The sequence below is a fragment of the Gallinula chloropus genome (assembly GCF_964237585.1).
Source record: "Gallinula chloropus genome assembly, chromosome: 16".
Lineage (NCBI taxonomy): Eukaryota > Metazoa > Chordata > Aves > Gruiformes > Rallidae > Gallinula > Gallinula chloropus.
Window position 1 is genome coordinate 750,038 of NC_140101.1, and position 139,094 is coordinate 889,131.

General features: G+C 57.1%; 5 protein-coding genes across 5 annotated transcripts in view; 2 read left to right on the forward strand and 3 right to left on the reverse strand.

Moving 5' to 3' along the window:
• The window catches only part of DNMT3B (DNA methyltransferase 3 beta), a gene marked incomplete at both ends in the record, with an annotated part of 18,021 nt that extends 11,674 nt beyond the window's left edge, over window positions 1-6,347 (reverse strand). The window contains 4 exon segments of the mRNA XM_084271472.1: window positions 256-408; window positions 1,551-1,660; window positions 2,344-2,488; window positions 6,234-6,347. Coding sequence (XP_084127598.1) covers window positions 256-408; window positions 1,551-1,660; window positions 2,344-2,488; window positions 6,234-6,347 — 522 coding nt within the window.
• Window positions 6,348-15,495: 9,148 nt separating this feature from the next.
• Window positions 15,496-21,240, forward strand: COMMD7 (COMM domain containing 7). The gene is made up of 9 exons (XM_084271758.1): window positions 15,496-15,637; window positions 16,939-16,992; window positions 17,090-17,192; window positions 18,795-18,851; window positions 18,931-18,968; window positions 19,573-19,663; window positions 19,782-19,831; window positions 20,350-20,398; window positions 20,856-21,240. Exons 1-9 carry the CDS (start codon window positions 15,554-15,556, stop codon window positions 20,930-20,932), a joined length of 603 nt encoding a protein of 200 aa, XP_084127884.1. The 5' UTR covers window positions 15,496-15,553; the 3' UTR covers window positions 20,933-21,240.
• A 22,899-nt stretch (window positions 21,241-44,139) lies between these two features.
• On the forward strand, window positions 44,140-104,721 carry NOL4L (nucleolar protein 4 like; the record flags this gene model as incomplete). The annotated part of the gene is made up of 11 exons (XM_084271539.1): window positions 44,140-44,448; window positions 61,917-62,072; window positions 65,798-65,909; window positions 70,354-70,463; window positions 87,386-87,527; window positions 99,217-99,488; window positions 100,247-100,432; window positions 100,512-100,703; window positions 100,799-100,921; window positions 101,199-101,400; window positions 104,522-104,721. 11 exons carry the CDS (start codon window positions 44,140-44,142, stop codon window positions 104,719-104,721), a joined length of 2,004 nt encoding a protein of 667 aa, XP_084127665.1.
• An 8,979-nt stretch (window positions 104,722-113,700) lies between these two features.
• ASXL1 (ASXL transcriptional regulator 1) lies at window positions 113,701-131,372 on the reverse strand (the record flags this gene model as incomplete). The annotated part of the gene is made up of 12 exons (XM_084271392.1): window positions 113,701-116,627; window positions 117,344-117,959; window positions 118,369-118,474; window positions 119,487-119,583; window positions 119,689-119,852; window positions 120,263-120,415; window positions 120,708-120,801; window positions 121,101-121,198; window positions 121,273-121,393; window positions 122,502-122,610; window positions 126,076-126,158; window positions 131,313-131,372. 12 exons carry the CDS (start codon window positions 131,370-131,372, stop codon window positions 113,775-113,777), a joined length of 4,554 nt encoding a protein of 1,517 aa, XP_084127518.1. The 3' UTR covers window positions 113,701-113,774.
• A 4,262-nt stretch (window positions 131,373-135,634) lies between these two features.
• KIF3B (kinesin family member 3B) overlaps window positions 135,635-139,094 on the reverse strand; it is a gene marked incomplete at its 5' end in the record, with an annotated part of 5,022 nt that continues 1,562 nt past the window's right edge. Inside the window, 7 exons of the mRNA XM_084271628.1 lie at window positions 135,635-136,056; window positions 136,330-136,508; window positions 136,716-136,821; window positions 137,409-137,522; window positions 137,745-137,863; window positions 137,959-138,081; window positions 138,730-138,831. Coding sequence (XP_084127754.1) covers window positions 135,963-136,056; window positions 136,330-136,508; window positions 136,716-136,821; window positions 137,409-137,522; window positions 137,745-137,863; window positions 137,959-138,081; window positions 138,730-138,831 — 837 coding nt within the window. The 3' untranslated portion in view covers window positions 135,635-135,962. The remainder of the gene's footprint in view (window positions 136,057-136,329; window positions 136,509-136,715; window positions 136,822-137,408; window positions 137,523-137,744; window positions 137,864-137,958; window positions 138,082-138,729; window positions 138,832-139,094) is intronic.

Genomic DNA, 139,094 nt, shown 5'->3' on the forward strand with positions numbered 1-139,094 from the left:
ACTGTGGCCAGGAACAGGGGTGTCTGAGGGAGAACTGCTCTGCAAACAGTGTGCCACTTGCTCTTTTCCCTTCTCCTCTCCCCAGTTCAGCCCAGGCTGTTAAAAGCACACAGTTCACAGCACAGGCAAGCAATAGCACACACACACACATGCTGAACAGGGGAAACTGAGGCACAGACAAGCTACAACATGTCTGAGCCAGAGCACAGCAGGTCTCCAGAGCCCCAGAAGTCTGGCAGTCACACAGACCCTCACCCGCAAGGGAGCTGGCAGGTCCCTGAGAGTCTCCACATTGTTGGTCTCCTTGATCCTCATCTCCTGCCGGGTCTGCCCTGCCTGGAAGATGAGGCGGACGGGGGGCTTCTGCCTCAGGCTGCTCTCCCATCCGGTGCTGCCCCGGGGCCGCACCTGCAACCAGGAGACAGAGATGCCATGGCACCGACAGCCCAGGGCAGCACCAGAGCCCTGGGGATGGGGATGAGAGCACGGAGAAGGCGAGAGGAGCATGGAAGGCTGCAGGAAACACCTCACCCCTTGGTGTGGCCATGCACTTCATGGCATCTCCACCAGGCTGCACAGCGGTGCACAGACACACCACTGCTGCAGCTGCTCACATCAACTCTTGTTCCTAGCTGCCATGTGCATCCTTCACCTACACCCTCCTTCACCCTCCCCTCCTTGCAGCCACAGCCACGGCAGTGTGACCAGCAGCCAGAGCCAGCAGCCAGGAGGACTGAACACCAGGAGAGCCACAGGCCCTGGCAGAACAGCCGTCCCAGGCACAGCACCCCACTCACACACGCGTGGGTGCGCTCCCTCCCACAGCCCAGCCCTGCAGAGACACCCAGGGCAGCTTTTCCCCTGTGGTTTCAGCAGCCAGCTTACAGAACAGCCTGACCCAGGCATGTTTCCTGCATCCGGCATCACTGACTTTCAAAATGAAATGCGACTTTGCAAGCAGAGCCCCCCACATCCAGCAGAGTGGGAAGGCAGAATTTCCACCCTGGTTGGATTTATGGCTCTTTCTCCTGGAAGCTGCCTTGTTAAAAGCTGATCTCCAACCCTGGGGGGTTATTTCTATGTCAAAACAATAAAACCAGAGGCAAAAATGCATCCAGACCCCGGAGGTTTGTCAACCTAGCCAACAAGAGAGGGGAAAAAACTGGGTTGCAGCCCCCAAGCAGCTAAAAGCAGGCCAGTCTGACAGTGGGAGACACAAGATGCTTCGGCCCATCGATACAGCCAAGGCTTTTTAAAGAAAATATCAGCACAACAATTACTAGACTGCTGCACCAGAGTGGGCATTGCTGCACCACGCACCATGTCCTCCTGCTGCTGGCACAATGTACATCAAGAATTTAGAAATTAAAACAAATATTATGATTGGAAATGAATATTGCATCTGCCATTGCACTGTTCTGCCAAACAGAGCACAAGAGCAGCTGCTCCAGAGGGGAACAGGTGAGTATCCCAGGCACCAGCTGCCCCCACAAACAGCCCACTGAGCCCCTGGGCAGCAAAGTCTTACAGCAGCCTTGGTGGGTACTTACCTCCTGTGCCCCAGAGAGAGCGAGCGGCCAGGACAGGTCCTCCTTGGAGAGGTCTGGTTTGCTGACACTCTTGTTATTCTTCAGGGACGGCAGCCCCAGGCCCCCAGCATCTGTGCAGGGACAGGGCAGAGCAGCCTCAGGCTCTGAGCCATCCTGGTTGTGCCCCACACGCCTCTGCCCGCAGCTGCTCTGAGCAGCAAGGTGTGATCTGAAGAGACCAAAACCTCATCTTGGGAGAATGAGCCCAGAGGCTCCCTCCCCCCATCGTGGTGCTGCTGCCACTGGCAGTGCCAAACCACTCACCTGCCCCAAAACTGGGAGGGACTCTCACAGCAAGAGTGAGGACCTTCTGATGGATCATTTTGCTCCTGAAAGCTCAGAGGCAAAAGGAAACCCTGCACCTGCCATTCTGGGCTGGTCATCAGTTCATTTACAGCAGGACCTCGTGAACCCAAGGTGGGATTTGGGGAGCATGACCAGAGCATCCCAGGAGCTGTGCTGCTCAGGCCAGCAGCACTCCTTGGGTGGGTGGGGGCTCCCCACCTCCTTCACTCCCAGGCAGTTAAAACCATCAAGAGACAGCCAGCACCCCAGCAGGGCGCCAGTTTGCACAACCGCTTCTGTCACCCTGGCCTGGCCATGCCACCAGAAAGCAAAAGCCAGCAGAGTCACACAGGGACCAGACCCTGACCCTTGACCTGCTGCGATGCTGCAGCTCCCCCAGCAAGCCCTGGTGATGGCAGCTGGGAGATCCCTGACCCCATGCATCCCAGGCATGGCACAGAGAACTCACCTGGAGTGCTGGGCTTCCTATTCGCCTCCAGAACAAGGGTGGGTGCGTCGCTGGTGGGGCTGGCGCAGTCCCCGTTGATGAGGATCAGCTCTGTCCTGCAGTCCGCCTCATCCCGGCCGTGGCTCTTGTCCTTTTTCATGGTTGCCTGGGGAAGCCAGAGTGGAAAGGAAATTCAGCCACGCAAAAAGCCCCAGGGAAGGCAAAGCTGGCAGCAGACAGCGGGAGCTTCACGAGTCAGCCAGAGCTTCTCCCGTCGTTAGCAGAGGGATCTGACTGGAGGTGCATCTGGAGTGGTACCAGGAGGCCTCTCTACCAAAGTGGTGGCCCTGAAGATCCACCAGCTCCAGCCAACAGAGACCCCAGGTGCTACCTGCTTGTCCTCAGGGAAGCACTGGGGCTTTTCAGGGCTGTGCTGGCCTGGCCCGGCCCCACCAGCTGTAGGCCATGGAGCGCCCCTGGGCCCGGCTGGCTCTGACAGAGGAGAGAGCCAGTCTGAGAGGAGCTGCCCTTCCAGCCATCCTGCAGAAACCAGGGGACATCCCCCGCACCCCTGGGCACCAGCCTCCCTGTGCTCAGGCTGCCCAGCACACCCAGCAGTGGGAGGGCTGTTGGAGCAGCGGGACACAACAGCTCACATGGGGGCAAAGTCCTGGTGCCTGCATCGAGTTAAACTCCCCCAAAGGGAGAAATCTCCTACTTCCCCCAACACACCCCCCCTGCTCAGTTCCCCCTCCCAGGCACAGGAAACCGGCAGGGCAGGGGTCTGCACTGGCAGCACCCAGGCACCACCACCCCCTGCCCCAGGGGCTGGGGGAAGCGGGTGCCAGCGTCACCCTGCCCCAGGAGCTGGTGCTGCACAGATAAAGCCTGGCCAGGTGTCCCCCGGGAGAGGTGGGGCACTGCACCCAGATGCCTCTGCCTTCTCCTGGATCCTGTTTTTTGGAAGTGGAAGCTCCCAGGCTCTCCCAGAGGCACCCAGCTCTACTCCAGGCTGTGGATCTGTGCTGCAACTTGCCCCTTCACCAGCACAGTCATTGCAAGAGCACGTCATTCAGCTCAACGAGTTAAGGAGCAAGCAGGGCTTTACCCACCTAAGGCCCTGCTGGGAAGCAAAAGTAACGCCCCCAGCCCCAAAGAAACCCTGGCATTCCATCGCTGCTGCCCGCTCCCCAGCGCGCTCGCTCGGCATCGCCTCCAACTACTTCCCTAACAATTGAGAGTTCTGTTTTGAGATGATCTGTCAGCACCTCTGACAAAGACCAGCCAGGGTTTGACGTTTTGGATGCCAAGGCCAACATTAAAACCCTGGAAACATGCAAACACAAAGAAAAACAGGTGTCTGGAACCCAGCTCGGCAGGCAGAGGCCCCAGGTGCATGTCCTGCCTCCCCCTCACCCCAAGATAAAGGGATGAGAAGGAGAGGAATGGCACGAGAGGGAGCCCAAAGCTCTGTAAATCCCTACAGCTGCGTGCAGAAATCCCACTGCTGCAGCACATCTGCTCTCAGGCCCAGCAAACAATTCCTGGGAGCTGCCCAGACTTGCTGGGCTGCCCCTGGCCCAGGCGGCCGGTCCCACACGCCCGCCGACCCCGGATGCTCTGGGATGCAGCAATACGCCCTGGTACAGCTCAGCCAGGTCAGCACCTCCAGGGTCTGTCCCCACCTCCCCAGCCTGTGATGCTGCAGAACGGCACCAATCATGGCCAACAGTGATGCCACCACCAAAAATAGCAAATCTTATCCAAAAAATAGTGATCTCACTTGGGAATTCGTACAGCAAGGTGTGAGGGGATACACTGCTCCCTTAGCATGAGGGTGACCCAGCAGAGATGCTGGGGACAGAAGATGGATCAGCATGAGGCCAAGATCCAGGGAGGAAAAGAGCCACCTCTCAACCCTGCAAAACATCTGCACCACCAAAACCCTGCCAGGGCCTTCAGAGGACCTTTGCATTTGGTCCTTTGAGGCTTGTTTGGGAGCCTCAGACAGGAGCCTGAGCCCAGGAGGTTCAAACACGCACCTCAAAATGGCTTTTCCTTTCTCAGCCCCAGGGGCTGCTGTCCCTGCCAGCCCTGCGCTGGGGGGATGGAGGGGAGCAGGACACAGGGGCCAGTCTGCCCAGGACACGCAGCCAGGATGTGCCAAGCTGCGTGCTCAGGAGCTTCATCATCTTTGTTCCCACTACAAAGTGGGGAAAAGTTATCCCTTTGGAAGGAGCTGCTCCCTGGCAGAGCTGGAGACCCACACACCACAGCTCTGCCGGTCCATGGGACACGGCGCAGGCACTGGTAACCACAGGCATCCCAGCTCACCGGGCGCAGGCAGGACCTGCAGCGTACGTGCAGGAGCAAGCAAAGCATGGGCAGGAGCACAGGCACTGCTGGCTCCAGACACTTCTCCAGCTGCACCACCCAAGGGCCTCCTGTCACCATCCCAACAGGCAAGTGGGAAAGGGAACATCACACCACGAAGCTAGTTGAAGTCAGTCTCATTTTCTGAAATAGCTACACAGCAGGACTGCAATTCCCATCCCTTCTACTGCTCTTGCCTTTAGCACCAAGCTGCATGCCCAAGACCATCCTACCTGCTGAAGAGGGATGTCTGTCCCACCACCCCATCGACCGAGGATCTCCCACTCCCACAGCAGCTACCATCCTCTCAAGCCTCACCACATCCTCCTGCTGAGGAGGAAGGCCCAGCTCTTTGTCCTCACCTCCCCTTGCAGAGATGCACAGCAAGGTGAGCACAGGGGGCACTACAAAAATAGCAAGAACCCGAGCGCTGCCCTCACATCTTCCATCTCTCGGCAGGAGAACAACAGCATCGTGGTGTTTGCATGGCTGAAGGCACTGCGAGCACACAGGCACACACTACAGCCTCACACTACAGCCTCACACTTCACACAGAACCCTCGGGGAGTGAAGTACCGCAGGATTCCAGCTCGGATGCTCAGAGCTCCCCAACAGACTGGCACTAGCGGCAGCCCCGACACTGCCTGTGACCAGGACGTGCCCCGCAGCGATACCCCACCGAGACAATGAACCCGCTGACTCCAGATCCCGCCCTAGTTTTGCAATACCAGTTTCTTTAAGGTTTGCCAAACTGGTTAAAGCCCATGCCGCAGCGTTAACTGCTTAGAGAGATTCCCAGTCCCTGCCCGGCTGAGCTGGAGGCGGCCCCGGAGCGGGCAGGGCGGCTGCGCCCACCTGCGAGGCACCCGGGCATCGCCGCGCCTCCGGACCCCTCTGCCCGCTCAGCCCCCCAGGACCAGGGCTGCTTCCCCGGCCTGGCTCGGGCTGGTTTAAGTTGTTCTTCTTGAGAAAACAGGCTGGCCCTTATCAGGTGCGTTTCCCCGGTAGGTGGAGAGATCGCAGGGGAGACAGCTGGACTTTGCCTCCAGACAGGGGCATGCATATCAAAAGAGTGGAGGGAAGCTTTTTACGTGATGGCTGGGATGGCAGCCATCACCCAAGCCCTGTTTGAATAACAAAAAGAAATAAAGGACCCCAATGGCCCGGGCTCGCTCCCTCCAGCCTGGCTCCTGGGTTATCCATCCCGCCTTTAACTCTCCCCAAACCGAACATTTCCCTCTAATCCCGGGAAGAAAAGAGTTGCTGGGTTGGCAGTTTAGTAAGAAAGGGAGCCCATTTTGGCAGATATGCTCATTAAGAAGGGCAGGCTCTCCCCTCCCCTGCCCGTTTCCTGTGCCTGGCCCCTCTCCGGCTCTCCCGCGCTCCAGCACTTCCCTCCATTTTCCCCCTGTTTCCTCTCCTGCCCCCCTGCCCCGCTGTGCTCCCCGGCAGCCCTTGGCGGCCACCCCCAGGCTCCAGCACGTTGCCCGCTGCCTTTCTGCAAAGCTCGGTTGAAAGGAAAGAAACAAAAAACAAACCGGCCCCTCCTCTCCCAGTGAAGACCAGGCCTGAGAAGTCTCCTGGGCAGCCACCATCACAGCCAGCCGCTGCTCCAGCCGCTCTAGGCTCTTTACCATGCTCATCTCGGTCATGTCCCGCTGAGAGGAGCCACGCTGGCTCTCCCAAGCCCCCTGCCCAAGGACGTGCCCGGCGTCGAGCAGGCGTGCGGGCCGGTGCTGCCCGCGGGCAGGGCTGGGGGCTGCAGGGGCTCTGCCGTGGCACAGGTGGGTCTTGCTCAGTGGTGGCAGGTCCTCCAGCCAGAGCGGTTACTGCTTCATCTTTCCCCTGCACAAGAGGGCATAGAGCGATGACAATGATACCTCCCTGTCCACACCTACCCCTGCCTGGCCCGTACAGGGTCTAGCCTCCTGTCCTCCCCACAGCCCAGGGGCTGGGATGCCCTGGCACGCTCTCCCTTATCTCTTTAAAAATTAGGAAAGTGGAGACAGAGACAGAAAAGACAATTCCTGATGCAGGACCAGCACGTTTCAGACCCCTTGCGCCTCCTTCTGCCCTTTCTCCGAGGGAGATCGGTGCAGCATCAGCGAGAACCCCAGGCCCAGCGCTCACCCCGGGTGCCCGCCCGCTGCTCCCCTCTCCCGGAGTCCTGAGACTTGTGCCCCACGTTGGGGTCACTCCGGAGTTCTCTTTATCCGATGCTCTCCCTTCCCCGCCTCTCTCTCCAGCGGAGCTTCTCCCAGGTCTCGGGAGGAGGAAGATGCCTGCAGAGGTCCCCCCCGGGCTCCCCCAGCTCCTCCCGGGTCGGTACCTGCCGGCCGGGCCGGTGCCTGGCAGCTGAGCGCGCCCCGGCTCCGGCCGCCCCCTTCCCCTCCGTCCTCAGCCCCGGGGGGAGACTTCACGCCCGAGGCGCCGGCCGGGAGCTGCTTTCCTGCGAACAGAGAAAAAGCAAGATGCACTGACAGATCCTTGACCCAAGAACCGAAAACAAAGGTGCTGAGCCCCAGCAGCGCTGCCGCCGCATCCCGGGCTCCCGGAAGCCCTCCCCATGCCCCCCTGCCTGCGGGGCGGCGCTGCCCGGGGCCCGCCGAGCCACGGGCAGGGAATCCCCCAGCCCTCCCCCAGCCCTCCGCGCCCCGCAGCCACCACTTGCCGTTTTCACCGACGAGAGCCCGAGGCTCCGAGGGTTTGCCGTGGTTCGGCCTCGGGCTCTGCCCCTGACCCGCTTCCCCTGTCCGTCCCGGCATCGCCGGGACACGGGGGGAGGAGTGGGACCGGCCCGACCCCGCCGTGACAGCCCCGGGACGCGCCCCCGGGCATCGCGGCCGCCGTGCCTCCGCGGGAAGCTCCCGAAGTTGCGATGGGAGCCGGAGGGGCGGGCGCGACGGGCGGGACCGGGAGGAAACCCTGCCCGGGGCTGCTGGCGGGCCGAGTCCCCCAAACCCGCCCGAGGGGCCGAGCGCCGGCAACAAGTGGCGGCGGGACCCGCCGTCCCGAGCCCCCGGGGCGGAGCGCCACGAGTCCCCGGGAACCGGGCGCGGGACCGCCGGATCGGCCGGGTCCGGGGAGCTCCCACAGCAGCCGCCGCGGCCGCGCTCCGGTGCACACCCCCGGTGCCGCGTCCCCGCCCGCCCCATTGTCCCCCGCCACCGCCGCGTACAACAAAGCCGCCCACGAGGATGAGCCGCCGCTCCGGCCCGGACGGCGACGGTCCCGACCCCTCCGGTCCCCCCCGGTCCCGGCCCCGCGCTCACCTGCGCCGCGGCGGGACGCGCCGTCCAGCGGGGCCGCGCCGCCGCTCGCCGCCGCCCGCTCCCCGGCCGGCCCCCGACAGCCCCGCGCTCCGGTTACATGGCGCTTTAACCCTGCCCGTGCTGGGCAGCCCCTCCTCCTCTGCCGCCGCCGCCGCCGCCCCACGCCCGCCGCGCCGCACGGCGGGGGAGGGGAGGGGACCGCGGGCCCCGCACCGCACGGCGCCCGCCCGGCCCCCCGCATGCCCTGCGGGGCCCTGCATGGCCCCGGAGCTCGCACCCCCCGGGGCTCCGCACCTCCCCCCCATCCCCCGCGGCTCCGCACGCCCGCGGCCCCTGTGTCCCCCCCACAGCTCCGCATTCCTCCAGTGTCCCGCGGCCCGGCAGCCTCCCCCCGGCCTCCGCGTCCTCCAAGCGCGGCTCCGCACGCCCGGCGCCACAGTATCCCCGCACTGCTCCTTATCGCCCGCGGCTCCTCATCCTTCCCCGGCGTCCCGCATCCCCTCCCGGGTGTCACGCGTTCCCTCCCCGGCGTTCAGCATCCCTCTCCCGGGACTCCACAGGCTCCCTGATGTCTCCCACCATGCCGGGGCTCCCCCCATCCCCTGGTATCCAGCAGCGCCCTGGTGTCACCCCCAGTGCCAGACATCCCCCCAAGGTTCAGCATCCCTCCGGGGCTCGGCCCTCGGAGCCCCCCCAGCAGCTCAGCCCGGGCATCAGAGGAGCCCCAGAGGGAAAGAAGGGGCAGCCCAGGGCCGGGCAGAGCCCTCGCCCCGCTGAACCATCCCTCTGTGCACAGGCTTTCCCTCAGCGCTGTGCCCCTTGCAGCACAGCGTGGCGTGGACAGACAAAGCCTCACAAGTTTTACAATCAGTTGTTGTTTGTTTGTTCTTCCCCTTTGCCGTCCAGAGGCGAGACACTTGCGAGCGCTGGGCTGGGGGCGAGGAAAGCAGCCTGCGCCTCTCCTGCCCAAGACAAAGCATCCCGAGTCCACGTGGGGTATAATCTTCTCTGCTCACTTGCCATTACTTCTAGACCCAGCAGAAAACTACGTACCAGTAAGGAGGGGGAATATGATTACCCTGATGCGGCAGAAATAAGCTCTCCGGGGCAGGAGTGGCAATGAGGGAGTTAGCCTAAGTGTCTGAACCCTGCGGGAAGTGCCTGGACCAGCCCCAGGCCCGTACAGCAGGTTCCCCCAGACCTCCATCCCTGCAAAACGCCAGCATGAAAAACGTGGCTGCACATGCAAAAGAAGCCCTGCAAGTGAAGAAGAGGAGCAGAGAAATCTGGTCTGGGGAAGTCTTGGGGAACACTGGAGATCCCAGTTCAAATAAACACACTACATAAACCTAAAGGTGATTTGCAACTCTGTCGAGCAGATTGAACCCAATCAAGTAGATTATACTCCAGCTTGGTTTTCCAAATTTAGGGAAGTAAAATGCCCTTGCAGGTTGTGCTCAGGAGTTTCCAGGGCACTGCTAGGGTGGAATTAGCCCCTGCTTCAAGCATCCACGGGCTCCTCTCCCTTTCTACCGAAACCTTCTTGCCTCTGTTGGCCCTGCTGACCTGCCATCAATCTCCTGACCAACTGAAACGCCCTCTTTCTCTCCTTCCCCTCAGTTATCATTTGATTCAGGAGAGCACGTCTGTGCATACTGCTTGTGAGAAAGGTCTGATACCAAGCAAAGCAGCTCTGGGGAGATTGTTTGCCAAATCCTGACCCTTTTCCCTGTCTCTGCTACACACAATCACAGAGAGATGCTGCGAGTTGATCTCTTAACAGTCAAGAGAGATTTCATTTCATCTCACAGGGAAAAAAGTACCTTTAAAGAGGATGTGATATTTAGGCTCCTGCCAGGCATTTCTGCTACCCTGTGACTGGCTCTCAGCTGTTCCTGTGGAACAAGGATTTGGAGATGGCAGCCTCTGCCAGACAGGTACCAGAGCAGCCCCACCACTGCTTCCCATCAGCCCTGAGTCTCTCCAGCATGGACAAGTGGTGGGACATGGCCCTGGGGCAAAGCTCCTCCACTCCATCACTGGAGTGACTGAGGGAAACTGGGAAGCACGGCCAGGCACAGGTTTACATGAGCAGGGAGCAGGGGCTGGGGAGAAGTGAGGGGCACAGACTGCACATCCCCTGCACGGCCCCATGGCCACGTCCCTCCCCATGACAGAGCGTCTCTCCCATGGGCAGCACAGCTAGACTGCTCAGCACTCCTGGAAAAACATCTTCCCAGCAAGAAGAGCCACGTTCACACCTGGCTGGCCTCCCTCAGCCAGCATCCCAAACCCATGGAGCTGGAGACCAGCCAGTTGAAGGAGCTGCTCTCTGTTACCATCACAAAAGGGTCAGATGGGACTGGTGGCATCCATTCACATCAGAAATGACTCCTCATCCTCATCAACGCTTCCCAAAGACCATGCCAGCCCTTCCATGGATAACTCAGCACTCCCCACCCTGAATCCTTCTCCTCACCAAAGGCTGCTTGGCTGTTGCCTTTTCTGCAGTGTCCACGAGTTATGGCACCAGGCCCAGCTCCTCTCTGTCCATCTTATCCTCCCACTTCAGATCTCTTCCTAAAGTTCTCCTCCACCACCCTGGCCAGGTGAACAAACACTGTTCCCTGCCCAGAGCTCTGCTTTGGCTCCCATCGTCTGCTGAGCCTTGCTCTGCTCCCAAGTGTTTGAGTTGGGACCTGCTTCATCTTTCATAAGTAGCATGCCTGGACATCCTGAGCAAATAGAGCAGTAGAGAAAATATGTGCCGATACCTGCAGCCTTCAGAAGTGTCACCTTGTCATCTCTGGATCTGTAGGTCAATTCCCAGGCCCCTGTAAAGGCTAAGTACTTGTTTAGTCTTCTAGCAGGTAGGGAGAAGCACCAGCACCATTAAATCACCTCAGACAGTTGTGAGTTCCTCTCCTGACCCTGAGGCAGGGAGCAGGAGGAACCTGTCCTTTGGCTGAGGCCGGTGGTGATGAGTTCAGGCTTCAGGGTTTCCCATGTCGGGGTACACACACCATGCAGCACTGCAGCTCCTCCCCAGCCCGCAGTAACAACCATTTTCACTGCCTGGCATTCTTCACCCCAAAACCCCATCAGAGCACATCCCATGGGATGTGTCCTCAGTGGCCTGAGCTCTTGTCCCAGCCCCACTCTGCCAACCCACCTCTCTGCCAGCTCCACTCATCAGCTCCCACTGACCAGCCGCTCCTCACCACCGCTCCCCAGAGAAGCTCTCCTGCCCCCAGCATCTCTCCTGAGCCTGAGGGGAGAGCTGTGACACCCAGCAGCACAGCAGCAGGGCTCTGCCAACTGAGAACAAGGTCTGTCCCCACTGTGGGAAAGCCTCATCCTGCTGCCACATGTGGGAACAGAAATTCCAGCCTCCCCTACAGCTGGGCTGGCTTTTCCCATCTGGGGAGAACTGCCATTCACACAGAGATAGGAAGTGTTCTCCCTCCTCCATGAAGTTTCTAGCCCTTCCTGTGGGCTAGCCAGCACCACATGATACAGCCCTCTGATACGAAGAAGGTTAAAAATAAAATGTCATGTGTGTAACCAGAACATGGAGAAAGTCTGCAGCTACCAGCGTGTAAACTTCAAAGGCAAAGGCACAGAAACCTCCAAACCTCTCGAACAAAGCTGGCCACAAACCCCTTTTTCCTCGAAAACAGGATACGCCTGCTGCAGCCTAATCTGCAGTCAGGAGGCTCCCCAGCCAGCCCTCCTAAACATATCTACTTATATAGAAGTGCTGCTCCTGGGGGTGGCTGCCAGCAGAGCCCCCACCACTCCAGGCCCAGCAGCTCCTGCCCTCCCTGGGAAGGGATTATCACCCCTGCTCCCGGCAGCGGAGCCCCAGCAGAGGAAGGTTTTGCCTGGGGTCACAAGGCAGGAGCATACCAGAGCTCAGCAGTGGTGCTCCCAGCCCCTCCACAGCCTTCGCACGCAATGCCTGCGATAACTCACCCCTGTAGCAACCTTTGCCTGGGAGCAAATGGTGCAGAGAGAGGAAGGGGCTTTAAACTGCAGGAGAAACTGAAATTCTGGCCTCAAAGAGCTCATTTATGTCAGTCTCCCCTGGGAACAGAGCTCACTCCTCCAAAGTTTCAGCTGGGAAACCTCCATCATACCGGCAGGACGGGAGGAGTTCCAGCATCCCTCTGCCCTTGAAGAGATGTTCTCCTCAGTCCACACAGCCTGGAGGGAGACAGGACACAGAAAGCAGATGGGCTCAGCACCAGCCAGGGTGAAGGATGCCTGGGCTTTAACCCGGCTCAGTCACACACTCTCATCCTCACCAGGCCTTTCTCAGGCCAGCACGTGCAGGCAATGCTCCCAGCTTCACCCACTGACCTCAGGGTGACTGCAAAGTGCTCTGAGAGCTCTGGATAGAAAGTGGCATCTGAGAACAGGGCAGCAGCACCCTGGGCTTTGATCTTTTAGGAATATACATGCTAAGGAGCCTTCTCCAGGTAACTCTCCCCAGGTGCTGAGGAAGCTTTTCAAATTTGGCAGGTGAAATGAAGCTGGAAAATGCGTCTGGAGCAGGGCACACTGATCCCCCGGCTCATTCCGGAGCTCAGCATCTTTAATGCCCCATTTCCTTGTCTGTGTGTTGCTTTCTGCTGCTGCTTTTCCTCCGGTAACAATTGCGGTGAACAAGCTGCATATCTGTACCTCCCCAAACTGTTGTCCTCGGCTGGGATCAGCCTGTCGATCAGCGCATCCATCAGCGACACACTCTGCATGAGAATGGCCTGGCAGAGGCACCCAAGGGGCACAGGCACCCAGGGGCACCCATCAGGGCTGATGCTGCCTGCAGCAGGCAGGAGCAGCGCCGGGGGCTCTGCCCAGGGCACTGGGGACCATCCCCTGCCTGGCACCCCTGTAACTAATCCAGACCTGCCACCCTGCAGCCTTCTCTCTTATTTAAGTAAATCCTTTTCCAAAATGAGTCCTGGCACAGCCAAGCCCAGCGCCGAATCACCAGTGCTGTACCAGGGCTGGTGGCACTCACATGCCACACCGCAGCCCAAGCAGCATCCCAGGAGATGGGACCTTCGAATTTCCTGGTGATTGTTTGGACAGGATGTTATGAGCACGTACCTCAGCTTACTTCTTCTTGGATCCTGTCACTCAGCTTTCCTCAAGAATTTGGTTTGCTGCCTGGGAAATTGTTTAATAACCCTGGCTTCCCCCTCCTGCTGCACCTCCTGCATGCTCACACAAGCACACACGCGTGTGCGCTCAGACCATCTTTAATTAGTTCCTAAAGCAGCGCCCTGGAAAGGCCCAGGGAAGTAAAGATCAATCACAGGCTGCTCCTGCACAGCTAATCCTGGCACACAAACCAGACAGAAAATTGCCTCGCTCCTTGTTTGAGCGTTACAGCCACAGAGTGCAGGTGAATAAATGCTGGTGGTTACGAATGTGTGGGGTTAGTAATTGCAACTATTAATTTGCACTTGGGAAATCGCACATAAGGCTGCATGTAGCATTTTAAGGTCAGGAATATTGTGTTCACACCCACTGGCATCCTGTATTACCCAGTCCATACATCTCCCTGAATGACTTTTAGTTAAGATGAACTATTTTTAGGCAAGCATATCCTGTGGTTTTAAACATGCCCATACGGCCAGTTCACCACAGGCCTGGGAACTTGTTGCCATGTGAAAAATCAGCATCTCGCTTCAAGGTGTCCTCAGTATTTAGGGTCGAATCCTGCAAGCACCCCCACAGGCGGTATTTTCATCCTGACAATCCTATGTGATCCTGGCACACAGTTCCACCCTGCACATAGGAAATAGAAAATCTCCCAGCCGGGCTTGGAGGTAGAGGGAGAAGGAAAGGAAGTGTGAATGCTATTTCCAGACAGACCACCAGTGAATATCTCTTAACTCCTCATCATTAGTGGTACTTTGCTGCTTAACTCCCTGTTTATAAACCCCTTCTGGGATATCTTCACAAGGAAAGGCGCTATAAAATTTCCTACGCTCTCATTTGCAATTGAAAGTGTCAGTAATAAAACACAAGCCTTGTGGGCTGCCAGTTTTACCTTCCACAAAGGCTTTTTACATGCTGCCCATCCACCCCGGCTGCCAGTGAACACCTTCGAGATAAAATGGATCACACCGATAGTGAAATACCTGCTGGAGAGCTGCTTTTCCTGCTCTTGGAGAGCTGTGAAATAGCAGCTTAAGGCAGGGGATTCTTTAAGGATGTGATCATCTGCATCATCCTCTGGGAACACGGTAGTTTTAGCACTTTCTGGACCAAAGCCTTACTCCCAAGCACAGGTATAAATGTAACTGAGTAGCAGAGGGTGAGATGTTACAAGTCACCTGCCTTCCTAAATGTCTCTGAAGCAAGGAGACCTCCCGTTTATGGGATTAAAATCCCGCTGTGAAGCCCTGGCCCCTTTGGCATGTAGCATTTTCTGCCCGAGGGCTGGCTCTGCCTCTTCCTTACCCAAACCCCGTGCCTGGGAGCCCAGCAGTGGGATGCAGGCTGCTCTGCCCTGAGCTGCCTCTTCCTTACCCAAACCCCGTCCCTGGGAGCCCAGCAGTGGGATGCAGGCTGCTCTGCCCTGAGCTGCCTCTTCCTTACCCAAACCCCATCCCTGGGAGCCCAGCAGTGGGATGCAGGCTGCTCTGCCCTGAGCTGCCTCTTCCTTACCCAAACCCCGTCCCTGGGAGCCCAGCAGTGGGATGCAGGATGCTGTGCCCTGGGTGACCCAGGCTCAGCAGCGGGCAGTGCTGGAAGCAGCAGACAGAGCTTCAGGTCCTAAGTGGAATTTTCAGGGGAGAAAAAAAAAAAAAACCCACTCAGCCCATCGACCATGTTCTCATTTGAGGCTGTTGTACAGGAAAACAGCTCAATTTGTTCAGCTGCCAGCCCGACCTCCACCCAGCGAGGGAAGCTGAAGCGCCCGCAGGCTGTGGGTACCCACAGGCCTCTCTCGGCCTGCAGTTCAGGCTCTACCCTTAGTGCAATCACTCCTTTAACTTGCCAGGGAAGGACCACGTGCTGAACGCGTGGCTGAAGATCTGGGGTGGTGATCTCAGCGCAGTGGAGGGGTATTTATTGCCACAGACAGACAAACAGGTCTACTGCAGCTCCAATCTGGGGGTTCTGGGCAGGGAAGCAAGAGGCAGCCCCGAACCTTCCCCTCCGCAGCAGCAGCTCTCCCAGACGGATCAATGGCGCCCGAAGCTGCGCTGGGAGCCCAGTCCAGCCCCGCTGCCCCGGCCGCCTTGGGGCCTTGGGGCCTGCGCCGCATCGCCATGAGCCCCAGGGTGGGCAATGGGGCACGCCGGCCACGGTCACCCGCCCGGAGCCAGCTGCGGGGCGGGAGCTCGGGCTGCGGCCGCCTCCGGCACGCCCGGCCTCTGCTCCCGGGCACGGAGGGTGAGGGGAGACCCACGGGGCGCCCCCCGCCGCCCCCCCCCCTCCGCCCGTGCGGGGCCGGGGGCTGCACGGCGGCGGCGGCGGTGCGGAAAGTGCGGCCGCCAATGCTCAGGCTGAGGCGGGCCCTGGCGCCGGGGCCGGGCGGGGCGGGCGGAGCCGCCGCAGCCGCCATGGGGCTGCTCAACTTCACCCGCGACCCGGTGCCGGAGGCGGTGAGCGGCGACATGCACAACCTCAACCAGCTCAGCGCCCAGGTGGGGGCCGGGCCGGGCCGGGGGAGGGCGGGGCGCGGCCGCGGGAGCAGCCCCGGCCCGGGATCCCGCGGGGCCGCCGGCTGCGGCCGGCCGAGGCAAACTCCTACCCAGGAAGCGGGGCCCGGACGGCCCCACAGCTCCGGAGCAGCCCCGGTTGGGCCCAGCTGGCCCCACGCTCTCAGAGCAGCCCCGGTACTGGGCCTATAGGGCCCAGGCCTGGTCAGACCTCGCAGCCCTGGAGCAGCCACAGTACAGGGCCCTTCGAGCTCCCGGGCCCAACACCCCCAGAGCAGACCCAGTACGAGACCCGGTCAGGCTTCCAGGGCCCGCTGCCAGGGTCCCAGCCGGGTCTCATCCTGCTCCAGACAGCCGTATCCTGGTGCCTGGGGCAGGCAGGCAAAGCGAGGCCCCGGCTCAGCAGCATGGGCCTGCAGCTGGCGAGCCCTGTGCATGGCGGGAGCCTGGCACGCAGGCTGGGAGGCGTTCAGGACTCACGTCATGCTCTGTGTGGGCAGCAGTGTCCCGTCAAGCAGGGCTTTTTCTTGGTGGGACTGCGTGTGTTTGGGCTGCGATCGCTGCCCCGCCACCCCAGTGGGTGCTCCCGGTGGGCGGCACACCTCAGCCTCCCGGTTACGGGCACTCCGGGTGCACGGCCACGTCTCAGAAGCTGCTTCAGTTCACGCTGAGGTTCGTGGAAGAGCTGCGGCTTCTTGAGCTCGGTTTGCCAGAACAGCGGGCATCAGGCCACTGCCATCTTGGTTGCGTGGCTGGCGATGATGGTAGGACGGGATGAGCCGCTGCAGCAGCCAAGGTGCTGTGACCCACAGGCTCCCCAGCCCTGCCAGCTCAGAAAACTAAAAGCAGCGACTAGACCTTTAACTAGTTCCTTCCCTGAGTTGATTTGGTTTGGTTACCCCCTGGGCTTTGTGAAACCTGAGAGTAGACGTTCACATTTTTTTCCCACTCGCAGTTTTTGGATTATACAGGATAGAACAGCAGCTTCCGATCAGCCAGGAGTCACAAAAGCCCTGTGCAGTGCCAGCTACCAGCAGCTGGAGCCCTTTGAGAGCCTCTGAAAAGCATCCACGAGCAAATCCCATCCACAGGCACCTTGTGGTGCCGAGGGCTGGGGTACCTTACCAGCACAGGAGGTCAAACTGGGACCAGTGTACTTGAGGCAGGTGGAGCAGTGCCAGGGTGGTGTATCACCACCTAGTCATGGCAGAGATGGGGGTTGTGAAGCGGTGAGAAATGACACGTGCCAATGCCTGGCTCCATAACACAGTCCTGTTTCTTCACAGCAATTCTCAGCGCTGACTGAAGTGCTCTTCCGCTTCCTAATAGAGCCCAAGGAGGTAAGGGGTGTGCAGAGCACCAGGGAGAAGTGTGTGAATGCAGCTCTCTGGTGAGAAGTGGAGATAAGATTGTATTGCTGCTCTTTCTCTTGAGCAGGTGGAAAGGTTTCTGACTCAGCTCTCAGACTTTGCCACCATGAATAAAATCAGCTTGGGCCCACTGAAAAACATTGTCAAAAGTATTCTTCTGGTACCTAATGGTAAGTGATACATTTGCACATGCTACCCTGAGGCCAGACTTACTTGCTGTCCGTTCCTGCATGCTGCTAAAGGGTGTCTACAGAACTGCAGTGCACTTGGTTTGCACAGTAAATGCTAATGGTTGCTAATAAATGCCTTAGCTTTTAAGAACCAAAAAGTCTCCTCTTGAAATATCAGTTTGGTGACTTGGGCTTTGTATTCTTCACACCCTGCCTGCACACACACTTCACAGGCTTAACTAATCTCCCTTAAATATCTCTGCATTAAATGCATCAGCACTGTGACAGTGTTGTGCTTGGTTTAACTTCTACCTACAAATCAATTTTTGCCAGAGCAGTGCAGGCTTACGTTGGCACTAAGCCTCCCAGGAGCTTCCATCCAAGTGACCCAGCACTGTATGTAATTCCTACAAGGACAAACACTGTTTGAGACAGATAAGACTGTACACACCCTCTAGAGTGGGCTGGAAACCCTCCAGGTTCTAGGCTGTGTAAAGGAGACATCTGTCCTTGCAGTCTTGTTTTAGAAAAACACGTGCCCAGCAGTTTCTCATTCACAAGCAGTGGGAAGAGGGGCAGGGGGATTCCCTGGAATACCCCAGGCTCCAGCACTTTATGAGATGGCTCTGATGTTGTGACTGCTGTTTGACATGATAATGCACCAGACACCTCTGCTGCACGTTCATCCCATTGATCCCTCATGTTATTAATAGTGCCTTGCTATTACCCTTCCGTCCTGGGTTCCCTGTAGCTCTCTTCACAGCAGTGGGGCTGCACACAGCTCTTCCCTGCATTCAGCCTAAACTTTCCTTCTGCTACTTGAAGCCATTTCTTCTGCCCAGGAGTAACACTGGAGAATTTCCTTTCCTACAGCTGTCTTGGGGGGTATTCAGTGTGGAGTCAGCATTTTCTCCATCCCTGATCCTGCACTAAGTGCACGTGATCAGCCCTGTTCTTCTGGTCCCCTTGTAACTTCTCCTTAGCTCTGGGATGCCACAGACAAAACCGGCAGAGATTACAGGAGATAACTTTGCCTGTGTGCTCCACAGACCAAAAGCCACGTGGGACTGGCAATCTCTTTGAATTTATGAGATTCCAGCTCTCAGCTTCAGAGAGCAGAACCCTTGTAAACTTCCATGTGCTGCCTGTGCCCCAGAACAAAGGAGGCAGGCACAGCAGGGGAAAGTGTTATATGCACATGTTCACACCCATAATCCAAAACACAGCAGGTAGGTCAAATTAGTAGCCTGCCAGCCTTAACAGTTCTCCTTTAACAAGCAAAGCTTCTATAGGAGAGAAAGCAGCAACTTCAAAACACAACCGCTGCTGCCGTTTCCATGGATACCTGCAATGAAATCTCTCCCTCTCTCTCCCAGGCACTCCCATAGCCCTGACTTTTAAAGCACCGGGCATCTGCAGAGATACCGACAGGCACAACTGTATTTCCTATCTTGAGGAGCTGTGGTTTGTTTCAAAACACAGTCCAAGAACAGAGGCTTTCAATCGCGGGTTCTCCCTCCCTGCACTTATTTGACTCAGTAAAGATTGGTTTGACTCAGTGAAAAAGTGATTTTTTTTTCCTTCTTTGCCTTGTTTATTCAGGTGCCCTGAAGAGGAATTTGTCTTCTGAACAAGTCAGAGCAGATTTTATTGCTCTAGGTAGGTCACCTGACTTTCACTAAATAAAATATAATTCATATTTATCACATATAGTAATCTCATATGGTTTCTCCCACAGGCCTCAGTGAAGAGAAAGCCAGTTATTTTGCAGAACAGGTATTAATCTATTTTTTTTTTGCTTGTTTCTAATCTACTAAAATGATGGTCTTTGAGTGGGGACTTGTAAAACCCCACTGTGCTACTGGGACGTGTCAGCACTTTGGGTACTTACTTCAAAACCAGCTCAGAATTTAGAGCTGGAGATCCATGGATAACTGATAAGGAGAACTTTGTCTAATGATACTTCTGGCTTGCCGTGGCCTCCACCTCATCAGTTCCAGGAGTCTGCACTTCTGTGTGGCTTCCATTTGATCGTGGCCCTGCTTTGCATGCCTGGAGCCCCGAGGTCATGCAGCTACACCAAACACAGGACTTTCTGGGCAGATACTGTTACACTCAACCTGCACTAAAACAAAGCCAGTGAGTGTGTTAAAACCAAATCACTGAGTTTCATTTACAGAAGTGAGAAGGCAGATGGAGACCTTAGCAGGACTCAGACATCTCTGAAAGCCCTCCTGACTGCGTTAGCCTGCCCCTCTGCACACCCCTGCTCTGGGCTTCTGCCATCAGCCTGCCTGGCTCCTGACTTATGTTGAAATTAGCAGTAACATAAATAGAGGCCCCTCTGAATTGATTGCTCCTGTGTCTTTTGCTCCTGCAGTGGAAGGTGAATTCCCCCACCCTGACACGCCTGGCTGTTGGTCAGACGCTGATGATTAACCAGCTGATAGATATGGAGTGGAAGTTCGGAGGTAATCGAGCTCAAACGTACTCTGGATGGGTTGGGAAGCCCAGCAGCAGCTCTCAGCTCAGTAATGTTTGGCAGTTTAGCTAACAGATGATCTCCCTTCTCTTCTTTCTGACTCACAGTGACTGCTGGGAGCAGCGAGCTGGAAAAAGTGGGGAGTATCTTCTTACAGGTAAATCTTCTCCATCAGAGAGTTGAGGTTGTAGTGCCGTTCAGGAACAAGCTGCCACCAGGCGTGTGGGAAGTCCTGGCTGTGAGAGGAACTGGAGGAATGCTAGATCTCATAGGAACAAGTTCTGCTACAGTGCATCTGCTTCAGTCCTCTGTGTGTGACTGCCAGCAGATAGCAGGCACGCTGCTCTCTGCTCCTCTTCTGAAGGCATCGTGTATCACAGAAGCGTGGCCCGCTCTGAAAAGCCCTTCAAAAAGCTCAGCCTAACAAAGGTCACGCTCTCTTGGGGAGGGGGGGAAACGTGATCATTTGTAAGGACTTCCAGAGAACCTCCCAAGGCCTAAGGAATCTGTTCCTGCAGTGACACTTCCCAAAAAGCCTGTCAGAGACGTCTGTGCTTTGCAGCAGTGAGCCTGCCTGCAACACACAGTGTGTTCCTGTACCTGTGTCTGTCTTCATGGTGCTCAGAATACAGGTGTCTCTGGATTAAAACACCTTTGTTTTTTCTTCCCCCCAAGCTGAAGCTGGTGGTTAAAAAAGGGAGCCAAACGGAGAACGTATATATAGGTGAGTTACCAGTGCTGGGAAAGAAGCAGGAGTTGGAATACCTGAGAGCAGGGCAGCAGCTCAGAACTCGGGGTGTTGCTGGAGGTCGGGGGAGCTTTGGGTGCTGACCCAGCAGGTGTCAGTGCCAGAGGAACACAGCAGCTCTGGAAGTATTTAGGAGCACTGACTGTTCCTAAACACCCACAGCAGTCTCACATCTTTGCCTAAGTAAATACAGATACTCCACGGAGTGGTTAAAAGCAGTGGGAGCAGCATGGCAGGCAAAGTAAACCATCCCCAAGGGTCTGTTGCTGTTAGGAGAATCCTAACCCAGATCCCCATGCAGCCCAGCTGGTGGAAGGAAACAGCTGCTGAGATCCAGTGTTGAATCCTGCCTAGCTGAGGGGGACACAGGGTGCTCTGTGGCTTTTCCAGTGTACCCAGAAATCTAACCCTTGATGCCTCTTTTTTTCCTCAGAGTTGACTTTACCCCAGTTCTACAGTTTCCTGCATGAAATGGAACGGGTCAAAACCAGCCTGGAAAGCTTCAGCTGAAACTGCCTGGGCCTGACCTCACATCTGTCTGGGATGCTGCATTTCCCCTCATGGGCCTGCAGAGCTGCTCTCACAGCAGATTCTGACACCCTGGTAAGAGAAGACAAGGCTGTGCAGCAAGCAGTGGTGTCACAGCCCAGAAGAACCCATCAATCCTTCAGAACCTGAAACTTTGGCAAGTGTTTGGAAGCAGCTACGAGTCCACTCATCTCTGCTTAGTATCTCCTGTTCTGAGAAATTGTGGTCAGAAACATGTGGATGCTTCTGTTAAAACAGCAGAGAAATAAAGCTGTTCCCATCCTGCTCCATTTCTGTTGGAATTTGATTTGTGAGAAAGAGAAGCAAAGCAAAGAATCATTTTCAGACTTGGAAGAATTAAGCAGAGGACAAGGGAACCAAGGAGAGCATCTAACCCTGTGTATCCCTTAGTGCTCACTGCCAGCCCTCTGGCTTCTCCCGTACTGAGAAATGGATTGATTACATCCTTCCCAGCCATGCCTCCTTATGGGAAAGTATCTCAGTGATAGATGATTTTAAATCTTAAACCACCAAACATCTGCTTCCATGTCCAGTGCTGGGCTCCCTGGGATCAAACAGCCAGGGATCTCCTGGAGAGAGTCCAGAGGAGGGACAGAGATGCTGAAGGGGCTGGAGCATCTCCCCTGGGAGGAAAGGCTGAGGGAGCTGGGGCTGTTCAGCCTGGAGACAAGAAGACTCAGGGGGGACCTTATTAATGTTTATCAATATCTGAAGGATGGGATGCAGGGGGAAATGGGCAGCCCCTTGTCAGTGTCTGTGGGGACAGGACGAGGGGCAATGGCCACAAGTTAGAGCAGAGGAAGAAGTTTTCCCCAGTGAGGGTGAGGGAGCCCTGGGACAGGCTGCCCAGGGGGTGTGGAGTCTCCATCTCTGGAGAGATTCCAGCCCCGTCTGGACGCCGCCCTGTGCAATCTGAGCTGGGGAGCTGCTTTGGCAGGGGGTCGGACCCCATGAGCTCTCCAGGCCCCTTCCAACCCCTGTGATGCTGTGATTCTATGATCCTGCAGTGGGACAAGCAGCACTGCAGCTCCCTGAGCAAGCACCTGCTTCCAGTTAAAGCCCCGCACAAAGTCAGGGTTTCTAGGAGAAAGGTGTCACAGAGCTCCCAGCAGCTCCCAGCTTCACCCACAGGTTTGCAGCTTGCAGAAAACCTGCACTGCATTTCATGCAGCCCTGCATGAGGGACCAGAGCCCATAGTGAGCGTAGGCTGAACTGTGTGTTTGGGAAGCAGCTCAGGGAATCCTGCTGGCAAACCTGGGGATGGTACTTACATATTTATTTTCCCACTTACCAGGCCATTCAGAAGCATTTCAGGCTTTGTCACATGATGACAGTAAATTTTAAAAAAAATCATTTAAAATCCTCTGCAATAATACCCTGCAGAACATTCCACCTCCGTTTGGGTGGCAGGAGAAGCTGTTTCAGGGAGGAAGGAAGGGTCCAGGGGGCTGCTTGCTCAAGACAAAAGGGTTTTTTTTTTGCTTTACAGTTTCTGCTGCACTCTCCTGTTACTCCTCCTCTCCCTCCCAGTGCCAGGGCAGCATTACTCCACCCTGCCCAGTTACAGCGGGAGGTGGCCCATGGTGATGCTGGAGAAGCTGCCAGGCTCAGTGTGGGTCAGGAACCCGCTGCCCCCTGCCCGGCTGGGATTAAGCCACTGGGGGCTGACACATGCCACAGCCCACTGACCCCAAACACAGGGGTCACCCCACGCTGCTCCACAGCCCCCATGGGCATCTCCGAGCAGCGGCACCGCGAGCACTGCTGCTGGGATGCAGTGAGACACCCTGCTGCCCCCGTGCTCCCTGTACCCCTGAAGGGGAGCAGCCTGTCATCCCATCCCTGCGGGAGCCAAGCTGGCAGCGCTGGCAGGGAAGGGGTGAGGGGAGGGAGCCGTCAGCACCAGCCCAGGGTGATGCCAACTGGGCTGCCCTTCCAGTGGGGCTGGCCGGGGCGAGCACGGCGCTGGGAGCACAGCGGGACAGCCGAGGCCTCCCTGCCCGGCGCGGGCCTGGCTCTGCCGCCAGCACACGGGGTGATGGCGAAGGCCCGGCCCCCCGCGCCAGGCCTGGGCTGGCAGCGAGCACAGCCTGGCACAGGCGCAGGGAGCGCTGGGCAGGGGCCGAGCTGCAGCGGGGAGGGAAGGGGCTGCCACGGTGCCCGTTTGGCCCAGGTTTCCGGGCGGCCCCGCGCCTCTCGCACACGCTGCCTCTTCCTGCCCGCCAAGCCCAGCCAGCCGAGAGCTAATCTCCGCAGGACAGCGGGCGCGGGGGAAACAGGGGCCTCCTGCAGCTTGGGGTGCAGCTAACTGTACTCCTGCAGCGGTTTGCCTCCCCGAAGGCTTTCTCAGCCCGTTTCCTCTGGGGGCGGCCATGCCGCAGCCCCCCCGTGCCTTCCCAGGCCCCCGCTGCAGGCTGGGAGTTGCAGGGACACACACGTGGGCCCTCTCAGCAGCAGCACAGCCCGGAGCACGGGGACTGCAGCAGGGCAGGGGGTGGCTCAGCGGCGCCAAAGCTGCAGCATAGTCACCCTGCCACACACGCTCAGATGCTCATGCAGCCCCACTCACTGCAGTAAGGGCCCTTTGCTGCCTTGGGGACCACCTCATTGCATCCCAAGCTGGTGAGCAGTCCCTCCTGCACCCAGGGGACGTGGCAGAGCGGTTCTGAGGAGCCAGGCTGCAACAGGCCCCATGCTCCTGTGCATTCAGACACACACACCCCCCACACACAGCAGAGCGGTTCTGAGGAGCCAGGCTGCAAATGGCCCCATGCTCCTGTGCATTCAGACACACACCCCCCCCACACTCATCCCTGCCAGCCTCCTGAGAGGCTGCACTGGAGCAGCCAGGGGCTGTGCCCGTGGGTCTGTCACTTCCCGACACCGACTCAATGCAGTTGTGATTCCCAGCCATGGCAGATGCTAATGACCGAGGGAACCGAGATGCTCTCGGATGCAGCATCTTCTCCCCACTGAACGCAGATGCCGTTCCCTTCACGTGTGAAGGAGCCCTCCAAGCCCTGAGAACAAAAGCCTCGGCAGCGCCCGCCGCCCTCCCCCTGCTCGGAGGTGGCGGAGCAGATGCAGGCTCTGCTTCTGCTTCCGCTCCCACCTCCAGCCCGTGGGGAAGGAAGGAACCAGGGCTCACTGCCTGCCCCTGAGCAGGTCATGTGGGAACCAGCAGAGCTCCCCTGGGAACCCCCAGCTTTTGCAGACCAGGAGCCACTCCATGCCCAGGGCTTTGAAAGCTTCGTCTTTATCCCTGTCCCAGCTTCTCTGGGGCAACAGCTGGGAACAAGCCCCAGCAGGTGAGAGAAACTGGGGAGAAGAACCGGCCATCAATGGCCCTACAGCAGCCCAGAGGTGAGCACCACGCCAAGTAGAGCCCACACCCTGCAGTGAGCAGGGAAAGGAAAAGGCGTTGCCTCTGTGGTGGTGTTAATGCCACACAGCAGCGTGGCTGGTGAAGCCAGTCCTGCCCTTCCTCACCACACACTCTTCCCCTCCCCAGCTCCTCCAGCTCTGGGGATGCAGCAGCACCCAGGCTGTCAGCTGGCAAAAACACCAGCTGCAAACCGCAGCTCCCCAGATTGTTCTGCCTGCCTGGGAACAGCAGCCCTGAGTACAGAGGAGGCCCCAGGGCGGTGCCACTACCCCACGGGGCCACCATCCTGCGGTGGGACAGGGACCCATCGGGGGTGCACGGGGGTACCTGAAGCTCCCACAGCCCATGCTGCAGGGACAGCCCCTCAGCATTTGACCCCCTTACCAGGAGCAGAGGGTAAGTACTGCGCTCAGTGCTGCACTGTGCTGCTGCTGAGCCCCCAGCCTGCCTTGGGACAGGCTTCTTCCACACCCACCCTGCTCCAGACAGGCAGACAGCATCAGCATCCCACCCTGCCTGTGAAACTGCTCTTCTGCCTCCCATTCTTTCAGGAGAGGGAGGGAAACCGATGGTGTGCAAGGCACTGGAAACATTGCTAGCATGTCCTCTTCTCCTCAGCCTTGCCATCTCTCTAGGCATTTCTTTGTCCAGGCACACTGGGAACAATTGGGGTTGCTCAGCCAGACCACAGGCTGTCGATCAGCAGAGCGAATGAATGCTCAGGCATAAGGAACCCATCTTCTCCCACAGCACAGGGAGGCGGCCACCAGAGACAGGGCCCGTGGCACAACGGCACAGGCAGCAAACAATTCCCAGGCTCTGATGCCAGTACCAGCCCGAGGATGGTGGGAGCTCACCAGCCCATCTGAGAAACAGCAGACCGGGGGGGATCACAGGGCTACCCCAGACCCCACTGCAGGGATGGGGGCTGCACGGTTGGCACCACACAGGTGCCCCCATGGCTGCTGCTGAGGTCCCTGCCTGTTCCCTTGTCACCAGCCTGAGCTCTGCGGGCGGCTGAGGAGGAGCCAATTCTCTGGGACCATTTTGGAGCCCAGCCCAGAGAGACGCACCCGAGGTGAGGGGTGGGGGCTGGGCTAGCCCCTCACAGCCCCCAACACCCTCACTTGGGGCAGTGCTGTCCAGGACTGATTGCAAGGGCTTCCTCTGCAGGCACAGCACCCGCCCTGGCATGACAAACCCGCATCCCATCCCAAACAGCCCGGTCCAGCTGCTCCCTCTGTAACCCCCTGAGCAGCCGCAGGCTCTCGCATGGCGGGGGAGGGGGGTGCCCTGCCAGGAGCCCACCGAGGCGGCTCAGCCACCATTTCCCAGCGCCCCCCCGCAGCTCCATTTTCCAGGGCTGCTCTGTCCCAGGGGCATCGCTGCCGCTAACGAGGTTATCCCCGACCATGCCACCGAGTTCACCATGGGAAGGCGGGGTTAACCCTTGTGCTGCTGACACATCTTACAGCACGAGGGAATATCTTTGTTCCAAAGCGCAGGCTCAGCAAGTCCCAGGGGCGATCTGCCGCTGCAGAACGCCAGGCAAGGAGCCCCTGTGCCACCCCCATTGCCGGCCTTGGCACCGCTGCACCCCCACCTCTCAGCGCATCCCCCACACCCACCACCACAGAGCTGAACCCCACGGCAGCACCAGCCCTTGTGCACGGGGCCCTCGGGCCAGGTTTCGGGGCAGCAGCCTGAGGAAGGGCTGCTCTGCTGTGTCCCCACCGGCAGCTGAGCCCTCCCCACGCTTTGTTTCACACCAGCGGGTGGGATGTGAATGCCGAGCGGCTGCTGCCAGCCTGCGGACAGGAGGCGTTGCTGAGCAGAGGCTGTGGGAGCACCGCTCCCGCTCCTCTCTGGAAATCTGGGCCCTTCCCTTGCTGGGAACCTGCTTCACACCACCAGCCCCCGAAACTGGGCTGTGTTCCTGCACATTCACCCCACGGGGCCCGGGCGGGATGCGGGGTGGGTGCGTTCAGCACTCCCCAGCAAGCACCAGCCGCGGCAGCTCCATTCCCCGGCTCAGCGGCCCCGCGGGGCAGGGTTTCGGGGAGGGGGTTTCCAGGCAGCGCCCCCGTTTCCCCCAGTCATCACACCGCCGCTGAGCCCGTGCAAACTCACGGCACCTCGGGGAGCCGGGCCCCGCCCCCGCCGCGCAGCGCGGAGCAGCAGGGGGCGCCAGAGCACCGCGCAGCGCGGCGGCTCCGCGCCCCCCGCCCCGGCGCTCCCCGCCCCCAGCCAGCCGCCCACCCCCCATCGCTGCCTCCCGCCCTCCCCGGGACATCCCGCCCCCCATCTCCGGGGATGTCTCCCTGCATCCCTCCGTCCCCCGGGCATCCTTCCCTCCCTCCCTCCCCCTTTCTCTCCCTCCATTGGCCACCCCTCTTCGCTCTGAGCATCCCTCCTCCCACCCCGTCCCCACCGGCCGTCCCTCCCGCCTCTGCCCCATCCCCTTCTCGGCAAGCACTCCCCACCCCACCCCACCCCTTCCCTCCCCCAAGCCCCCCATCCCCCGGACCAACACCCCCTACCCAGAGCTGAGCGTGACACCGTCCGGCTGGGCCATCCCGCGCCGGCCCCCGGGACCCCCCAGCACTGCCCCTGTACCCCGCCCCCAGCAGAGCCCCCTGCACAGGCTCAGGCTCCCGGCTGGGGTCAGGAGCCGTGTCACGGCGGTACACCCCCTCCTCAGAATCCAATAAAACCGAAACCCAACCGTCCCTGCTCCCCGCCAGCACCTGGGGACGGTGCCCAGGCGGGCCGCACGGCACCCGCAGTGTGCCGGGCTGGGTCAGCTCACCCATCGTCCCGGCTTTGCTAAAAACAGTCATAAAAATAATAGGGAGCAGCAGAGTCTCGCTGGGGGCCACCTCACAGCATCTGCTTACCCAGGCAGGCAGGCTGTATTTTTAGCTCCCACCACTGTGAGATATAGATAGATAGAGAGATATATGTGTATAAATACCCACAGAAGTTGCCAAGCCACCGCTGATGTGGACATCAGTGGGTACCTGGGCCCCCAGCTGCGAGTGGCCTCTGCAGGGCCAGGCCCTGAGGAAGGCAGCAGGAGTGCAGGACCGGGGCAGCCGGATGCCTGTGGGATGCTGGACCCTTCACAGCCACCCCAGTGCGGAGTAGGGGATCCCCGGGGTGAGGCAGAGCACCGTGGGCTGGCCCAGCCAAGGTCCCACTGCACCAGGAAGGACACAAAGTCCACAGGCTGGAGCCCTCCACGCAGGGCTGTGGGTACAAAGCAGCTTTGGCCAAGCACTGCCGGAGCGGGATGGAGAGGGAAGGCACACCCCCCTTCCCACCAGCCCTTCTTCTTGATCCATTTCACATCTAAGGGAATTCTGAGCACACAATGCAGTTATTGAATAAAATTATGCTTTTTTTAGTACTTGTGTGCATGTAGTTTTTAAGGCTCTGCCTAGAAACCAACCTTACAGCCAGGAGAGGGAGCGGAGGGAAAAGCCAGGCTAAGCCCAGACCCCACACTGGACAGGGCTGTGAGATGTGTGGGCACAAGCACAGCACCACCCACACAGCAGCTCACAGGAGGCACATCCTTACCTTGCAGATGACAAGCCCATAGCTCCTTCCACCCTGGGGAAGGAGGAGAAAGCACTCCTGGCTGGGGCAGGGATGCGGTGGGGAGAGCAGACACCACAGCCAGCCCTGGGGCTGCTTCTCCTTTCCCTGCCAGCATCCCCTGTGGGATGTCAGCTCTGTCCCCCTCCCCAAACCCCTTCCACGGGGCTCTCCCTGCACCCACAAGGATGAGTCCTGCCTTCCCCTCCACCATCTCTCACCCTCCAGGCAGCAAAGCCAAGGCAGAGCAGCTCCATCCACTCACCACAGCAACACCAGGCCAAGGGGCAGGATGCAGCAATCGCATTTCCTTGGAGCACATCACACCCCCACCTCGCCAAGGCCGTTAGAAACGGGTGGCTGTAACAACAGCACCGTGAATAACCACAGCTCACTCACCATAGCCTTGCACCACAAGGTCACTCCTGCTACAACTCCAGGTCCCGTTTCACCCCCTCCCAAGGCCATTCCAAATTTCCAGCCTGCCTTATAGCTTCCTGCCCCAGCCCAGGTGCCCCCAATCCCCAATCCCTCCCGCCCAAGGCTCAGTGATTAACGCTTCTCCCTCCTGCGGCTCCTTTGGCTTTTATCTATCACTCTCCTCCCAGCAGGACTCCCAGGAGCTGGGGCACAAAATAAAACCCCAAACGGAGGATCTGCTGCCCCGTGATAGACGGCGATGCCTGAACACAGCACAACACAAAGGGCTGCCGGAGCTTTTATTGCTGCTGCTCCTCGCCTTGCTTATCCCAGACCAGCCTGGAGCAGGGTCTGCCCTTGTAGCTGGTGTTCTGCAAACAACCCTCCCGAGGGGCCCTCAGAAGGGCCAGGGTGCAGCTTCCCCCCCCCCCCTCCCAGCCATGACAGACGAGCCGGGGGGCAGCAGGTACTCTCCTCTGTCACCAAAACTGGCTGCGGCAGTGCTGGCTGCGGTGGTGCCATCTGTTCAGCAGGCACAGCCCTGTGTCACACTGTGCTGTGGGAGCGATGCCAAAGCGCCCAGGCCCTGCTGGGGCACCCACACAGGAACCAACTGGGGTTTGAGCACAGCGGCTGGTGTGATTCTTCATCCCGGGTGAAGGGATGGGGCACAGTCCCCCAGCTCTGAGCCGCGCAGGGTGGGGCTGCAGGTGCCAGGGGGGCAGAGGGGTGAGCAGCCCAGGGGGATGCTGGGGCTATGGTGGGGGGCAGCTCCCCAGCCCACACGCTGCCTGGGGAGGTGGGCATTTTGCAGTGCCCCAGCAGCAAATGAAACGCCAGCACGTCCCAGCGAGGTCACAGCGGTGGCAGGGCTGGAGCTGCACTGGGAAGCCTCGTGCCAGGCTCTGTCCCATTCAGCTCGCTCGTGAGTGAAAGGATTTGTCAACAGGGAGCTGATGAGTCCCCCGGGGCCGCCAGCTCACCGGCCTCCCGGCACCTCCTGCCCGGCGGGCAGCCTCCTGACAGCACAGGGCCGGCACAGGGATGCAGAGAGCGGGCTGGCCCCGAGCAGGGGCTGCACCCACTGCCCCACCAAGCACCCTGGCGCGGGGTCCCGGCCCCGCTGCCCGGGCAGCTCAGCGGCTCTGGAGGTGCCGGCTGGCTAAGATGCTTCTGCAAGATGCTGCGGGTAACCCGGGCCAGGCTTGGCACCGGGAGCAGCCACACGCCGTGCAAAGAGGAATATTCTTTCACTGGGAGAACAAGAAGAGCCCTCTGATGGCTGCCTTGTCCCTTGTAAACACCAACTTTGAGAGCATCAAATTACAGCCGCTGCAGCGGCTCCAAACAAGATGGTAATCAGGAGCGGGAGGCACAGTGCCGGCACGGCGGGGAGCACCGGGCCCGGGCCGGTGGCACCGCTGGGGCCGCGACACTCGCTCCCACGCCGCAGGACTGCTGGGACCCACGGCGAGCGACGCCCCAGCCCCACAGAGCCCCGCGGCGTGCGGGAGCTCCCCCGCGCTCTGCCCCGGCCCAGCTGCTGGCCCAGGAGGGACCGTTGCCCATCTATCTAACCTTGGGCACCGGGCACAGACGCAGAGGAAGGACTGGGTGGGCGAAGGGTCCCCGTGGTGTGGAAAGCAATGCAGCTCGGCTGCAGCCCCATCGGGGCACGCCGCAGCCCGGCTGTGGGTGTGCAGGATGGATGGATGGATGGATGGCGTCCATGGTGAGCCGGGGCAGAGCAAGCTCCCCGTGAGACAGGGCTTGTTGTGCTGCTGCTGCCACCTTCTCTCCCGGCGTCACAGCCCAGGAGATGCGCCGTCCCTGCAGCCTGGGGCTTCTCCCCACACCCCACCGGCACCAGGGCTCGGTGCCCCGGGTGCAGCCCCTGCTCAGTGGAGAGCTGCTCGCTGCCGATCAGACCCTTTGCAGGCAGGCACAGCCTGGCAGAGGAGAGGCCCGGGCCCGTGCAGCTGGGCAGAGCTGAAGGCAGCTGCCTGCAGCGCAGGGCTCCCCCCTCACCTCACCCCGCCGGGCAGCAGCCTGCCCCCGCCCCGCGTCCCCCTCGCCCCCCCGCTGCTCCGCGCCGCAGTCCGGCCCCGCGGTGCGGGGAGAAGGCAGCCGGCGCCGCCCGCTCTCACCCAACAACCCCCCCCCATCACCTCCGCCCTCCCCCAGCAGCGGGCAGGGACCGATCGCTTCCCTCCCGCCCGGTGCTCCGCGGGGGCTCAGGGCACCGTCCTGGCGCGGGGCGGCCCCTCTGCCCCCGGCGGTGCCCCTTCTTCCCCCCCCCCCCTCCGCAGCGGGGATCTGCTTGTCCCGCCCTCCCCGGCCATCCTCCTTCCCTCCCCGCCCCGGGGCCTCCGCGCCCGGCCGGGCCGGGCCGGGCCGGGCCGTGCGGTGCCGCCGGGGACACGCGGGACCGCGGCTGCGCCTCCACGCCGGCCCCCAGCTGCCCACGCTGCGGCAGCTGGCGGGGTGGGCGGGCGGCGGATCAGCTGCGCGCCGCGGCCGGGGATCAGCTGCGCTCCGCTCCGCTGCGGCTGCGGCTGGGGCTGGGGCTGTCCCCCCCCGCTCCGCTCCCCGGGGAGGGGCGGTGGCACCGGTCCCCCGCCGGGCACCTCCAGGGCAGCGGCGCAGGGTCGGCACTGCCCGCCCTACCTGCCCGCCGCCCCTCCCGGCCCTCCCCGGGGCTGCTGGCTGCCGCCCAGCCCGGAGCTGCCCTGCTCTCCTCCTCCTCCTGCTGCTGCTGCTCCTGCGGGCGCTGGCAGCGGCGTGCACAGCCCTGTCTAATCTCATGGGTATAAAATCCACTCTGCGGCTTTTGCCGTTGCAGGAGACGGAGCCGTTCCCGAGCGGCGCTGGGCTGCGCGCCCGCCGGTCGGAGGGGCCGGGGAACCGCACGGCAGGAAGGAGAGAGATGCTCTCCGGCGATTATTATCCGGCCGAACCTTCCCCGCATATTGCAGCCATAGCAACAGCGATGGGCTGTCCCAGCCGGAGTCTGCAGTGCAATAAAGGGAGAGAGAGGGACGCAGGGAAAGAAAGAGCCGCGCGTTGCACTGGGCAATCTCCTAAGGGGTTGGCACAAACAAACAGCAACTGGAAGCAACTGGAGCCAATCCCCCGGCTCCCTTTGTAATGCTTTCTGACACAGATTCCCTCTCCATGGCTGACTTTGCAAGTTTCCCCATCCTCTTCCCCTCCTCGCACGGCTTCTTTTCATGCGACTAAATTATACAGGAGAGGAGGGACACGCTGGGAATTGTAGTGAGCAAATAAAACATGTGCCGGGCTGTGCAGGCGGCTGCAGCCTGGCCGGCTCCAGGACTCCTCCTGCGAGAGAAGAGGGACGGGACCTGGTCCCAGGTCAGTAGCATCAAAGCCGGTGGATTTGGAAACCTCCAAGGGGGATAAATAAGAAGCTTCTCCTGCAGAGAGCAGGGAGCAGCAGCGTGCAGAGGCAGAGCGGGGCTGAGCCTGCGGCGAGCCCGCGGTGGGGGCTGGGACCGCGGCCCCCCCAGGAGCTGCGGCTGCTGTCCCAGCTCGCAGCACCCCTCGGGACAGAAGGCGATGAGCCTCTTCCTCCCCCGGAGAAACGGCGTGTTCGGGGGCCAGTAAAAAGTATGCAAATCTGCCAGGGCTGGGCCTCTGAGGCAGCCTTCCTCCCCATCCCCATCTCCGTGGGGCGGTGGGAGCCAGCTGAGCAGCAGAGGGACGGGAAGGGCAGGGCCAGGGGGAGCGCGGGGGCGGCGGGGCCGAGATTCGGGGTGCCGCAGGCAGGACGGGGAGGTGTGCGCGGGATAGCGGCTCCCGCAGACAGCGGGCATGCGGGGACGGCTCCTGCTCCCTGCGAGCCCGGGTGGGTGGAGCGCGCTGTCACTTTTTGGTGCCGGGCAAGCCCGGCATCGCTGTCGCAGAGTCGCTGTGTGCTCGGATGAGTCACTCACGGCACCGCCACATTTTCCTCCTACCAGGCAGCATCCTGCCGTGGGTCGGTCGTGCTCGGCACCGGGATGCTCCGGTACACGCGGCGCTGGTTCAGCTCTGCAGCCACGTGCGTGGGTGATTCTCCTGCAGCGACTCTCCGGGGAAGCACCTCTGGAGCCAAGGGCTGCGCAGGGATGAGGACACTGACCTGCCCTCGGGCGAGATGTGGAGTGCCTGGCTCAGGCAGGGATCCCACGGGACACGGGCATGGTCCTGTGCCTGTGTCCCACCTCCTCTGCCAGACAATGGAACACTGCCCTCCTTCCCAAGTCGCAGCAGAACAAATAAAGCAAGCGCCATATGGTGCCAAGACACGTTGGAAATGGGGCCAAGCCCAGGAGGTAGGGGAGATGGCAAGCCTCCATCCCCACTCCAGCCCCCATCTCACGCTTCAGGCCAGCACTGGCCGTGGGGGAGCACTGCACCCACTCCTCCTCCTCCTCCTCCTCACCCCGCAGCCACTGCCCCGCTCCCCAGGCTGCAGGACACAGCTCTGCATTTCAGCTGTGGCGCTGCAGTGACTCACTTGCCATCCTCCCCGCCTGCAGCCTTGGGGAGCATGGAAACCAAAGCTGTCCGCAAGAGCCCTTCCTCCTCGGGGGGCTGGGCCAGGGACACGGGGGTCACTGCTGGACTGGCACTGGGGCACTGTCAGGAGGTAACGCCCTGCACCCTGCCACGGGACCGTGCCTGTCCTCCTGTCCTTCCCCCAGAACTACTACTAAGAGCAGAAGCTGCTGACAGCTTGTCCTCCTGAGCCTCTGCAGCCCTGGGGCTGGAGGAAAAGCCTCCCCACAGCTCTGGGACTCCATGGGTACCAGATCCTCCTGTGACCAGAAAGTGGCATCAGCTTTGTGGCTGCCCCAGCGATCTCCCTGCCTGGACACGCTCCCAAAGCCCTGCAGCTCACAGGTGCTCCATGTGCTTCAGGCAAGTCACCTCCAAGCACAGACACCTGGAAGTAAGATACCTCCAAGCAGAGCCGTGGGTCCTGGAGCTGGGCTCTCAGTGGTGCTGAGCACTTGCAGTTCCCCTACCGCCAGCTCCCTGGAGCAGATGAGCATCTCCTGAGGCTGCCTGAGGCCAGGGCCCGATCCAGGACAAAAGATCCCAGGATCCAGGACAAAGGATCCCAGAACCTCCTCAGAGGTGGAATGTGGTTAGGTCCCAGGGTAAGGAAGGCTCCAGGATCCCCTTCTGCAGGCTTAGCAAGCAGATGCCATCCTCAGCCAGGCCAGCGTGGCACATCCCCACCCTGCCACCCTCATTTGCCCCATTTCCCTCTGCAAGTGCCTCAGAGAGGGGAGCACTTGGCTCTGCCCTCCAGCCCAACTGAATCAAAATTCGGATCTCTTGAGGCTTTTGTAGCCATGGGGCTCAGCTCTGTCACTTGCTGATGCCAGTGGGTCATTTGTACCTGACTCATGCCGATGAGAATCAAGTAAGTTGTGCAAGCAAAGGAGTTCATTGAATCATACACAAAAATGTAGGGATGATAAGGATCAAACAGGACCTGGAGCAGCCCACAGTTCTCTCCCTGCCATCCTCCTTCCTCCTTTAAAGAGGCAGCTCTGCCTGGTGGGGAGTCCCACTGCCCTGGACCCGGTCCCTACCTGCCACCAGCCTCCAGCATGGCACCCATCCTCTGGAAATGCCCAGCCTGGACTGGTGCTTGCAGGGTGCTCTGCAGACACAAAGTGCAGTATGAAAATGTTCTGTGTTATTATTTATTGCCAGTGTTAGAGATAACAGGAAGAGGAAAAGCAGCCCTGATCTGCACAGCCTGCCTGGGCTTCTGCAGAGGGAACGTGGTCCTGGCAGAGGGTCCCAGCTGTGATGCTGTTTGTTGGCCGGCAGCTGTGGGGTTTGTGTTCAGCATGGTCCCAGCTCCACTCAGACTCCCAACCCCACCACCGATCAATAAACAGAAGGAAAAGGTACAGTGGCTGCACTGAAGCTCATGGCTAAGCAGAGTCTGTCAGTGCGTGGTCAGAAGGGGAACTCCTGCTTGATTGTTCCCCTGTTACTCAGTGGTGAGGACTGGCTGGAACAAGGACAATCCGCAGGGCACGGGGCTGACCTGGGTTTCTGAACAACCCCAGGGTTAAATGCCAGTAGGCAAAAGAACAGCGGCAGCACCAGGAACAAAGGGGACGTGGGTGTTGCAGGCAGGCGTTGGCCACAGGCTGCTCCAGGAGCAGAGGAAGGAGGTGCCAGGAGGTACATGGTTCGGGCACGCCGCGTCCGTTCCCCAGGCAGGCACGGCTGGGGCAGCCTGTGGGCTGCGAGGTGAGGCTGAGGATGCACCACAGCCCACTCCAGCCAGGAGCCTCCCCCCTGCCCATCCACCACCCACCTCTGCCCAGCAGTGCCCATCCCTGGGAGGCACCAGCCGGGCCCGGCGCTGGCGCGGTGGCTGCGCACACCGAACGGTGCCCGGGCGCCGCAGGGGTGAGCAGAGAACCCGAGCGCTGGGCGGTGGCAGCACAGGCAGGGAGCCCAGGCAGCGCTGCCAGCAGCAGCCTGACTGCCAGGGGGGATGCTGGGCAAGCCCTAGGTCCACGACCCAGGACCTTGCAGCTCTTGATGCTCCCGACTGGTGCAGATGGGCGCGAAGGTGACTGAGGGGTGCGTGTGCCGGACACATGGGCTCATCCACAGGCAGCCCTGGGGCCTGTGCCTGGCAGGAGCTATGGCAGGATCGGGCCCAGAGCAATCTGTTCAGCTAGAAGTGGGTGGTAAATGAATGGAAATGGGAGAACAAACTCCCCTGTAGCTCCAGAGCGGGGTGTTACCAGCGAGCAGAGCTCTAACGAGCCCCAGAGAAGGCTGGAGCCCCCCGTGCCATTTCCTCGCTGCTGCTTTGCGTCGGATTTCCCAGGAGCCCTGCAGCCTCGGCCTCATTAATTATGCAAATGAAAAGGTGTTGCCAACGCAGCCATCCCTGGGCAGGATCCCTGTGCCTGAAGTTGAGCCCCGAACGGGCGGGCGCTCCCCCTGCATTGGGGCAGGGAGGGTCCGGGAGCACATCAGGCAGGATGGATGTTTGCAATAATTATCCAGTCATCCCCTTCAAGTGTACTGCAGCCATAGCAACAGACAGATGTTCTGTCCCAGCCAGAGTCCGCAGCGAGCTGGGGAGAGAAGCACAAAAATTAACCCGTTCAGCCCCAGGACGACACAGAATCTGCTTTATTCTGGGACCAGACCAGACCTCAACACCCCTGAGAAAATTCTAGGAAATGAGGCAAACCCCCCCCCCCCCCCAGCCACACAGTCCCCAAACAAAACCAACAGAAACTGCTCCAGTGCTCCCTCAGCCACTGCCTGGCACAAGGAGTTGGCTGAAGGAAGCAGCATCCTGCAGGCTGCTGGCCTGGCTCTGCCTTTTGCCCCATTATGGGTAACGAGTCCTGTTTGTGCTCAGCATCTCTCAGGGGGCGTGGGGGTGATGCTCAGGCAAGGCTCTCCATGTCTGGTGGTAACAAGCCTCTGGAGATGTGTGGCACCAGGAGCCTGTTCAGGGATGGCCACGAGCAGCGTGGTGTCTGTGGTCAGCACACACCCAGCATCCCACGGCACCAGTACTCAGCTGGGTACTCAGCCAGGCAGGGAAGGGGATGGATGAGCCACGTGGATGAGCATCCACTGCTAAGTTAATGCTGTGTCAAAGCCTTTAAAGTATTAGGAGGTGGGATACAGCCAGACCACAAAAGAGCCAACATTTCATTACCCTGCTGCTGCAGAGATTTCCAGGATTCAGTCTGAGCCCGTTAAATCCCACCCAGGAACATCACCACGAGGGCCCTTGTGCACACCAGCACACCAAAAATTTAAACCCAGCTTGTCCTGGGGCCCCTGATGAGCAGGCAGCCTGCCCCAGGCACAAGCTGCTTCCTCCCTTCCCCACCAGCCGGTGATGCCTTTACACACTGGCATTTAAAAGTTTTAAGCTAAAGGCCAGACTCCCACCTCGAAGTTCCCTTCTGAAAGGATCAGAGCTGCCAACCCTGGCCAGGACTTGCCTCTCCCCACCCATGCCAGCCGTGCCCAGAGGTCCCACAGAAGCAGAGGGCTTCCCCTCCGAGCCCAGAGCAATCCCCTGACCTCAGAGCATCACACACGGGCTCATGGGAAAGCCCCGTCCAGATGTTTGCAGCTGGAGTGCACTCATGGTGAGGATTTCAAAGGAGGATGAGGGGACCAGGGGGAGGACAGAGCAAACAGATGTGCCTGGAGGGAGGGATTACACCTGGAGGAAAGGAGAGAACCCTCCCCTTGGCTGGCAGAGCAAGACAGCTCTCTGCCCTGCACAAAAGCACAAGTGTGAGAGGTCACAGAAACACAGTTTCACTTCCCAAACAGAGACTATTTTTGGTTCATATTACTTCCCTCCCTGTCCTCTGCCACACAATGAGAACTCCAGCTTGCAGAGGGCATCCCTTCTCCTCAAGACTTGCCTGCTGACAGCTTGTACCACGCCAGCACAGCCTACCCTGGGAAGCTGCTTTTGGCTTCTTTCTCCTGAAGGGGAAAAAAAAAAGAGAAAGAAAAAGCAGAGAAGGGTGAATTTGCTGATCTTGAAACCGAGGGAGATGTGGCATCATGTGCAGTCACAGAGGATGTGGGCAGGTGCCATCAGACTTCCCCACGCAGCTCTGGAAATGTAGCTCAGTCCTGATCTGCAGCTCCCTGGCTGTTCCTGGCCCGGGCTCCCACACAGCCCTGGCAGCTGGTGGGTATTTCGGTCCCCACCACACTGCTCAGGCTCCTGCACTCCTCCTGCAGCTTCTCCCCCCAGCACATCCCCTGAGCATCCGCACGGTTTGGTTCCCAGCTCTCTGCAGCCACGCTGGAGGCAGAATAAGGAGGTTGGGAAAATGTCTGTTATATCTGCAGATCCCCGCTCAGCCTGTGACTCTGTTTCCCCCCCTGTGCCAGTCCCAGGCCCCTCCTGAGTCACAGCCACACCAAAGGATGCTTTGGTGCCGTGGCACAGCCGGAAAGCCAACAGGCTCCAGAAGGAATCCCTGCTCTTCCCTGACTACCCTTAGCTGCTTTGACTTTATTATCTGACCTGGATCTAAATTAGGTTTTGATTAAAGTCAAGAATAATTCTGCTTGAACCAAACCCCACCCCAACTCGTTGTTTAGGTTCAGAGTGAGCAAAAGCCACGGGAGAACTAGAGCTGATCTGTCCCTTTGGGGTCAGAGCCCCTGGAGGGACTTCAGAGGGTGCCCAGCACCTTGCTGCAAAGGCAGTGCTGTGCCATCAGGGTGCCTCCCCAGTTCTCCTCTGTGATCACCCTGCAGAGACCCACAGCTCCAACACTTGGTTGGCATCTCCTCGTGCCAGGCGTGGCTCTGTGCACAGGCCATTCACTGCTGCTCCTGGTGCTGCCCTGGCTCAGCCCGGGTCCCTCCTGGGGTCTCTCCACCGTCCACACACGCAGCTTTCCTCAGCACTGAGCAGTGAGCTGGGTCGTCTCTGTGAGACACTCTCCTTCCCCCTGACTAACCCAGCAAACTCTCTCTGCACTGACTTCAGGTGAAATTCTCTCAGTCTGGCTAACCAGAACCACCCAGCAGCACAGAGCTTCACCGGAGCCTTCACACCTCTCCGTGCCTCCCTTGAAATGACTCTTCCCACACAACTTGAGGTAATTCTCCATTTCCTTGGCTGCACCCCGCTGGGGGTCACAGCTCTCCCAGCCACCTCGGGCAGGTGAAAGCCTGTGAGACACGCAGGGTCTCTGTGTTTCTGATGGGAAGAGTGAGGCAGCTCCATGAGAAGTGTTGAAAGCACCAGGAGGAATGGTTTGTGGAGATGCTCGTCATTGCACAGTGACCAGAGAGGCAGCGGGACACCCAGGTAGCACTGGGTGTCCAGCCTGGGAGTGACCAAACACTCATCCGTAGGGATCCCATAAGCCCCTCAACATTCCTCTATCCTTTCCCAAGGAAGCACCCCCAGCAGAAGGGATGGTTTTTGACTCCTGAGCTCGCTCTGTGCTGCTGGGTACCAGCCTACATCCACTGAAGGGTTCAGTCCCCCCACACACCCACCCCTCTGCCTGTCTCTTATCCCACCCAGCAGCACTTGGAGGGGGTGGGGGGGGCTGACAAATAGTTCCAGTTTGGGGCCAACTCAAGTGTGAATCCAGATGCTGGCCAGCAAAACCAGCTGGGGACACCGCCGGGCACCTGCTGGCAGCTGGGATCCGTGGGGCACTGGCTGCTGCCCTGCCAGACGTGGCTCTTGTGTGGCTCTTTGGCTGCCCCCGTTTCCAGCTGATAAACTGCTCTGAGGAGAAGGTACTTCCCAGTTATCACTTGCCCACGTGAGCTGTAACTGTGGGGGTGTCCAGGCTGACGGCTGGGAAGTGTCCACCACTGCCACCCCCCCGTCAGCAGGCAGCTCCTATCAGGGTGGACTGGAAGGTCCCTGGCACGGTCCCACACCGCTGGCGGGGGGTCAGCACCCCCACTCGGCCCAGACCCAGCCCTCCCTCCACCCTGCCCCAGCGAGGCACGAGCCAGGCTCGCAGGAGCGGGGTCCTGGGGTGGGGCTGGGGGCTCGCTGTGCGCGTGGTGCTGGGTGCACGGTGAGGACTGAGTCCTGTGCTGCTGAGCTGGCACATGGGAACGCAGGAATATGGCTGAGCCGGATGGGTCCCTCCAGGCTGCTGCTGCCCCTGCCCTGGTAAGCATCAGGCTCTTCAAAGACAGGCCCTGGTGATGCGTTTGGGGACCAAAGACACATCTTTCTCACCCCGTGCCATCAGCTTTACACTCACCCCTAAAGCATCAACGCTCACCTCGCCCTTCTCTCTCCTCCACCTGTGCCTTTCACAGGGGCTTCTCCTCCCAACAGGCACCAGGTCCTTTTGCACCCTCAAACACTCCCCGTGGTGATGGATTCCACAGCTCAGCTGTCAGACGGGTAGAAATGATCTGGGGTTGTCAGTCTGGGTGACTCATACTTCTGTTCCCCTTTTTCTTGTATCTTGAGAGGGAACCTCTACACCCCCCCATGTACCTTCTCGGGACACTCACCGTGCTAGAGGCAGCACAGCCTTCCCCCTTCAGCCCCCACCTCAGCTGAGCCGCTCTGGTATGTCTAGTGAAGCATGTTCTGGTATCACAGTCCCTGATTCCTGATTTCCTTGGGTCTATGTATGTGAGAGAACGATCACAAGCTGATGTGATAACCCAGGATCTGGGGTACCCCTACCTGAATAAACACTACAGGGAGAACCACTCCAGCTCATATTTGTTGGCAGTTGTGAAGAACTTCCATTTACACAGTTCCAGCAGCAATGGACCCGGAGTTACCACATCTTTGTCTATAACAAAGCCTGCAGCTGACTCCACCCAGCATCTCAGTCATCCAGAACTGACAGTTTAAGGTCCAGTGGCACCAAACACCTCCACTTTCCCCCCATCTCTAAGGACAAGAGATGCCCCAGTAGCGTGAGTTCCAGGCTGGCATGTCATGAGGTTGCTCACGCAGTGCAGGTTAATCCCTTGTTGAATCCATGCTGGGCTGGGACCTAAAATCCTGATCTGAACACTCAGCCCACGTGTGAGTGGTGTCCCCAGAATCCTTCTCCAGGCCATAACAGTTCTTGGTTTGGCTGGCCTTGCCATCCCAAGCTGGGCAAACTCCTGCCCATGCTCTCCAGAGTGACCTTCTGTATCACATCCTACATGGACCCCAAAACCTCCTCAACAGAAAGACCAGACAGATCCAGCCAGCCACACCAAAGAGGAGACAAGATACTTAACACCCTCTGCTAACAAACCAAAGCAGGGGGAACACCAGCAAGAAACTTAATCAAAGGAAAGGCTTGCAGGACAGAGCTCACCACATCTAGAGGACCAGGAAGCAAAGACATCAAGCCCAGTGAGTTCTGTACACCAGACTAAGGTCCTTCACTGGGAATACTGCCATTTCCAGCAATTTTCTGCAGAGGACAGTCGCTGCTGGAGAGAAGAAGGCTGGTACAGCCCTCCCCTTCCATCAGCCATGCCTGCCCTGTGGCTGGAGCACCTGGCTCACCCAATGCCAACTGTGTCCACCCAAACTGTGAGCAGGTTCAGGGAGTCTGTGACTGAGTGACTGCCACACACAGCCCCTCACTCCTCCCTGAGCCCCCCTCTGCCACTTCCCTCCCCTTTTCTGGGGGACAGAATCAGGCCCTTCAGCTGATGCTGATGTTTTACTCTGCAAAGTGCCAGTCATGCCAAAGAGGGGTGTCTATTAATCATCTACATATTATATAAATACGATGCTTATCACTCTGGTTGGTGCTGCTGGAGCTGATGTTTGATGGTCAGCAGGAACTGGTGGTGAGAACACCCAAATCAGTGCTGTTCTACTGACATGCAATCTCCCACCTCAGCTTCAAGTGGGTGGGCTGGGGTAGGAGAAGACTTCTGTCCGTGCCTACAAGAGGACATTCCCCTTTCCCTTCCCTCCTGAGTGGGTGACCTGCAGGATGGGGAATTGGTGATTACCTCTGAGCTCTGATGATGGCAGGGAAGGCAGGACCATCCCTGGCTACAGCAACTCCTCAGCAAAAGCAAAGTGTCCTTTTACTCTCTCCTCACCCAACATCTCCTGCAAAGCAGCTGGACTCCAGCTTCCCAGGCACTCCTGGACACTCCGATGCCACCACACCACCTCCAAAGCCAATTCACAGTTCTCACAGGAAACCCCACCCACCCCTATGGCCACCCCAGGGCCAGAGACACTGAAGTTCAGCTCTGCTCCATGCAGGCAGGATGCCCACATGCAGCAACAGGCTCAGAGCTGAGCCTGGCTTCATCCACAAAGTCTTTGTGAGAGAGTTGCCCCCAGAGTCCCAAGTGTGCAGAATATCCTTCTCTTCTCTGGCATTTCCATCCCCCAGCTGCTCCTTGCAGCAGTCCCCTGAGAAAGCTGGGCTTCCATGGCTGGCTGAGGCTTGAAAGGATGTCCATCTTCTTAGTGGTCAGCAAAAAATACTGCAGTGCACGAGCAAGTTCCTGTAGGCATCCTGTGTTGTGTTTGGGTAGGAAACCCCACATGGGGAAGACCTTCTGCGCTCCACAAGTCCCTCTTCACCAGTGTCGGGTTTGGCCCAGTGCAAACTGGGTGGTGACACTGGGAAATTTTTGAGAGGGGTCCAGATATCCAGTGGGGCACAGAGGGTTGACATGATTCACAGGGGCCTATGTCAATGATTAATTAATCAGAGACATCGCCTGCTTTCCCTGGAGCCACTCTGGTGCAGCTGACACATGGCTCAGCTCCTGCAGCATTCAATTCCCACCTCGGGCATCCCTTGGACGGGCACAGTGTGGCTGCCATGGGGTGAGGGGCACTGAAGAAACCTGCCCTCTGGCTGGTGTGGTGCCATCACCTCCCCCCTGCCTCCAGCCCTGGGCGTGCGGCACCACAGCCGCCTGTGTGCCGGCTGGCTGCGCCACACCGCGCCGGGCACCTCCAGCACCGGCCTCAGAGGAGCCCCTGGCACATCAAATTCCTCTTCCAGGTTCCCACCGGCTCCTGGCTCCTGCTCCTACATCCTCACGCCAGCCCTACTGCTGCTGGGGACCAGTTCCGTGCCCCCAGCTGGCACTGAGCAGGTGTGGGCACTGCTGGGAAGGCACGGAGCACACGCGTGGAGCTGGCTGGGCACGGAGCACAAACATGGCACTGATGGACAGACCAGGAGCACACGTGTAACACTGATGGACAGACCAGGAGCACACGTGTAACACAGACCAGGAGCACACGTGTAACACTGATGGACAGACCGGAGGCACACGCGTGGCACTGTGGGGTTGACATGGAACATGTATATATGGCACTGATGGACAAGCTGGCAGCACACACCGGGCACTGTGGGGTTGGCATGGAGCACATACATGTCACTGATGGACAGAGCAGGAGAACACGCCTGGCACTGCAGGTTGGCACAGAGCACATACATGGCACCAGTGGACAGACCAGCAGCACATGTGTGGCACTGCAAGTTGGCATGGAACATGTATATGTCACTGATGGACAGACTGGGAGCACACGCCTGGCACTATGGGGTGGGCACAGAGCACATCCATGTCACTGATGGACAGAGCAGGACACGCCTGGCACTGCAGGTTGGCACCGAGCACATCCATGGCACCGATGGACAGACTGGGAGCACATGTGTAACACTGACAGACCGGGAGCACACGCCTGGCACTGTGGGGTGGGCACGGAGCACATCCATGGCACCGATGGACAGACCGGGAGCACACGCCTGGCATCACCAGGAACACGGCACATGCGTGTGAGTGCCGGGGAGACACAGCCACAGCTGCCGCCTGGGACGGGCGGCCCCTTCTCGCCCCCCACCCCCCCCCCCGGGCCAGCTGTGACCGCCCACCGCCAGAGACCACTGGGAGACAGAGGAGCGGGACCGTGGCCCGAGAGCCCCCCCACCCCCCGCCGCCCCCCCCCGTCCCCGCAGTGGCGGGGCTCGGTCACGCCGCGGGACAGCTGCCCGGCCGCAGTCCCCCGCCGGCGGGGCGCAGGGAGGATGCTCTCCCGGCTTCTGCCCAGGGAACAGGCGCGGAGGGCGGAGGCGGCTGCGGGCGGGGAAGCAGGGGGGGGGTGGGTGGGGGGTGGGATGTGGGTGGGTGTTGGGGGGAGCGGAGCGAGGCACCGGGTCCGGGGTCCGGCCTTTGTTTCCCGCTCCGGGGCTGGTAGAATCTCAAGCTGCCCACCCCCCCCCCCCTCCCCGGGGGGGCCGGGCTGTCGGGGCGGGGTGCGGCTTTGCCGGTCCGGCGGGACAAGCCACAACCTCCCTAACGGACAGCCCCCCGGTCGAGGGGGCGCTACGGGGGGAGATTCCCCCCATCTCTCCCGGCTCCGTCCCGGCGGGGTGGCGGACACCGACGCTGCCGCTACCCCCGCGGCTCCTCCCCGGCTCTGCGGCGGCTCGGCAGGTGCCCGCCTCCGCCCCCGCCGGCCCGTCCCGCCGCACACGTGCGCCCGCGCCCCGCCGGCCCTTTGTCTGGGACCGGCACCTGGACCCGCGACCCCCCACCCCCCGAAGCCCCCAACCCCGGCTCGGCCCCCCTCACCCCCCTCCCCGCTCCCCCGGCCCGGACGGGCCGGGGGAGCGGGGAGGGGGGTGAAGGGGGCCGGCCGAGCCAGGGGAGCGCATCCCACCGGCGGCGCTGCGGGGAGCGGTGGGCGGCCGGCGCAGAGCACGAGGGCCGGGGCGGGGGGGAGCGGCGGCCCCGGGGCGGGCCGGCCGGGGGAGGGGGGCCCGGCGGCGGCGGCGGAGCGGCCGCTCTAACAGGTGGGATCCCGCTGAGAGGAGGAGGAGGAGGCGGCCGGAGGGGGGCGGAGGAGGCAGGGACGGGCGGGCGGGCGGGCGGAGGGAGGGAGGGAGGGGGACGAGCCGGAGCCGCCTGTGATCCTGTGACAGGAGCGGCTGCTGCTGCTGCTGGCGCCGCCGGTGCCTCCCTCCGCCCGGCTCGCCGGGTCGCTGTCCGAGCCCCGGCGCACCCCCCCCTTCCCCCGCCGCGGCCACCCCCACCCCCTTTCTCCGCTCCATCCCGGCCGTCGCCCCCGCAGCCCGTCCCGGGCCGCGCCGCGCCAGCGCCGGCCGGGCTCGCCGCGCCGCCCCGGCTGCCCCTCCGCCCGCTCCGGGACAGGGCGCGGGGCCGGGCGCCGCCGCCGCCGCCGCTGCTGCTGCCGCCGCCGCCGCCGCCGCCGCCGGCCGGGCGATGCCGAAGCCGCCGCTGCTGCTGCGGGGGAGCCGCCCCGGGGACAGCGAGCTGGGGCGGCAGTTCCGGGACTGGTGCTTGCGCACCTACGGGGACTCGGCCAAAACCAAGACGGTGACCCGGAGCAAGTACCAGCGCATCGCCGAGGTGCTGCAGGGGGGATCCGGCTCCGGCGGCGGCTCCGGCGGGGGGGAGAAAGGCAAGTTCCAGTTCTGGGTCCGGTCCAAAGGCTTCCGCCTGGGAAACGGCACCAGGGAGGCGACGAAGATGGGTCAAGTGGTGGTATATGTGCCGGTGAAAACGGGAACGGTTAGTGCGCTCCGTGCCCCGGGGGCTCTGTGTCTGTCTGTCTGCCTGCCTGTCCGTGTCTGTCTGTCCTCCCCGGGCGTGCGGGAGGGGGGTTGGTTTGCCCGGGGCGGGTGCGGGCATCCCCGGGGCCCCTGTCCCCCTCCACCGCCACCGCCGCGCCGGCCCTGTCCCGTCAGCACCGGGCGGCCCAGCCCCGCCGCGCCGCCGGCCGCCGGGAGCGCGCATGCCCCATGCGGGGCGCGACGCGGGGCCCGGCCGCTCCCGCAGCCCCCGCCGCTCCCGGGGCACCCGCCGCCCCGACCCGCCCGGGATGCGGATGGCGAGAGGCGCCCGCCCGGAGCCTCGCACCTTCCGCCGCCCCCCCCCTCACCCCCCCCCCACCACCTCCCGTCCCCCGCCCCCTCCTTTCCCCGTCCCATCCGGTGCGGCCGCCGTCCCCGGGCTGTGCCGGCGGAGGGAGGGGGGTTGTGCGGGGGGCGGCGGTGCCCCGCACCCGCCGCCGTGCACCTGCCCCCGCGGGGGGGCCGCGCCGCCGCCTGGTGCGGGCCCCGCCGCCCCCCCGCCCCGTCCGATCACGTTCGCCCGGCATTTCCCATCCGCCCCACGGCCGGGGACAGGTCTGCAGTCAAGGGCAGAGAGCGGCGGGGAGGGGGCGCCGGCACCCCCCGCCCTCGCCGCCGCCGCCGCGCCCTGCCCGCCCGGCCGCCGCGCCGAGCGGAGCGGAGCGGAGGGAGCCCGGCCCGCTGCGGCTCGCCCGGCCCCGGCGTCCCGCGGCGCTGCCCGCCCCAGCGCGGCCGCTGCAGCCGGTGCCCCGGGGGGTGCGGGCAGCGGCAGAGCCCGGATTAGGGCAGCATCCCCCCTCCCTCCCCATCCCGTCCTCCCCCCCTCCACCCCCCGCGCCTGCCCGCGGGCCGCCGTCCCGGGAAACTCCCCCGCCGGAGCCTCATTGTTCGGCGCCCCGCCGGGCCGGCGGCGCGGGGCGCACCGGCCGCCTCCCTCCCTGCCTGCTGCCTGCCTGCTGCCTGCTCCCCGCCCCGCCGCCGCCCGGGGCTGCCCCGCCGCCCCATTGTTCCCGTCCCGAGCGCGCCCCGCTCCCCGGCGCGGAGGGAAACGCGCAACTTTGGCGGCCCCGGGCCCTGCGCGCAGGGGTGCGCCCGGCGCGGCGGCGCTGCCCCGGCCCCGCTGCCCCCGCTGCCCGGGATGGGGGTGCGGGGGGGGTGGGTGGGGGACCGGCCCGCCGCCCCGCCGGGGACTGCTCCGGGCCGACGGGCACAGAAGGGCTCCGGGAGGGATGATTTTTTTTTTTTCCTCCCTCCCTCCCCGTCCCTCCCCTCCTCTCCCCGCTGCTGCTGCTGCTGCCGCTGCTCTAAAGGGTGCAGTGTTTTCTGTGCACACACAGACTCCAGCATTGATGTGGCTGGAGGATGCTTCCATTGAGGGCAGCCCATCTGTGGCAAATGCTTCTAAACGCACTATTTACCTCCCATCTGGTCTGCCTTATTATTGAGGGGAGGGGGAAGGGTCATTATTTCTCCCTCTCCCTTCGTGGTGCTCAGAGGCGCCTTTCTTTCTCCCCTCGCAGCCCCCCTCCCCCATGCCATGCCCCCAAAAAAAATTCTTTGCAATTTAAAATTTTTTTTTTTTTCTTGAGACCTCGCTGCAGCCCCCCTATCCTGCCGCCCCCACCCAAACAGCCCCCGGTGAGGGCGGGTTGGGAGCGGTACCCCCTCCCGCAGATACCGCACTTCCCCTGGGTCCTCTCCATCTAGCCGGCGACTCTATCCCAGATCTTCCAAATGCTGCAGAGTCATGGTACCCCAGAGAGGCCGAGCCAGACTCCCTCGACCCTGCTGCTAGCTAGACGCCCCCTCCCCTTTGTCCGTGAGGGAGTCCCTAGGGTCAGCAGCTCGGCGAGGCCGGCGCAAGCCCACGTATTCCCAAAGGGCTTCTGCACAGATGAAGTTTCAGTGAGGAGCGTGTCTAGGCCCCCGCATCTTCCCTGGCAGAGTCCCTGCAGGCTACAGATAGGAGATACACCCAGGCTCCCGCAAACCAACAAACAAAAAGCAGGCATGCCCTCGGGGGACAGCTGATCTTCCAAGGGGCAATAGGGCTTATTTCCCGGAGCCTGAGGGGCGCTTGGGCTGGGAGCGCTTTACAGAGCCACTGTCCAGTGGAAGACCAGTCCCTGGGCTCCCCCAAATCCTCCAGCACTAAGTCTGTAGAAGTTGCTGCCTCCCTGCCCCTGTGTCCCGGCCCTCCCCAGCCCCACCGTGCCCCTGTCTGCTGGGAATCCCGCTCCAGAGGGATGCAGTCGCTGCGCTTTGGTTTTGCCTGAAGCGGCTCTCAGATTTAGAGATAACTTGAGGGGGTTTTTCTTCAGCTCCTGGTAATTCAGTGCTCTCCTCATCCTCGGTGGTTTGGGCTGGGTCTGTGGGTGTATTTCATTTCTCTCCTGCATGCAGTCAAATAATTCATGAAGCTGATAGGAGCCTTTTGCTCGGTGGGAAAGCGTGTATTCTGGTTCGGTGCCTCTTCAGCTGCTTTCCCCAAATACTTGTGGAGCAGCGTTTCAGTTACTGTGTCCTGGCTGTGCTCCTCAGCAACCCGATACGGCTCATCCTGTCCGCTCGCCCTTCCCTCAGCACATCTGTCGGGGCAGCCCCGTGCTCGGGACCGTCCCACGGCTGAGGAGAGGCAAAAGGCGCAGAGCCTGGGTGCAGCGGAGGGAGAGGCGGGGATTGGGAGGGGGGAGCGCCGCTTTGCTGTGTCTGCAGGTCGCTACAGGAAACCCCAAGTACCGGGAGTGAAAGCTACACGAGAGGTAGTAAAGAGCGCGTAGAGGGCAGCAGTGGGGATAAGATCTTTCCTTCCCCTGGCAGGGCCGGGGCCACTCCTCCTCTGGAAAAAAAGAAAAAATATAAAAAATAATCCTAACCCCCCAAAATAATAACACACCCACCCCCCCACAGCGACCCTGGAGAGTTGTTCCTTTTGGCTCAGGCATCCTGAGCTGGTTTGTGTGTTTTCTGTGCATCTGTAGCGAAAACATAATTAACATGTGGTTATTATTTTCTCTCCTGAGTAACTTTCCCTTGCCCTCCTCCAGGCCTCTCATCAGAACAGGCCTAATCAGATTTGGGTGGCTTGAGAGCTGGGACTGTGCACTGAGAAGGGGGCATCTGCCTTAGGTGGTGGTCAGAGCAGATGGTGGTCTTCTCAAAGAATGCACTGGGAATAGGAACAGCAGTGCGGACGGATGTCTGGCACAGAGGCTGTTCACATTTCTTTTTCCCAGATGAATGTCCCAAAGATGCTGGACATTTAGCACATACAATTAAAAAAAAAACCCCAAACCCTACGTAGATAAACACATGAGGTTTAGTGGCATAGGACACTGTTGTCTGACAGACCCTATTCACGTACAGGGTGGATGCTGCAGCCTCTAGGTCAGGGAGTTGGGGAAAAAAAAAAACCCACCCCACGTTCAGACTGTAGGGAGGAGGAGGAGGGTATCTTTGTGTGCTACTGCAGCACAGACAATGGATTCAGCCCAAAGTGCCCAGCTCTGCCCTTCCTTCGCTCTGCTAAGGTGTCAAACACCTCGTTACCAGTGGACCAGACCAAATCCTGGTACTGGATGCACAGTGTTCTCCCTTCTCCCCAGATTTGCTAAGAACTGTGGGAGAATTTGTTGGTGACAAGGTGCTAAGATGCAGTTCATTAGAATCTCGTGTCCCTCTTGTCCTAAGCGTTTAGCATCATTTAGACAGTCTTTCTCATACAAATGTAGAGTGAGATGGAGACAGGGGCGCAGGGAAATGAGATGGACAGCGCTTTGGTGACAGCAGCTGGGCTTGGCTGCAGCAGCAGGGCGTGCTGGGGAGGGTCTGCCTCACTCTTGGGTTGGGGCATTCGCTGCGGGAGCGGTTACGCACCCGTTAGATCAGCGCCGTACTTCGCCCTGCGTGGTGGGAGCTTGTCACAACTCCGGAGCCGCGGCCAGCCTGGCAGGACAGATTCGTCCTGGCAGCCCGTGATGCGGGCTGGAGGACTGTGGGATGAGGCAGGGGAAGCCTGGCGTCAGACCGGCCCTTCGGGGCCCGCGCGGAGGCTCGGGGATTGGGCAGAGGCTCTGCGGCGCTGCCCACATCTGATTTTGCTTCCCTGCTCTCTGCCTGGCCCGGCAGAGCTGATGGGAGGTTTGGGGGTTCTGGCAGGCATTGCGGCAAGGCTGAGGACATTTGTGTGGGTGGGTTGCTGTTGTACCAGTGCAGGTCACCTGTGCTGGGTCCCCCAGAGCCAGATGTTCAGAATTACTACCCGAGGGAGGGTACTAGAGCTGGGGGGGGGGAGCGCTGTAAAGGGAACTGATGAGACCAGGAAGCAAAATGGATGGAGGTCTTTCACCCACGGCAGGAAATGCATCACATGGGGCACGGGATAAATCTCACAGTACAGCCCATTCCTCCTAAACACGTTGTAGCTCCCAGAGCCAGGGAGTGTTGTGATGCGAAAGCCGCGGTGCCAGGCCGTGGGACAGCATGGCACAGTGGCAGAGGCTTGAGCTGAGAAGCCAGGCATGGCAGAAAGATGCTGCTCCAACAGCTAATAGAGGCTACATTTTTCCTGGTACAAGTACCCATCAATGCCCATATTCAGTGCCCCAAAAAGCTGCACATCTCTACCCTCTAAGAACGGTAGTCAACAGAAGGTTTTCACTATGTGAATAACCACTCAGACTTTCTGCAGACTTCAAGTGATAAAAAAATAAATCCAGACCATTGAGAAGAGCCTTAGACAAGGCAGATGGGCCTGAGGGTGTTATCTGAGAAATTGTCTATTACTCCTATGGCATAAGCCTTACTTAGAGCACACGGAGCTTCACCTGCTATGGAAGAGCTGATGCCCAAGCACGTGGGGCAGCGCTGGCTCTTCCAAGCAGCTGAACCCATGGCAGGTTTACATTTAAACATGTGCTAAGGAGACTGGCACGATGCTGGCCTGGGTGTGTGGTTCCACATAGCCCAGTCTAGAGAGAACCCAGGTCAACCTCTTTTCCAGACTCAGCTCTAAATCTGCGCAGCATCAGGAGGAGTTTTTCCTTCTGAAGCTGCTCGTGGAGGCACAGCAGCGATAACCGGTCCTCTGGGCCTGAGAGCTGGCTTAGGCTCACCAGGCAGCAGCAAAAGCCTCCAGTACTTTTGCAAGGTGAATTTAAAGAGCTCTGATGATCTGCAGTTACACAGAATAAAGTTCCTCGCTGAGCTGGGAGCAGGAGTGCTGGCAGCAGAGCCCGATTCCAGCTCCGTCCCACTCCCACCCCACCGGGACAGCCAGCTGAAGCTGCTTCTAAGGGATAAAGGGTGAAAAACAGCATCTAATTCAGTCCTTGCTGTTTTTTCTGCCAAGACTCCCAAGCCTGGTTATAAGGCAGCCTCCACCATGGTTGTGGTGTAGCTCCAGCAGGAGATACCACCATCCCCAGGCAGCCTCAGCCTTGGGGATGGGCTTCGGGCACTGGTGCTTGGGAGACCTGGAGTTGTATCAGCAAAGGTCCCACATCCCACTGCTCCTCATGGTCCCAGTCCCCTGAGACACACTTGGCCTGAACGGTTTCTAGAAGAACAATCTGCCTGTGGTTGATGCTATACATCCTGTGTGATTCCAGAAGCATCCACAGCATCGCTGGTCCCAGAGGAAAGGCCCTTTTTGTTCTGGGTACCTTCCATCCAAAAGTTGTCTCCCTCACCCCGTAATGGCTTTCATGTTTGTGGTTCTTGGTTGGTATTGATCTGGAGAAGGTGGGAAGGCAAACAAGCAGAGCAGAGCTCTGCAAGGCCTCGTTAAACCAAGCTAAAATGGAAGGGAAAGAAAGCCAGGTCTGACGAGGTGCCGTCGCTCCAGCTTTCCAGGTTACATCCCGCCTTTGCAAAGAAAGAGGGGTCCAGGCACTCAGAGCCCTGAATTAATGAGGAACTGAAAGGACTGTCTGTAAGAGCAATATATAGGCTGTTCTCTCACCTCTCCTCGTGGGCTGTGACTCAGAGGGGCTTGCTCTGACCATGAGCAGGCAGGAGGATTCTGTTACTGAGTAAGGACGGCAGCAGAGCCCCGGAGAGGCAGCCACGCTCCTTTCAGTGAGAACTTTCTCAAGAATCTCTTTTTCCAAACCATTCTCAGCAATAATCTCCAGCTAGTATCGTTTCTGCAGTTTTGGTTTTGCTGTTAGGTTAGGCCTGATATGAGAAGTCTCTGAACTTGGGCTGTGGACAAAACAAATGTCGGGGAAATCAGAGAGCTGTGGAGGAGCAGCGGTGGGGTGTCCATTGCCCCAGCCCACACAGATCTCTGGCTTCTCAAAACCTTGCTGAGACAGAGAAATGCATATTCCTATCTCTTCTTTAAGTGCAGATTAGCACATACCTTCCCCTGATCTTACATTAGCTGTGCCCACCTCTGAAAAATTGCATCAGGGTGGGCCAAGGCCACCACTGAGTTTCAGTGTCTGGTTTAATTAGCTGATTGTAGTGAGGGCAGGTACCTGTTGGCCAAAATCATCTTCTTTGTTGGAGTGCTGCTGACCTCCACTTTCACAGCTGGTGCCAAAGAGTAGCGATTTATTGCTATGGAGGAATAGCTGCAGACTGGATGTGTGTGGATACGGGGGCAGCCTCAGAGCAGAGGTTTGGAGTAGTGGTTTCTTTCCTGCCTGTCTGGGATGAAGGCAGTGGTCACTGAAAGTTCAGCAGAGGATGGTTGTGTCTCACCAGTGTGGTGCAGGACCTTCCAGAGAATGACAGCTGGGAAACTGAGATGCTGTGGGAACGGTTCCTCCCTGTCCTTGCTCTGCTTCGGGTGGGTTTCCCTTCTGACACACAGTGCCAGTGGCTCTGAGGGACCCGTTCCACACCAAGACGGAGGGGGGTTGTTCTGGGGAAGATGGGGTAACTCTCTGTCTCTGTGGCTGAGTCTGGGCTTTCTGGTTGCCAGCTGTCGTGATGGGTCTGTCTTGCAGGAGTCTCTGGGATTTATTTATTCAGACTCCTTGAGCCACTTCCCCCCCACCTCCAGAAAAACCCAGAGGATAAAAGTTGGGGACTCCTGGCTTGCCTTGCATTTGAAGGAGTGATCTCAAAGCAAACCCTGAGTCATCCACTCATCCACACTGCCAAGACATCCAAACCCATCCGGGTTTCGGCCCTGCGAGTACCATCCACACTGGTGCCCAGTTACCAACAGGCTGTCCCAGTTTGCAGTCTCGCAGCGCTGGGACAAGCAGCCAGCCCACGGGAGCTCCTCCCCTGGGGACACATTTGGGTTTGTCATTCCCATCATCACTTTGGATGCTGGGTGTGTGGCTCCCCGAGCCGGGCCCAGGCATCCCTGCTGGGCTGGGAGGAGGCCTGCCTGCTCCCGCTCACCTGCGTCGGGCATTTTGATCCAGCAGAAAGCCCTTGAGCTGGTGACAAAGGTCTGGATGTGGGCTGGAAAGTACAGTCCTGTCTCTTAGCAACTGGTTCCTACCTCTGAGCTCTCGGAGCCCGTGTGTGGGACAGAGAGCATCAGTCACGCTCCTGCTGCAGCAGCAACACGCCGAGGAGGGGATGGGGGATCAGGCCGGCTCCAGCCACTGCCAAGACGCTTAAAGAAGCTCAGGCATTTCTAACACAAGCAGTCATCTGTGAGTCCTAATCAAAGCTTCGGTTTAATTGCTTTCCTCGTGCCCTTCTCTGCACGGCGAACGGAGCGCGGATTGGCTGGCTGTGGCGGCTGCCTGCCAGCCACCTCCAGAGGCTGCTCTGCACTGCCCCGGCTTTTTTGGTCGCAGGGGTGGGGACCAGGGAGGGAGGAGGAAGAGGGAGGACACGGCCCATGTATTTCTAGAAGAATTAGATGTCATAGGGTCCTTCCCTGAACTCCCCTGCACTGCACGGGAATCCCCCGTCCCTCTTACAGACATTTGCATCGCTATTTTCTCTCTCAGGGTTCAGTTTTGCTGTTTCACCCTCGTGTTTCCTCTTCCTAACCAAAAAGCAACTCCTTTCTGACGAGCGTTTCTCAGAGGCTCCCTTGCCAAGCACTGTTTCATAAACATTTTCACGATTCCTCTGCTTTGTCCTCCTAATTAACCATCCAATTGGCCCCCAATGGAGCCTTCACCTCTCCTGTGAAGATCCTGCTTGCACAGATTATAACCTGTCAGCTGCCAATTTATTCCTCACGCAGAGGGCAGGTTATATTAATTGTCTGGTTTCCCTGCCCTTTTCGTTTGCCCTCCCTTTCTTCTGCTCCCTGTAGCGTCCCTGTTTGGAGCCAGAGACTCACAGAAAACCAGGGGGACCCAGATGTGAGGCTGCTCCGTATGTCCAACCTGCGATGATGTGGCTGTTGGACCAGATGTGATGGGATGTTGCTGGCCTGTGTCAGACCTGGGAGAGGGGTCTCTGTGGATGGATCGCTGTGACAGAGCGTTATAGAACATGCCTGACTTTCTGCTCCCCCCATGTGCAGTCTCAGCCTAAAAATTATCCACTTGACTGTCGCAGGTTAATGGGGAATCCTTCCTGGGCGTTATTTATGAGTCAGAGCTCGGCTTTTGGAGGAGTTGGGGTCCACCTAGTGTGGTTGTGATAGAAACAAGCCAGGATACGGAGAGGGAGAGACTTAACAGCTCTCCATCAACGTTTCTGCCCTGTGCCCCCCCCCCCCGACTCCCCGCAGAGGACCCCCCACCTTGGCAGAGCTGTGTGTGCAGCCCAGCTTGCCCGCTCTCCCCGAGGGTAGCTGCTCTGTGTTTTGCTGGGTCCCCGTGTGATGGAGTCCAACGTGACCATCACGGTTCGGCACCCTCCGCATTTCAGGCGCAGTACTCTTGAACTGTGTCCCCAGCACACGCCCCTGGGGTGCAGCAGCAAGGAGCGTGCTGGTACTCAGGTCTGAAGCAGGTAATCAGCATTTCCAGGCTCTGGCATCAGGGGTGGACTGTGCTGAAAGCACTGCAGCACGGCTCAAGCCCTGCAGTGCCCTTACCTGGCGAGGAGGCTGGGTTTCAGGAGCGGAGGGCGTGCAGGCGTTCTACCCCCCGCGAATGAACGGCTGCTGAGCTGTCAGCATTTTCCTAGAGGCACATCTTGCTGTTCCTGTGGGAGCCTCCGACTGTGGCCCACATACCCTGAATGGCAGGGAACAGGGAGCTGACACCGGGATGCCATGCATCCAGGGCTCAGCCTGACCTTGATTCGCTGTAGCATCATTTGTAACTTATTTTGCATAATTTTGCTTGCCACTGATAAGCTGAACTGCCGCTGCTGCCCTGTGCCTCCTCCTCCTTACTTTCATTTTGACATCACCATGTCCTCGCTGGAGGTATGATGATGTCACATGGCTGCCCTAACACTGCTGGGTCAGTTCCTGGGAAGAGAGGGGGTCACCTTGCTGTGTCAGGAAACCTCATCGCTTGTTACAATGCCTTGTCCCCCCTCCAGCTTGAAAGGTTTTGCTATGGTGGTGATCTTTATCAGATTAGCGCCTCAGCGCTGCGGAGGATGCTCACGGTGGCAACTTACTTCAGGGAAGAGCCAGCCCTAAACATGTTCTGAGTTTGTGTTACAGCTATATATTCAAGAATTTTTTCCCAATTTCTAGCTTTAGATTTCTTTCAGGATGCCACAGAATAGAAATGCTCTTTTAATTATAAATGCAGTTTACTGTTTCCCCCCCTTTTTGTGCCCCAGCAGCATGCCACCCTAAATCACCTAACCCAAGATCCAAATAACAGGAAGAAATCACTACCCATCTTTGCAGATTTATGAAATAAAAGCAAGCCCCAAACTCACATTTTAACTCTGCCTATTTCAAACCAGTAAGAAATGCTGCAGCGTTGTGATAATCCCCAGATAACAATGTCTGTGGCACATTCCCTGTGAGCCAGCCACGGCACAGCCCCTCTCCCTCACAGGTCACATGCCGCAGAGCCGAGCGGTGCGATGCTCCCCAGATGATGGGTGGGATGGCCCCAGGAGAGCGATTTCCTGGGCAGGTCAGTAGGGCCTCTGCTCACAAGGTCACAGCAGCCTTTCTCACCAAACCCAAGAGAAACGGCAGCTTAGGCTGCTCCATGGCACCCGTATTCTGTTACCCTTGAAACAGCCCGTTGCCTCCCTGTAACCCTGCCCGCAGGCAGGGCAGCACCGGCTCCCTGCGCGCTCCTGGCAGGCAGGCGCGGGGGCACGTTTGTTGGGGAGCGCTGCGCTTACCTCTGCGTGCCAGATCCAGCTGCTCCTCTGCCTTCCCCTGCCAGCACGCAGCCCCGAGCTCGCAGGGAGTCAGCTCTGCTCTCCTGCGCTGTGCAAAATGTCCTCTGCCTCCCGGGCAGAGCAGGCATGGGAGCCTCTGAGCAGGCAGCGCAGCAAGGCTCTCCGCCTGCCAGGCTTCTCCTCCCTCCTCCGAGGAAGGCCTGGGATGGAGGGCAGACCCACACACGTCCCCTCAGCGTCAGCCAGGGAAGCTCGCAGCCCACCTGGGCCCTTTCTGCAGCTGGAGGCAGGGCTGCCATTTCCAGGCTCACCCTGCCGTGTTTTCATTCCCAGGCCTGGGAGCTGAGAGAGGAATAAGCTGAGGTCGGAGCAAAGGCCTGGACCCGTCTCCATGGCTCAGCTGCAGCTGCTGAAGGAGCAGCTTGCTCGTACGAGGAGCCTGTCCACCACCAAAAGGCATACACCTCAGCTTTGTTTGCCATCTGAAAATAATGTGCCCAGCTCCCCCTGACAAGGAAGTATTTACTTTAAAAAAAAAAAAAAATAGAAAAAGTATTGTGTACAGGTGTGGGTAGAGAAACAATGCGGGTGCCCCAAGCGCAGGCCGGGGCCGCGGGCACATCGGTCTGCCAGCTCCTGGCCTGAGCCAGTGCGTAGCTTTGGGCAAATGAGTTATTCTTCGTGCTTTGGTTTCCCCTGGAGAAATGAACTCTCTGGGGCTGGAGTGAAGCTCAGCTGATGAGCAGAGCCGGGGCTGGTTGTACTGCAGTCCGTGGGGCTGAAGCTGTCAGTGCAGGACGGTGCTTCGTGTTTGCTCGGTGGTTCATGCAGAGCGACATGTAAATCCTCAGCAGAGAGAAACCTCATCAACCTTTCAGCAGCCATTTTTCCCTTATTTTTCAACTGGAAATGATCAGGAAAATTTCCCAGCAAAATATTTCCAGGAGAAAAAAGCAAAATGAGTGAGAGCATTTCCCATATTCTTCCGATGGGCTCTTTCTCTTATGAGCAGTCCAGTGATATTGTTCTCAGCCTGGCGTTTCCCTGGTGCCTATTTCTAAGGCATGCACTGTGCCCATGGCATGGGGGACAAGAGGAAGAGGGAAGTTCGAGGAATCTAGCTCTTCTTTCTCCTCCCAGCATTAGCAGAGGGAGCCTGCTGTGGTTTAACATATCCCCCGCAAAAGCTGCTTTCATCCTACACCTAAATACCATGAGGAGTGAACTTCCTAAAGCCCTGGAGAAGTCTAAATATAGAAGCCAATCAAGGGCTGACTTCCCAGAGATGAGAAGTACCAAGAACAGTTTCTTGATCAAAAGTTGTAAGAGTCCATATTGAAATAAAACGCCTGCTTTGGGTACTGAAGCCTGTGCAGAAGGAGTAGCTGCAGAGGTGGCTGCGCGCCGCACGCTCGCCGCTCTGTCTGCTGGCAGTACCCCTGGCACCGGGGGCAGGAGGCAGCCTGGGAGGCAGTGGGCAGCCTGGGGAGATGGATGTGAGGTATCATCTCTGAAGTACCTGGTGGGAATGTCTCTTAGTGGCACGACAGGATTTCATCCCTTGCTGTATGTCACGGTTTCTGTCCAGCTGCTTTTTCCCTTGCACGTCCACTACCTGTCACACATGATAATTTTTTTCTAAAGAGCAGGAATTTCCTTAGACCAGACCATAAGTTGTAGGGAATTAGAAGGGCACCTTAAAGAGAAAAGAGCAGCAGAGTACTTCAGATAAAACACAAAACCAAGCTTGCTAATCTTGGACAAGCTATGTGACGGCACCTTTACGTATGCAGCAGAGGGAACCTCCAAGGGCTTACAGTAGGGGTGAGGGATGGCTGATTGCTGCAGCAGTAGTGCTGCTGGGCATGGGCTGGTGAACCCATGGCTGTGCCGTGGGGCAGCTTGCTCCAGCGTGGGAACGGCAACCCCTATCCTACCCCAGCTGGGGGACAGTGGCTGTACCCCGCTGCTGGCGGGCAGCACACAGGCAGAGCAAGCAATGCTGCCTCTCCTGCATGCAAGGGAGGTGACCTTGAGGGCCAGCTCAATACAGCTGCCCCCAAACCTCCCTTTTGAGTGTTCCTGGGGTGAGGGTGACAGTGGCCCTTCTAGAGAGCAGCAGGAAATTACGTGTTTAACACGCTGGGAGATTCTGTGCTGGGTGTAGCGGGGGAGATGGTGCTCGGGAGATACAGAGATGAATGCTTTCATGTGGGAAGTGTGAGAAGAGGCGAGGGCAGAGGGTCTGCTCCCCGGCCAGAGAACAGAGCGCAGCCATTATCAGGCAGGGCTCTGCCGGCAGGAAGCGGCTTTTGACTCACAGGAAGCTGAATTTGGCTGGTATAGGCTCCTCGCGCGAAGGCCAGGGCGGCATTTTATCTGCTGTTGAACACAGCAGATGGGGAAGCAGTCGGTGCTCCCTCCCATCCCGCCCCTGCTCCAGCACCCCCTGCCCGATGGCCCTCCTGCATGACCCTCTGCAAAGGGATGCTTCTCCATGGAGCAGTGCAGCAGGGGCAGCTTTCCAGGGCCCAGGAAAGCTGCTGGTCCTGCTGGAGGAGGCAGAGATTGTCCCTGCCAGCTGGTGCCAGGGCAGAGCTCAGATCCTCCCGGCTTTCAGCCCAGCCCAGTCAGGTACCAGGTCTTACAGCAGTGCCTCCCACCAGTCTGTCTGCAGAGGAACTGGGAGCACACAGGCTCCCTGGCTTGCAGTTGAGATTAAATCCTCCAAAACGCTCCCAAATTGGACAGCCCGAGGTGGGAAAGGCTTGCAGGGACAGGGAGATGTTTTGCACAGAGTTCTTGGCTTCTCTGTGGAGCTGCCCCGGGCTGGGAGTCTGGTTTCGCATGGGGTCGTGGCAGCTCGCAGGGTCTCGGGGTGGAGGTCACCATGGGGCAGCACGGAGGGGATCAGATGGCAGCTGCCGCCCTTGGACCTGCTGCCCTGCGGAAAGCCCAGTCTGCTCGTCAGCGCCGCAGTTTAGCTGCAAATCCCTCTGATGATGGCAGTTTTCACACACAAGCCAGGCAGCTGAGGAATGGCTGCAGGAGCCTGTGGAGACCCAGCGGGTCGCTGGGAGCAGAAGGAGCAGGCTGGCTGGAGGAGGCTGGCCATGGATGCGCCTGGATGCTGCCATTGGGCTCCAAGGCAGGGCAGGTCCACGCGGGAGACAGGGCAGGGCTGCCGGGGGAGGGGGGGCTCGGGCGCTGAGGAGAGCAGCGGGGAGCCGGTAGGATGGCTGGGGCCTGGGGGCGGCAGGAGCCTGCCCCGTCCCCGGGGCTGTGCGGGACGCGGGGCGCCCGAGGCCCCGGGAGGCTTCCTGGAGCCAGGGGCCGGGCGTGCCGGGGCGCTGCCCGCAGCCTGAGGCCCCGGCGTGGGGGGGCTGCTGGCAGCCCGGGCCTGCCCGCGCCCCCGGGGCCTTTCCCGTGGCACGGACCGTGCCGTGCCGGGCGGGGCCCCGCGGCCGCGGGGGGCACCCGGGCGGGAGTGAGGAGGAGCCGGCGGCGGGCCCGGCCCGGCCCGGCCCGGGGGAGCGGATTACCGCCGGCAGCGCGCGGCCCCGCCGGTTGCCATGGTTACCCCGCTACCTGCCGGCGGGCCTCAGCCCGGGCCGGGCGGGGGGTGCCCTCCCCCGCCGCCTCCCTCTCTCCCCGCCACCGCGGCAGATGGCACCGCCGTGCCGCCGGTACCGGGCCCCGCCGCCGCATGGGGCTGCCTGGGCGCCCCCCTCCATCCCCGTCCCCTCACCCCGAGCCGGGACGTCCCCCCCCCCACACCCACCCCGAGGGCCCGGCCCCGGGTAGCGGCAGCGGGGCCGGCTGCGGGGGGGAGAGGGCAGGAAGGGGGGAGCCGGGTCGCGGGTGGCGGCGGGGGGAGCAGGCCCCGGGGGACGGGGGTTCGAGGGAGCCCTGCGGCAGGCAGGAGGCAGGGCAGGGCGAGGGCGGCCGCCGAGAACAAAGATGCCGGGGCATGGGCTGGGCGGGCGCTGCCAGCGCCATGGCCGGTCCCCACGCGGGTGGCAGCGCTGCCCGTCCTCCTGCCTCGCCCCAGGGCATCTCCTCTGCCTGAAATGGCTGTCGCCTCCCGTTTGCTCGTCACCGGCCACCGCTTCCCGGGCGTGGGGCGCTGAGGTGACCCCGGCCCGATGCAGCCTCCTCCCGGCGCTGCTGTGGGCTATAAATAGAGCCCCGCTTGCCCGAGAGCAGGAGGCGGCGGCAGCGCAGAGCCGGAGGTGTGGGAGCTCAGGGCGCTGGGGGATGGCCGGGGATGGAGCAGGGGGCACAGAGGGGGTGCGGGAGGGACCGAAGCGCGGGGGCCCCGCAAGAGGGATGCAGCGGAGGGATGGGGGGCGATGCGGAGGGATGGGGGGCTGCAAGGGCTTGTGAGGAGGAGGTGAGCACGGCAGTGTGGGACTGGAAGAGATGGGGAAAACAAAGGACGCTGGGGAAGAAAGAGACCTGCTGGGAGAACTGGAGGAGAGGAGAGAGAGCGCTAGCGATGCTGGGGAGGAGGTGGGAGAAGGGAGGGTGAGACCTGCGGGATGGGGAATGAGGGGATGGAAAGGGGAGACAGACCAGGAGGGAGGAGAGGCAAACTAACCCCTGGGCAAATGCAGGGGAAAGGAGGACGCCTGTGAGGTGGCAAAGGGATTTCTGCCCCTCAGCACCTGAGATGCTGCTGGCTCCCAGGTGCTGGTGTCAGGCTGCACGTTGCTTCTGAAGCCTTTTACTCGTTTTGGGGGCAGGTGGCTTCCAGTAAAGCCCCAACACCAGGAGGGGGTAAGAACATCCCCTTTCCCCATCCTTCTTCCCAACTGCATTTTTATTGCTTTTAAAACCTAAGGGGCTTTAAGTCCTTCTGAGGTATTATGGGCTCTGACTCATGCCTGGAATACTGGTGAGCAATGCTGGGTGTGGAAGGAGGATCCAGAGGGGCGTGGGCCCTCCGAGAGGTAGTCTATAGCATGTGTGTCCTCCTAAATCCTAGGTCAACATTTGGTTATATTGCCAGATATAAACCTCTGTAATCCTAGAAGCACTGACTTGATACAGCTTCTTATATCCAGTGGCTTTGATACCTCTTCCACCTCACCTGCTTCCCAGAGCTAAATAATCAGCACAGGGGGAGAAGTCACAAGGCTGATGAGGGGATGGAGAGATGTGAGGAGTCAGGGGAGGGTCGCTGTGGGGAATGGGATGTTGCAGAGGCAGATCCAGCATCCAGCCAGGGTGAAGAGGAAGGCAGTGCAGTGCTGGATGAGCAGAGAGGCTGTAGCGATGGCCAGACCCTGAGGTTACCTTAACTGCATTCATTCTGAAACCGAGGAGGAAACAGGGAGCTGCTGGCCATGCAGGGAGGGGGGGTTTAGTTGGCTGGGATGGCCCTGGAAATAGTGATTTGCATACGGGGTTGGTTACAGGCTTAATTTTGAGGGCTCTGCTTGTTGCATCTGACTGTGCTTTTCTCCCGATGCATTTTCCTTTGTCCTGTTTCTGTAATTATCCTCATTTCAACCCTGCTCTGAGGATTATTGGTCAGTAGGAAGCCTCCTAATGCCCACCCCTCCTTGGCAGGGGAATACCCATGCCCTCGATTAAAGTGAAACTCCCCGAAACGGTGACAGAAGAAATTAGATCTATATTCCTCAAAGACACTCCCTGGGGCGAAGTTTCCCGACCCCCACCACGGCAGCTCTGCCACCCTGCCCCTTGTGTTCGTTCTCAATATTCTCTTTGTTACAGCCACCTTTAGAGGCGGCTCGGGGCTCCCCAGGGAAGGCAGAGGTGGTTCGTGTTGGAAAATCCTGGTGCCAGTGCCCTGGGTGAGCACATCGATCCGTCCCACCGCGGTCCATGCCCGGGACAGGCAGCCTGTCTTCCAAAATCGGGGTGAGGAGACAACTTTGATGGGCAGTGCTCTATGTTAATAGCCTTTAGTGGGACAGCCCCTCCGAATGGTTGACTTTTGGGACTGGTAGCTTAAGAGCAGCGTTTATTCAGTCTATATACCCTATAAAACACAGAGCCCAACCACCAGCAACCACAAAACACGGCAGGTTGGGAGCCTGGGTGTTCTCTCTGCATGCAGACCTCTGCCAGCCTCCCCCTGCCTTCAGGGGAGCCTGGCTGCCTGTGGAAAAGGTAGTTCCCAGGGCAGTTTGGTGTGCAGGCTGCTGCTCACCAGCCCAGTGCCCCTCACTGCACTCGTGCAGGCCTTTAAGGGACGTAGTGTGACATACATGTGTGTGTACACGTATGTATAGTCTATATGTGTATACACACAGCTGTCTAGGCAACAATGGTGTTTTTTTCAAGGAAGAAGTGAAGTGACCCCCAAAGCCTGGCCCGTTGTGGTGCCCCCAGCCATCAGAGCAGCCCCCTGACTGCCTCCCCTCCATCAGCACTCCCAGCCCTGGTGCTTTGTGCTCCGTTAGCAGCTGCTGGGTACCAAGGGCTGCCCCCCTTCCCAAGGCACACCCTGCCAGTGTGAGCTGACACCGTTGGTGCCAGGCGGCTCAGAGGAGCACTGCTCCCCACACTTCCCACTCCCACCAGTCTGTCACCACTGCCGTGTGGCAGAATTACTGCCTCCTGCTCTCCAGCACATCCTGACACACAAAGAGCTCTGCTGCTGCCGCTGCCAGCGCTCAGCTGCTCTGCGTATGCGGGAGAGGGAGGGTGCCTTGGAAAGGTCAGTGCAGGGAAGGAGGGCGATTCTGTCTCCTTCCTTTAGGGGCCGTATCCTGGCATCACGGTGAAACCTTGTCCTGCCAGCTGATCCGTGTCTGCAGGGACTGCAGCTAGCGAGGGTGCCCCATGTTGGGGGACTTCCCAGGATGGCTTAGTACCATGTGAAGGTCCAGAGAGCTTCCTCTGCCTGTTCCCTGGCTAGCAAAACCATCCCAAATTATGAAAATTGAATTTCTTGATTGGTCGTGACTCTGTTCTGGACTCATCCCTTGTTTTTGTTCCTGGCCCCATTTCACTGGCAGCTTTAGCAGCACAACAGCAGCAGCCGCCACTGCCCTGGCTACAGCAGGATCCTCCCTGGAGCACTGTTTAATTTATCCCCCACATCCCCCATGCCCAAGGCAGCCGGGGGCTGGAGCACCACGACTCTGCCCCCTCCAACCGCATTAGCCCCGGGCCCATCTCATCACCCCTGTCACCCATCGCTGACACTAACTCAACTTGCCTGCACTGTTGTAGGGGGCAGATGGACTGTCGGAGCCCGAGGGCATCTCTCTGAAGCGCGTGGCTGTGGTGGAAGATTTCTTTGACATCATATACTCGATGCATGTGGAGAGCTCGTCGGAGCCGGGCAAAGCACCCAAACATGCCGGGCAGAAGAAGACCTACCGAGCGGTGAGACCCCCCTCTGGTGTGCCCCGGGCAGCGAGGGGCTGGAAGGGCAGAGGGGCTGTGGGAATGGGCATCCCCTGGGCATGGGGCAGGGATGGGTGTGCAGGTAGAAGCAGGGCCACTGGCTGGAGGCAGAGGCAAAGGATGGTCCCTGATGCCTGTGTGGGGAGGTGTGAGGAAAGTGGTTTAGAGGCAGAGCAGCTGTGCTCAGGGGATGGAAACTGAGCTGCAGCGGCAGCACAACGGGCTGCTGGGATAGGAGAGACCAAGCAAATGGTACAAAAACAACTCTACATGTCTGGGGGGGGTGGGGGGAGGCAAGAGAAATGCTCCATATTACTGATGGGCAGGGGGATGTGTGCCCAGTCCCCTGTGCACTCTGCTCCATGCCATCTGCCTCCCTGTCTCCCTCAGCCAGAGGGAACTGTCTCACGTGGGCCTTGAAGGGCAGGAGCAGCCAGAAAGGAGACTGGGGCACGGCTGGAGCCCATCCCTCGTCCCCAGGCGGGTGGATGCTCGCACCAGCCCAGGGCTGGGCTTCCTCTGTTACAAAATGGAGGCAGGCACTGAGCTGCGTCTCATCAGGTGCTCCATGGATGCTGAGAACCCACTCTGTCTATCCTGAAACCACTCTAGTTAGGTCAGGAATAATTTAGCTTGAAGTGTGCTTCTCCAGGGAGCATGCTGTTTCTCCTGACTCTGCACAGCCCTTCAGTGCAAACATTTGGACTCTCCTTTTACAAGAAGAGCTGAATTTACTATCCAAACCTGAGCTACTCCCTTGAATCCCACAGCCCTGAGGACCAGGTCGCTTGGAGACAGAAATGGCTGGCTGGCAGCTCATGTCTCTGGTGTATACATCATCTCTGAGAGGTCTGTGCAGGCGCCCTGGTCTCTGTGATGATGCCTGAGATTATGCAGGGCTGGATGTGCTGCCTGAGCTGGCTCAGGGGTGGAGTCTGTCCTGCCTGCATATGTCCCTGGGTCCATCCAAGGCTGTTGGTGGCAGTGCTGGAGGGGCAGCCCAGTGCCCTGCAGCCCCCTCGCATATGGTGGGAGTCCCCAGGGAGCAGGGCTCTGCACACAGAGCTCCTGGCATCGCTCCGTGCCTTGCGCGCTCATCTCCTGCCCCGGCAACAGGGCCAGGGGCTGGGGCACACGCTGACCCTCCCAGGCCAGGGGCAGGTGACCCCTTTATAGTCTGGGGCGGCAACCCCACCAGCACGACCACAATTCAAAACCTTTCTGCTCATTTCCCCAGCAGACCACTCTGACCCTCCCCTAATTCCTTCAATTCAGCTCTCTGGAGGACTAATCTGTGCCCTGCACAGCCTCGGGGGAGCAGCCTGGATCCGTCTGCTTTCCCAGGCCTGCTCGCAGCAGCCAGAGAGCTTCACGCTCCACCCCTCCGTCTCCCTCTTGAGCTGAGATCATCACATTAGCAGCCTGTATCCCCTCCTGACCTGGCAGGACGCTGGCTGCCTGGGCTGGCTGGCCTCGCTCATGGCCTCGCCGTACCCAGTCTCCCCAGAGCGCCTTTGCAGCCGGGTCTGGAAGGCGACCGCTGCGTCGCACGCCCTGCGCCGGGCTCAGGTGCACAAAGGGACGCTGCTGGGCGGTCAGCTTGGGAGGAGGCTTCTGTGTCCCCTGCTGCTTCTCTGCTCTGCCTTTCCCCACCGGTTCTGATTAGAGACGCTGGAGAGTTTGCCCTTGTCCGTGACCTCCGGAGGGAGGCAATCAGAAAGGGAGTTGGGATGGGAGATAACTCATCAAGGAAGCTGTCTGCTCTGCAGAGCATCAAATCAGCTGAGAAATAACAACTGTATCACTAAAATTAGCTGAGCATTTGCAGCAGAGACTATGGGCTTGCTGGAGCAGAAGAGGCCGGGGATCTGGGCTCAGCCCCACGGGCAGCACGGAGGGGACAGTTCCCTGCCTGCACCACAAGACCAGTTTGCCACCAGCAATTTCCAGGCCCCTAATTTCAGCGTTTCTGCGGAAAACCCGAGTGCCTGCGCATTGCTAAACGCCTCGCAGAGGCAAAGCCTGAGCTGGCAGCCGCCCTGCCCCAGCAGAGGTCGATGGGGCTGTAGCTAAATCGAAGGAGAATCCCACGAGGACCAGGCACCGCATCCTCCATTTGAGCGGCTGGGACGAGGTCCCCGCCTGAACTTTCCACCCATCTGGCGCTCGCATGCGTGTGAAAGCCCGGGCTCTGCTGCCGCGCAGTGGAGATGAGTGTCTCTCCCTCCCACCGCAGCGCCGGGTCACGGGGATGCTTTGGCCATGAGCAAGCAAAGCCTCTGTCCCTGCCCCACCGCCCTTCCCCTAGCACACCGCCTTTGATTATTGTTATTTTTTAAAAAACTGAAACAGAATCCTGCCCTGTAGGAGAGAGAAATGCTCGGGTTTGGCTTCTTTTTAATACTGGTTTCCAGAATAAGGCGGGAGGGTGATGCCCGCTGGCAGAGGAGGGGGACCAGGACATCCTGAGCTGCCCTCCTGGCTTGGGCTCCCTCACCAGCCTTGGCTTGCGAGGTGTCTGGTTGCAGTGCCGCTTCCCGTCCTGAGCCTCACTTCTCCCGGGCTCAGAGCCCTCAGGACTGGCACAAACAATTGAATTTCTGTCTGCTTTATGACCCCACTTGTAAGTGCTGTGACCCCTGCTGGGGTCGTGGCCCCTGGTTTGGGAACCGCCGTGCTAGGACAAGTCACTCAGACCAAACAGGATGGGTGATTAACCGTAGGAACCAACCCCAAAGTAAGAGGTGGGCTCTCCACCTCTTAATGCCTTCCAATTAAGACCAGATGTCTTCCTGGAAGATGTTTTAGGCAAACCACAGGCTACTGGGCTGCAGGAGAACCTGGGTGAAATTCCCTGGTTAGTGAAGATCAGGGTCTGTGATTTGATGGTCTCTTATGGTCTTAAAGAAATCTATGTGAAAATTGCCTCATTCCTCCTCCAAACAACCTAGTCTTGATCTTCAGAAATACCCTAAAATTGCTGCTGGCAGGGATTAATTGGAGTAATAGGTCTCTGTGATAACCAGGCACCTTCTGTGGGTGCTCAGGTCTGGACATAGTGTTTAACTCCAAGCATCCAAGTTTTAAATATTTATCTTAAGCTTTTCCTTGTCTATAAAATACAAATGTCCCACGAAGGTTCAGGAAACTTAATTCACTGCTGTTTGTAAAAATGTTTTCAATTCCCCAGATAAAATATGTCACAGAAGTGCAAAGTATTATTAACAGTAATTGATTGTCATTGTGGGAAAAAGTGACCTGCCCTTACCAAAGATTAATGGATTCTTCAGGTTACTGGTGTGATGGTAATTAACAATGCAAACAGCTGACGAGTCCTTACCTTCTCATCTGACTCTCACATGTTTGTAGCTTCACTCTTCCCAGGCAGGAGGGGGAACAGAAAGGAGTTTCTGGGGAGGTGTGGCTAGGCAGGAGTCCAGAGGTCTGTTTGCACCTCTGTGCCTCTCTGACACACCAGCTACCCTCCCAAAATGTTCCTCCACCAATCGTTGCTGTGGAGAGGGGGATACAGGGATCCCAGGACGGGGCTGAGAGGACCTGTGTGTTGCTGTGAGCCCTTGCTGTTACTGCTAGGCTGGGCGTGCAGGGTGGGAGGGTGCTCCTGGTATCCCACACCCTCCACCCGCCTCTCCCTTGGGCATTCTCCCTGCCCAGGACATCCAGCTCTCTCCTTGCCTTCCCAGATCGCAGAGACCTACGCTTTTCTCCCGAGAGAAGCTGTGACCAGGTTCCTGATGAGCTGCACTGAGTGCCAGAAGAGGATGCATTTCAACTCCAACGGCCTGGAGCCCAAAGGTAAAGGCAAAGGATTTCTGCCAGCAGAGCTGACACAGCGTTTGCACCAGCGTGGTGTCACTGATAGCTGTCAGGATGCTGCCCCCTTGATGAGATACTTCTTAACCTAATGCTTTTCCTAACCTGTGTTATTTTTCATGCACTTTTATAGCCAGGCTGGAAGAATTGCTTCAGTCTGGTTTGCCTGTCCCTGTTTTCACCTTAGAGAGCAGAAATAGTCCAGCTTTTTTTTTTCTGAGCTTCCTCAATACAACCCTAAAAAGCATGGGTCAGAAAATACTGCAGATACATCTCCAGGCACCCCAGAATCATATGTGGGTGGAAACTTCAATTTCTGGAAAAAAACCCTGACCCATGACCTAAAGTTTTTCTTTTAAACTATTAATTTTATAATGAAAGACACTCAAGAGGTGATTCTGATACAGAAATAGCTTGCAGTAATTGATAGATACACACATCATGATCCTGTTGGATAACAGGAGGTGTTTTTAGTAATCAAAGTTGTATGCTGTGTGTGTGTACAGCCAGTTAGCCTGGCCATTGTGGTGGTTACCTCGCTAGGGTTCTTTGGTAATGGGAACCAATCTGCAGCTCCTAGGCCTTTTGAAAGGTACAAGCAGTGTGTGAGATGGGACCAGGCTTTCTTCCAGAGTATGTGGTTAAAGTTGATGTTTATGTGGGTTTTGTATTTTTTTTTCTCTGAATTACAACCTTGTTTTCATGATCAAAGCATCAAACTGACTCTGAGAGCAAAACCTGCTTCTTTAAAAAACACAAGCAGACTGCCCAGAGTTAGACTATTTCAACACTGTTAAGGCAAACAGGCTCATTTGGCAGCTCTTATCAAGCAGAGGAGCAGAATTAAATGAACAAAGGACCCAGCAATAGCAAATTTATAGTATTAAATAGTGATTTCCAAGTGTTTACTGCTGGGAGCAGGGCTGTGGACAGCCCAGAGGTTCTGTTTAAGTGGATTATGTGTGCCAGCTCTCCAGAGCTGGGCACTGAAATGCTTTGTACTTGCTGTAATTTTTTAGCAACTCCCTCAAATAATCCTGTGTGACATTTATTAGCCTGAACTCCATTACCATGGCACTTCCCACTCTTGCTGGCAAAGGGCCCGATCCCTGTTTCCAGTGAGGTCAAGAGAAGTTTTGGCCTTTGGCCTCCCTGGGAGCAAACCTGACCTTTGCACTGGTGGAGCCACATCCATCACCAGCCACACTCGGTGCTGCGGCTGCACGGGGCGGGAAGGGCCAGGGGACGGCTCAGGCCAACAAGGGTGTTGCCTGTTGGCTCGACCCAAACCAGGACACTTGGCACTAGCCAGAGTTGTCCTCCCTGGAGCTCAGCATCCCTTCTCAGGAGGCAGCTGCAGAAAAGGGTCATTGTTTCTTCAGGGGCTGCCTCCTGCCCACCCACCATCCTCATATCTCCCATGCCTCACCCAGAGACATGGCACCCATCCTGGCTCAGACAGCTCAGAGAACTCCCCAGATCCATCCTAGCTGTGGAAACCATGATCAGGGCTGATACCTGGATGTCCTGAGCAGATTTACAAATTAATATCAATTAATCTTCCGAAAGCAGCAATAAATCAAACAAGAAAACAAAGGATGCTGCCTGTAAACAGTCCTGCTGCTTACCCACCCTGAGTGGAGGGACAGAAGTGCCTTTCTGTCCTGAATAGTACCTAAATAGTGACTAAGTACCTGTGAAAATGTGTGGAGTAGATTAGATAAGGTAACTTTTACTGGGGAAGTGTCTGATTTCAGTAATACATATTGAGGAATTTATCTGGAGCAAATCACCTAAAAAAACACCAGTCATAGCAGAATGACCTGGGTGTATCTCACACACACACACACACTCACAGCCATAGGTAGGTAAAGTTTAACTCAGTAAAATGAACAAATTTGAGTCTTTCTCATCTCTTTCTATTTCTTTTGTCCATTAAACAAGTCTCAAAAATCCCGAATTAAACATCATCTGACCTCAACCCCCTGTAATGCATGAAAGCACATTGAGTCTTGTTCATGGGAAACCTGGAACATCACTGGACTTGACTGGGATCTCTTGGCACTGTTATTAAATAGGACTAATTCCAGTGGAGTTACACAGGTATGGAGTTAGGATTGAAACCATTTGACTTGGAAGGATTTTGCCTGTTCCCTCTGTGTCCCCCACTCATGGGCCATGTGATAAGCTGAAGGATTCCAGTAGCCCCCTCTTGTGACGTAGGGTGTGAGGGTTGTTCCCGTGGTGCCCCCCAGGCCTTTTCCAACAAAGGTTTTCTTTCTTTTCCAGTTAGCTTTAAAAAGAAAGAAGGGTTTGGTTGCCCAGGCTCGGGCTCTTATCTGGTGCAGTTGCACAGATTCACAGTAAATTTCTGGCTGCTAATGGGATTATTCCAGATTTACATCAGGAGGGTTTCAGGCAGAATCTAAGCACCAAAGATCATCTACCTCCCTCCTCCTCCCCATGTGAGGATGCTGAGCTGCTGCTGTTGAGCCTCAGTCAGTTCTGCAGCCCTGAACTACTAAGTAGGGAGTGGCAGGAGAGCAACTTATCCTCAGAGCTCTGAAAGACTCACCTCATCCACGCCTGTTCACCAAGGAAAGATAAGCTTTATCTTTGTTGCTCCTATCAAATGCTTTCCTAAACTCTTCTTAAAGACTCAAATGTTGATGACCCCAAGCAGCCTGGGTAATTGGCAGATTTTTTTCCTGGAAGCTGTTTCCCCTTTGACCATGTGTGGAGAAGCACACCCTTGCCCTGGGATTTTAGCACCTTTTCATTGCAAAGTCACATCCTTGCCCAGTAGAATAATGGATTATTTTGGGTGCTCATAGAAGCGCTCTTAATTAATATGTAGGTCAAGGCATGACAGAGAATACTGACATAAAACCATGAGAAAAGAAGGGAGGAATTAGTTTGCAAGATTCTGACAAAGCTTTGCATCTTTGTGTTTGAGGGAGCTGAGAGCCTGAGTAGCTCTGGCCAGGGTTCCCTGCATCCCCAGGCAGGAATGCTTCAGCTGCCCAGGGATGCCCAGGCTGGACCTGGAAAAGAAAAGCTTTGTGTTTCCATGGACCCCATTAGGATCTTGATACAAAAGGTTTGCAGAAAACCTAGGGGATGTTTTAGTGGGTTACAGACAGTTTTGGGGTCAAGTCATTGCGTAATCAGAGGTGACAGGTCTGGCATTCCCAGGGCTGGGGAGTGTCTGTAGGGCTGCCAGGTTTCACTGGGATTTTCTGGGATTCAGCGTTGCTGAAAAGCAGGCCCATTCTGTCTGGGTTGATGGGTTTTCTGAGGTGCTGTAAAACATTTGGTGAGGACTCTTTTTTTCAAGGAGCTGTGTCAGAGGTGCCTGTGAAACCAGTGACTCCAGAAAAGGCAAGCCAGCCAGGGACGTTGAGAGACAGGAATGGAAACCTCCCACCATCAGTTCACCTTCAGCTCCTGGAAATGCTCCTTTCCCAGCCAGGGTTGCTTAAGCTGGCTTTCCAGTGGACACCACACACCCCTTCAGAGCGTGCTGGAAGGCTGGATTAATTCTCCACACTTATATCTGCCAGTCCTGAGGCAAAGAAATGTTCCTTTTAGCCAGCAGCCATTCCAGTGGGAAAGGGCAACTTTCCTCTGGAACAGACCCACTGCACAAGCCTGTAAATTGGGTGTTAGAATAATTCTAGCAAACTTGGTGTCCTACATGGGGAGCTCATCACAGTGGTGATGGCAGAGCTGGCAAATCTTTGAGACTTCAGAAAAATCATTGAGGATTGGCTCTGGGGGGGCTCCTCTGGTCTGGCTCCACACAATGATCTGCAGGAGCCATCTGAATCTAGAGTGATCTCTAGAGCTCAATATGATGCAGCTGGAGGAATCAACAGGAACCATTTAAATTAAAGATCTTTAAAATTAAGTTTGTGGTTTAATTAGGAAGTTAAAAATAATCTTCATCACTAGACAGAGATACTTAATAAGTTGCCTTAATGTTAAGTCCTACCTGAGGGAATCCCAGCAAAATTGGCAAGACTTGGTGATGCTGAATCAAGCTGCAAACACATTCTTGTTCATCAGCCTCTGCATAAATCCCCTGCACATGCAAGAGCTTCTGAGGCAGCAGCAGGACTCAGTTTCTGCTTCTGCTGCATTCTACTTTGGTAGACTGAATATTGCCTCTTGTATTTAGTCTTTTCCACAGGTGACAGGGATGGTTTGTTGCTGTGTTGGGTTTTTTTTTTCTCCCAAACAACATCTGTTCTGTAATTATGTTCCTGGTGGGGTCATGTTCTTGTAGGAACCTCAGCTCAGCGGGCACCAGCTCTGGCTGGGGATCTGAAGTGCCTCTAAATACATATGCTTAATGATGATGAGAACACGTCGTAGGTTGGTGCCTCTACATCCAGCTAAATAAAGCTTTTCCTCTGTTCTTCAGAGAGTGAACCACCTTCCTCTTTGGTTTCTGGGATCATTGACTACAACATGCCCCTCACCTCCACCTACCTGAAGCAAATGAAGCTGCGGGTGATGAACTCCCAGGAACAGGTGAGTCGGGCGCGGGGCGCAGGGCGGGTTCCTGCCCGTGCTGAGGGCTGAAGAGAGGCAGTGGTGGTTGGGGAATTGATTTTTGGAGGATGCTCTTGGAAATGGCTGGTTTGTCCAGGTGAGTCAGGCTCTGACCAAGTGCAGTGTGTGTTGGTTCGTGCTGGGAGGGCAGCGTGCCTCTGACCTTCTGGTCTGAAGAACTCGAGCAGGGCTAAGTCAGTGTCGTGTCGGTGCAGAGGATGATGCAGTTCTTGCTTGTTCCTCAGACATACAGTTCTTCTAAGAAATTTTCTTCAGTCTGGTGAATAGGAGTGAACCTCCTCCTGTAGCAATGCTCCATGCATCCTCCTAATTGTCTGGGAGCTTTAGCAGATGGGGGCTGAAACCCAGACCCTGCTTCAGGTGCTCCAGGTCTCTCAAACTGATCAGCAACTTGAGGGAGTTCAACTGCAGCCACTCTGCTCTAGTGTCGACGTGGGAGAAGACCTCAGTTGTTTGATGAGTGTTGAGCCACTGGTTTTGGATTTGGGAAGGGATGGGGCAGACTGTCACAGGATTATACCCAGGCTGTGCAATTTGCTGAAGTTCTGCAGCTGCAGAATTAGCTATGGGAACCTCTGTGCACCATGGAAACAGTCTATAAAAAGAAAAGTATGTTTTACTTGCTCCCCACAATCTGCACTGGAAGCCAGTGCTGGATTTTCTTTCCAGCACACTGAAACCTAAATCCCAGCTCCTACATTCCTGCCAGCTGCAAAAAGTCACCGGGTTTGCATAGCACAGTGAAGGAAAACATTGCTGAGAGCTTGACCTGTGAAGCTCTGCCCAGTGGATGCTTTTATCTGGTGGCACCCTAAAGGGACATTGGTTGGGGTGTCCATTGCCTGGGTGTAAGATGCCAGATGTGGGTTTGCTGTCAGGCGCTGGAGAGACGCAGAGCTCCTCCAGCACCTTCTTGGTGGAGGATGAGGTGACTCCTGACAGGAAGCAGTTCTGTGCTTTGGAGCTTTTCTCCCTCGTGCACGATGGCTGGCTGGGTGTGAGGGTTTGTTTGCAATAGGTGATGTTTTAGCTCCTGCAGTGGGAAAGGCTGGGGTGTGCTGTGTTGTGTGGAAGAGCTGGGTCAGGCGGCGGAACTGTGGACAGCTCCGGGGGGCAGCTGGGCTGTGCTGGGCTGGGGCCATGGAGTGGATGGGTGCACTGCTGCTTCAGGGCCAATTTTGGATAAATAGGATTGAAAGTTGTTATATAGTGACCACCTTTAGCTTGTACAAAGTGTTTAGTGGGTCTTGGTGCAACTCCTAGCAGAGAGGTACTGAGATGGCAGATGCTGTCCCCACCAGTGACCATCAGCCTGTTTAACCAGGGTTAAGGACTGGGTGGGCTGTGAAGGCTGACCATGCCTGTTGGTATCTGAGGTGGTTGTTTCAAGTTAAGCTTGCTGTATGCAACAGGACAGACTGAGAGGTTTGTCTAGGGACCAGTTGTGCATTTTCTACTGATTCCTCCTGGCTCCATAACTGTTCAAGAGAAATGTGTTGTGAAGCTTCATTAAACTCCTGTACCCAGTTTCTACAGGTGGGGAACTGGACTTGCAGTTTGGTCTTCATTCCATAATAAACAAGATGCCAGAAGCTGGTGGGCATCAGTACTGGATCTGCAGGTTTGCAGCTGCAGGCCTGGGGATGTGTGTTTTTGAGAACTTTTTGGCTGGTAATTTAGAGGCTGGAAAAGTTGATTCCCTGGATTTCAGTTCAGCAGTTTCATGGGAGCTGTCACTAGGTAGAGAGATGCCACGTGCTGCTAACAGGCACTCCTGATGCTCGCCGAGATCCGAAGAGAAGCGTGTGTCAGGCAGGAACAAAACAGGGGCCAGCTGAGGCAACCAGCAGTTGTTGGTTTAGATCATAAATCAAAGGGCTTGATGTTATTCCCTGCCTCTAAAGTTTGCCTTTTCCTGAGCTCTCATCAGTATGTTGCTGTGCAGCTTTCTAAGCTTTTCAAGCTGTAGCAGCCAAGGGGAAAAAAACTATTTGGAAGAAGTAAAAGTTGCCATTCAGCCTGTTCCTGGTGCTGGTTCCTGAGAGCAAAGCAGGAAGGGGTCAGTCTCACTGCTTGGGAGTCTGAAGCAGGAAAGCTTTCCATCAGAACTGGAGGCAAGGGCAGTCTGCAGAGGATACAGGTAGTTGGAACCCGCAGGGAAAATCCAGCAGGACTTGGGTGCCATCTGCTCTGAGATGTGGGACATTCCCGGGCTTCTCCTGGGGAAACAAGTGTAGCTGTGGCTGTACCTGGGGCTGCTGAGGCTGAAGTCTGTGTGAAAGAAGAGAGGAAAAGTGGAATGAAGCCAGGAATTGCCTGTTCAGCACAGCTCTGTGTGCTATTGCATGTGAGAATATCAATTCCAGGCTTCAGTTCCCCCCACCAAGCATTCTCCTGGTGTTTGTTCCTTCATCCTTCACACTGGGAACACACCAGCACCTTCCTGTCTTTACTGGAGGATCCTGGCAGTCGTGGGGGAACATGGGCTGTGAAACATGGGCTGCTGCTCTCCCTCTCCCCAGGGATGGAGCTTTATGTTTGAGGAGCTGCAGCTATTGGGGTTCCAGGTGTTTACAAACTGCAAAACTCCTCTAAAGGCAACAGAAATAACTCTGACTCTGCTGCTCCTGCAGAAGCAGGAGGAAAACCCTGCCTGCTTTTCAAGGTGGTTAGCACTCCCCAAATCCACTCTGCATGGCTTTTCTCTATTAACATTTCCAAAAGGGTGCTGGTTCCCCTCTAGCTCAGCCTTGTGCCACCTCCCTGCCCTGCACCCATCAACATCTGATGGTGATAATAGCAATAAATTAACCAAGGGGCTCGTGTGCAACTTGGCTTTTGCCAAGAGCAATTATTGGTATGCAGCAGCACCATCAGGAACTGGCTTCACTTGGGGTAACAATGAATGAATTTATGCCAAAGTGGCCTTTTAACTTCATTATTCAGGGGAAAGGAAAAAAAAGGTGCCTGTAACTGTAATTTATTAGTGCTGTTAAGCACGTCAGTATTAGGGCAGCGGTGTCTCCACAAGGAAGCACAGCCAGAAGAAGCTTAGAGGAAGCATTTCACCTCTGCTTAGGGAAAAAACCAGTCAGGAGAGGAGCTCTTGACATGGTTGCTCACAACATGAAGAGTTCCTACAGAACATATTTCAATACATTTCTGGGAGCCAGTACATTTATTCTGGCATGATGGGCAACGACTGTGACCCACGTTGCTTAAACTGGGGTCGCTGCAACATGCAGGAGCTTCTGAGCTGTGGGGCTTCATTCCCATTTTGGACATGGGGGAGAAAAATCCAGCCCCTTGCCCATCCCACAGAGTCCCAAATTACCCCTGTCCCAGGGTATCCACTGAGGCATTGAAGTCCCTGAACTCCTGACCTTCCCAAGCTAGCAGCAAAAGAGAATGAAAAGAAGACATTTGATATTTGTCTGTAATGGTCCTTCCAGCTCATTTCCAATGATAAATATTAGCATTTAAAAGTGATTGGTGGGTTGAGTTTATTGCAGGTGTGTCCTAGACAGTCTTTTCTGGCTCATCCAGCCTCAGCCCTGGATTTTTATGTCATGCCACACTGTTGGGCAGGATTTCCACTGGTAGCTGGTGGAATATGAAGGTTTCAGAAGAACAAATCCCAGCCCTGAAATGCCAGACTCAGTCTCTGCTCTGGAGATGTTGTCACTACCTTGGCAGACACAGTCCAGGGCTGAGGAACCAGGTTTAAATGACACAGAAACATCTCAAAGGTTGCTGCAAGGGCTGCTGACAGGAGGTCATGCAGTCAGGGGATGGCAGGAGCTGCTCTTGGATGGGAAATAACACGAGCACTTGTCTTGTTGCTATGGCTTTGCTCTGCTGACTTGTAAGTGTTGGAGAGGGGCAGAGCCCTGTCCTCTGTCCTGTGCTGGCACACAGTCCACCCACCCAGTAATTTCCCTGTAAACCTGGAGTGTGTGAGGGGGTGGGGATGTGCAGTGGGTTTCAAAGCACAGGCTCAGGCAGTGTTTTAACCTGAAGAGCAAGACACTCCTGGGAGGGGACAGGGAAGGGTTCAGGGCCCAGAGGTGTACAGGGAGTTGCCTTCCTCCAACGCTGGTGAGGATTGAGCCTTCTCTGGGGGATCTGGGAGCTCGTGGAGCTTCATGGGCATTGCTGGTTTGTAATGTTAAGTGCTGCTCCTTCCACTCTGCCATCTCCCTGGTCCACACCTTATTGTGTTTGCTTACTGTGGTGTCTCAGAAGGGCCTGATATTACCAGAACAGCTGAGATGCTTCCCCTGGCAGCTCTCTTGCTTCATTCTGCTTTGGATCCATCTCCATGCTAATCCTGGGGGTGCAGGGAGGGGAGTGAGGGGCTGCTGAAGCAGGCATGCTAGATTCTCAGTCTTGTAAGTTCACTAGTGAGAATTGCAGACATCTCATTTCACATAGTCCAGATCCCAAATCCAGCAGAACTGGCAGCTGCTGGGTGAGATCTGGGACCTGGATTTCTTTGTTTGAGTGCTGTGCAAGTCCTGGATGGGCAGAAAAGGCAGAAGCATGCAGTCAGTATTTGGAAGGAAGTGGGATGATGCATTTGCATCACATGAGGATGATAAGGTACTTCCCAGTCCATTAAAGATCCTCAGGAATAAGTATCTCTAAATCAGCTTGATGAGATAACTTTCATTCAAGAGGCCTCTCCTGGGTTTGGGAAGATCTTTGTTCCCTGGTGCTAATTTTTTAGACATTTTGCAGCTCCTAAATGCACTCTTACACACAGGAGAAAAGGGAATATTGTCTGTGCACACAGACTGGAGGGGTTTGAAAAGCAGATTTAATCTGTGTGATAAAGGTTTGCTCGTAGATCTGCACCAGCAAAGCCCAGTAGTGGAGATGGAGCTTCTGGTGGCACCAGTGGGCTCTGGCTGGGAAATCTCAGTTCTGCCCTGAATGACAGACTTGGTGCAGGGAAGAGCTGGGGAGGCAGGTCTGGCTGTTGTGGCAAGATGCTTTACTGGCAGAGACAGTTCAGCAGAACTTCCATCCTTGGCCATGTCATGGCTCACAAGATGCAGGAGGTCAGATGATCAGACCATTTAGCCTGGTTTCAGACTCCTGTGAATGGCTTGCTTTCAGTGAAGGGCAATTCCTTTCTGTTATCAGGATTAACTCTGGAGTTCCCAGCTAGTAAAACCTCCAGAGCTTCTCTGTTCTGTGTGCAGATCCTTCAGTGTTTCTCCCAGGCAGCTGCATTACAGGTGAACTTGCTGTTTGCTCAGTGCAGCAAGGGATCCATTTGATCCCGCAGCTTGGGCTGGCTGGGATAGATCCTGCCACTGCAGCTTCTGTCCTCAAATGAAGCCTGATCCCAAGTCTCAGGCTCTCTGCAGTTTTGGGGGAAGTCGTGTTGTTTCTGTGAGGAAGGAGGTGTTAACTCACGTGGCAGTGCCCCAGTCCAGTCACAGTTCCTCTCCCTGCGGCGTGTGACTGGTCTGCTCTGCTTTCCTCAGTGGTAGCTGTGCACTGGTAAGAGAAGCTGATCCTTTTCCCACTCTGTTCCCTTCCCTGTGATGTTACAGAGCTTGACTGAGGTCCTGAAGGAGTGGCTGGGGCTGTTTGGGAGTTTGTCTCACTCTCAGTGCAGTAGGAGCCCACGGTGGGAAGGATGGGTTGATGGCACTTGACTGGGGAGCACTGGGAGTCATTGGGCTGACGATAGTGGCTGCACAGAGCTCAGCTCTGCAGGAATGTGGCTGGCTGGCCCACACAAAGCCCGTGGGGGTTCCCTGCTCTGCCTGCAGCAAGGCTCTTCTGCCCTGGGGCTGATCACCCAGGGGTGATGAGAACCCATTGCCTTCCACCACCCACCCTGGGGCACGTTATCCCGCAGTGCAGTCCAGGTAGCCTCCTAAAGCCAAGCTGCTTTAGCCTGTTTCTGGGAACACTGAATGAGTGGGGCCAGAAACCACACAACCTTTCTTTAATTCACCATTTCTTCCAAGCACCTCCCCTGTTTGGTGAGGAGAGGTGCTGCCTGTGCCCTGTGCGGTGCCCAGCATCAAAGGCAGCTCTTCCCAGTAGAACTGGAAACAAAGTTTTAGTGCAGGTCCTATAAAATGGGGCTAGGAGAAGTTCCCAGGGGAAGAAGTGGAGACCTGTACTGCACAGTGATGAAAGCACTGAATGTCCATGGAACAGTCTCAGGGATCCCATCAGGTGTGTCCTGTTCCTGTGGAGAGCTTCGCGCTGCGAGGGGCTCTGTGTCTCCCCAGCTCGGGAGCTGACATGCTGAATGTTGACTTTGATCAAGTCACACAAATGGCTGTTTCTTAATTGCCTTCTCCCTTTAAAAAGGGGATAATACCTTAGAGAGACTTCTGAGGTCTCGTTTGCTAATAAAGCTCTTCAAGAGCCTGGATGGCAACTACTTTGAGAGCGCGAACTGTTATTAATGATTTCCGTTGTTACAGAAGATGGAGCTGTGTGGTTCAGCTTTTTAACCTTGAATCATGTTCTTGCTTTTGTTTCTGCTGCTGTGAAACCTGCACAGGCAGGCTTGCACCTTGCTTGGTTGCACAGACCCCCAAGTGCCACATCATGAGCAGAGTGTGTGAGGGGTCGGTTTTACTGGCAGAGCTGGGTTCTGGAATACATGGGATGGCTTGTGATTAACCAGCAAGAGGTTTGGTGGTGTTTCTGTTTCTGCTGACTCGATTCTGATTTTGATAAGCTGGGAGTGTCACCCTCAATGCCCAACACAGTGCAGACGTTCCTGCTTTGGCAAGAAATGCTCAGGGATACTTGAGTGTGATGACCTGTCCGTTCAAACACCCATTCCCTGGACTCCAGGCAAATTCCAGCTTCAGAAAGAACTCCTTTCCTGCTGCTTCACTTGGCAGTGACTGGTGTCCCCCTGTCAAGTACAGAGCTGTATCTCCTTTACATCTTTTGCTCTTGGCTCCTGGGAAAAGCCCCTTTTATTCATGCATATGCCAGATGCCAACAACTGCTGCTTTTGCAGGAGTGACCAAGATGCAGTGGGAATACAGCCCCCAGCAAATCCAGCCTGTAAGAAAGTTTCCCAAGTCTTTACTCTCCTTTTCTTCCTGGCTCTGCTCTGGATGGCAGATAAGTTAATGCTGATTTTCAGCATAGATACAAGCTGTCCCCCTCGTGCCGTGCAGCTGGGGCCCTCCTTCGGCAGCTCCTCCGCGGTGCCGTCCCTCTGTCCCCCTTTCCTCACTGGCCTCGCCCCTGAGAGACTCACATTTTAATGCTCATTTCCCAGTAGGATCTGATGGTCACGGAGGACCCAGTGCAGGAGGTCCAATTTGTTATTTAACCTACTTTTCAGAGGCACAAGAACATCAAGTGACTCGCACAAGGTCGTGCATGAGTCAGTGACTCCTCTGGCATGATGGCCAGATCCTGCTGTCCTGCAGTCCCCTGCTCTCACCGCTAGACCACTGTGCCCACCCTCCACAACACAACTACTCAAGCTCCTACAGTGCCTTAAATGTAGTTTATTCCTGGGTTTGACATCAGCCCTGGTATTTTCGCAGAGCCTTGCCTTAGGAAATGACAACAGATGAGGTCAGGGCACCGTTAGCAATGTCCTCAGAGGTGACACTGCCCGGTACGCGTGGTGCAGGGCTGTGACAGCCAGGGCATGGCTCTTCTCAGGACCTGCAGCTCAGGTCATGGTGGCATCTGATGGGACCCTGTCCGAGCAACCACAGCCTGGCAGGGAGCCCCAAGTTTTCTGCATGGGCAGATCTGTGTCCATATGAAGGGCTTTGCAGGGACCTGAAGTCATGAACACGTTGTGAGAAGAGAGGGAAGGAAGCGACTTATAAATAATATATCTGGTGTGTATTATATATATATAACATAATAACAGTAGTACTGGGTTTTTTTAACATGCAATCCCGTAAGGCACTTACCCCTGTTCCTGACAACTTGATAAATTATTATTACCTATTCTGTATCTAATTGCCAGTTATTTCCCCCTAGATAATTTGAATCCGAAAAACAGGCACTAGGAGGGAGCTTGGCATGCTGCTGCCCCAGGTTCTCCTGCCCCTCTCCTGCCCGTGAGCCCCACTTCTGCCAGCCTCCTGACCCTGAGCACTGGCACAAACAATGGCATTTCTGTCGGGCTCATGACCCCACTTGTAACAGCGGTGACCCCCCCGTGGGGTCAGGACCCCTCCCCGGCATGGGGAAAAGCTGCTGCCCAGCAGCTATGGCTGAAGTGCTGTTCCTCCCTCGCTCCCTCTGTGGATGTGGCTGCTTGACACTCAGCTTGCCGATGTGAAATTTAGGTTAATCCGTTTCCAAAGTGGATTAACCTAACCCACACAAAGGCACTTAGTATAAAATAAGAGTGTCCACATGGTGAGGCAGCAGAGAATAGTGATCGAGCTTCAGACTTGCACCCTGGCTGGTCTGTGTGCCCTGTGAGCTCTCCAGAGGGGCAGGCTCCTCGCTCCCATTGGGAGGTGCTATCCTAAATGGCTTTAAGCTGGTCTTGCTGGAAGCTGAAGGGAGTACAAGGAATAAACAAAGCCTGGCAATGGGAAGGGGTTAAAGCTTTCTCCACTGAGGTCCACAGCAAGTCTCCTGTTCACCTTAAATGGTCAGGATTTTATTTTAGCTTCAGGGAGGAGCAGCAGCCATGAGCTGGAAGTGAGGGTAGAGCAGGCCCCTGTGCCTGGGGGCTTGCAGCCCACTGCCCTCCTGGCTGGCTGCATCTTGTGGGAGGCTCCCAGGGCTCCACTCTGACCCTTCAGCCTCTGGCTCCATAGATCAACCTGGAGGAGATGGAAACGCAATCCTGAGCGGTACCCGTTTCCATCTCCAGCCTTGGATCTTCCTGAGCTGCCCCTCCTCCCTTACAGGCTGTCCCTGGCAGTGAAGTGGTTAACACTGGAGTAGAAAACATCATAATTGGACATCCGCACTAACAAGCCGTAAACACCAATGTGGCAGTTCCCATCCTGGCTCTGGCACCAGCCTGCCACAGGCTGCGCTGCCCAACCCCTCACACTGGGGTTACTGGGTAAAGATTCCCTTCAGAACCATGAAACAGCCAGAGGCGAGAAAGGGGCTGGGGAGGGGGATGCTGAGGAGCCGGTGCCCACGGAGGTGATCTCCAACCAGGCAGGTCCCCGACCTGCTGCCCTCGGGGCCCTGCCCGGGAGCGGGTACTGCCCCGGGGGATGCCAGGACACCATGTGCTGCCTGCTCAGAGCTGTATCACAGCATCCCCAGCCCGGAGCCAGGCTGCAGCATCCCCGTCCCTCCCAGGGACCTGCCTCACGCAGGGCTGTGCTGGGGGGCATGGCTGAGCTGGGTGGGCAGCCTTGCTGTCAAGGAGCCGCCGATTTAACAACAGCCGAGATCCAACGTGCAGACAGAGGCTGCAGCGTTGAGTGATGCTGCTCCCGGCAGAGTAGGGTCCTCTTCTGCTCCCACGGTGAGAATCATCTGAAACAAAAGGATTCAGCAAAGGAGGCAGCGCCGGGCCTGGGCACCGCTGCACCCAGCGAGCGCAGGGGAAGGGGGCTGCGGGGCACCCACCCACACCCCGGGGATTCACTGCCGGGGGCCCAGAACTTGCGCCCCGCGGCACGGCCAAACCCCGGCGCTGCCCGGCCCGGAGCCGGGCGTCCCCGGGCGTGCTGCGGGTCACCGAGCCGAGCCGAACCGAGCCGGGCAGGGTGCAGCCCCCCGCGCTGCGCCCGGCTGAGTCCCCGGATGGGTTGCAGCCCCCGGGACCGTGCCGAGCGGAGGATGCCCGGACAGGTTGCAGCCCCCCCGGCCGTGCCGTGCCGTACCGATCCGCGCCGTGCCGATCCGTGCCGTACCGAGCCGCGCCGAGCCGCGCCGCCGGCCGTGCATTCTCGCGGCTCTCCAGCAGGCGCCCCGGCTCTGGACATTGTCTCTTCCTCCGGGAGGAAGGGCCCTCCCCGGCCCTCCACAATGTGCTCTTCCAGGCGCGGCTCCCCGCGCCCCCCGCCGCGCCCGGCCCGGTGCGCCCGCCCCCCGCGGCCCCGCTCCCCTTCCCCCGCCGCCCCCGCCCCCTCCGCCCGCGGCCGGGCCCCGCTCGCCCCCCTCCGCTTCTCACCCCCCCCACACCCCCCCCCGGGAGCCGGGAGTGACGCGCTCCGCAGCGCCGGCCCCTCTCCCCGGGCAGCAGCTGGTTGTCAGCCTCTCCGGAGCGCCGCCAGCCCGGGCCCCCTCCCTCCGTCCCTCCGTCCCTCCGCCCCGCGCTCCCAGCCGCGCCGCCGGGCTGGCGCAGGCCGGCAGGCCCCAGGCCCCGCTCCAGGTAGGCGCCCACCCGCGGGGCTCCGGCCCCCGGCGGCGGCCCCAGCCCCGGCGCGGGGGGGATGCGCGGGGTGCGGGGGCTCCACGCGGCCTCGGCGTTACGGGGAGGGGAGGGGGGGGGGGGAGGCAATTGGCGGGCGGGGCGGGGCGGGGCGCGGGGGGGGAGGGGGGCGGCCACCGGGCCCTACCCCAACTCCGGGGGGGAGCGGCCGCACCGCCCCGCGTCCCCGGGAAGTTGCGGGTCGCCCTCCCGGCTGCCCGGCGGCGGGGCGGGGGGGAGGTTGTCGCGTCCTTCCCCGCGCCCGGCTCCGCTCCCCCTTCCCCGGAAGAGCACAAAAGCGGAGAAGAAAGTGGGAGGAGGCGGCGGCGGGAGCGCTCCGGCCCCATCAATTCCCGGGCACCGGCCCCGCGCTACCGCCGCCATCGCCGCGCCGCTCGCCCCGGCCCCGGGCGGGGATTGTGCTGGAAATAGCCGCCTCCCTGGAGGTAAAGCCCTACTTACGTGTCAATCCCCGCTGCACGCCGAGCCCCGTGCGCCAGCCCCGGCTCCGGGCACACGCGAGGGGCAGGTCTCCATCGCGGGTGTATTTATTTACCTGCGGGCGGAGGGCTGCGGGGGGCGGGACGGGACGGTTCGGGGATGCTCGCCCGGTTCTCGGCATCTCGCTACCGCCGGGAGACACGCGTGGGAACCGCGTCCCGCCGGGAGAAACGCCGGTTCCCTCGGTCGCCGGTGGGTGTGTGTGTGTATGGGGGGGGGGACACACACTCAGCCGGCAGTGTTGCTCCGCTGGGGCGGCCCCCTCCTCCAAATCCCGGACTTCCCTTCCCCCCTTTCCCTCCCCCGACACCTCCCCGACAGCCGCTTCCCGGTGCTCCTGAGAGAGCAAAGTGCCCTTTCACACCGCGCGGTTTATGGGCATCGAGACACCCATCGCTGCCTCGCATGGCAAAGCAAACGCCCGCCCGGCAAGTTCAGGTGCTGGGGAGGCGGGTGCGGGGTACCGGAGGGGAGGGGGATGTGTTTGGGGGTCGACAGGGCCGGAACATCTCGGGTGTCGTGTCCCCCCCGGCCCGGTGCCCCTGCGTTCAGCACCTCCCCGCTGAACAGCAGGAACGCGGGGGCAGCGGCTGCGGGAAGGGGGTGCCGGGGCCGCTTCCTTCGCCCCGCAGCATCCCTCTCCGCTTCGGGGCGGTGGGAACACTCCTCGGGGGGTGTGTGTGTGGGATTGTCCCAGAGGAAGAGCTCTTACAGAAGGGGGAGGGGGTGATGGTCCTCCTTTCCTCTTCCATTTGCTGTTCGCCGGTTTAAATTAACTCCTTCGCCTGTTTTGGGGAAGTAACGCTTGCCTTTGCCATGTTCCTTAGAAATGGGCAGAAATTGCGGTAAATAAGGACGTAAGTGTCCTGACAAAGAGCCCTGGGGATGTTGTGTTTGGTGTGTGAATTGCACAGGCGAGTAGGTAGCACAGTCACAGCTCGCTGCCACCACAGCCAGCGGACACCCTTGTGCTTTAAGGCTCCTCGGGCTCTTTGAAGCAACGACCACCACAGTAGTGGTGGCTGCAGTATCAATCTTTGACCTGGAGTGTTTTATCTTCCATTAGTAAGCCTTTCTCTGCGCTGAACTGGTTAAGTTAGGGTCAAATCTGGTTCAATACCTTCTTGGCATGCTCAGAGGGCTGGGTTTAAACAGCCGCTGAGACGGAGATGAAGCTGCTTTCCTGAGAGCTGGTCCCCGAGCGCTGTGCTGCTGCTGTGGCTGGCAGGGCTCTGCCCCTGGCCAGGTTTGGCAGGTCTGGGGGCTGTCTGTACCGGGCAGGTTGTGGCTGGCACGGAGGTGGAGCAGCTCTGGGGGCTGGCAGTCACGCGTTGCCTTTTGTTGACTCTAAAAACACGGCTGCTTCTGGTGGGAAGCTGAGTGTGGCTGCGTGCTGGGGAGCTTGCACAGCCTCGGTTCCTGCTCCACGGAAGGAAATCCCATCAGGATATAGCAGGCTGTGGCGTGAAAGGACACGTTTTAAAAGAAAAGGACTCTAAAGAGAGAGAAAATAAACCATCCTGAGACCTGGAGCCTGGAATATTAAGCATGAAGCACAGTGTGCAAATGTCTCGAGAGAGACCTGGGAGACAGTCCCTGAGAAACTGAGCCTGGCTGTAAAATAAGCAGGTTACCGATAGCCTTGCATACATGCACAAGGTAGGGCTGTAAGAGTAGCTTCCCCCCCGCCCTGCTCCAGCCCACGCTATGGGAGGTTGTTCTCCAGGAAGGAGAGCCGACGGCGAGGAAACATTGTCTAGCAGCTAAAGCCTTGCAGTTCCGAGCTCTTGATTGTGTTCCTGGATCTGCCAGCGACTCGCTGCGTTCTTGGACCAGCCAGGGCAGCTGTCGGTACCTGGGGTTGCCAGCTCTGTTATAGGAGGAGTACTTTCCTAACTTGGAGGGAAGTTGAGAGGCTCGGCGGGCGCCGGCACGCACGGTGCTGGGAGACTGGTGAATGGAAAGTGGGACAGCAGCGAGCCCTGCACATGAGAGTGGCTGCCTCTGCTGCTCAGAGAACACTGGCTGCGAGTGTCTGCAGAGCAGCTGTGAATGTTGGACTGTAGATAAGGAGAGGAGCAAGGATGTTGTTTTCCAAACCCTGTGCGGTGCTGGGAGCCCTGCTCCGATGTTTGGGTGTGGCCTTTGAATGCACCAGCAGGATCCAACTTCCCCTTGCAGAAGAGGAGCTGCACGCACATTGCCTGACCCTTGATCGCTCAGTCCCTTGAACGTTGGAAACAAAGCGATGGGGCTTTACTGCGGGGTGAGGACATCTCTCTGGAGAGCTGGGAAAGGCAGGAAGGAGAAGGGCGGCAGCGGCAGTGGCCGGGTTTTGGGGGTTGGCTCTGGGCTGGCTCGTTGGAGCAGCCACTGTCACTTCTGCTTGTGCCACGAGTTGGTGTGGAACTGGGGAAAAGGTGTCCGGTCCTGAGACAGACGCTGGTAATGGATTGTGCTCCCTTTTCTAATGAAAGTTTCATTTGAAGTTTGTTTACAGGAAAGAAGAAATTAGCAGAGAGAATTCTCCTGAGAACCCAGAGAGGAAAAAGAATGAGCTGCCTGACTTGCAAGCCAAAAGAGGGTGGAAGGGTAGATTAGATTTACCGTATTGCTCCGAGTCATAGCTGTGGCTGCTGTTGAGAAACGCTTCCTTGTTTGGCTGGACGGTGGAGCCCACTTAGAGGCTCAGCCTTCAGCCAGGTTATTGGCATCTGGGGGAAATGGAGCTTCATGCCCAGCTAGAAATGTGCATCCCGCTCTGGCGTGCTGTGTTTTGTCACTGGGATGTGGGAATCAGCTTGTTAAAGGGCAGAGACTGGCAGGACAAAGGGGATGGATTAAAGCTGAAGGAAGGAAGGGTTAAATTGGATCTTAGGGGGAAGTTATTTGCAGAGAGAGTGGTGAGGGGCTGGAAGGGGCTGCCCAGAGAGGGGGTGGGTGCCCCATCCCTGGGGGTGTCCAAGGCCAGGTTGGCTGGGGCCCTGGGCAGCCTTGTGTAGCTCCAGGCCTGGAGGTTGGTGTCCCTGCCTGTGGCAGGGGGTTGGAGCTCTGTGACCCTTGGGGTCCCTCCCAACCCAGACCAGTCTGGGATTCTGTGGGCTGTGCTGCTGTCCCACCGTGCCAGCTGACTGAGATGGGGCTGCCTGAGTGGCTGATGTTCTGGGTGCTGTTGCCAGGTCCCCCCATCCCAGGGATTGTCCCTGGCATGAAGGGGGAAGAGCCAGGCAACATGAGGGAGGTACAGCATGCTCAGCCTTTGGTCTCCGAGGGTTGTCCTGAGGAGGGAGCTTGCTGGTGGCCTCTGGTGTCCCAGCAGGCAGTGAGGGATGTACCAGAGGATGCTGGAGCAGCAGTGACACGGATGGACAGAGCTGTGCTCAGGGTCAGGGCCTTTCTCTTGCTTTAGTTAAGAAGTGCAAAGGTGTGAGGAGCTTCTGGGGCACCACGGCACGGGCAGAGCCGTGGGGCTGCCCAAAGCCAGCAGGCAGCAGGGATGCTCTCTCACTGGCTTTGGCTGTTCCCTGCTGCTGTGAAGGGTTGACCTGATGCCACCTGTATGGTCGGCTTTGCATTCCTTTGGGATGGGCTGTGCTGGGGGAGCTGTGTGCTGCTGGGAAGGTTGCCCTGTTGGTGTTTTGGCCAAGGGTATTGGTGCTGGAAAGCAGAAAGCCCCGGCTGGAAAGCTGTGGGTAACACTGGGGATGTGGGGCCGGGGCTGCCTGGCAGGTAGCCACAGCAGCAGCCTGCACTTTCTGCTGGTGGCTGGATCCTGGACTCGTGAACGTGCGATGGCCTTGTTTGCCTTGAATCATTTATAGCTTATCAGCTTCTGGTTTGATACCCAGCGTATTTAGAATAATATGCAAATGTTATTGCACTTCAAGGTAATTGTACATGTTATAAAGCACTTTACTCAGCGTGTGCATACAGGGCTTCTCCACCATGGAGAGTGGATGGAGAGCGTGATGCCTCCCAGGTTGCGGTGTGGGTGCCAAGGCTGGGTGTCGTGGTGGCTGAGCCCCACAGATGCTGTGCTGAGCCAGGCACTTGCTGAAAACACTGCAGGTCACTCCCAGGGTCACTCCCAGGGCTGCTCCTCCTCCTCACCGGACAGGTGAGAGACTGTGGGCAGCGAGGACCTTGGCATTTACGTTTCTCTCTTAAGCTCTGACAGTAATCTTGGGTAAGCCTTGTGAAGAAGGCCAGATATTAGGGTGGCTGCCTCCCTGCAAATGCTTACAATAAAGAGACTATTTATAGTTTGCAACAGGGAGACCTTTGCAGTTCTGTTCCTGTACGTACAAGATGGAGTTTGTGGAGAGGCAGGATTGCCTTGTGGTGCTGTGCTGAGCTGGGGTACAAGGTGCCTCCCCGCTGCTTCCCCTGCTCTGCTTGCCCTGGGCACAGGGCGGGTGTGTGTGTAATTCAGGGGGCACCTGGCCAGCAGAGGTGGGTCTGGGGGTCCCCATCCCGTGGGGCTGCCGAGCCCCATCCGTCTGTCTGTCCCTCCCTGTGTGCAGGGTTTCACAAGCCGTAAATTCCAGGAAACTCCCTGGGAGGCACATGGAGGGAGTGGGCTGGGGGCGGGTGCAAGCCCCAAGCCAGCAGATGTGTCTGCAGGGATGAGGAGCGAGGAGGAAAAGCACAAACCTGTCTTTAAAGACATTTGTTTGTTCACAATAAAAACTGTCAGGCAGCGGCAGCCAGACAGGGCAGTTTTTATGAGGCGCAGGCGTGGGTTGGAGGGGTGCCTGCCAATTGCTTCTCCCAAGGAAAGGGAGCAGGGGTTGTATTTTATCTCAGGACGAGGGGGAGGAAAAAAAAAATTAAGAGCAGAGAGTTTACAAGCCTTTGAAATGTTTCAATCAAAGGAAAGCGCAGTTGAAAGCGGTTCTGGAAACATTTTTGGTGTTCCCCTGCACCCCAGGGCTCTGGATGTGGTCTCTGCCCATCGCTTTGGGAGGGGAGCAGGGAGAGGAAGGCAGATAAAGGGATCACCAGCGGGACCGTGTTCATACAGGGACACGTATCTGCTTCCTCCCGAGCTGTGTGTTGGGAGAGTTCAGCCCGGGGAGGTCCTGCAGCCCCTCCTCTCATTCAGGATCTCAGTGCTGCCTTTATGATGATGGTTTTGAAATCCTGTGGCTGACCTTTCCGGCGCTGGAAGCGATCCAAGGGCTGTGTCTCGAAGTACTGTAAAGGTTAGCGAGGAGGGAGAGAGAGAGGGAGAGAGAAAATGTCCTTTCAGCTACAGGAGTGGGAGAGAGGAATGTCATCTATGCCGTTGGGGAGCCGATAGCTGGCCAGGCTCCCCAGCCCAAGCTGGGGACTCCCTGCCTCGCTGGGGACCTCATGCCCCAGCCCCTTCTTGAGGTGCACATCAACCATTTTTCCTCAGGGCACGGAGGCAGGATCCCTGCAGAGGGGGCTGGAGGAGCCGCCCCTCAGGGCTGTGCTCCAGGAGCTGCCTCTACGGCATCAGGCAGTGCAGGTCCATGGGGATCAGCACTGCTATCTGGATCTGCCCCACCAGCCACTCCCTGCCCGTGCCAGTCCTCTGGTAATTCCTCTTGCAGCAGATGGTTTCATTTCAGAAAAGCCCGAGCCGTTCCACGGGGCTGTTTCAATGGGGTTTCACCCCATCCTCAGCTCCCACATGCCGCTGCCTTGCCAGAAACATGCTGGGGTGGATGGGGATTAAAGGGTAAACTCCAGGGCTCAGCCATCCGCTCCTACAGGATGCGAGCTCTTTCTAATTGTCCTCAATTAGAGACAGTGCCATTGCTCAGGCACGTCTTCAGGCAGGAAGCAGAGCCCAGCCGTCCCGCTGGGGCAGCCACCTAGCCCGGCCGGAGGGAAGGGCTGCTCGCCGTGGCCTTGGGGAGCGCTGAGGGGGCAGCAGCCGTGCTGAGGGGGGCAGGAGCTGCTGAGCACATTGTTTTTGTGGTGAGGAGGTGTTAAAGCCAAGGAAAGGAGGAAAGAAAGTAGCTCGGTGAGTTAACCCTTTCCTGCTTGCCTCCAGGATGAGACGTCGGTGAGCAGCGAGGACTTTGATATGAACGACTCCACATGGATCTCAGCTGACCAGCACTTGAACTCCAGCCTGAGCCCCAGCCAGGACGAGAGCATGCGCAGCCCACAGAACCTGCATGGCCAGGAGGATGGTAAGTGCCCCAGTGGACAGGAAGTGCTCTGCACCTCTGCCACGGGATGTTTTGGTGACTAATTAAAGATTAACCAGTCCTTTCTGATCAGGTGTCCCACCTGTAGGATGGATTTCATATCAGCAGAGGTTTTGAAGCAGAACCGACTCCCGGTCCTTCCCGTTTAGCCTCTGGGTTCGGGCTCAGCCAGGGCCCTCTCCAGCTCGGTGCTGATGGCCCTTGTGTAGGGAGCTGGCTCCCAGCTCCTCTAGAAAGAAGTCACCAAATCCTCTCCTAAATCATCAGGTTGTGGTTGCCAGGGTGTGATACTGAGAGCCCTGTTAGTCCCGAACTGCAGGCTGTGTGCTGCCCTGCTGCAGGAAGGGTGCCAAGGCTTCGCAAGACAGGGCACAGCTTTCTGTGCTTGGAAAGCTGCCCCTCAGGCAGCACGTTTGATCCCCCAGGCAAGAAATGTGTGGTCTGCAATAGCTGAGAGTGATGAGAGCCTGGGGTGGACGTGGGTGTCTCCTCACTCGTGGCAGGCGGCTGAGGGGTGCTGAAGGTGGCACGCTGGGTAGGAGGGGTGTTTGGTGAAGAGAGGGGGTGTGTTACTTCTTTGAAACATGCTGGTTTAAAATAAAAGAGCAAGTAAATAAGTGTCAGAAGTACAAGTTCAGGTCAGAGTTCATCCCTGTGATGCTTGGAAGGGTTTGGTGGGTGGATTGTTACTGGCTTCTGCTTGAGGTTGAATCCCTCATTGTCCGGCTGCTGCTGGGGGAGTGGTAAGGGAGCAGAAGAATCAAGGGACAACCTGGACTAGATTGGTGCTGCTTTAAGAAAACCACCCAGGGGGAAAGAAAGAGCTTTTGTGGTGGCAGGTCTCCCCGGGGTGGCTTTTAGCTACTTGTGTGGCCAGCAGTAGGGAGAGTGGGAACACAGGTCTCTTCAGCGCCTTGTGCCACTTCAGTTTCCATCACAAATCTGCAGGTTTGAGAAGCTGTTGGGTTTGGGTAACCAGCTCCAGCCCCAGAGTCAGTGAGGATGTGAAACCTGCCTCTGCTGCACCATGTCCCCATCTGCCGGGACGGGACAGTGGCACTTCTGCTTGCAGGCAGCCCGGCAGCGGGGCTGTGTGGGTGCCAGGAGGAAGGGTGTTTGGTGATATCTTGCCTGCAACCTCCGCCCCGCGTGCTGTGTCTCAGAGCTCTGGCCTGGGGTCTCTCCCTACCCTTTGCCATTCTCCTGTCAAAACGTTGGGACACTTTGGGCTCGTGGCTTGGCCCTCACCACTGTATTCCTAAGTTTCAGTACAGTTCTGGAGTGACATGGTTTGGACCCCTTTGCTCAAGGCTGTTGTTCAACAGAACAATAATTTATTAGGGACTCAGAAATGTCATCAAATCAGGGTGTTCTCACTGAAGCTGAAGCCTCCCTCTCTCTGTCCTCTTCGGAAATGGTTCCAATTTTTCATTTCCCCTGTTTTTAATTCACAAGTAGGTGTCCTCTCTGGGGCCCTTCTTGGCTCCTTTAATTTCTTTTATAAGGTTCAGCAGGGAGCCAAAAAGCAGGAATAGTCCCTTGTCATGAGGAGTGCAAGTGTCCCAGGCCATGTCCAGGATTGGCAGAAGGCTAAACCGGGTAGACTTTGGCAAATCAGAGGTGATGTCGTCAAAGAGTCAGCAAGGGAAGGCCAGGGTTATTAACAAGACCCTTCAAGCAGAAGCCAGGAATAGTGCTTTCCATCAGGCTGTTGTACTTCAGAGGATATTTTATGGGACTGAAAAAGGAGCCTGGTTTTATCACTGTGGTGAATGCCCCTGTCCTGTTATTCGAGCTCTACAATACAGCAGTGCTGCTGGGGTGAAAGGTGTGTCAGTCCCTCTGCCAAACCAGCGCTCCCACCCAGGACTGAAGGGTGAGAAGGGAAGAAGGATGATGGAGCTACTCAGGCAGCCCAGGAGGGCAGTGGGTGGCTGGAGCAGTGGAGCCCAGAGCAGAGCAGGAGCACGTTGCAAGAGGACAGGCAGATTACTGGCACAGGGAAGGGAAGCACTCTTCAGTTGTCTCTTCTTGACTCATGAAAGCTCTAATTTTGGAAGCAAATGCCTTTTCCTGCTTCACACTGGCTTTCTAAGGCTCTGCACACGCAAGACTTTCCTAAGGAAATCATCTAAATGGGAGTAACCAGCCCATGTGAACTGCGTGCTCCTTGGAGCCTAGCTGGCCAAGGTGCCCCATGCAGAGTGCCTGCCCCAGGGCAGCCCAAGGGCTCTGAGCAAGCTTCTCCATGCCAAAACAGGGTATTTACCCACATCTCTGGCACTCAGCTGTTCACTGTGCCCCACAGCAGTCGCACAGAGCCCCAGCCTTCTCCCACCAGCTCTGGGAGATGTGGCCAGTGCCGCAGTGAGCACCACGCTGCCCCTGCAGCCGGGCTAGGCACAGCTCCGGGCATCCCAGCGCTGCAGCAGGGTCTGGTCACACACCTCTTCCTTTGGTCAGGAGCTGGTTCAGGACTCGATATTCTTTTCCCTCTGGAAATCCTTTTGAGTTACTAAGTTGCTCCTACCTGCTGTTGTCCAGCAGACAAGGATGCTTGAAGTGTGTCTTCTGTGCAAGGCTTCCTAAAGTATAAAGTTTTAATGAAGAGTTGCTAGTAGGAGAGCAGTATCATCTGACAGGCTTGGTAAAAAAGAGTCTTGTTTAAAGTACTGAAGCACCAACTCCAGCTCTCTCAGAGGGAGGAGCATGTGCTCTCCTATGGCAGAGGAGCAGAGCTGTGTGAAATCCAGAGAGGCAGGAGAGCAGGAAACCATCGTCCCATGTTTTGATGCACGAGTATCTGCTAAATCTTCAGAGAGCTAAAAAAGCATCTAGGACAAAAGCCAACACCTCCTTTTGTCTCCGTGCCCAGAAGCCTTGGCCCAGGATACCCCTGCTGCAACCAGAGTCAGCCCTTGGAACAGCAGGGAGAACAAATTAGACCTAATGACTTCAGTGGGTGAGGGACAGAAGAGGCACCGTCAGGAGAGTATCAGCCCCGGGTTCCTGTTGGTTTGTGGGCACAAGGCAGGACACAGGATGCCCTGGCCAGCTCTGAACAGCGACACCGACACACAGAATCACTCCTTCCATTGTCCTTTGTCACTCATCCTGCGGGCCCCAGCACGGAGCACGTGAAGCTCCCTGCAACATCCCTTCCCTGTCGGATGTTGCTCACAGTGTCCGTGCCCGCAGGAAGCCGGCGGCTGCCCGAAGCGGCAGCAGGACGAACACGAAGCCTTTGCTCTTGGAGCAGAGTTGTTGTGCAGGACATCCTGGAGGAACGTGTCTGTGGGAGCCAGCACGCATTGGGAGCAAAGCAGCCCTGAAAGCTGGGCTGTCTCACTGTCCCTTGTGCCTGTCGCTATCCCAGAAGGCGTCCCATCCCCGATCCCAGCTGAGCACAGGGCCCTGGCTTTTGGCCCTGGCTTGCTGCATTTGGGGTCTGTCCATCTTCAGAGCTTGTCTGTGTCCTGAGGCAAATGCAGCATCATGAAACCTCCAGGTCTGGTAGTGGTGTGGGGGGTCTCTCATCATGGGGATGCTGTGACCTGGGAGTGTGAGCAATGCCTTTTAAAAGAAACCAGCAGACAGACTCTGAAGCCCCGTCTGTGAGACATGGCAAAGCACTCGAACGAATACAGAAGACCCCTCCATCCTGCCTGGTCTCTGGGCATATGTCCTGCTCCATCGCCCAGAAGCAGCACTCAGCCCGTGGGCTCCTCCTCAGCTCATCCTGCCCAATCCTTGTGAAGAGCAGGGAAAGCTCCTGGGTGCAAGATCTGCTTTCCCTGCATGGGGGACATGAGGTTGTTTTCACGGCAGCGCACTGGGACAGATCCCCTTCCAGCTGAGAGCCCTGCATGCAGTCCTTGACTGGCAGCGTCCCTGCTGAGCCTGTTCTGCCTGGAGCAGCAGTGGCTAATCCAGACCTGGGAGAAATGACTTTCTTAACCTACTTAACTGTGAAGGCACGTGCTCCTCGGAGGCATCCCTCAAGGCAGCTGGCTGTGAAGGCTCCTGGGTGCTGTGGGCATCCCTCAGGAGTGCTCCAAGGAGGCACCTCAAGGACATGCAGGGGGGCGTTATTTCAGGATGCTGTCCTGGAAGCTGGTAAAACACATCACTCCTCTGGACACCCTGCCCTGGGGCTGGCAGGGACAGCACTGAGCTGTCCCCAGCACAGCAGTCTCTCCTCTGGTATGGCACGCGTCCCACCGCTCTGGGTCACATCGCTGTTGTTTGGCCACATGCCCACAATGTGCTGCACATCACCAGGTTCCCTGTACCACCAGCCTAGCAGAGCGGTTTCTGCAGAGGAGAGAGGGGCCCTCTTGCCAAACAGGCCAGAAGCCAGGCCCGTGCCTGCACGGTGAGCTCAGCTCCTGCCTGCAGGACCCCACGCCTGCACCTCCCCGACAGCTGGTACCCGACCACGGGCGATGGCACCTCCTCACGTCGCTCACCATGGGCGGCATCAGGTGTCGGCGGTTCCTGGTTCCCCTCCACCACCCGGGCTTTCCTTGGCTGGCTCTGCCCGTGCTCCAGGTGAACACGAATGCACCTTTGCCAGCCACAGGGGAGGCCCAGGAGATGCACAGACATCGCAAGAGATGGTCTGCAAGCCCCTTGCGTTTCCCAGGCTGTAAGATCCTCACTGCTTTCAGGGCTTCTTGCACCATTGTTGCATTTCACCCTCACAGAAGCCTTAGCTCAGAGCCTAAACAAGGTTAGGACCAGCATCCAGGCCTTACAATAGCTAGATGTGACTTTATCTGACTTTGCTTCGGCCTGTATTTCCTCTGTCCCCTGGGTGTCCCCACGCTGTGCTGTCTCTGCAGCAGAAGTCAGCAAGTGCGTCCCTGCCCCGCCTGAGCAGTCTGGGCTGGAGGCTCTGTTCCCTCTCACCTCTTCCAGGGGCACGTCTGCACGTTCTGGGCAAAGGCCCTTCCCAGTGATAAACGCCCTCCCTTCGGCGTCTTTTGAAGAGCTGTCCTTCCCTGCTGCAGGGCTCAGAAGTGCAGCACAGATGCTGTGGGGTCATGGTGGTTTCGACAGCCCGTCGCACTGAACTCGGCCCGATGCTTCCTCTTGGCTGGTGGGGGCTTTGCTGAGTCGGGTGGTTCATCTTGCCGGTGCACAGAGCAGAGTTTTGGGGGCTTCTTCCTTGTTTGGGAGCAGAGTTTGGGCAGGGGTGACTGTTCCTTGGTTCGGAGCAGAGAGGATCACCAAGATACTGGGTGGCCTGTGCGCCCACCTATCTCCCCAAACTGAGCACCCCAAGATGAGTGGGAGAGTGGGGACAGCAGGGTGAGCCCCGCAGCATGTCCCTTGCCTGGGAGGGGTGCAGAGCCCAGTTGTTTGGGGATGGTCCCCACTCAGTCCTTCGCAAAGGAAGGGGGGTGAACAGCAGGCTCCTTCTGGCAGCAGGTCAGTGCTGGAGGCACCAGCTCCGCATGAGTCCTGCCCAAAGCCACCAAACCCGTTTGTTTGGCATGGGGAGAGGTGGGGAGAGGTAGTGCCCAGGCAGTGCAGGGCCGTGGCATGTCCCCTCCCTGCAGCAGGATCCTGGTGGCACAAGGAGAGGCTTGGTCTGCACCACCTCCTTTCTCACTGCCCGTGAGGCCGGCTCCTGGCTCAATCACCCCTCGAGCAACGAGGTGGCTGGAGAAGCAGCCACGGGAGGGATGGGGGTCAGGAGAAGGGAAAACTGAGCGACAGTGAATTTGTGGCAGAGGTGCTTTCTGCTGTGGGAACTGCCAGGCTTCAGTGCATGGGACAGTGTGCGGTGCGAGGCTGGAGTGGTGAGGTCCCAGTGCTGCAGGGAGCTGGTCCCTCAGGCGGGGCAGTGGAGCTGGGGGGAGACGGCACCGGGGGGCACCTTTCATGGCGAGGGCGGGGGAGCTGGCCGCACAGCACTGCCTTGTCCGTCCCAGCTTGCCTGCGGATGCGCATTGTGTCCAGCTGTGCCAGATGTCTGGCTTGTCCAGGGCTCTGGTCGAAGGCAGGGACGCAGAGAGGGATCGTGGAAGGCGGACACTTTGTCTGGGACATAACGAGGTTTGCATTAACGAAGACAGGAAATAGAGTGCCTTAACTGGACAGTGGCCAGCCCCAGCGCTCCGGCACCCCCAGCGACACGGCTTTTTTCTTTCCTTCCCATCTTGGAGGCAATCCACTGCACAGGACCTGGAGCAAACAGGCTTCGTGCTCCGGCCACAAGAGCGGTGTGTGGCTGAGGCAGCCATGGCAGACAGCATGGCCAGGGCCTCTCCTGCCCCTCACCACCCAGTTGCGGGTGCAGGAGCCCCAAGATGCTGCTCGCTTGTGCCTAATGAGTGCGGCAGTGCCGCCCAGCCGTGGCCCCCCGTGGGGCCCCCGTTCCCACTCGGTCTCTCTAATTTGTATTAAGTATCCCTTCCTCGCAGGCTTTCCTCCTCCCCTTCTTCCCCCTTCTCGTCTCTTTTGTGAGTGAATAATTTATGGCACTTTTCATCTTCCTGGCTGTTGTTCCAGGCAGGCGGCGGTGGGATGCTCTGCGGCCTCCTGACAGCCGCTCTCGGGCTGGGTGTAACCGCTCCCGCCCGTGCCGGTGCCACGGTGGGCTGGAAACGGGGCATTTCCCTCCCGGCAGCCATGTGGAGTCTCAGGTGGGAGCATCAACCTCTGCCTCCAGCTGCGGGCAGGCAGGGCGGGCAGGGCCATGGTTGGTGGCTTCATGGCGGCCTATGGGGCAGCAAGGGTCACCGATGGGAGTGCCTGAGGCCGCACAGGCTGGCAGGCAGCGGCCAGGCCCCACTGCCCCAGTGCCGGCCAGGGGCTCCCACCATGGCAGGGTGCGGGTAGGGCCGGGCAGCCCCTGGCTTGCCGCGCGGTGCGGGGCTGTGGCGAGGTTTCCGTGGGCTGCTGGCTCTTACATAAGCTCATTGTTTTCTGAGTCAAAAGAGGTTTTGTCTCCGCTCTGGAGATGTGACAGGAGGAGGAACAATTTGCCCCATTCATCTTTAACTCTGCCTTTGGAGAGCGCGCGGTGGCCTTCGCCGACAGAGACGTTAAACCCAACCACTTCCCTGCCGTAAAATCTCCCGGGGAGCAGGTGTTGGAAATCGCCCCTTCCCCTCCTGATCTCCGCAAATCCAGCGCCACAGAAATCAAGGATAATCCAACAGCCTCTTCAAAATGAAAACGCTGAGCCCTGATTAATTCATTTAATAAGTGACTGATCCCCTCCTCCCCCAGCACCGCAGCCCAAGAAGCCATTTTGCTTCTCGCTCTCCTGGGCTGGGCCCTGCCAGGGAGAGGCGGAGGCCTTAGCAGAGGCGTGAGGCGACTTCCCCATGGCCTCATCGCCAGCCTCGCCGCTCGCCCGGCCGTGGCCTGCCCTCTGTGATGGGGCCAAGGAGGGCAGTGCTCCATCAGCCTCTGGGCCAGGCAGCTTCCATCGGGCTCCTGAGAGTCACCAGCATCCCTTGTGCGGTGCCGGGGGTCTCCCCCTCCATCCCACGGGCCCTGGCTTGAGGGGATTAAACAGCAGAATGAAATATTCCATTTTTCCAACCGAAAGATCAAACCGGTTCGAAGTGACATTGTTTTTACAGTTCCATCTGCTTCAATTAGGGCGCGGGGGTGGAGCAGGGGGGCTCCCAATTATCCTCATTAGAGGGGCTCCTCGTGCAGCCAAGCTCCAGCCGTGAGCAGGGAGCTCACCAGGCTCGTGCTGGTTGATAATGAATATATTCATGGCTGCGCAGCCTGGCCTTGCTCGCCTGCTGCTGCCGGAGCCCTGCTCATTACGTGTGTTTTGGGCACTCGCTGGGACTCTGCAGAAAACCTCTCCAAGCTCAGGAGTTTGTTGGGTTTTACCGAAACGGTGATTTTCTGGGAGTGGGGCCAACACAGCCCCCACTGCTCCTCAGCATCCTGCCACAGCTGCCATTGGCAGAGCAGGAGCCTAAACCCCGTCCTCCTGTCACCCAAGGCGGGGAGGGCTCCTGCTCCCTTTCCCCCAGGTCCAGCTTGGCTGTGGGGTGCCCCAGGCACTGCTCAGGGCTGGCCGTGGGCTGTTCATACCCCAGAAAAACTGCTGGGGGAGCGGCACCAACACCGGCACTGCCCCAGCTCCCTCCCAAGGCCATCTGTGTTTTGAAACTGGCTGAGGCCATTCCTGCTCAGACCCAAGGACCTTGACAATCTGAATTTGTGGCCGTTTCTCAGCCCACCAGACTGAGATCAACCCAGCACTTCGTGTGCAGTGCTTCTGGGAGAGCATAACCTGTAAAAACATAGAAAGAAGAAAATTACCTGTAGCTACTGAGTTTAGAGCCCTTGTGATTTACTCACATTCATCCGTGGTTTGAACTAAACTGTTCTTGCAGTAGGTGCTGGTCCCTTACATTAGATTCCCATTTAATTTTCTGATTCCAACTGGACAGTTCCTAGGCATGTCTTCCTCTTCACTCTCGATGTTTTCTGGCTGTAGCAAGCCCAAGGTTTGTGCATGCAGCGGAGTTGAGTGGAACCCCGATCTGCAGCTGCTTTGTGTGTTCTGTGCAACACAAAAGAAAACCCAAGACACTGGGAAGCTGGGGTGTCCAAACCTCACCCCAGCATCCTGCCCAGCTGGTGTGGGACCAGAGCTGCAGGGACCAGGGACAGATCTGGGGACCAGCGGGAGGCTGGAGGGGATGGATGAAGGCAGAGTCGATGCCCAGGGAGGACTGTGGGTGCTGAAGGAAGATTGAGGATGCTCAGAGCAATGCAGAGATGCCCAGGGCAGGTTGAGGATGCTCAGGGCACCTCCCTGGTCTTCTCCCAAGTGATGCCTCTCTTGGACCTCTTTGCCTGGTGGGGGTGGTTCATGGCAGGGCGGGCCCCCGGCCCCGCTCGGTGCAGGCAGCCGTGCCGGGGGGCTGCCTGCTGCCCCCCAGCCCTGCTCTGTGCGGGCAGCCGTGCTGGGGGCTGCCTGCTGCCCCCCGGCCCCGCTCTGTGCAGGCAGCCGTGCTGGGGGCTGCCTGCTGCCCCCGGGGCCGCGGGGGGTCCCCGCCATTGGCCTGCGGGCCGGGCGCTGATTGGGCCTGCGGCTGGGCGCTGTTGCTGTGGCTGTGCCCGGGCTGAGGCAGGGCCTGGCCTGGCGTGCGGCTCGTGCCTCCGCGCACGGGAATAATTCTCCTTAATCCTACCGAGAGGCATCGCTGGATGAGGCTGGAGCCTCCCTCTGGGAGCCCCGTCTCTCCTGGCGGAGAGCTGAGCAGGGGGAGGGACGGCCGCCATCCCGCAGGCGGGGAGGCCTCTGCGCCTTCAGCCACCTGCCCGCCGCTGCACGGGGCGAGGGCCAAACCGGCACCACTGCTGCGCCCACGCTGCTGGCACAGGGTGCTGGTGGTGGGTCTGGATGCAGGAGTGCATGGGGCAGAGCTCAGCAGCAGGGCTGGGCTGGAGAGCCCTGAGGAGCATGCACCAAGGTGGGAGCAGAGCTGGGCAGGACAGCAAAACCCGCCGCAGGGGCCTGAGAGCCCCAGACCCTGGTGCCCTGGGACAGGAGGGGTGTAGGGGCAGGGAGTGACAGTGCCCCCAGCATCCTACCCCTCTGGGTATGGCTGAGCCACAACCCCTGCTGCCCTGGTCTGGGCTGCAACAGCCCACTGGAAACCCATCACTGCATCACAGAGCCAGGACACCAGAGCTGGTCCTCAGGACCGGCTTGAAGGGTGCCCCAGGGTAGTGCTGGCTGCTGAGCTCCCTTAGCTCAGTGCTCCCTGGCATATAGAGCCTGTGCTCAGCCCTGGCTGGGAGCAGGGGCTTCTGCCTGGAGCCAGCCCCATGCCAAGGAAGGGTGATGCCTGCTGCCGTCCCAGAGCACCCGGCACATAAACACCACCCTGGGGATTAGGTCAGCTCTGGTCATTGCTCAGACAAATAAGTGGATCAGTACAAGGGAAAGGAGGGGGAGGGAGCTCTACTGAGCGGGGAGCTTGAGTGGGGACCTTTTAATGTAGGGGCTAGCAGGGCCAGGAGCAGCCATGGCACAGGCATGAGGCTGGGCAGCGAGTGCCGGCGCCTGTGATGGGGTGACTGGGGACACATGGCAGCAGCCCCAACCGGCCCCCATGGTCGGCTTGGATGCCTGAGTGTCCTCAAGTCTGTTTATTTTAAGGGATACAAAGTCCTGGGCTGCTGCAGGGTCACAGGAGCACTTGCCGAGCCACTCGTTAAAGTTTCCCGTGGGTAAAGTGCTGGCAGGGGTGGGGAGGAGGAGGAGGAGGAGGGTGGGAGGCAGCAACCAGGCACCATCCCGACACCCTGCACCTGCACACCTTTGGACCTGGCACCCATGTGCCGGGAGCCAGCAGCGTGGTGCCGGGGCCGCCCCGCAGCCTGACCCCATTGTCCCGCGGCGGGCGGGCTGGGCTGGGGGCCGCCATCTGCTTGTCGCTGCCGGCAGCTTCTTTGTTCGCCGCCCAGCGCCCGCTCGCGCAGGAAGCGGCTCCCCACGTGCTTCGCCCTTTCCCTCTCGCGGAGGCACCTAATGAAATAAAGGATTTGCTGCAGCCAGGGGGAGGGAAACGGGCTGAGCGGGTTGAAAATGTCGTGCCTGGCCCCGGGGCCGGGCTCTTGGCTGGGTGCAGGCGGGGCTGGGCTCTGGGCAAGAGGCCGGCGGGGTGGGGGCCGTGCATGGGCAGGGGGACGGTGCCAGGACCTGGGGGTGTGAATGCGACCCGGAGCGAGCGGTGTGCCGGGTGTGCGTGTGGCACAACCGCTGCCGGGCCCTGGGCCGTGGGCTCTGCCTGTTCGGGTGGTGGGGGAGAGGGGTGGCCATGGAGCTGCTGTGAGGATGGCTCTGGGGCACGTGGAAACCGGGAAGCAGCAGTGTCCATGTAGGGTGTGGGAGGTCACTTGGGCTTTGAGTGGGACAGGAGGGTGGGTGCAGCCTCTGCCTGCCTCCTGGCAGTGTTGTGCAGAGGGGCCTTGCCGGGCGGTGTGCTCACTGTGAACAGAGCTCCTAACAGAGCTCCTAACGCTGCTTCCAGGCTGCAGGAACTGAGGGGTTTCCTGCCCAAGCGAGCCTGTCTTTGTGTGCTGTCCCCATGTCCCAGCACTCCGCAGGGCAGCATGTCCCTGAGCCACTGGAGTTCATCACCTCCCACCTTACTGGCAGGACCACACTGGGAGGCAAGGGACGCAGCGGGGAGAGGTAATGCCCCTTTCTCCTCCCTGCAATGCAAACAGAAACCGAAAAGGACCAAATTCCAAAGTTCTTATTCAGGCCCAGGTGCTGTGGCCCCGGGCGGAGGCGCAGGGACCGTCACCTGCCGGAGGGACAGGTGGCCCAGCCTGGGGACATGCCAGCATCCGGTGTGCTTTGAGGGTCGAGGGAGAAGAGCTGTGTGATGGCCCTGCAGCTGCAGGCACCAGTGTCCCAGTGTGTCCAGCTGCTGCGTCCCAGCACTCAAAGGCGGCTGTGCCAGCCCAGCCCGTGGGCAACTCACCGGCCAAGTGAGCAGCCCTGGCTGGGCAGGGCTTTCAGCACAGTGCCACATCCGTGCTGCTCCTGCCAGGGGTCCCACAGGCAGGCTCAGGGGAGGCTGATGCCATGGGGGGCAGCACTGCTCACCCACCCCGGGGATGTGGTCCACCGGCACCACGGGAATGACCACGTTCTTTCTTGCAGATGACTCCTCATCAGAGAGCTGCAGCGGGAATGGCTCCTCCACCCTGAACCCCTCCACCTCCAGCAGCACGCAGGGCGACAGCTCCTTCCCCGAAATGAACGGGAATGGCACCGCAGCCCCCATGGACTTCACTGCCTCCTCCGACGACCAGCCCATCAACCTCTGTGACAAGCTCGCCCCTGCCCACGGCACCCCTTCCTACCAGTCGGACAGCTGCAGCGCTGACGGGCTGCGCAGCAGGGTCAAGTACGCAGTGAAGACCACAGCAGAGGTACGGCCCCGGCTGCAGGCCGACGGGGCTGGGGGAGATGGGATGCAGGGCTGCCCCATTGCACCCAGCTGCTGCGGGGCACAGCGCACTGGGAGCAACTGGTGCACTGGGAGCAACTGCACGTGAAGTGCCCGAGGCCAGGCAGGGACATGGCTCCTGCCCTGGTGCCAGGAAAGCACGGCGGGGGGGCAGGACCAGGAGCCTTTCCCTTGTAGGGAGGGAAGGATGGACGAGCACCGCGCTCGCCTGCCGCCGCTGCAGCAGAGCAGCTGTGTCTGGCCGTGCTCCAGACTCGGGGCTGCTGCTGCTCGGTGGAACTCGACCCAAGCGCTGAGCAGGCGGTTGGCAGAGGGAGCGAGGGAAGGTTCAGGAGAGCTGGGGGCATCCCAAACACCCCCCTGCCCCAGAGCTGGGGCTCTGCTGCGGGTTCACCTCACCCCTGATGAGCTGTGCTGCTCATGCTGTGCAAGGAACCTGTTCACAGTGGGTCTGGGCAGCGCTTCCCACAGGGTCAGGCAGAGCCACAGCCCCCCGCAGCCACAGCCACATTGCCTGTACAGAGTCCCTCACTGTGTCCCCTCCTGTCCCAGGCAGACAGGAGCTGGTGTTCAGGGGAGCTTGTCCATGGCTTTGTCTCCCCAGAGGACAACAGGAGAGGGGACGAAAGCAGTGAGACAAGGAGAAAGGGCTTTTTCCTTGTGACTGGGGCAGGAGCAGGCAGGCCAGGGCTGCTCGTGGTAACCCCCATCTCCTCTCAGTCCCCTCCATATAGTTCTGGCAGCTATGACTCCATCAAGACAGAGGTCAGCGGCTGCCCTGAGGACTTGACAGTCGGCAGGGCCCCCACGGCTGATGAAGATGATGATGACCATGATGACCATGAAGACAACGATAAGATAAATGACTCGGAGGGGATGGACCCGGAGAGGCTAAAGGCCTTCAACGTAAGGAGGGCTCTGCAGGGAGGATGAGCCCACCTGCCTCCTGTATCAGTGTTCCCACCATGAGTCTTCTCCTTTGCAGATGTTTGTGCGCCTCTTTGTGGACGAGAACCTGGATCGGATGGTTCCCATCTCCAAGCAGCCCAAGGAGAAGATCCAGGCCATCATCGAGTCCTGCAGCCGGCAGTTCCCCGAGTTCCAGGAGCGGGCGCGCAAGCGCATCCGCACCTACCTCAAGTCCTGTCGCCGCATGAAGAAGAACGGGATGGAGATGGTGAGTGGCTGAGTGGCTGCACCACTGCCCAGCCCCTCACCACTGCTCCTGGCCTGGCAGATCCGTGAGCACCTTTTCCACTTGTGTCTCCACAGACCAGGCCCACGCCGCCACACCTCACCTCGGCCATGGCAGAGAACATCCTGGCTGCTGCCTGCGAGAGCGAAACGCGGAAAGCAGCCAAGAGGATGCGGCTGGAGATCTACCAGACCTCCCAGGTAGGGCGCTCGTGGCTGGAGGAGGGTGTGGGGGAAATATGAGGGGTTTCTGAGCAGTTTGGCAAAGCATTTTAAAAAGGTCTTCTAAAAAGTCAGAGGGCTGCAGAACAGGGCACTGTGGTGTGTCCTGAGACTCAGGCCAGCGGGGCTGGGGACCCTGGTTAGTGGTGGCCGTGCTGCAGCTGCAGACCAGGTGTGTCCCCATGCTGTCCCTCCAGCTGGATGCAAAGTGTGTCCAGGCTCCTTGCTGGAGAACATCTGTGTTTCCCCCACGCAGGACGAACCGATCGCTCTCGACAAGCAGCATTCCAGAGACTCCACAGCCATCACCCACTCCTCCTATTCACTGCCAGCTTCATCTTACTCCCAAGACCCGGTCTACATCAATGGAAGCCTGAACTACAGCTACCGTGGCTACGGGTCCCTGGGGGGCAGCCTGCAGCCGCCCGCCTCCCTCCAGACAGGCAACCACAGTAACGGTAAGTGGCCACACACTGCACTGGCACCACGGTGACACGGGGACACAGCCATCACGTCCACCCTGCACCCCAGCAGCGCACTGCAGGGTCTCTGGCACCCTGTGTTGTGTGGCTGAGCTGGCGGTGAGGCTGCAGCTCACACCGAGCCTGGTTACAGCAGCAGCTCTCCCACTGCCACACAGAGCTGCTCCGAAAACCTGTCTTCTCCTGCAGCCAAGGGAGGCTTCTAGCTGGTTGCTCAGTTTGCCTCACCAGCAGGCAGTTAATTGCCAAACTGAACTTGGAAGGACGGTCTGGGTGGCACGGGCAGAGGGAAGGAGTGTCACTTCAGAAAAACAGAGAATCTGTACCAGGCATTAATAATTAACAGGAGCGGGTGCCTATCGCTGCCCTGATCGCGCTGCTGGTATGAGCTTCCCCTGCCCGACCTGCATGGGCTGCTCGCGGGATGGGACGGGGCTGGGGACGTCTGGGGGCTCCGCAGCAGTGCTGGGACACAGCCAGCTCCTGCTGGCAGGTGGATGCTGGGGATCACGTGGGAAAAGCTGCCTGGAGAATGGGAGTGTGGCTGCAGGCTGGGAAGGCAGAAGGCTTGAGGCTGAGGTAGGGGCGAGTAGTAGCAGAGCAGAGTAGCCTGGGGCTGAGCGGAGCTCGTGGGGTGGCCCTGTGGTACCTGCTGACTCCATGGCCCCGGGTGGAAGATGTGCAGGACGGGGTGGAGGGACTCCCCTTGGGCAGCAGTGCAGGAGGGACTGGAGCCCTCACTGGTCCTCAGGAACCTCCTGGCTGCCTTTGTTTGCCCCTGTGCGCTCTGGGCTCCTGCCCTGCCCCTGCCCACCCCTCCAGGAGTGAGGATTTGGAAGGATGTGATTTCCGGAGCCCTGAGAGATGCCTGTCTGGGATTAACTCTTATCATCCCTTCCTAATGCCTCTTAACCCTGAATAAAGATCCCGCCCCGGCCTCCAGCTGCTGAGACCTAATCCTTGCAGCCATGGTGGAGGCAGCCATGGTTCCTCCCCAGAGTAGCACAGGCACCCCTAGCCCCCAGCACTGCCCAGCACCCTGCTCTCACCCAGCCCAGACACAAGTTCTGGCTCCTTGACAGACAGTGAGCTGCAGAACCATCCCAGAGCAGCCCCAGTGAGCGCAGGCCCCAGGAGGAGCAGACAGGCCCTGGGTGTAGCACACAGAGCAGCAACTTGCTTCTTTCAGATGGATTTTTAAGCCTCTGCTTTGCCATTGTTCCACCCCCACCCTTTGCCCAAGCTCTTTGCCACTCCTTTAGAGGTGAGGGCATGCTGCCTAGCGCTGGCAGGGAGCACTGTAAGGAGCTGTGCCTTCTCCTCCCGCGGGTTTGCTGCCCAGAAGTGGCTTCTCCCTCCATCCCCCACCTACAGCGATTCTTGCTCAAACCCACACCCCCCACTCTCACACTCCCAGCTCCTTCCCCCGTGGTGAGCCAGGAAACCAGCTCCTTTTCTGTCCAGTGACATTGCTTTCGCATGAGAGCCCCCTCCTCCTCCCCTTCGCCGAGCACTGATTAGCCTGGAAGTCTTGTGCTGGTGCCGCTCCTCCCACAGCCTCCCCTGCTCCAGCAGTGCCTTCCCTGCAGCTTCCCTTCCTGCCCCAGGGCAACGCGCTCCCCAGCCAGACCCACCTGGGCTCTGGAGGCTGCTGAACGGTCCTGTCCTGGTTTGCAGATCCCTGCAGCGCTCGGTCCCTGCTCGGTGTCCCTGGTGTCCCATGGCCACATCAGGCCACCCAGGAGGAGCTCAGCCCTCCTGAAGCATCTCCAGCATCTCCGTCAGCCTGCAACGCTCCAGCCCACAGCCAGGGCACTGGTTCAGTGTCTTTCTCCTTACCCCAAGGCTGCAGCCTCACCTCCCTCCTCTCCCCAGCCAGTGTCACATCTCTAGCACACATCTTTGCTCCTCTCTCCATCCCTAGTTGACGTGTGGTTCTCACCCCTCGTTTGGCTTCTCTTGCTTAGGCCAACACAAGGCTAAATCCAGTTCTTCCCACCTTTGCCTGGCCCTGTCACTCCTCGAGCTGTGCACCAGCTTTTTGCACACACAGCCACCCAAACCAGGCTGTGCACACACGTGGGGCTGTGCACACACATGTGGGGCTGTGCATACACATGCAGGGCTGTGCACACATGTGGGGCTGTGCACACATACTCAGGGCTGTGCACACACACGTGGGGCTGTGCACACACACTCAGGGCTGTACACACACACTCAGGGCTGTGCACACACGCCTGGGGCTGTGCACACATATCCAGAGAGCTGGAGCAGCAGCTGACTGCTCCCCAGGTCTTGGAGAACTCAGTAGTTCTGTGACTTTCTGCAGGTGTCAGATCCGTAGTGATGTGGGAGCTCTGTCTGTCTGTCCTGCTCCACACAGGGCAGCCACATGTGGGCAGAAGCCGATCAGATGTGATGGAGCTGGAGCAGAGATGGGCTGAGGAGGAAGAATTATCCCCACCCATCAGGCAGATCATACATTTTGCAGGACTTCATTTCAGTTACAGACTCAGCCAGAAATGTTGAGCCTGGTGAGACCATTTAACCCCCCAAAAGTTACACCCCAGGCTGGGTAACCACGCTGCTGGCCGGGACGGTGTGCGAGGGCCTGGGCAGCGCAGGGCCTGGCCCTACGTGTGCTGGGCACAGCTGCCACGTAGCTCCCCAGCACTGGGCCAGGGAAATGCCCCGTGCAGGACGTTGCTCACCACGTGCAGAGGGAACACCAGAACCTGGGAGATGCTCTTGGAGGGGCAGGTTTCCTCGGGTGCAGGTTTAGCTGCTGGCAGAGCGCGGCCGTGGGCCCTTCCCATCGCAGAGCAGAGGGGACGGGCTGCAGGGGGGGAGTTTTGTCATGTTGCCTCTGAAGTCTCTTTCCTGCTGTACAGGTGGGGACTTGCCTGTGCTCCAGGGACTGTCCCTGTGCTGCAGGGACTGGGGCTGCTCACACAACCCGGGGTGCTGTGCTTTGTGGGGCCCTTCCTGCCGATGCCAAGGTCCGGGAGCCGCAGCTCCTGCTTGGGATCTCATCACGGCAGGACGGACAGACACAAGGCTGCTCTGCCTGAGCTTCCCTCTTGCTTTCCCTTGGCAGGTCCGACCGATCTCAGCATGAAAGGTGGGTCCTCCAGCACGGCCCCCTCCAACAGCACCAGCAGGGGAATGCAGGCTGCCCAGCTCAGCCCCACGGAGATCAGCGCCGTGCGGCAGCTGATCGCCGGCTACCGAGAGTCGGCGGCGTTTCTGCTCCGCTCTGCAGACGAACTGGAAAACCTCATTTTACAGCAGAACTGACTCCCTGTGTCTGCATCGCTCCTCTGGAGAGAAGACAATTTGTACCTGCTAGAAAGAGGCTCCCAGCGGTGTCCTGCTCAGGACCACCAGCCTCCTCCCGTGAAGCGGTGGTTACGTGTAGTTTTAGAAGGTGGAATCCAAAAGACCTGTTTTCTTTTACACTCCAAGCACCTGGGACTTCAGGCACAAGGACACGTTTTTGAACCCTACCAACACCCAGCCGACCAGAAGCCAAACCTGCGGCTCGGAAGGACGTGGGACTTTGAAGGGCAGAAGGGAGCCTGGGGAGGTTTGGGACTGCAGATGTATTTAGAATAACCTTTGTGGACCCAAATGTTAGATTCCCGTCCCCAGATAATTTCCAAGTCTTAGGTGAGCTGAATCACATATTTATTGAGAAATGGACCCTCCTCTCCCCTTAGTAATTTATTTTTCTGAAAATGGATTCTTTTGAGTTTGTACAGATTGCCAGTTTTTTGTCTGTCTGATCAGAAGGAATTTATTCCTGTGAAATAACACATTCCATATCACTACACTACTAATTTCCAGGCAGCTCTGCCTGTTTCTCTGGGGGAGCCCTTGTCCCACAGGGAGCAAGTTGGCCATCCAGCCCTAGACTTGGAGGCTGCTCAGCCTCCAGTAAGTGTAGGTGGCAGCTGACCAACGGAGCAAGTGAGCATCCTGCTTAGACCTTGGTTCTGAGGGGTCCCGTAGCAGCAGTGGGGGCTTCAATCTCCCGCAGAGACTCGGCAAGCTCAGCAGACTCCTCCAGCTAGCAGGACGTCTGGCACTCATTTATTCACTGCAGATAAGGAAGGAAGGAAGGAAATACCTGAGAAACACTGTCTTGCTGTCACCATCCGTACTCTACCTCACACTCCATTGTGGGCTTCTTCCAGGACTGGCCCAGCTGGTCCTGGGGGACGGTGAGTGTGGCAGACGCGTGGATCGCGCCGAGGAGGCTGGAACCCAGCCGGCAGGTCCAGCGGATCCCTGGGGGTCCTGCTGCTGGGCGGCAGCTTGCCCCCCACCCCACCCCACTGCTCCAGCCCGTGTGAAACCAGCCCCTGGGCTTAGCACCAGGAGAATGAACCATTCAGGAACCGTGTGGGAGTAATAAAGGCTGATGGTGGGTCTCTGCCCGGAGAGCGAGCTCAGCGCGCACGGCCCAGCCGCTCGCTGCTCTGCAGGAGACAGAGATGGGCAGCATTCAGCAGCAGAACTGACAAAAGTCCTCTCTGGGCCCAGGATCCTTCCCCCTCCTGCTCACAGTCCTGGAACAAGCCCACAATTCCCAAAGTGTGGAAACCCCTCCCTGTAGTCCGATGACCATTCTGCCCTGTTACCACCCCCACCCCCAATAATGCACTTCGTTTTGCTCAGTGCAATACCTACTACCAGTGCTGCTAAACCCAGGGACTTCGCTCAGGCAGGGAGGTGCTGGGCTGAGCCAAGCAATGCAACGTGCTCCAGAGCCACGCAGAGCTGCAGAGCTGCCGGGGACCCCAGCTCCTCCTCATGCCCCCCGTGCAGGCACAGCTCCCCCCGCCCAGGCAGGAGGCTGAGTCCTCACCGCAAGATAGAAATCCAATGAGCATAAACCCCTCTGTGTGTCTTTCAAAGGTAGATGCTTTCTGGAGCCAGCTTTTCCCTTCTTCTTTAGCCACTCAGCCCACAGACAGAGGCTGCTGCTCCGTGGGGGTCTGATATTGCTGGTGGGGGGCTCAAGCTTGGCAGCAGCCGGGAGCAGACCCACGCAGTTTACTCAGTAGCCTTTAGACCCCTTTATGTTGCCCACACACTGGAAGAGAAGCAAAACCTTTACCCTGCTCTTAGTGTCAGTACAGGAAAAGCCCCCCAGCCCCTGAGGACAGCCGTGCCTGGCCCGGCACCAGAAGGGATTAACTGTTGCATTGACTGTTTTCCCCAAACCTTCCCCTTCCCATGGAGAAAAGGGACCCAACTCCTGGCTGCTGGGTGCAGTCGGGGTGTCTGTGCTGAGGTGAGGTGATGGTTCCTTAGACCTGAGCTGGTGCTGGGACTGGGAACATCACAGCCATCCCGAAGCGTGCCTGGGCTGAGCAGCCCCCTCCCTGCCCTCAGCAGGCAGGAGAGCAGGGCTGGGCCCAGCCCAGGACACCAGCCCCCCACATCCCCACATCCCCCCCTCTGCCCCCCCAAGCCAGGGTGCAGCCTCACGCTTTCCCCAGCACTTCACAAGCCTGCTTGGGTTTGTCCACTGCATCCTCCCCTACTTGGAATTTATGTAAATATTTATTTTTGTGTGAATACCATGAAGTAACAAACCTTTGACAGAGAAATGCCTACCCACAGCCATTTGTGAGAGTCTTAACGTTCAGGAAGGAGAGGCAGAGACAATCGCTGTCCCGGGATTCTCCCTCTGCGACATCCCACCCGAGTCGGTGCCTCCCTCCCTGCCCAAGGCCATCGAGAAGGTTCAGCCATAAGTTTGCCACCCAGTTTACTGAAACAAAGAGGTTCCCCAGGGGCTCCTGGACAGCTCACCATCAGCTACAGCTCGTTCAAGGTTTGATTTCTACAAGTTTTAGCTGTCGTTACCAGATCACCTTTGAACTTGTCTTAGCATGTATTGAAGTTTGAGTAGCTCTTACACTTTGTTAACCTGCTGTAGAAGACAGATGAGGCTCATGGTTGCATAGGAAGGTGTCCAACAGTCCGCCCTGTCCTAACAACTGATGTTCATAACTTGCAGCTGAAAGGTACAGACTCAGATTCCCAAAGCCCCGGTGTCAGCCGCATCTGTGACGAGTGATGAAACAAACGGGATTGACAACCAGTTCCTGTCAGGGATCTTTTTCTGTCTTTTCTTCTTTTCTTTTCTTCTTTCCTTTTTTTGGGTGAGCCGCAGCGTCCTGGCTCCTTTGGAGGCAGCTCCACAGACATCTCCGTGCTCTTCAGCTGCGGCTCTTCTGTGCTCCAGGACTGTTTCACAGCCACATTCCTGCGCTCTCACTAGGCAGGACGGGGTCAGGAATCGCTAGTCCGGGTTCTCACCGAGGAGGAACGAGCAGGAGCAGAATACACCAGCTCTCCAGATACTGGGAGAGGTGGAAGGAGGATGCTGGGTTAGCAAACGGTCTGGATGTTCTTGGGTTTTGTTTGAGAGAAGCTCATCACTGGTCGAGACGAGAAGATAGAGTTTTGATTGGGTTTCTTTGGGCTTTCTTACATTTTAGTTGATTTTAACCACAACCATCCTGCCCTGGGTGTGCAGTTCCCATGACGGTGCTTCTCCATGGGAGAGTGTCCCCAGGATTGTGAGCAGATGTAACTTGTACCTCCCCGACCCGAGGGGCCGCGTCCCTCCCACCAGTGCCCGTCGGGTTCAGTACCAGTTCATGGAAAAAAACACATAATAATAATGCTGCTTTGAACTCAGAGGGTTAATATACTTTTGATTTGTAATTTTTTGTAAAACTTTTTACAAGGTAGCATAGTGTTTCACCAGAAAACCAACTACAATCCGTCCATGGTCTGATTTTTATATATTTTAGTGGTGCTTTAGACCCTTTGGTTTGGTTGTTTCGGAGCTGCACAGCTCAGTTCTTCGCCTGTATCTACCTAAGACCAATGTGAACCTTTGTATTTTTGCTCCTAATTTTGGACTCAGTGAAAGTGTACTGTTTACATGTACAGAACTCCCGGCCCCTGTGTGTTCTGCGAGACCTGCTGTTGAAGAGGAAGATGCACCTCACCCAGTTCGTCTGCTTAACCAAGCCACAGCTTCACTCACCCACTGACACCCCCAAGGAAGACCCCACGACAAATTGAGGCGCCCTTTGAGCCATCCTGGGTTTTGCACAAGCTGTTGTATGTTTTGTTCTCGTTTTGTTTCTCAGTCCCCTTGCCCAGCAGCCGAGGGATGGATTGGCTGCAGTGCAGGACATCTCCTAAGATGATGCTCCATAACTGAAGCACCAGAACTCGGGCAGAGTCCCACGGTGCTGCTGTTTCACCATCCTCCTCCCCACACCAGAGGCAGGAGGGTGAAGGGAGCTCAGCGTAGGGTTCAAACCAGGCTGAGGAGCCAGGGGGCTTGGGAGGGAGCAGAGGGGAAACACCCATCAGAGTAATTGGAAAGGTAACTTCACCCAAGGCGGTGCAATGGCCCCAGCTGGCTGCAGAGCTGAGATGGGAAGGGGTGGGAGTGTGTCCCCCCGGGAGGCGGGGGGGCTCCGAAGCAGAACAGCTCTTTGGGAAGCCCGAGGGCTGGGATAGAAAGCATATGGCACTTAATCCAGCTTTTAAGGTGACACTTTATTGCTTAATCAATTGATTCCTTTTGAAATGATATTTTTGCAGATAGGCACCTATGCAACTTAACGTGGCTCTTAAGCAGATGAGCACTTCCTCCTCAACGAGCTCGATAAGAGTTATTTGTGTTATATACTGTGGATTTTTCCAGTAAATGTGGCTTAATATTTTAATTCTTAGAATGTGTGTCTATTATATATGTGATGCAACTTAATTCTGTTCTGTTTGTGGAATGATTAGCACAGGCCAACTCCCTGTTCCCCTCACTTAACAAAGACCAATGAGCTGTTAATCAAGCTGTTATCTCCATGGTATTACTTGCTAAATGCACTGATTTCATAAGTATGTGGAATCCTTTTTTGGGGTTTTTTTGGGTTTTGTTTTGGGTTTTTTTCCTTATTTTTTTTTCTTTGGAAGCTGTATATCATATATAAGACTGAATCTACTTAATAAACACTGTATAACAAAAAGGGCTTTCTCCTCCACTGTCGGGCACCGCTGGGTGCTGCTGGCACCAGCCGCTGCCCCCACCCCATCGCCAGCCCGCAGCTGCCCCCCAGCCCCAGCCCAGGCGCCGGGCGAGGGGTCGGTGGGATTGGTCCCCACAGTGGGATCTAAATGGGATGCTAAAAAATACATATAGAATGAAAAATCCCCCCCAAACCCCACACCTTTCAGTAATTTTTGACACAAGCTGTGCTTTCCATTCCTTAACAGGCAGCCGTGGGTACTGTAGGGAGCAGCGGTACCACTCACCAGTGGGGCTGGTCACAGATTTTATGCTTAATTTATATTTTGACAAAATTCATTTTGTGAAGTGTCTGGTTTTGTGGAAAAAAAAAAAAAAAAAACAAAAAACCAACCACCAAGTTTTCAATGAAGTTTGTGGAAAGTTCTCCCTCTCCTCATGGAAAATACTGATTGTTTTTCCATTATCAGCTTAATTCACCACGTATAATAAACCTTTGCATTTGTGGTTGATCTCAAAGCAGTGAGTAGGCAAAAACCTCCTGATTTGCCTCAGTGACTGGCTGACAGGAGGACCCAGGAAAGATGAGCCCAATCTGGCTGTGGCTTTGGTGGAAACAGCCCCTTCCCCTGCACAGTGCAGCTCAGCCAGGACCTTCCCTGGCTTTGCTGCTGCAGCCTTGAGCAGTGGCCACCCGGACGTGTGTAAAGCTGCCTGAGGCAGCTCATCCCAAACGAACCTTCCACAGTAATTAGCTACTGCACGGGCACACACAGAGCTACTGAGGGGGTTTCTGTGAGGTGCCCAGGCAAAGCATCCCCCGGGGTCCATGACAGGTTTAGTAGCTGGAAACCTCTGCAGAAACTTTGCTCCCAAATTTCAGAGGGAGCAAGGGAGGCGGCTGGGAGCCCTGGGGATTAGCAGTGTGTGGGCACACCAGTGTGTGAACAGCCTGCAGCACCTTTGGAGACACCTGCTGCTGCTCCCCCAGCCCCACAGTCGCAGGGCTCTTGCCCAGCGCAGAAGGTTCTCTGTGTCCGGTCAGGATGCTCCAGGGCGCCGCAGAGCCGGACCCGACGAGCGGGTGGGTGGTGAGAGACACAAACCTGGTGTCTGGCAGGTAAATAAATAGCACAGAGGAGAACTGAAGTTCATTTGTATTTGCTGTGCATGAAATTGTGAAGGGTTGGGGGTTATTCTTGCAGCCTCCAGGCTCCCCTGTTCTGAGGTCACTCATCCCAACATCATCATCCACCCCCCAGTAAAACAGAAAACTTGGTGTCGGGTACCTGGTGGGTTTAAAGCTGCCCTGGGACCAGCCCCACTTCTCTGCTGCATTGCTTATTTCAGCATGTTTGGGTTACCTGGGTATCTTTCACCTCACCCACGTCCCCAGTTTGCCAGAGCCAGGAGAGTATCAGTGATCTCCCTGAACCCATGAAAGCCGTTTTTTCCCCCCAAACAGCTGGTGCTGGATCAGCCACTGACCCCCTGGCCCGGATCAGCCCCGTGTCTGACACCACAACACGCTGCTGGTGCAGAGACATCCAAGGTCGGGAGGTCCCAGTCAGGTGGGTTCCCGGCGCCGAAGGGCTGCAGCTGGGACCGGTGTTCCCGTGGAGACAAACGTGGGAACACTGCAGGGCTTAGACCACAACCCCCCTCCCCCGCTCGGGACTCGGCTGCCCTCTGCTCCCGTCTCCTCTCACCGCGGGTTTCACAGCGCGCAGACAGCAGCAGTCTGCTCTCTGCTCACCCACCCCCGGCACTAGAGCCGTGGGGGGACTGGGAGGCCGCAGCATCACCTCATCCCGCACCACTGCAGGACCGAAGGATGCCCAACGCCCCAGAGCCCCGCCGCAGAGATCCGTACCCTCTGCCTCGGGAGGGTCCATCCCTGCAACGAGACCCAGACAAGCAACAGTCCGAGTTACTCCTCCCTTACTACCTAGAAGAGACAGGACGTGTCAGCAGAGGAAGTTCACAGGCACCGATCACACGGTCACGCTCCTCAGAGAGCATTTCCAGGTCCATTTATCCAGCAGTTCAGTCAGTAACACCAACACCAGGCAGCGGCCGCCAGACCTGCTGGGTCACACGCGGGCCGGAGCCGGGGCTGCTCCCCGCGGGCCGGGCAGGAGCCTCCTCGGGGTGTCCGTCCCCCCAGAGCCGCCGCGTCTGCAGGGGGTGCCGGGGCTTCACCCCCCAAACGCGTAAAAACGACTTAACGAAGCCGAGACACCAACGCACCCCCCCCCGCCCCCCCCCCGCCCCCTTCCATCCCCTGAGCGGAGCTCCAGGACTCTCCCAGGCAGGAGAGGAGCGCGGGAGGAGCAGCCCCGCCCCGGGGAGCACAGGGGCGGCTTTTGGAAGGAGGAGGGAACCACAAACGCAGGTTTTACGGAGTGTTTATTTTTCCAATACCACAAGGGACATACATGAGCAGGCCCCCCCCGAGGGCTCTGCAAGCCAGAGCAGCTCAGTCCTTACACCAGTTGCCCCACAGGAGACAGAGCCACCCCCCCCCGCCCAGCTCCGCTCCCCATCTTTGGTTCGCAGGTTCCACCCCCAGCTCCCCCAGCCCGGGGCCCGCGCGCACGCCGGGGTTGGCTTCTCTCCCCTCCCCAGGGTGCCTTCAGGATAAACCATCTCAGACACTACTCCTTGTTGCAGCCCTCAGGCTTCTGTCTCAAACAGAGAGTTTAAAAAACCCAAACCAAACCACCACACCGAGTGCCTGGGGAGGGGAGGGAGGATGGAGATAGAAAAGGGACAAGAAAAATAACAGTAACACCCCCCCCCCCGATTATCACTACTGCCTTACACCGAGCAGCCCACCCCTCCCCTCACTGAGGCAGCTCGTGCCTGGGAAGCGACTGCTCCCAGGGGGAAGCGAGTCAGGGTTTTGCTCCCAGTCTGGGGATTCACAAGGATTCACCTACAGCCACGCTCTGGGGTCGGGCACACCAACAACCAGCGGTCTGAGGAGCACCTGGTGCAGGACACTCGGCTCAGCAAATCCCCTCAGGGCCCCCTTGAGTCTGCACATCCCAGCAGGAGGCAGCAGGGATGCTGGGGCAGAGAGGGAGGCTGTCAGAGCCCAGAGACACCTCTGCATGTCGAGCCTCACGTCACGCAAGACAGAATAGAGCGGCTCTGACTACAGCTGCAGGTTAATAACTAACACCACTTTAATGCAATACTGCTGCAGAGCCTGGAAACCCAAGGAAGGAAAACGGAAAGGAAAAAGAACCCTTTATGGTCTATGTACATTACATCCATTTACAGTTGGCCAGTACTGTGTACAACATATAAATACATGATCAAACAGATGCATAGAGGATACTTACAGGAGCCAAATAATTCACTTTATACATCCAAGAATGAAAATATATAAAAAGAAAAACGTAAGAAAGGAAAAAACACTGCTTTAAATGTTAGATGATGGTCACACAGATGCACAGCCAGACGCTGGCGAGTGGTCAGACGTCGTCACGCTCAGGACTCTCTGCAGGGCTGCGCTGCAGAGGTCCCTGGCCAGGGAAAGGAGCTTCAGGGAGCCTCTGGCATCTCACACCAGTTTGTGGCAAGTCAGCCAAGAGAGGCAGTCACATCAGCTGGCCCAAGAGTTCAGCCAGGTCACAGTCCCCAGGCCACACGTCTTCCTGAGGACCAGCAGAAGGCGGTCAGTTGGCACCTGCCACACTCTTTGCCCCCTGCTCCTCCTCGCAGGCTCCCAGCTGGCTCCGTCCCGGATGCGAGGAGCCGCCTCACGGGCACCCAGCTCTGCTGTGGGATCCAAAGGCTGTGGAGAACCCTCACTGCAGAGCAGCTCCCTGCGTACACTGCGCTGTACAGCGGCACTTCCCACACACACCAAGGACGCAGGATGGCAGGAGGGGGAGTGGAAGACTGTGGGGCCTCACCCAGCGCAGCCCCGGAATGGAAAACACCCTGTTGCAGTTCCTTTGGATGTGAAGAATTCCTCGACAAGAGGGTCCACGGATGGGCACAGCCAGCTGCCTCTCAGCTGCCAGCTCAGGATCAGGATCTCCACCACAGCACGAAGCAGGAGGATGGCTCCAGCCTCCCCAGACCGGGGTGTCGCCGTGAGCAGGGCAGGGGTTCGCACTGTGGGAAGGCAAAGCCAACTCCTCCTCGCCAAAACAAAGTGTAGTAGCATCTCTACTATAGACAGGGTAGTAGTACTTCGTGTACAGGAGTTTAGGATCAGTCGTTATCAAAATACACACACTGAATATACAACTTGTCCCGGGGCCAGGGTTTATTATCTCACCACAAGGCACAATACACAGAGCTTAGAGGGTCCTATACAGTCGTCGTGACAAAAGGCCCCGCAGCCTTTACACATGATCATGGCTTTAAGGCTGCAGGAGCACTTGAAGGAGATCTCCTCCACGCTGCTGCTGTCAGCAAACATCTGCACAGAGAGGGACGTGTTACGGGCTGCAGCAAAGTTCGCTTTGTGGGTTAGCTGCATCATGCTGCCAGCAAGGCTTCTGGGGAAAGCCGGAGCGTTGGATGAATAATTAAAGCTGGTGGAATTAAGCTGCAGCTTAGAGAGCTTCCCATAAAACGCCTGCTTGATGTTGAGCTGGGAGGGGATGGAAGAAGGCTCCAAGGGCTGGCTGTGCCCTTTTCCTGGCTCCCTTGCAAACTTAAAGAACGGCAAGTCCATGACCAGGGGAACACTTGGCAAGTGCTCGCTCAGCTCCACGGGGATTTGTGCTGCATCCTTCCTGTTCTCCCCGTCTCTCCTGCCTGGGCTGCCACACGCCAACACCTTCTCATTCTTTACCCCTCCCAGGGTGTCGGGGTGCTGCTGCTTGGAAGTCCATCCTTCCCTTGCAGCTGGCATTCCTTCTCCCGATGCACAGCTCTTGTTCAGAGGAATCTGTTTGCTGGGGGATGGGGTTCCCATGGCTGAAACTTGATCCAAAGCCCTGGAGTGCTGCAGCCTAACACTGGGGTTGCAAGGAAAACCAGAACCAAAGAGCTTTTTGCCTTCAACTCCAACATAATTCTTATTGACCGATGCGCCTCCTGCCTGGTTCTGACCAAGAGAAGTTACAGTTGGAGATAAAAACCGAGGCTCTGGGGAGGTGTTCAACTTCTCTGGACTTTTATTTGTGATGACACTTGTCAAGGGGTTGTGCTGTGGCACCCTGGGGACCTTGGACAACTCCTTTTGCTCCTCAAAGCTACAGGAAGAAAAGGTTCTCTCCTGAGGGTCTGTATCTTCAGGCTTCTGAGAGGCACTTGCCACACCTGTCAGTTGGTCTTGGCAGCTTAAAGTCGAACTGACTTTGGAATGTTTCTCTGGGCCAGACTGACCCTCCTCATCCTCTGCTCTGGGCAACGCTGCCCCCACTCCACACTTCTCCTGGGGACCTGTGGCAGATCTCAGGGAGCAGCAGCCATCGCTCCTGCTCAGGGCACACGTCTTGATTCCCCCATCTGGTGAAGATTCTTTGCCCAAACAGCAACTGCTGCCACTCCCCATCTGCAGGGAGAGGCTCTCCGGCTGCTTGTCCTGCGGCGGCTGCGTGACTTCCAGCCTGACGCTGGTGTGAGATGCTGGGAGGACTTCTTCCAGGGGAAGGTCTCCCTTCAGCAGCTGCATCACCAAAGGGTTGCTGGTTTCAACAGAGGACACGGGCCGAGCAGAACCCACCAGCTTCTGGGGTTCCTGCCTCTGAGCTGGGGCTGCAGCGCTCGTCGCCGCGGGGAGGCTCACAGCACAGGCCAGACTATCCGTTCCCACAGAGGAGTTTGATCTGACCCTGTCACATCTCTCAGCGCTGCCGTGGCAGGAGGAGTCTCCTCTCTCAGCCACCTCCCTACAGCTGACTCTGAAGCACACATCCATCTCTGTGTTCTCATCAGCCAGGTCGCCTTCGAGATCCGAGGCCGTGTCGGTTGTTCCGCTGTGTGTACTCTGGATTTCATCATCTCTGTTCAGCTTCAACTCCTGAGTCTCCCTCAGTGGCTGATGTGCATCTTCTGCTGCTGTTCTGGAGCACCTCTCCTTCAGCTGGAGTTCTGCAGAGGCATCTCTCCTGTTCTGAGGGATAAAGCCATCGCACAAAGAGGGTGTCTCCACAGGCTCTGTGTCCTGTTCTCCATGACTCTGTTTCCCATCGCTCTGTCTCTCTGCCTGCAGGTGTGAGGAGCTGCACAGCGCTGGGACTGCTTTCTCCTCTCCAGTAATCCCTGCCTTGGAGTTAACACTATCACCAACACATTGCTCCACCAACGTTTCAGAGCCATTAAATCTCAACCTAGACCCCAGCTCTGGCTCAGGACACTCCTTACCCCCTGATGACAACTCTGGCAGAAGAGCAGGACAGCTGGAGGAATTCTCCTTTAGGTCAGAGCGATAATCCAGCTGTGCAGCAGGAGCACCCACACCTCTGAGTTCTGACCCAGCCCCGTCTCCCTGCACTTGAGAACAAGACAGGCCGTTTACCAGAGGAACCCCACGCTTCAGTTTTGTACTCGGCCTCTCCTGTGGTGCCACACAAGAAGGGGTTTCGGTCCTTGGGTCACAGAGGTGCTGCTCAGGGCTCTCCTCCTGCCTCTCAGGAGTTGCACTGTCGAAGGACGACCCAGTTAAAGCATCACAGAGCTGCCTTCTAGGTGACCCCCCAGCAGGCTGCGCGTCCCCGGAGCCCGCAGCGCACTGCAGAGCGGCGCTGCCCTGGCTGGTGGAGGAGGGGGGGTCTGGGCTTGGCAGGAGGGGGGAGCTGGTGCTGCCCTCCCCAGCAGCCTGCCCCGTGCTCAGCCGGAGAGGCGGCAGTAGTTGTGCTCGCTGTAGATCTGGCGGGCGCTTTCCATGAGTTCTCTTTGATCTCCTGTGCTCTGAGGTCCTGGGCTCTCCCCCACCGCCTCCTTCATCCGTGTTTCTCCCTCCTCCTGGGCCGCCCCCGCCCCCGATGGCGGCTGCGGCCGCCTCTCGCTGGGCTCGGGCTTGCAGAGCACGGGCCTTAATGTCTGCCAGGGTCCTGGCCCCGGCCCGGCCCCGGCTGGAGGGCTCCGTGCTGGGGATGATCCTGGGGCATATCTGGTAAGTGGGCTGACCTTTAACCACCCAGGGTGGTTTAATACGTGAAAGTTGAATCTGAAAGAGAGGGGAAAGCAGTTAGTCCTGACACCTGACCGTCTCCAGACGGGGAAACACGTTTTAAGAGCATCTGCTCAGCCCAACTCTCACCAGGAGAATTCAACAAGATTCAAAATCCCAGCTTCAGACTGGATTTTGGCAGAGCAGCACACTCCCTGCTGCCTCTGCTACACACCCTGTGTCTGATATGTAAAGCTCACCTAATACCAACGTTGTTTTACCAGAACCAGCAGAGAAAGAGAGAGTGATTTGCATTCAGAGCTTCAGAAATGAAAGCGATCTCCTTTACGTCAGGATGACCACCCTGAAGCTAACACGATGGATACGTCTAGTCAAAAGAGGGAATATTGGGATTCTGCCCAAAAGGAAAGGAGCCAAGAAGCTCCACATGATAAAGAATGTGATTTGAAGGTCTCTCTTGCAAATCAGCTGGTTTCAGGAGAAGCCATTTCTGTACCCACAGAAATGCAAACTAACAGAGTAAGTCAAGGTTACTCTGTGCTCTTGTGCAAAGACCTTGGAATGATTTTCCATTCTTTGCCTGTCTAAACAAGGCAGCAAGCTGTGGTAACCAGATCTACTCAGCCCCTGCTACCAACAAGACCCTTCCACTTCTTCTCTTAAGATGACAACACTTGACATTCTAATAATGTTTTGATGCTACTGAGCATGACAGCCCCAAGATCCCAAGCAGCAGTAATTCTCTTTCCTACCCGGATGGGTGGGACTTTTGGCTCCTCTTTAGTAGGCTGTGGCTTTTCTGGGTGAACACTTTCAATTGTGTTACGAAAGGACTGACGATCTTCAAGCCGGGGCTTCTTTTCGGGGAAGGAGGCAGAGGCAGCCTCCTCAAAGCTTTTCCTCTTCTGGTCCTTGGAGTCCCGAGCTGAGTTCTCCTGGGGCAAAGTGGGAATTCTGTTTGCAGCTGCCAGTGACAGATCTTCCAGCTTACTGTGCGATTTGGAAGTCTCTGGGGAGAGGTGTAATTCTGAACTCTCTGGTTTCGGTCCTGCAGCCGAAGGGCTCGTCGGATCATCTTTCTTCAGGTCCATCTCAGGCTTTGTCTCTTTATGAAGAGAGGACTCTGGTCCTGCAGCAGCAGTCTCTTTGGAAGCCTCTGTCTGCTCAGGCTCACGCAGCTTGTAGAGGCTCCTCCTGGCTCTGCAGCGCAGGTCAGCCCGGGAGCGTTTCTTGAAGTGCCCGTCCCTCTGCCGCGTGGAGGGGCCGCGCGCCAGCCTGGCCTCTCCCTTAACAGACAGTCCTGTCCTGTTCTCAGCGTCTTCCTGCACCAAGTTCTGCTCCTGGGATTCTTCCTGGGTCATGCCCAACCTATGAGGCAAATACAAAAACTGGCTAAAGCCTCAAGTCCACCCCAATTTAAGCATTTCATCTCTTAAAGCCGTCCTGCCACCGCTGTACACACACGACACAGCAAAGCCTTGTCACAACAGGCTGCATGTCTGTGCTGTCCCACATTACTAACAAAGGGAATGAGGAAAATAAGAAAACATGAAGATTTGGGATGGAAAACAAGTAATATCAACTTGTCATGGACAATCTAGGCTACAGAATTCTGCTGTGACCCAGCCAATTCCACTACGGATTTCCCCGGGGCAACAGCCTGAGCGATTCACCCCACAACCTGTATTTTCCAAGGAGTTTATGCTGAATTGCCTCAGGCATCCACTGCCACCTGCACACACAGATAAAACAGGAGAGAGGAGGTGCAGTGTCTCACTTTTGTCCATAGTAGTCCTCAAAGAACTTCTCCTTCCATTGCTCCACTCTCTTTTCCTTCTCCATCTCCTGCCGAATCCGAACTTGCATCTCATGGGTGAATTCACCTGTACAGGGAAGCAACAGGTTGAAATGCAGTTCCAATCATAACAGATGCTGCAAATGGTTGTGCTTTAACAGCATAATGCAGTAGCTTTATAGAGAAGGACAAATTTTCTGTTAGTGCCCTGCTCTCTGCTTTACTCTGGATGCCCGAGCTGCCTGCAGCTCCCTAAGGATAAGGGTCCTGCAGCCTCAAGTGAGTCTGGAAAACAATATGCATGTTTCACTAGACACAGGGCACCATTTAGGGAAAGGTAAGTCCAGCACTGCTCTGCACCTCCACCATTTAATTCAGGAAGTCCCACGACACCAAAGGAAAACACAGCTTTGATTTTTAAAACCACCACAGAACAAACAAAAGTGAAAACAAGTCTGGAGAAACATAGGCAGATACCCAGCCAGGATGGGCTGAGGTCCTGCTTGTGAAATGTAAAAGAAAAACAAAAAATCCCATAAAATCACAAAATCCCAGGGGTGGGAAGGGACCCCCAGAGCTCATGGGGTCCAACCCCCTGCCAAAGCAGCTCCCCAGCTCATATTGCACAGGGCGGCGTCCAGACGGGGCTGGAATCTCTCCAGAGATGGAGACTCCACACCCCCTGGGCAGCCTGTCCCAGGGCTCCCTCACCCTCCCTGGAGAAAAGTTCTTCCTCTGCTCTAACTTGCAGCCATTGCCCCTTGTCCTGTCCCCACAGACACTGACAAGGGGCTGCCCATTTCCCCCTGCATCCCATCCTTCAGATATTGATAAACATTAATAAGGTCCCCCCTGTGTCTTCTCTCCAGGCTGAACAGCCCCAGCTCCCTCAGCCTTTCCTCCCAGGGGAGATGCTCCAGCCCCTTCAGCATCTCTGTCCCTCCTCTGGACTCTCTCCAGGAGATCCCTGGCTGTTTGATCCCAGGGAGCCCAGAACTGGACACAACACTCCAGGTGGGGCCTGACCAGGGCAGAGCAGAGGGGGAGGATCAAAATGAGTACCTGACCTCCAGCCAGTGAGGAAAGCAAATCCTACTCACCATCAGCCAGTCGCTCCCTCCAGCTCTGTGCAGCGTGGGTGAAGAACTCGTTGTTGAGGGCGCTGCCGCTGAGCCGCATCAGCCCATCGGCCCCGACCTAACGGGACAAGCCCAGGAGGGACAGAACACATTTGCTCCAGCCACTCCACAAGCAAGAGGGAACAAGGTGCATGGAAACCACCCAAGAGCTGCACCCTCATACCTGTCTATCAACTTCGGGCAGGAGGTAAAGCAGCTGCTGCTGGAAGTGAGATGGGAGTGCGTTGAAGGTTCTGGAGTTTATCAGAGCCCGCAGGTTTGTATTGACAAGAATGGAACCAGGTGTTTCAAAGTCAATATCCTCACCCCTGTTCCGTTTCATTTGCCCTGTTAAGGACAGACAAGTAAAATAAACATTGGGTACAAGTGTTTTCAGCATCACAGGCAAGCACTTCATAACAAACTACTACAGCAAAGGGAACAAGATGGATGAGAGAAGACTTTAGTCAAGTACAAAGACTCTCAAACACGTTAATTAGCAGGCATGCATCTGGACTCCTGATCTGAGGTCACATTTCTGTTAGATTCAGGTGCAGTTCTCCATGCTGCTCTTCAGAGCAGGCAAACAACTCCCTCACTAACGTTTGTGGGGGGGGAAGGTCCAGCTTGCAAGTCTCCAGATCACCACACGCCTTCTAAAGGAAGAGAGCCCTGGTGTCTTCTCAGGTAAACACACACTCCAACACTGCTGGCTTTTATAGCCAGCTACTCCTCTGACTGCAACCAGGAGCACCTACCAGCAGTGGGCTTCCGGATCCCTCTCAGGAGCTGGGGAGGGTCCCTGTTGATCTCTGTTCTGCTGCGCAAGGTGGCTTTGCACAGGGCCAGAGAGCTGCTGCTGCTGCTGGATGTGCTACTGCTCTCTCCATCACCATGCCTTCCTGTGAAACCTAAAAGCAAAACAATTCCATAAAAATAAAGAACACCAGAAGGCCAGCTCAGAGAGTGGGTTAACATACAAGAACTACCTGCTAATAACAGATCCACTGTTACAGGGTATTGCCCAGTAACCAGCTGGTTATCTTCAATAAAGATAGTGGAGTTAAAACCTATTCACAACTCTACAGCCACAGGCACTCTCATCAAGAAATCCCCAGACAAGCTTAGAGATAACTAGAGACTACTGATTTAGAGCTACCTGTGCAGTCACCAGAAAGCCACCAAAAGCAAAGCCATGCTCACCAGAGGCAGACTCCATGTGTGCCCCGTTTACTTTCAGGGGTGTTAAGACAACACGTGGCAGCATCACACCAGTCTTTTTCTTTTGCTTGGTTGTCTGCAGTCCAGAAAGAAACCAAAACCAAAACAAAGGCATTATGAAAAGGTAAAATAATCTTCTAAGCAGCACATTTCCCAGTTAAGAACTAGCTCTGAGGCAAAGCTTCAGGTGTCATTACTAATGACACATGAATAGCAGGGAATTCAAAGTTACCTTCCTCTCTCCATGATCCCTCCCCATACTGCAAACTCCCCAGATAAGGAGGCACTGAAGGGCACAGGAGTCACCTGTCATGCAGCCCCAGCTATCATGCAGCAAGGAAAGCTCCCCTTGGGAGGCTTCCCACTTGTCCCCACCTGGGAGGCAGTTCTGTAGCTCTCCCTGGTGGCAGCGGGTCCCTTGCTCTGAGACTCAGTGGAACAGGAGGCGTTGGAGGAGGTTTCATCAAGAGACACTGGAAGAGATGGGCACTCAGTCAGGCACAGAAGTAGACTCTATCATTTGAGATTAACGCCATTAGACACTTACCATCATTATCACCACTCACAGTGCTTGCTTCATTGGACTCACAGCTTTCTGCATCTGCTGTATCCTCCAGCTCCTCACCCTCTGGCACAGAGAGGTTCCGAGACCACTGCAAGGCATCCTTCTAAACAGGCAAACACAACTGGGATGGCTACAGTCCTCCCTCCCAACCACAGCTTAAACCAATGGGAACAGACAGTTTGGCAAACAGTTCTTTAAGCTTTTGTTTTCCCTTCATCTTCCCTATTTTAATCCTCCATGCAGAAAGACACTTTTAAGTCTATTTGGGCTCACAGCAGAACAGAAGTCATCAGAACTATCAGCATGCTTCACAGAGACCTCCCAGACAAGTAACACAAACATAGCCAAAGTATCTAAGGTTAAGAACTCATGGCACTTTTCTGCAAGCAAGCAGGTCTAAGAGAGAAATACCTCAGCCTTTCTGCAGAATACCAGGCAACTGCTAAGATAATAAGCTTAGGAGATGTATTTCCTACTTGTATAATCAAAGTCATTTCAACTCCATCTATTGTCAGCCAAATATGGCAATTCAATAAAGTTTTCTGACAGCAGAAAAAAAATAAGATACAAATGAAATAGCCAAGCTACCTGTTGTCTATAGAGCTGGGACCCATCACAGGGAACCCAAGGAATCCAACAGTACAAACAATGCAAAAGGAAAGCCTGAGACCAGAAACCTTTCCAACACTGAAGATTACTGGGACAAAAGACTAAAAATAAAAAACATTCCAGAGCCACCTCATGATCTAGGAAAAGGGTGATGCTAAATATACACAAAAGGCAGTGGAACACAAAATAAACAACCAGAAGAATGAATACACATTTTCCTATCAAGATTTTACTGGTAGCTACAAGCTCTCAGACTGGTTTAATTTACTGGCTGGCTGTGCTTCCCTCTGGCTGCAGAAAAGGAGTGGATGGGACCGTTTGGATAAGCAGCCACCTGAGCTGGACACCAAGTACTGGAATAAGAGGATTTATCTTGTTTGTGCAATTGAAGAAACAAGGGGGTTTAGAAAGAATTTATCATATATGACTGAACATAGCTGAAAGGTACAAGATCAGAGGAAATAATGAATTCCAGGCACTCCTTCACATCATGGTCTCACAAGGCAGCACATTGGGCTCATATGATGCTGGGTGACAGGTTAACACTCGGCTGTGCATAACAAGCAGAACTCACAGCTCAGCTGAGAGCAGGAACTCCTTACCTTGAGTGTGAACAGGCTGATGCGGCCAGGCAGCTTGTAGAAGAGCCCGTCACCTCCCCTGGAATTGGAGTGCAGCATGGCATTGAGACAGGCCAGGGGAGAGGTGCCACTGCAACACACAAAGGCACAAACCAGGGAGCTTTAAGAATCACAGAATCACAGGGGTTGGAAGAGACCCCCAGAGCTCCTGGGGTCCAACCCCCTGCCAAAGCAGCTCCCCAGCTCATATTGCACAGGGCGGCGTCCAGACGGGGCTGGAATCTCTCCAGAGATGGAGACTCCACAGTCCCTGGGCAGCCTGTCCCAGGGCTCCCTCACCCTCCCTGGGGAAAAGTTCTTCCTCTGCTCTAACTTGCAGCCATTGCCCCTTGTCCTGTCCCCACAGACACTGACAAGGGGCTGCCCATTTCCCCCTGCATCCCATCCTTCAGATACTGATAAACATTAATAAGGTCCCCCCTGAGTCTTCTTCTCTCCAGGCTGAACAGCCCCAGCTCCCTCAGCCTTTCCTCACAGGGGAGATGCTCCAGCCCCTTCAGCATCTCTGTCCCTCCTCTGGACTCTCTCCAGGAGATCCCTGGCTGTTTGATCCCAGGGAGCCCAGCACTGGACACAATACCCCAGAAACATCCTTATCAGGAGAACAGTCTGAAAGATCAGTTTAAATAGGCACCATTTAGCTGACTGTGGGGAACAGAGATGATGCTCGTTAACTTTATGGGCTAACTGCTGCTTTCTTGTCTGACCTCTACATCACCCTCACCACGTTACAGAGAAGCAACTGTCAGAAAACAGGAAATATTATGCCTGGAAAGGTTAGTTACTCTCAGCCATTTTTAAATGCTTCTCATGTTTACAGCCTGCTCCCTCCCCTTCCCTGCCTGAGACTTTCAGACTTGGGTTGATTTTATTAAAAACCCCCCAGATTTACTCAGCAACAGGAAGATGGAAACAAAACCAGCCGAGGTTGTAGACATGTTTCTGGAATGTTTCTCCTGACATGTCAACAGACCAAACTGCACCAGCAAAGACAGACATAAAAGGTCTGATGCACTAATTTGTCAAGTGCCACACAACTCCCCGGTTAAAGCCACCATCCTACGTTGAGTGATGGAACTTCTGAGCCAGGTCATCTCATGTTTTCCCACACACCACACATGCACAAGCAGAGGCTTACCTGGAAGTGCCATTAAAGCAGTATTGATTTCATCATTATTAAAAGTGAAACTGGCTCAAGACAAAGTGTTCCAAAGAAGATCACTCTCAAACCGAGAATTTAAGAGTAATTTCTGTTTCTGCCCTGAGTGCATGCTGGGGTGTGCACATCTCCCCACAAGCCCTGGCAGCAGACACAGTTACCCTGTACTGCTTTTAGATGCTGTGGAAAAACCTTTCCTGCCTTCCATCCTGCCAGACAGGGTTTCCCTCCTGTGTTCAGCTCCCTGCACACCAACCAGCCACAGAGCCCAGTTTCTGGGGCAAACAGGCTTTGCTGAAGTGAAGGTAATTCACCCCTCACCAGTTCAAACTCTCCCAGGAGATGGGACTCAGCCATGGTGCTGGGCCCAAGCCTTCTGACACATGCATCAGCTGCAGGATGGTCTCTACCACCCCTGAGGAGCAGAGCTCTCCCAACAGAGCAGGGAACGCTGGCTCAGTGTGGATTCAAAGGGAGCAACATCTCACAAAGCTATTTCCTTCAGGAAATGGAGTTTCAGGAAGGGCTTCTATAGAAGCACCAGCAGAGCCCGTGGCGTGTTCAGCCAGGCAGGATCACTGCCTTTATTCTGTGAACAACTACCCACTGAAGAAAACAGCCTTTTCCTAGAGCAGAGAACTAATGCCTGGGGAAGGAAAAGCAGATATCCTGAGGGAAAAGGACCGACCTTTACAGCAATGGTTTAGCTCCCTGGGATGCACCCTGACACCTTCTCCTAAGTCTGGTCCTCAGTTAGGTACTGTGACTGGTCACTGGTCAAAACTGTGAGAGCACCAGGATAATCTGTGTGTGTGAAGAGGGACCTGCTGTTACCTGCAGAGAGCACCCCATGCACACAGAGCTCCCACTGCCTGCTCAGGTGAGAGCACCCATGGGACAAAGGGGCAGAGCGCTGATTAAAACACAGGCAGGGGACGTCCTCCTTAAAAGGGCTGTGTGGACCCTCCTGAAGCTGTGAAGCCACCCCCTGCACACAGAGCAGAGAAGATCTGGCTGTTGGGGGAAGTTCTTTGCAGAGAGAGTGGTGAGGGGCTGGAACAGGCTGCCCAGAGAGGGGGTGGGTGCCCCATCCCTGGGGGTGTTCAAGGCCAGGTTGGCTGGGGCCCTGGGCAACCTTGTGTAGCTCCAGGGCTGGAGGTTGGTGTCCCTGCCTGTGGCAGGGGGTTGGAGCTCTGGGACCCTTGGGATCCCTTCCAACCCAGACCAGTCTGGGATCCTATGATCTCCTTGGACAGGATGCCAGGGGCAGGTGGGTGTTCTAACAGCCCCAACAGTGATGCTGCAGCACATCCTGGTGTGGTTCCTCTCCAAACAAGGGCAGCTCCACACAACTCCTCTGTGTGCATCACCTCATCTCACTACTCAGACCACCCCAGCTGCTTCCCCATTTCAGACACAAGTCAGGAGTGGAAACAAGTGAACATTTTGAGTTGTCAGGTCCCAGGAGAAGTTTGTTTACCTGCTGTAGGTGGGTAAAGTACACAAACACCCAAACACCATGGTAGAAAACAGTCCCCACAATCAAGGTGAGTGGGAATGGAGACTGGAAACAGCCCACATGCCCACACATCTGGGTTCCCCAGAAGTCAGTCAATGGGAAGTGGCTTTTTCTTCACTGGCAGTCAAACTTAGGGGGTTTTTTTTGCCATCAGCACTGAGGCACTTGGGCTATCACAGTTACCTACGTTCCTGGATCTGCAAGACACTGAATTTCTCTTCTACTACTGTCACAGAAACAGATGGAAGTTCACAGGAGCTTAACCAAGGAGAAGAGTCTCCCACTCCTGTTGCTTCTCAGGCTCCACATCAGGTCCTTTTCCCTAGGAAACCCACACTGACACAGGCATCTGCTTTGTACAACGTCACACAGCAGTGTGAGCCATGCTACCACAGTGCCTGCACATCTGAGCAGAACCACTGCATATTTAGTAGAATAAGATCATGTCGACCTTTCTGAGTCCCCCAAAACACCTCTGCTCTATAAACAAAACATCACAAGAGACAAAGCTTAAACTGCTTTCAACAGCAGAAACTCCTGGGCGAACCATACAAGTGGTGAGTCCAACACAGTGCAGGAGCCTGACCTGCAAGAGGCGTTTATTCTGCAGTAGGTGGATGAAGGGGACTGTTACCCACAAATCCAACTACAGCTTCCAGCTACTGTCAAAGAAAACACCAAAAGCACAACTGGCATTTGAATGTCTGTACTGTCATGTGCACTCACCATGCTGGGAAGAGGAGAAAGGAAGAGAAGTGGGCTGGAGATGAGGCAGAACTACACGAAGCAGCACGAGCCTTCACGTGCAGCCTCCCCCATGCTCCACACTTGTTTTAGACAAGATCATCAATACTAACCTCATTTCCTTTAGTCCTTCAGCTTCTATGACCTGCAGAATCTGTTTTGGGGTCATAGGAGCATCAGAGTAATTTTCCAGCACCTGAAAAGACAGAAAGACCACGTGTCAGTGAGAATCCTCTTCCATTCCCAGGGCTGCTCCACAGGCTGCAGTTCAAATCCAGTAATACCCCTCTGAAAACTTTATTCATCTGAAAAAGACACTTCAGGCTGCCTCAAGTTTCAATCATGGCAGACATCACAAAAGGCTTACCTTAACCTGGTCCCTAGTTAACTGAAATACAAACATGAAGGAGAGGAATAAGCAGAATTTGGCCTCAACCCCAAGGCACAAAAGCCAGTGGAAGCTTTACCACAGCCTTCAGTGTGCATGAGACAGAGCTGCTGCCACACACAACCTCCAGTGATGTCAAACGTTGTCCCTGCCCTGCACCTTCCTACCTCTCAATAAAAAATACCCAGTATTTTTCTGGCAATACAGATCTTACTGTACCACTCTGTCATTCACTAGCACACCTGGGATTAGTGCCTTCACTTCATCTTTGCTCCATCTCAGGAAGGGTACCACAGGTAAGGGGCAGAGTTCTTGTCAGAGCAGGACAGAATGCAGGAAAGGGCAACAGCAGCACAAAGGCTGTGGGAAAAGTGAGGGGCAGAGACACTGAACAGATTTGGGCTGCTTGCCTTTGAAGGAAAAGGAGTAAATCCAGGTGTTATTAATAGAGGTGATACAATAAATAACACCTCAGTCTTTCATATTTTATATGAAAAAGAGAAGTGCCACCTGCACATGAAGAACTAGAGGCTCTCAGTGTGGGGGGGGTGTCTCACAGCCTGTGGAACTTGCTGCTCCACACCACCCAGAAGCAAGAGCTCAGGGATTCAAAAAGCAGCCTGGACATTTCTGTGGGTAAGAAGATTGCCCACATAAACAGGAAACAAAGAACAGAAACAAGCTGCAGCTGATGTAAACCACCCTGCTTCTTTGGGAGCAGATAACCCTGCAGCTGCCTAATGCTTCCACCCAGCAGCCAGGGCTGCTCCTGGAATGCCAAGACACTGGACTCCAGAGAGCTCTGAGCTGCAGAGGGGCTGTGAGACAGGCACAGGACGTGGCCTCACACAGCCTTAACCCTCTGAATTTCCCCAAGGTGAAGGCTGCAGCCACGGCTCAGCCACGATGTCGCATGTCACCGCGTTCAGAGGAGTCAGCAACACGCCACCTCTCTCAGTCTGACTGGTGTGGAAAGCCAGGGGGGGAACCCAAATACCCCATCTGTACCCCCAGCACCCCACACTGAGTCACCAGAGCTCAGTGGTGACACAGGCAGCCTCCTGCCTGCTCCTCAGGGCAGCTGATGAGGAAACAAAGCTGTGCAGGACCCCACCTGCACCTCCCATCACCAGGAGAGAGGAAAAGCCCAGCCTGTGTCACTGTGGCTGTTGGGTACCAAAAGGGATTTCTTAAGCCACACCACAGAGTCACAGGGCTGGGAAAGACCTTTAAGATCATCAAGTCCAACTATTCCCATCCTAAGCTAAACCAGCTCCCTGAGCACCTCATCTCCCCTCTGTTAAACACCCCCAGGGCTGGGGACTCAGCCCCTCCCTGGGCAGCCTGTGCCACAGCCCCACAACTCTGCCAGGGAAGAACTTTGCCCTCCCAGCTGAGCTGCCCCTGCCCTGGGGCAGCTTGAGCCCATTGCCCCTTGTCCCATCTCCTGTCCCCTGGCTGCAGAGACCATCGCCCACCTCTCTGCACCCTCCTGGCAGGGCAGTGGAGGTGGGGAGAAGGTCTCCCCTCAGCCTCCTCTTCTCCAGGCTGAACACCCCCAGCTCCCTCAGCTGCTCCTCAGAGGATTTGCCCTCCAGCCCCTTCCCCAGCCTGGTTGCCCTTCTCTGCACTCACTCCAGGACCTCCCTGTCCTTCTGATGGTGAGGAGCCCAGAACTGGACCCAGCACTCCAGCTGCAGCCTCCCCAGTGCCCAGCCCAGGGGCACAATCCCCTCCCCTGACCAAGGTGGATTGTTAGATGAGGTGCTAACCTGGTCAGGGATGGGAATTTGAGAAACTGTATAAATCTGAGATGAAACACGATGAAAACACAGAATTTAAAGAAAAGATCCAAGTCAATCCAGCCCCATCACACTTTTTCTGCCACTAATCACAAAACCCCACAGGTCACGGCATTTGGGTGCCTTTCTCATGAGCTGTCACCCCCCTGTCACTCCCAGGGAGCAGAGAGCTGACGAGGGGACACACATCACTCCAGAGCCACAGAATGGAACACACAGGTTCTGAAAGAGAAGGGGTTTCTGCAGGGCTTAGAGAGCCTCTCTCAGGGAGCAGACACACAGCCCAAAACTGAGCAGGAATTTACCTCTAGAGAAAAGAACCCAACCTCAGGGGAACAATTTCCAACCAACAGATGTATTGAGTGTACAGACTGCTCAGGACTGGGGGACAGAAGGTCCTGCAGCTTCAGCCACCACAGCCCAGCCTCCAGCACCTACTCTCCATCCTCTCCTGATGCTGCCAGTGCCACATCAGCCTCCCAGCAGGACCTACAACTTAAACACTAGCTATTCCTCACCCCTAAAAAGACACATCCCCCCTTAATCACAGTCAGGGGTTCCTATGTCCCTAATTCTGGCAGTTTACATCACACCCCACATTAATTTCCCAGCCATCTCACTCTGGCAGCACTTGTTGAAGTGCTGAAGCACTTGATCACCCACTGGCTCTGGGTGATCACCTGAACCTTTAAAGGTTCATTGTGTGGAACACACAGTATTGGCTCCTGGAGAGGCAGCACTGGGAGGCAGTTCTGCCTCAGATTCCCAGAAACATGGAGAGGAACACAAACCACAACAGTGCCTGTCAGGAAGGGAAACTGGAAAGGATTCTGACAGGGAGCACGTGTAAAACTGGTGTTAAATAAAGACCTATTTTTAGTGGGTTTACAATCAGTCCTGCAAGCTGGAAGTGTAGCTATGCAACTGAAGGTCTCTCTAAGTGGATGATCTAGTGTGAGAGTTCTATTTCTGGTTCATCAGTGGCTCTGAGATGCTGCTGAGGCTCAGACATCTCCTGCACCCGCTGTGCCCGAGGGTCTGGCCAACAGAGAGGTGAGAGGAACTGTGTGAAGAGACCCTGCTCCCATCACACGAGGGTGGGGAGGTGTTGTTTGACAGCCTTAGAGCCAGTCTTGTGCCCTGCCTATAAACACAGGCTTTCTCTCACCTGGTAAGAGCTCAGGAGGTTTGAACAAGGTGCCTTTGTGCGAGGTCACCAGCGCTGCCTCTGCCCCTGAGGTCACCCACCAGCAGAGCACCCCTGCCAGCTGCAAGGGTGTGCGTGGCTCCCAGGAAGGGGATGATGCTCTAGTGGGATGAGGTACCACACCCCCAGGCTCCCACAGTGCAGCCCCTTTCCAACCAAAGTCATGTGGGTCTAAAGCATTATAATTTACACACAGAAGACTCTGCAAGTCGCTGGAAGATGGATGCTTCTCTGATTAGGTTTCCTCTTGGCAAGCAGTAAGAAAACACTTCGATAGCCAAACCAATCTTACTCAGAAGATGCACCAAGGCCTCACTTAAACACCCTCAATACCAGAGCCCGAGTCGCAGCTGGACCCATCCTTTGGTGTTTCTGTGCCCTGATACAGAGCCTGGCCATGCAAGAGCCAAATAAACACACACAAAAGGAAAAACAAGGGGACACAACACCCTCAAGCCCCATACATCTGTCTGTAGATCATAGAACCCCAGGGGTGGGAAGGGACCCCCAGAGCTCATGGGGTCCAACCCCCTGCCAAAGCAGCTCCCCAGCTCATATTGCACAGGGCGGCGTCCAGACGGGGCTGGAATCTCTCCAGAGATGGAGACTCCACACCCCCTGGGCAGCCTGTCCCAGGGCTCCCTCACCCTCCCTGGGGAAAAGTTCTTCCTCTGCTCCAACTTGCAGCCATTGCCCCTTGTCCTGTCCCCACAGACACTGACAAGGGGCTGCCCATTTCCCCCTGCAGCCCATCCTTCAGATACTGATAAACATTAATAAGGTCCCCCCTGAGTCTTCTTTGTCCACAGGCTCCGTAGCAAGGGAGGGAGCTGCAGAGCCCCATTCACACTGGCCACAGGTGGGTCAGGCCTTGCTCTACACCCTGGCACGGATCTGCCTGACCAGGTCACGAGGAGACAGCGGCTCTGAGGCAGAGGCCGAGGCCAGGAAGCACCTTCCAGCCAGCTGCAGGGGCTGGTGCCCACGGGTGCTCCGTGGCAAGCAACAAGCCTGAACTCCTCCAGGTGTGACCCTGACACAAAAGCACTGCCCTGTTCACACTGCTCTGGAAAACACTCAAACTGGGGGGTTATTTCTAATATTTATAGATGGGGGTTGAGACCTCCAGCCTGAGCACCTCGCAGAGGGGAATTACCACTGTCCCCCTGGGAGGGTCAAACACAACCAGTGTCCCAACAGCACCACCCAAGCCCCCCCAGGGTCGTATCGTGGCTTTCGGCCTTCACCCAACGACAAAAAGACAAGCAGGTCCATCTCAGAGAGGTCTCCTGAGCCCCAAACGCCTGGGCACGGTGACACCAAGCCCTGGGCTCAGCACGGGTACCGCACGCTGCCGGGCTCTGGGCACCCCAGCACCCCTCGGGCATTAACCCAGCACAGCCCGGACCCGGGGCCAGGCCTCTCTCCGGAGGCTCCGGTTCCTCCCGCTGAGCCTGGAGCCACCAGAAAGGCAGAAAACGAACGGTTCCCGCGCCGGGCTGCGGGGAACAAGCGGGGCAGCCGGCACCGAACCGCTACCGCCGCGGGACGGGGCCCGTCCCGGGACCCGCCGCAGCCCCGCGCCGCGGGGTCCCGCCCCGTCCCCCCGCCCCGCGGGGTCTGCTCCTCCCGGGAAGGAAAACAACGGGGAGGCGACACCGGCCGCGGCAGCCCCCGGCCCGCGGCGGGACGGGGAGACACCGGCCGCGCCGCCCCCGCCGAGCGCCGGCTACGCGCCCGCCCGGCCCCCGCCCCGCCGCCGGGCCCGTTACTCGAGGAGGGGCCGGCGGCGGCGGCGGGCGCAGCTCCCCCAGGCCAGAGAGGCCCCTCGGGGCCCAGCGGAGCCCCCGCGCCCCCTCCCCAGGGCCCGGCCCAGGCCCGGCGCGGCGGGGCGGCCTCCGGGACGGCACCGCGACCCCCTCCCCCCCCCACCCCGGTCCCCCCGCGCCTCACCAGGCGGGCGGCCTCGGCCCACGTGCGCTCCTTCTTCCTCCGCTGCTTCATCTCCTTCATCCTCCTCCCGCGCGGGGCGGCGGCGCGGCGGGCACGGACCGTTAGGCGGGCGGGCGGCGGGCGGGCGGCGGCGGCGGCGGGGAAAGGGGGGGGGGGGGCGGGGCGGGCGGGCGGCGGGCGCGTGGGGCGGGCGGGGCGCGAGGCGGGGGCGGCTCCGGGCGCTACGGGAGGCGGCGGCGGCGGCTCGGGCCCGACATAACAACGGGGTCAAAGGGCTGAGAGCGGAGGGGGAGGAGGCGGGGCCGGGCGACGGTGGCCGCGGTGGGACACGGTAGGACCCGCGCTCCGCGACCGGAGGGGCGGGGCCGGGAGCGGGAGGCGCGCGGCAGGCCTGGGCCCCGTTTGAAGGAAAACAAACCGCAAGGGCCGCCGGGAGTTGTAGTCCGCGCGGCCGCCTCCGCCAGGTCCCCGCCTTCTCCCGCGGACTACAAGTCCCGGCGGGCTCCGCCCGCGCCCCGCGGCACGCCGGGACTGGCCGCTGCCTTCGCCTCATGGCTGCGGGGCTCCTTCGTCCGGGTTGCGGCCCCGGAGGCGGAGCTGCCTGGGCCGGGAGGCCGTGGTGGGGCCGGGCCTGGCAGATCGGGGCGCGGGGGTCGTGGCCGCTCCCCGGCTGCTGCGAGTGAGCGAGAGGAGGGGGGACGCCGGCCCGCGCGGCGGCCTCTCGGCTGTTGGCGCCCCGGGTCGAGCCGGCCGGGGCTGGCACACCGCTGAACGCCCTCGTGGGTTCCCTCTAGCGAGGAGCACCGGGGACTGCAGGCCCCGCGGGCTTGGCCCGCAGCGGGCGGGGACCCCGCCAGGCCGCGGGCGGGACAGGCGCGGTGCCCGGCGCTGCGGGTCCCGTTTTACCGCTTGGGAATAACGCGGCCTGGCCGGAGACCTCGTGTTGTTGAAGAAAAATAAGGGGGCTCGGGCAGCATTTCGTCCCTGAGCCCTGCGGTTACCTCCAAACCAAGAAGGAAGCCCAGGCGCGGTTGGGTAGATGCAGTAAATGTTATTGACTCGGATACACGTTGTATTTTAGGAGCACTTTACATTCCTAGATAAAAGAGATGATACAAATAAATACAAGCTGTAAAACTATGGACAGAACTATTGACAGGTTCTTTGTCTACAGATCACCCAAGAGAAGGTGGAGATGGCTGCATCTCCGAGGAGCTGTGAGTTCTCATCTGGGCAGCTGTGCTCGTGGGGAGAGCTTCAGGTGCTCCCTTTCAAAAAGAAAAGGGGCTGAAGAAGGTAGTAAGTGCCCAGACCACAGAGAGTTACCCCCCCACACTGCACAGTGCAGTGAAGGCAGGACCAGTGTTCCCATTTCAGTTCCATCTCCACGTCTGATTATGGCTTTTGCAGGTTATCCCTCCCAAACTGTGTTTTACCACAGCAGAAACAGAGCCGAGGGAGGAGCACTGGCTCAGTGAAAGCCTGGTGCCCACTACCTGTCACAGGTGGGAATGAGGAGAGACAGGTCCAGGGTTCCAGGTGTCTTGCTGACACCCAGCCAACGCTCTCCCTTCAGTGGAGGCAGACTTACCACACCTAAAAGGAAATACTGAAGACAAGCCTGATCTGTGTAATGCCCCAGCACAGCCCTGGGTGCTGTGCCAGGGGGATGTGTTTTAGCAGACCCAAGCAGCATGCAAGCAGTTTAAAAGAGGCTCTAGACCTATGTTATGGGGTTTTAAAAGTGCTTTAATTCCTATGCTCTAGTGGCACATGGGGCTTGCTCCCAGGACCAGGGGCTGACACCTGCTCCAGGTCACTGTTAAATAACAGATCCCATTATACAGATCAGAGCAAAGATGAGAAGGATGTTCAACATCCCTGTGGAGACCGTGCACATTGTCCAAGGGCCTCTCCCAGGAGCTGGCTGGGTTTCCTGTCCCTGGCTGTCAACCTGCAGGAAGCCCAGATGGTTCAGGTAACACCCACCGAGGGGCAAACTGGGTGGGAACGTTTCTTAAAAACTTCAACCCAGAGCTCAATATGTTTTGTACAGCTTAAGACAACGTATCTCATCTTAATATCAGTGCCACTGAGTACCTGGGCCAGGGTCAGTCCATAGAAATGAGACTCTAAAAGCTTCTGTAACAATCTGACCTTGTCCATGAGTACACTAACACAGCTCCACCCACAGCTCCATTCCAAATACAATGACTAAATATGCAGTTTTATTCTCTTTTTCCCCCCACCCTACTGAAGTTCTTTCACCTTGCTAATGAATTTCTACAGAATTAAAAGCAGAGCCTTTCTGACATATTAACCAGCTAGCTTATCAACACTATAACAACAAGAGTTTGGGTTTGCACTGCGATTGCCAGGGCACCAGTCCTGCCATCAGGGGAGTGTCCAGCATGGGAGTTTAACAGAGAATTCCCTATGGAGCAGTAGCAACTGAGGGATAGTGTGCACATGTGCAGGCATGGCTGTGTCTGTGTGCACCATCCACATAAAACATACGTGTCCAGGGGTATGTACAGATACTTGGTTATATATTTTGTTGCTATTTCAGGTTTTAGACGCCCCCCATCAATTTTTTGAGCACTTACACCATACAATCATGTTTAAAAACGTCCAAGGAGGGAAGGTTACGTGGTAGAGAGAAAAAGGGAGAGGAGGGAAGAGGAGGTGACATTACATTATGCAACAAGGACCAGTTAAAAGGCTCTCTGTACACACACAGTGCTTCATAAAAAGGAAGATTATGCCAAGTTTCCAAGTTCAGGGTGAAAAATTTGTTAGATGCCTGCTGTCTCAGCTGTAAGCAAACTCCTCTCTCTCCATCAAAGCTAATACATATAGACAGGTATGTGTATATATATGTATCAATCCTGTGGCCCAGGAAAGTGCTCCATGGATCTAAAAGCAGCCAAGTTTGAGTGAAACCAGGCTCACCAAGGCAGCCTGTCTGCAAGAGGCAGAGGGGAGTGAGCTGTGCTGAGTGTTCAGCTCCTTCTGCTCCTGAGGGTCAGACAGAATGGAGTTCTCCAGCCTGGCTGAGGTGGCTCACTGGTATTTAAGGAGCACACAAGGCAGAAATCACCCATCAGAGCATTTCTAAAGCCAGGCAAGTCCTCATGCACTCACACATGTCAGTCTGGAGGGAGTCACCAGTGAGGGAGAGGAAACCGGTAAAGACATTCACAGGAGGCCAGCCAACAGCAGCCAGAAAAAGTAACACCCCAAGTCTCCACATCCAGTGAACTAAAACTTAACGAACGAGCTGTGAGACACCAGACAGGGACACCTTACTCAGTCCTTGGCGTGGCAGTTCCACCTCCCTCCAGCCTGCCACACGAGCCTGCAGCACTCCAGGAGCCTGCTTAAGTCATAGGGCAGCTTTGCAGAGACCATCAAAAGCAGGAGTTCTTCCTCCCTTGTTTCCAAAGTAAATCCCCTGGAATGAACACCAGATTCCACTGCCCAGGCTTCAGCCCCTCGTGGTCCCAGCGGGCTCTGCATGGGCTGGGAGGTGCACAGGAGAGATTCTGACGTGGCTCAGGTGAGGCACAAAAGGTCCCAAATACTGAACCTCCTGAGGGACCAAGGGAAGGGGCCACACTTGCAAGAAGAGCGTGCTCAGAGGCAGCTCCATGGTACAGCACTCTGCCCTCTGCCCAGCTTACAGGGGAGAGCAGAGCCAGCCCTGCCAGCCAGCCAGCTCTGAGCCACAGCCACGCTGCTGTGAGCCCAGGGAGACGTGAGAAAACGGCCCTGAGCCACCCCACAGTTCAGAGACCTCAGCTGGAGCCTGGTCTGGAATGCCAGGGGGGGAAAGATGAGGGCAAGAGAGAGGGAGAAAGCTGCAGGGCTGGCACTGGTGTGCAGGTGTGTTCTCTGACAAGGTGGTTCCTGTTGGTAGGGGTGAGGTCTTCAGGAGGTCAGTTTAGAGGGGCTCTTGCTTATGCCTGCAAGCAAGGAAAGGACTTCAGTTTCTACTGCTTCCTTTCTAGAGGGGGCAAAGTTGATTCCAAGACCCTCCTCTTAAGGGAGGCACAGCTACCTGGTGGTGAGTACATGCTGACCACTGCCACCCTGCCTACTCAGACCCACTTCTGAACCCCCAACGATGATACCAGTCTTGTCCAGCAGGAAGAAGAACAACTATGCACCCAGTCAGGTCTGAACAGATCCTCTGCTTTTCAGCCTCATTAGCTTCTCACTGTGGAGCTCTGGAGCGGTGGTTCTGCTGAGATGACTTTGAATTCTGTCTTCTTATTGCCCAACAGCAAAAAAAAAATATAAACCAAACAAAAAAAGCCCAGTGCAGCAAAAGGGCCAGTGCAGAAGGAGAGACAGCGACGCTGTGAGGTGATTCCCATGCTTCCCATTGCTTCTAACACACTGTAAGGTACCTCATGCATTTCTCATTCCCTAACTACAGTCTGTTTCCCACAGAGGCCAAACGCGGGATTGCAAGCACGGCTCTTCCTGTGGCTCAGAGCACCTGGACTGGCACAAGTCAAACAGCAAAGAGGCCATCTCCAGGGGAAAGGGGCTGGAGTCTGGCTGGGAGTTCTCTCTGCAGGTTTTAATCTGTCTCTGCTCTCAGAAGGCAAAGGCTGTTCGTGCCCTGGAGAGGAACTGCTGGTCTTACTTTGGAACCAGCCCTCGGGACTGTGGGTAGAGCTGAGAGCTATGGGTGCCTGCTGAGGAGGAGCCCCCTGATTTCCTTCCAGTTTTAGGCCTGAAGAAGTAAAAAATGAAAAGATAAACAAAAAGCCCCAGCAATGTCACCTGTTACTCATCCACATTAATCTTCCAAAAGCTGATTTTTTTAAAAACTGGATTTATTCTCTGATCAGTCTCACCTTTCTCTTCCATCCTGTGCTCCTTTCTCTCTCTGTCTCTGCTTTACAGCCAAGCTCACCTTAACTTCACTGACAGGACGTGTTGACAGACAGCAGCTGTACTCATGCTTCTACTGTTGGCTACCCTGCTCTCCCAACCTCCAACTCACCTGGGTTTTGACTTCTTGTTTGAAGTGCTCTCAAAGGTTGAAGCGTCCACCTGTATCTCATCTTCATCCTGCAGAGCTGCTTCTAGAGCTGCCTGAACTTTGGGATCAATGGCTGGGCCCTCATAGTCCCTCGTGGTTCTGCTGGGCATGTCCAGCTCCAGTAACACAATATTCTCTGCCTGTGACAGTAAAAGAAGAAGTTCCACAGGTTTTCATGGCAATTGCTTCTTTCCCCTCCAGAAGCTTGTTCTGAAATACTTTGTAAACACTTGATGAATGTATGCAGGGCACTGTAAAAAATTACATCCCATGGAAAAACTCTGAAGTTCACATTCCCCTGAGTGGGAGGGTGAAGACAGGGAGGTGGGAACCAGGTCTGGGCTTACCCTGTACCGAGCCTCTGGCCGAATCAGCATGGAGGTCCTGGCGTGTTGGCTCAGAGGCCTTTTGTATCCTACAGCAGACACTGGTCTCTTCATCATCTGCTGGTTACTAGAGAAAAACACTCAGTCCATTACACACCAAAACCAACCACTCCTCCTGGAGTTTATGAGCTAACCCATCCACACATGCTTCACCAGGGCAGAAACCACCTAGGCTGCACTTGTGGGAACAGCTCCCTACAGCCAGACACAGGGAGACAAGAGAGTTGTCCTGGGTCACCTGCTCCCTGCACAAAGGGGAGGATTCCTACATAGTTTTACTACACAGAGCTGTGGAGACATTTCTGTGCAGAGAGGCAGGATCCAGCCACAGCTCTCATCATCATTATTTTTGAGAGCTTTTCTATCTAAAACAGGGAAGAAATATAGGAGTTGACTGCTCTTTTACAGCAGGTAATGCACTATTCCCTGGATTTTACATATAACTGTTGGGCTCATCTAGAAGAAAAACCTTAATCTTCCCAGAACTCTCCTAAATCTACATTCCTATTTTCTTCAGCCTACTAAGGGGAGTATTTTTTTAATCTTACTGTGCAGCAAGAAGCTACAAACACTGGAGGGTCGGTTTAAATCCCTAGATCAACCCTTCTGTCACCTCTAATTCCAACCCCAAAACCAAACTGGAAGTACACTCACTCCAGACGGGTGATGGGATGCAGTTTCCACTGGTCCTCCTCTTCATCAAAGAACGATCTGTTCATGATCTTATTTTTTTCTTCCAAGGGAATGAAGTTTTCAATAATCAGGTGCCTACATGCAAAGGGAAATACACAAGAAATGTAGCTAGCAGGTGGCTTTCTCCACAGCTCCTGTCCCACTGACTTAATACAGCCCTGGAAAATGAGGCACGTTGTAGCTTTCTCATGTTAAAATCTTGCCCCAAAAGCACGTGCAACACAGTCCCTCCCTTCCCCAACCGAAGGAACCCTCTCTGCCACAGTTCATGGCAGGCAATGGAATGATGTGGCTTACTTTAGCTTCAGTTCCCTGGTGAGTTCATTCTGTGTCTGTTCCAGTTCCTGGCGCTCCTTGATGTGCTCCTCTTGCAGATCGTGGATCTCTGCCTTCACAGCCTGCAGCTTGGAAAACAACTGGAACCACCGACAAGAGCCAGAGTCACGACCTGCCAGGGATCTTTCCACACACAACTCCCAACCTACTAGATAGGGCATCGTTTTCTTTTTACCTTTTTGAGTTTTTTGGTCTTTATATCCACCTCTTGCTGGAGGGAACTGTAGGTCTCCTTCAGCTCCAGTGTTTCCTCATCCCGACTTTCCATCTGCTGTTGGATCTCCCGCTCCCGACGTTTCTGCAGAACAGGATCCACAGTGTTAAAGACCAGAATTCCACTGGCACCTCCAGGCTGACCTGCACCAAACCAACTCTCCATGTGTTTTTATTCCCCTGGGTTCCAGGGCTTTTCCTTTATCTTCTAGTTCCTCACCCAGAAGCATTAACTCTTCTTTATCTTTACACTGCTCCTGCCATCAGATCGTGTGGCTACATGCCCCCAAGCTTCAAGGAAAGGACTCAAATGTCATGTTTAGATTCTTTTTCAGCAATTCATACCAGTTGTTGCACTTCAAGAATCACCAACAGAAAATAAAATCAACTTTTGGTACATAGTAAAGAGCCCTCCTGTGAGCTAATGGCTGAACTGTCACTCTCCACGGTCTTACAACTGGTTTTTCACTTACAGACAGCTCCAGTCACAATAGAATATAAAACTTTAATGTGTAAAGCTGGAAGAAAACTATTCTGAACCTTCTTTATGTATGTTATACAATGCCAAACAGGGGACAAGCCCATCCTCCTTCTTTTGTGATTAATGATTGCTATGAAATCTATTTCAGGGTTAACTACAGGCAAATGTTCCTATTGTTTCTCCTGACACAATGTTTTGTGGAGCTCTGCAGCTGGGCTCTCCATGCAAAGTCACAAACCTTCTTCCTTGTACCTGTTCTGCGATTTCCTGTCGTTTCTGCTCCAGGATTTTCTGCTGCTCGTTGGTGTGATCCACGATATTTTTCCCCCCCACCAGCAGCTTGCTTTCCATTGCCTGAAAGGAAAAAAACAAGGTCCTGAGTTTCTCTCATTGCAGCCTTCCAGTCCCTGAAGGGAGCAGAGAACAGGAGGGGAATCAGCTTGTTAAAGGGCAGAGACTGGCAGGACAAGGGGGATGGAGTGAAGCTGAAGGAAGGAAGGGTTAAAGTGGATATTAGGGGGAAGTTCTTTGCAGAGAGAGTGGTGAGGGGCTGGAAGGGGCTGCCCAGAGAGGGGGTGGGTGCCCCATCCCTGGGGGTGTTCAAGGCCAGGTTGGCT

Coding starts and splice junctions, on each gene's coding strand:
- COMMD7 (XM_084271758.1), top strand. CDS start 15,554: ATGGGGCTGCTCAACTTCACCCGCGACCCGGTGCCGGAGGCGGTGAGC. Junction 19,832..20,349: donor TGGGGAGTATCTTCTTACAG/GTAAATCTTCTC, acceptor CTTCCCCCCAAG/CTGAAGCTGGTGGTTAAAAA. Junction 20,399..20,855: donor AACGGAGAACGTATATATAG/GTGAGTTACCAG, acceptor TTTTTTCCTCAG/AGTTGACTTTACCCCAGTTC.